At 35.1% G+C, this 144179-nt stretch overlaps 1 long non-coding RNA gene across 1 annotated transcript; it reads right to left on the bottom strand.

Moving 5' to 3' along the window:
• Window positions 1–32209: 32209 nt before the first annotated feature.
• On the bottom strand, window positions 32210–78547 carry LOC125916285 (uncharacterized). The gene is made up of 3 exons (XR_007455866.1): window positions 78468–78547; window positions 34561–34643; window positions 32210–32385 (listed from the first exon to the last, which is right to left on the bottom strand). It is a non-coding gene; the product is annotated as an uncharacterized LOC125916285 (long non-coding RNA).
• Window positions 78548–144179: the final 65632 nt, after the last annotated feature.

Here is a 144179-nt window from a genome sequence, read left to right as displayed (position 1 = left end):
GAAGTCTGACATACGTCTCATTGGTCTAAGCAATTCTCCATCATATGTGAATTACACCTATGGAGTGAATAGACTCCTCTGGAAAAGAAAATAGATGTTTTTCGTTGTGCTTAAATCTATTTTTCTGTATGTTGTTATTGTTTGATTATGTGTTGGTTTTAAAATTAGAAAAAAAATACATGCTACAAACATGTATATATTAATATATAGAAGAAATAATGATTTAAGATATATATTTCATTGTCTGTCACCCTAAATATTTTTTGGATTAAGGTAGGATGTCAAAATATTATAGATTAATTTGAGAATATTTTCAATTCAGTTATACGAAAAGAAAAAGCAGTGTTTTGTGGGAAGATATAGATTCACACATAATAATCTAATAATTAAAAAATGAAAACTAATCTTCAATCTTATTCAGGATGTGCCCTTATTTTACTATATACCTGTAGGTAGCCAAAGTTGTCAATGTTTGTCCCTTGAATTTAATTAAAGGAATTTTAATGGTTATTCTATCTTAACTTAAAAGAGCTACCATGTAAATTCACCTTTGGAAGCACTCCATATATAACTCTCACTTGAGAGTTTCCAATATTTATCTCAATTTTCATAGCCTACTTCAAAACTAAAGCATTTTTCATTCATTTGAGTTCCAGAACTGGTACAATTTAGCAACTAAACTTTGCGAAGAAGACATACTCTTAGTAATATATGACATAGCCATGCCCTCTCCATTAGATAGTCTTTAAAAGTGGTGTTGAAATATACTGACTAAATAGAAGTCATGAACTATATATTATGGATTAGGAGTGTGTATGCCCCATGGTGACTACCCCTATACCATCCTCTGTTTATTAGAACTAGTTGGGAATATTAAAAACTTTCAGGAAAATAAGGTGGAGGAGAAAATGGTGGGGGTGGGGGTGGGGGTGGGGCAAGGACAAGGAGGAGGAGGCTTGAGAACCCTGTCATTTCCCATCTTTGAACACATCACTCCCCATTGCTGTTGAGGACTAGCTGATCACTTTAGGCATCGATGCATTTGTTTCCTCTCCATAAGTATAGTCTATGTGGTGTCATTTGTATTCACCTCGGGCAGACACAGAGCCTCTGCTCATTTCATCAAAGAACTATTTATGAGGCTGTAAAAAAGATGAGTTTCTCCGAATAGTCTCCAAATTAAACTTTTTAAAGTTTAATGTTGGCACACAAGAATAATTACAGTTATAAACCATTAAACATTTAGAAGAAATTTATAGGATTGGAGGGAGAAAATTTACAGCTGTGGCCTAATATAATAAATTTCCTCTGTAAAAGCAGAACCACAGAAACATTTCTATTCTGGACTTCAGAAAAAGAAAATGCTTTATTAACATTACCCAAACATGGAGGCACTATATTCGGACATTATTTATATAGAAAGATGAATACCTTTTTAAGATATAGTTAATTAACCTTACAAGCAAAAGTCAACATATATATTTTTAACATCAGTAAATAGAGTGCACTAAACTCATTTGTAAGATTAGGCTATATATATTCTCTTATCCTAGAAGAGAATCCAGTGCCTTATTTTTATTTCTTCTAGGAGTTATTACGCATCAATTAGGGTGGGTTGGTGCTGGTGGTAAGGAAACTATGAAATGCAGTAATGATGTTTAAAAAAAAATTACCCACTCCCACAACTACAGTTCAGTTAGAGTTGTCTTTCTACAAAATTCTAGTATGTCTTCATAGTACAGAATATGCTTGTTCTTTACTGTGTCTGCTCTAACAAGGGCTGCATTCTAATGGTGCATTAGTGTGATAAAGATGTCAGGCAACCACTCAGTCCTTGTGAGAGAGTATCTGGTCACTAAACAGACTGGCTATTCCATTAACTATAATCATCCACTGCTTAGAATTCAGTTCTATCAGCCATGCAACTTTAAACAGAACGTAAAATACACAAGTATTATTTTGTGACTTTTAGTAGCAATTAAAATTGTTCTTCCAATAGATCTTGTACATGTCTTACTGGTTCTTCAGTATTTTCTTTATTTTGGTCTTGTTTATATAAATAACGTGTTTCATTAATTTTATTACCTCCCTGGTTGTGGTTGCCCACCTCCTTATCGAATTACCATATCACTTGCAGTTTTAATTAATTCTCTTGGGCATTCAAAATAAGAAGTAATATCATCTACATGTAGGGATAATTTTACTTTCTCCTGCTTAATGTTTATCCCTTGTTTCTTTTACAACATTTAGAAGACTTTTAAATGATTGTGATGATAAAGGAGGTCTCTATGCGGTTCCCTGGTTGAAATAATAGGTAAATACATAGGTAAGTAAAATTATGCTTGCAAAATATTTTTATAAGAAAAATCTTTAATGAGTGTTTTTTGAAGTGTGTGTCTCATCACTGAGTTTTCAGAATCTAAGGAGATTATCACATACTTTTTAAAAAAGTTTTGGTCTACTGCTGTAGTGAATTATGCTAATAGACACATTAATAAAAAGAAATGCTTACATTCCTCTAATAAGCCCCACTTGTCCATGTTGCATTATTGATGATGATGAAGGTGATGATGATGATAACAACTGAACTCTCTGAAAATTGTCCTAAGGATATGTAGTAAAGAGAAACATTCATTCAAGGAAATCTTCTAAACCTTAGTAAGAATACCAAGAGTTTGTGGCATTTGAAGGACAACCTAATCCCTTGGTGCTCCCCAGGTCTGCCTTAGGCAACCTGGCCCTGGGTGGGTGTGGAAACAAGGAGGCACCCTCTCCCTGTAGTTCCCTGTCTAGGACTATGATTTCATAACAAAGGGAGAAGGTCACCAGGGTACCTTGTCCTCCCTAGCCCCAGGTTGCAGAAACACTCCTTTAGGTGAGTGCTGTCAACCAGAACAGAAGCTCCCTCCAATGTCAAAAACAATGCAGATCTTGGGAGAAAGCAATTAACAGAGTCTGGTTGCTCCATAATACTGACTACCACCAGCTAAACAGTGGAGTAATCAGAGATTTAACAGAGAGCAAACTGGGAGAAGGATAAGAGGAGCCCCCTGAGATCACATTCAACTCTGGGAACCAGAAAGATTGTGCACATTCACAGGGCTGTACCCAATGTCAGATTGGGAAATACTTGAAAACCATCCGTAAATCTCACACACATCCATTAACAGAGGGAAGAAAACCACTGGCACAGGGGAGTTAACTAAAATCTTTGATTAAATGTTGGCTAGACATTAAGTTACTCTAACTAAGGAACAACCTCTTGGAAGTTTATTTATGTCAAAATGAAACAACATGCACCTCTGGCCATCTGGAAGACTCTATGCATACCCAAGGCCATGCTTTCTCAGAAGAAATCAGAGTGAGAACTTCCAAGCTACCAGCTCTTGGCTTAATGTTTGCTAAAAATCGACTGCGATGACAGCTGACAAGCCACATACACATCCAACAATAAAGAGTGGAAATCAAACTGGTGAGGGGATGTAAACACACTTTTTGATCAGTAAGTGACCTATGGGGAAACCCTTCATAGACAGGCTAAAAGATAAAACAAGAAAAAGAGACATCTAAGCAGGGACATCAGAGGATTCAAATTGCATGGAACATAAACTTCAGAGTCATTTCAACAAAGTCATTCAACAAAAGAGAAAATGACCAATCACAAAAACAAAAACTCTCTATATGAGTTTGTGGGTGAAACTCAGTCTCCATAGTTTTGACAATATATTATCTTAAGGTAACAGTTTTCAACCAAAAAAAACTATGGGACATGCAAAGCTCTACAATGTGTACTTGAAACAGATGAATGTAACATACAACACAAACTGTTTCTGTGGGACCCAGATTTTGGATTTAGCAGATTTCCAAGCAGCTAATATTAATTTATTTCAAGAACTAAGCGAATCACAGGTAAAGAATGAAAGGAAATCATAATAGTGATATCTCTCCAAAAAGAGAATATTATCAATAATGAGATAGAAACTAGAAGAAAGAACTAAGTGGAAATTCTACAGTTAATAAGAACAAAAAATCACCAGATGCTCAACAGTAGATTTAATGAGGCAAATCAAAGATTGAGCAAACTTGAAAAGAGACTATAGAGATGATCAGTCTGAATAACAGAGATAAAAATAAATGAAGAAATATAAACAGAGCCTTAGAAAAATGTGGGGCATCATTAAGAACACCAACATACTCACAATACCAAAGGAGAGAAGAGAGACAAAATAATAGGAAAAGTTTTTGAAAAATATGGCTTAAACTATTCCAAATCTGATGAAAAATATTAATATATACATCCAAAAAAATATAATGAATTCCAGGTAGGATAAATATAAAGAGCTCCACACTCAGTAATATCACAGTTAAATGTTGAAAGCCCAAGATAAAGAAACTATTTTGAAAGCAGATATAGAAAAACAACTTATCACAGTTGAGGAAAACCTAATAAAATTAATCACTGACTTCTTATCAGAAACAACAGAGACCAGAGAGTAGCAGACAACTTATCAATGTTGTGAAAGTAAAAAAAAAAAAAAAGAATCTTTCAAAAATGAAAATAAAATATGAATAATATGTTACCACATCTGTGTTATCAGAAGTAATGAAAGAAGATCCTACAGGTTGAAGGAAAGTAACAGCAGATAATTCAAAGCCACATGACAAAAACCAGAGTGCTGGTAATAAAAAAAATAATAATAAAAATAAATTAAAATAATAGAGTGCTGGTAAAAAAAATATCTTTATCTATATCTTTATCTATGTCTATCTATCTATTGGTAGTAATAGAAGACAGTGTGATTACATATTTCTTCTCCCTCTTCTTAACTGACTAAAAATTGAATACAATATATATATACAATTGCATTATTTAGGGTTTACACACACACACACACACATATGTGTGTGTGTGTGTAAATACATATATATATAAACATGTAATTTGTATTATATTATACAAGTGTATTATACAACAGCAGCACAAAGGAGGCAGGTGGGAATAAAGATGGAATAGAGTGAAAAACAAACAAACAAAAACCAGTAACACAAATCTACAGGAAGAATTAAGAGAATCAAAGCTGGGGTGATGGAAATGTTCTATATTAGATTTTGGTCATAGTTACCCAGTTCTGCAATTTTATTAAAAAATTGAATTGTATGCTTTAATAGGTTTCTAGAGAAAGTGTCTTTGAGATATGCTATTAGTGAACAGAATTCTCACAAAGAAAATATGCAGAAGGCATGAAATAGTACATTTAAAATCTGCAGATATTCAGGTATAATATGTGGTGTGGTAAATGATGGAGTTTGTAACAGGGATAATAGACAAGCAAAGGTTAGCCAATGAAAGATTTTTTACTACATGCTACAAGACTAGGACATTTTTATTTGTCTAAATGAATCTTAATTTGAGAAGACAAAATAAACTTTTGTAATAGGTCATCAGAATATTTGTATATTCATTCGTTCATTCTACAATATGTATTTAACGTATGTTAAGTAAAAGCACTTTGCTCGGTGTTAGACTTTATAAAGTTGCTTTGCTTGTCTGAGAGATTAAACAAAGACCAGTACAACTAAGTAAGGTTATAACAGAGACTTTAAAAAATGTTATAGATTGAATTGTCTATAGTGATTTCATAGACATCAATTATCAGAATAGCCTGTAACAGGAAACTGTTGAGCCATAGTATACGGATTAAGAGACAAAAGAACAGCATTTTCAAAGAAATCCCATCTACCCTGGACATGGAGTATATTTAGTTGTCCAGTAAGAAGAGAAACAAAGAGGGGGAATAAGAAGAGAAAAATAGCCAGATAGATAAGTTTGCACTATAAATAAAATCATATTCAGAATAACATTTAGTAACCTCACAGTCTGTGAGACACAGTTTTTTTTAGAAGCGTGTTTATTCAGTTCTGAAGAAGTAGCACACTTAATGGACATTTTGAAAAATCCTGTTTCTTTTTCTTATTCTATTTGTGTATTGGATACTGTTTGAAATGGAAGAAGGGAGATGGCAGAAATTTGGAATGGTGAGAATCAGAGGGGAAAAAAAATAAAGACTTCTTTAATAGATGAGGCTGGTGCAGCTCCTTATTTCACTGTCTTCCTGCCCAGGATTTGTTGACTGGTGCAATCAAGTGAAGGAGCAGTGGTGATGGATGTCAGATGATTATAATTTCTGTGTTGTTGTTCCAGCCATCACAAGTCTGAAATATTTTCAGAATGCTGCAGCTGCAACTGATGCCATTTCTGAGCAATGATCATAACAATTTGCAAATATACATGGATTAGCGTCGTACTAATGTGAGCGTTGGAAACCAGTACAGCGCGCAGCTGTGTATTTACAGTGCGTAAATGTCCAGTCCTACGGGAACGGTGCCTTTGTAGCAGGACACGACTACCCGACAGCCTTCAGAATGGCACAAGCAGAAATTAAAAATTAAATGCATACCTGGAAACTATATTATCTCTCTCTACACACCCAAAGTCAAGAAATTAAAAATTAAAGTTTATATCTATGAACCAACTTCCTCTGTAAAGAATGTTCATGAAACTCTGGTTTGATTAGCTGCTGGTTGAATTAAACCAAAAGTAACGATTAGAGCTTTTGAAAAAAAAAAATCATTTTTAAGCTGAAAAGCTTCAGAGAAATTGGTTTCCCATAAAATTTAGTTCTTACTCCAGAATGGAGCTTCACCTAAGCAGTCTTTTAAGACACATTTTATTTTCCCTAATACAATTCACAAAATGAATTATGGCTCTTACCCATAGAAAAGCAAAACAAAACAAACTAGCAGGATAATTCAATTTTTTTTTCTCAATTATATTTTGTTTAAGTTCTTCCTCTCTTAAAAAGGATATATATCTTTAGGGAGAACAAAGTGATGTACACTGAATTTTCTTTAATAATCTCCTTTTGTTGGAACTGGTCTATTTTTAATGTTTTAAAATTTGTTGTTTAGCACATTGCTTCGCTATACAAACTAGATTTCAAAGCACATCAACTGTTCAGATCATCAAAATATTTTTCATTGGTGTTTCATAGTTTCTTGTTGTGATATTCTAAATGTTATCTATAAAGAAGGCATATGTGGAAACAGAAGTGTATCTACTTATCCTAATAGTATCTAGTTCATCTAAAGATTCAAAAAATGTTTGACAAATTTCAGTATCCTTTTTCCTTCGATGTTCATCAACACTAAACAAAGGTGAAAAGTAAGTAAGGTTTATACGTTAGTAATCTAGATACAAACTCAGTTGCCCCAGTCTATAGTGTACGTAAGAATTAGTGAGGCTCCTTTTAAAAAGTATTGGGCCTTATTCCATAATTCTCAGGTCTAGGACAGGCCTGAGGACTCTCTATTTCTACAAGCTTCTAGGTAATTCGTTGTCTTTCACCAAAGAATCACAGAATTTAAAAATGCTGCCCTGGTACAAGATTTAAATAAGAATTAAACAATGCCTATTGCGTGCTGTATGCATAATACATTGCCTGGGGCTGTTGGACATAAAACAGAAACTGAAGTCCTAGTCATTCATTTGAAAAAGCTAATGATACAGTTTGGGAAAAATTAAAAATGCACGTGAAGAAGTAACAGTGTAAAAGTGGTGATCAATCAAATGAACAGTATTTACTGAGGAACATTACTGTTAAAGGAGACGAGTGAAGGCTAGATTGTTTGATAATATGTCATAAAGATGATAAAATATAAGACTTCATCGGTTCTTTCAAAATGAGAACAATGTGAATACTCAGAAGTGAGTGGATACAGTCTTTTTGGTCACAGCTGTAGACTAGCCAGCTATGGAGGTAGTAGGAGATAAGAATAATACTTATATGTTGTGAGAACTGAGAAAATGCATCAAGTAAGTAGTGTGACATCAAATTATGAAGAAAATTGGATCCCAGGCTGAGTAGCAGATTTCATACTGATTCCTGTAAAACTTTGTCTCTTGCATGTTCTGAATATGTAGGCTATTTAATACAAGAATAATTCTAATAAAGTTTGCGTAATGATGAATAAAATACTGTTTTATAAAATCAAGAATGAGAATACAGAAGTGATTGTTGCTTACTTAACAATGTATTCTAATCTCAATAAACTATGTCCAGCGGAGTTTTTTTATTTTAAATCTAGAATTAGAAATGACCACAAAAACTTTTTCATCTATTTCCCTCATTTTCGAGTGCACAATTTTAACAGTAGATGTCATTAATATCCAATTCCACTCTTTTCCTAATACATCAAGGTGCAATATGTTGAAAAAAGACTAATATTATATATTTCAGTTATGGTTATTTTATTTTAGGACATGCAATTAAAATTGTAAAAAATCAAGTTTGTCTATAAAATACTTCTGTAAATAAAATATAAATGAATTTTCTCCTCTATTCAGTGATTTTGACATTTAAATTATTCTGTGCTTAAATAATGGTATATGCTTTTCATTTGTACTTTTTATGAAATCAGTGATGGCCTATAAACACTAGATAAAAATAGAGATGATCAAGAACATAAATGGAGGAGTTGCCCTAAAAAAAAAATCACTGTTTCTGCAATAAGGAAAAAATAAGCAGAGAATGGGTTGAAATATGAGAATGGGCAGATACAAGGAAGTGGTTGAAGAGGGTCTCTCTCTACCTGAAAATATTGTCACACTGGTACGAAAGTAGCAAGCTTAAAATCTGAGGATTGATATTGATGCTCCATATGACCATCGAGAGAAGTAGGAAATGGACCTACCTTGATTGAAAGTTTTACATTTTTTAAAGCTTATTTATTTATTTTGAAAGACACAGAGGAAGCAAGTGGGGGAGGGGAAGAGATAATCCACTATCAGTGCAGAGCCCCATGTGGGGCCTGAACTCACAAATCGTGAGATCATGTCTTGAACCAAAACCAAGAGTTGGACACTTAACCAACTGAGCCACCTAGATGACCCTAAAAGTTTTGAATTCACTTATATATCTGTGTCAAATACTGAATGTTCTATCATAGACCCTCAGCTAGGAATCCAAAGGTGAATAAAGCATGGGCTTCTTCATCACCAGGCTTCTTCATCACCAGGCTTTACCACAGTAGTAAAAATTTGAGTTAGAAACATGGGTTTGTTGAAGAACCAATCACTAAACTTATGCTTTTCTTCTTTGTATGTTTAGTCATCTACCAAAATTAGAGATAGAAAGCATAGTGACAATTTACCTACATTGGAAGTTGACAGTTGGGGGTGTGTGTGTGTGTGGGGGTTGTCTAAATAGAAGGGAATGGAGAGTGACAAAGGTCAATGTGTGGGTTAAGAAATAATAATATGGGATTATATTAGGAAAGTCACTTAATCTTTAAATCAGTTTCCTTATTGGCCAAATGGAGATCATTGGATTTTATAAAGTTCCTCTATGTATAAAATGGGATGATACACATAAAAGCACCTAGAAAGAAAATACTCTTCATTTACATCATCTTAGAAAAGTCTGTGAAAGAAACAATTCCTCCGTTTTGTCCTAAATTGACAAAGACCTTCTAAGGTAAAAGATAATAATAGATTAATAAAAGGAATAATGGCAGATTTCCATTATCTCATTTTTCCTAGTTTGATCAGTGATGTTCACTGTGTTGGATGGAAATGTATATTTATTCTTAAACAGCTTTTGATGTTCTATGACTGAAAGCAGTTAACAGGCAATCAAGTTTATTGACCTGTGGAGAAAAATGGATAGTCTTGAGCTCTCTATAAAGGGTATAGTAAATCTAGTAGCTGTGTAATTAACTCATAATTATGTAAGCAATAAAGACATAATTATAAGATTATTAATATGTGAAAATTATAAGAAATTTTCTGGCATTTAATTAACATTTACCAAGGCAGGCTAGAGCAAATTAAATATCAATTAATAAAAATAGTGACATTTATATAGATACTCTATTAGTTGTCATAATTATTAACTTGTTATCGCTGGCTTTTAAAATTCCGATTAAGTGCCTAAATATTCCTTACAATTTTTATGTGTTAAAAATCTAATTATATTAGTGTCCTGTAATTTAAAATTGATTACACAGCATCTCTCAAAATAAATCTCAATACTCTCTTAACTGTCAATTGATGCATAATTGACGTGTACTAGTTTATAAAGCCAAATAAACTCTTCCACAGAAACTAAGCACTCTTAAAAATTTTCTCTTCATTTAAAGTATCCAATCCTATAAACCTCTAAATAAAAAAAAAAAAATTTAAATGAAGGAAACTTGTCCATTGCAAAACACTGAATGTGGCTCTATGCCTTTGGCTCAGACCCACAACACAGAAGAAGTGCTCTCACACATATAGCTGACTGCCTAAACTGTATTTATGTAAAGTTAGTTTATGTGTTTTAATATTAATCTTACTGGTGGTCTTGGGAAGTTTACAGGTATAATATCATTTCCCAATCAACCAGTGACTCTTGTGATCAAAAGATATAAAAATATGCCTACATAGTACTGCTAAGGTGAAAGATACCTTAACTTTACTGTGAAATATTCACCACAGCACTGTTAATCCCAAACTCTCACAAGTCAATTATTTTACCCATAACCTCCCATTACCAAGATGAAATAGTAGGTAAGATATCCTTTGTTTCTTTACATCCATCACATAGTGGTAGAAATGAATGCTGTGGCTTTTACCTAGAATTAAGCTCAATTTTACCGAAGTATAGTCTGCAAATCGTGGCTAATAAGAACCAACTTGAAAAGATTTTATAGTCTTATACACTTATTTTTTTTTCTTCAAGACTCAAGGTATGCACTAGCAAATAGAGAAGGATGAGAAATCCTGCTGTAAAGAAATCTATTTAAGTTTGTCAAATAGCATTTAAGCACACAACTTTTATTTTATATAATGCATATTAACCTATCAACAAACTAGAACACAGAAAGACTCTAGAAGAAAATTTTATTAAAAAAATAAAAATAATCCATGTAATGTTTCCTAGACTATCTTAATCCTGAGAGCTTTAGTTATGGAATATGGTGTATGTGAAATAAAGTGCTAAAGATTTCAGTTTTCTGCTTAATTTATAAAGTTAAGGAGGAATGTGTTCCTTTTAGCTAAATCTGTGCCATCTTAAGGGTGTGTGTGTCAAAAGTGTCATTTTAAAAAAAAAGAATGTTTCATTTTTCATTCTGAATTCCACTTCATTCCTTGTTTTATAATAGCATAACCTGGCTTAACAAAAAAGGTAGGCTTAAATGTTTGACTCTCATCAGGTAATCAAATATTACAGACATATGAACAGTTTCATACCACATTAAGAGAAAATATAAACTTTTCAACTAGAAAAAAAAGTAAAATATTAAACTCGTTTTTAAACATTTTTAATTAAAATTAAATTAAATTAAAATTTAAAATTTTTAAATATATTTTTTAACATTTATTTTTGAGAGAGAGAGAGAGATTATAAGCAGGGGAGGGGCAGAGAGAGAGAGGGAGAGACAGAATCTGAAGTGGGCTCCAGGCTCCAAGCTGTCAGCACAGAGCCCGATGTAGGGCTCAAACCTATGAACCACGAGATCATGACCTGAGCCGAAGTTGGGTGCTCAACCAACCGAGCCATGCCGGCACCCCAAGATTAAACGGTTTTAAGTAAATAAATCAGGTAAGTTGTGATACAGTCAATGTATGAGAAATATATGGAAAACCTTTATGGAGTGCAAATAATAACAAGCCGATGATAATAAAGCAGAGCATATTACTTCTGTATCTGAGATGTCCTCTTCAGGAAATATGTCTTTGACTCCCATTTTAAATATTATCTTAACTATCATAACTGCCACTTAGATTTTGTGGTTCTAATTCAAACTAAACTGTTATTTTTGCTAATATCCCCTTAAATGATCTTGGAAATCAGCTTTTTTCAAAATTAAAATTGGCATCATTTACATATTATAGCACCTGTCAATCTTAAAGAATCAGACTGTCCACTTAACCTGAAACCTCCCTTAGGTTTCAAGAAGTAAAACGTTGCCAGCATTTCAGGTGGCCCTGGCGCAGCTCGTTGCAATTAAAATTCCTTTCTTGGGGTGCCCAAGTGGCTCAGGTTGAGCACCTGACTTCCATTCTGGTCATGCTCTCATGGTTTGTGAATTCTAGCCCCGCATCAGGCTCTGTGCTGACAGCTCAGAGCTGCAGCCTGCTTCACATTCTGTGTCTCCCTCCCTCTCTGCCCCTCCCCTGCTCGCAGTGTCTCTCTCTCTCTCTCTCAAAAATAAATAAACATTAAAAAATATTAAAAAAATAAAAATAAATGAAATTCCTTTCTTTCCCCACTGGATACAACCACTACTTTGATGGCAATGATAAATAAACATTTTCTTCCCTTTTGGTATAGTTTTACCAACTGAGTATGTATTTTCACACATTATATTTTGCATTGCCTACTTTTAAAACTTCATATATAAAATCATGTATACTCTTTTCTCTCTAACTTTATTTATTCAAATTATACCTGGAATTTCATCCATTTTGTTGTATGTCATGAAGTTTGTTCAATGCTCTTCGCCTATTTCACAATTTATTTATGCATTCTACTATTGTGGATGTTTTTTATTTTTTCAGTGTTTGGTTATTATAAATAATGCTTCTAGGAACATCCCTATACATGTGTACATGCATGCATTTCTGGAGTAAAGAGGAATTACTTTATGGACTTTGGTTCAGTAAATATATGTTCCATGTTGGTAGATATCACAGCACAGTGATTTTTATCAATTTGTACTTCAGACCAAAGTTCATGGAAATTTCCATCTATCTACACCCTCATTAAACTTCACTATTGTGTGTCATTTTTATTTTGACCATTCTTTTGGCTGTGTAGTTGTATCTAATTTTCATTTCTGATGAATAAGCAAAGTAACACCTTTTAATATGCATACTGACCCCTGGAAAATCCTCATTTGAAGAGCCTGTACAGGCCTTGTACACATTTCTTATTAGTCTGCTTTTTTCTTAGTTATTTGTGGGACGCTGTATATTATCTGGGTACAGGTCTTGACTTATGCATCGCATACATCTTCTCACACTGGTTAATTTTCACCTTCTTCATGGTGTATTTTAATTCATCTTAATGGAACTTAATTCACTGAATATCCTTTTACATTACATTCTGCTAAAAACTTTGCCTGCTCCGAGGAAATAAATAAGAATGTTTTCAACTAAAAGCTTTATTGTTTAATTTTTCCCCTTTAAATCTAGGATGTATCTGTAATTGACTTTTGCATATGATAAGTATAAATCAAGGGTTATCATTCCCTTTTTGAAAAACATGTATGTCTAATTGAACTTAAACCATTTAAGAGGTAATTTTGACCTTTTCTTGCTGTAGTCATTTATCAAAAAAAAATGATACATATCCTATTGTTTATTATCTGTCCTTGTAGTAAATACCACAACTTTTAAAATACTCCATATTTATAATGGATTTTGGTATCTGAATCTTTCATTTCTCCAGCTTTGTGTTTCTTCTTCCAGTTTTCCTTGGCTGTTCAAGGCTTAAATTACCATGTACACTTTAGAAAGAAGTTATGGATTTACACAAATGTACAAACTTTTACAGGATTCTCATATGATTTCATTGAATTCATAGGATAGTTTTAAAATTCATAGGATAGTTTAAAATACAGGATAGTTTTAAAATACTATATGTTTCAAATAGTTGAACATTTTCCAATCCAAGAAAATTTATTGATGTTTTTAAAAAAAACTTCCCGTGTTTTGTATTTATAAGGGTAGATATTTGTGCATACATTTTGTTATATATATTCACAGGCATTTGATGTTTTCTAATGCTGTAATGAATGCCACCATTTAAAAGCTTCTCTTCTGTTTGTTTTCTAGAAAACCAAAACAACCTAGTTTCACTGTTTTTACTCCATAATGGTTTTACATGTGTATCTATTCGGTATCTATGTAACAGCCTTGGAATAATTTTTATTATAATTGTATTGTTGATGTTAACACCACAGGTCTTCTAAATTTGGTATACATAGCCATGTCAGTTAAGACTTAGAAAAAGATACTTCAGGAAAAATACTCTCCATCCAGATCCCAGATCCACGTACAGGCAGATGTTAATATGTTGTCCCTCATTAGTGGTATATCTTTTTTCTTTCTGGTCTAAAGTACTGCTCAAAAGCTATCACTTTAGATATTCTAGTTTTACTAAGCTACCGTTTTCTGTCTCCTTAAGTCCAAGCCTTGTCTCCAATCCTCACCTGAAGATGAATATGACAAATCTTCACTTACTAGGAATGAAACTGCTCTTGAAACAAGAGGCTACCTGTTATTTCTCGTGTGTTCAATGCAGAAAATGCAGGAGGATTTGTACTAAATGAGATTGGATTTTTTCAAATTTAAATCTATGACTCAGAAACTGCTATATTAAGATAGGTATGGTTTGGCATAAGATATTTTGAAGCTTCCATTATGTCTTTGTATTTACCCGTGAATGGGCGTGGCAAATAATGAACTGCTTTTTACTTAGATGCTCCAAAATAAATAATGAAGAATTGTTACTTAGTGTCAGTAAATTGACCTACTTCTCTAACTGCTAACTTAGTTGACACTTCTGTAGAGAGTTTTCACTTTAGCATTGAAAACATAAGGGTTAACAGTGCTCAGGTTTCAAGGGACTTCTGTGCATACAAAGTAAACTGATACAGGTGCAGTTAAAAATAAGTTAAGTGTTGGATTAGCTATCAGTAAGGTTGCTGAAGGAGACATCAGATATGCACAGCAGTGACATTGTCAATAATTTGGGAAGTAATTTTTCTAGAGTAATCAGGGGTTGATGCAATCAATAATAAACTAGACCTATGTTACTTTCTGGATTATTCTAATATTTAAAAATTAATATTTACACAACAGACAGCTAAGATATTCATAATTCTGAGCTATTTATTAAAATCTGAATCCTAGTAATGTACTATGATATTATATAGGCCAGGCAAAGTATGAACTTAAGATAACTGAATGCATATGATTTCTAAAAAAAAAAAAAAAAAAAATTCTGACTGAATTTGAAAAAAACGAAGAGTAAAAAATCTCCATGTTTCCAGCAATGGAGGAGTTGATGTGTGAGGAGTAGGAGTGGTAGTTATTCATTGGCTGCACCCATTTAGAATTCTACATTGTTGGGGCGCCTGGATGTCTCAGTCAGTTAGGCATCCACCTTCAGCTTAGGTCACGATCTCATGGTTTATGGGTTCTAGAACCGTGTTGGGTTCTGTGCTGACAGCTTGGAGCTTGGAACCTCTTTGGATTCTGCGTCTCCCTCTCTCTATGCCCCTCCCCCACTTGCACTCTGTCTCTCAAAAATGACTAAACGTTAAAAAAAATGTTTTTAATTTTACATTGTATTGACTGTCATGGTAACAATGGAGGTGGCTTACTGATGTACAATAATTTATTATAGATATGTAACCAATGAATATTTATGTTTTATTTTATGACTAAAGCTATTTTACATTATCTATATCAATCATTCATTAAGATTTGGATATGATAGGTAATCAGTAAGAAGTCATTGCTTTCTAGAATAATCCTATAAATCACAAACATCTACCTGTTATTCTACTCATGCTTCATTAAAGTTTTAAAAAATTCTTCTTACAGTATATCAAAATCCTCAGACCTGTACTAGGTAAACACATCTTCTTTGTTTCATAATCCAAATTCAAACCAAACAGAAACACTGATATTTTTAGAATGGTTTTATAACCAACTGACTTGGATATGGTATAAAAATCAATTTGTGTTTATTTAGCATACGATATGCAAGCCATGATGCCATCCCTTGAATATTTAAACATCCTTTTAAAGAGTTGGCCCAGGAAAAAAAACTTTTCTCATATTTTTGGAGATTAGCATTTCATCACAGAAGTTGATTCCCAAAGAAATTATAAACAAGGAAATATTGTTTTGGAAACCTTGCCTAGACTTGTTTTTACTTTATGTACCATGTTTTTACCCTAATACATGGATAAATAATTCAGTTTCTAATATTCTTATTCAGTAACGATTTTTATTTTTGGAAGAGGAGAGGGCTCCTAAGTCCTTTTATTTTCTTGGAGAGCTTTCTTGATAACTTGCATGTTTTCTGCCCAGAATCAGTCCCTTTGCCACAAAATTCTGGTTTCTTCTAATGGGAAAAGATAAATCATGATTGTTATTAGTGCTAGGTAAACAAATGGCTGTTGTGTTAGTCATTGTTCTATGATGTTTTTAATGGATGGAACTAAGGATATACATTAAGAATACATACTAGCTAGGAACTGTGTGTGTGTGTGTAGATATTGCATATAAGTATCTTAAGGTATAATATCTAACGTTTTCATACTGATATTTCTACTCTATATGTGCCATTACAATGTTTTTTACTTAACCTCTCCTACGTCACATCTGGATCTCCCTACTCCCACTGGGATAGTTCTAGTTTTCTAGAAGACTTGAGATGAAAGACTTAAATTTTCCTAATTACTTATTTTCAGTGTCTTCTTTACATTTACTAGTTTTAGATTAATATTAATATGAGCTATTGGGGTGCCTGGGTGGCTCTGTCGGTTAAGCGACCAACTTTAGCTCAGGTCATGATCTTACGCAGGGTTCGTGAGTTTGAGTCCTGCATTCAGCTCTGTGCTGACAGCAAAGATCCAGCCTGCTTCGGATCTGTCCCCCTCTCTTTCTCTGCCCTCCCCAATTTGTCTTTCTCTCTCTCAAAAATAAATAAACATTGAAAAAATATTAGCTATTACTCCTGTCATCACCAATTATTTTTTACTGAAAACAGTTAACAGTCTTGATACATGCTACCCCATTTTCCTCTCCATTTTTCAATCATTGTACTGCATCTAAATTACCAACTAGGCATTGCATGCTATTTTGCCCCTTTTTAACTTGCATTTAATTATGATACTATAAGAATGATATATTTAATACTCACCACCTCTTCCCTCACTCTCTGTCTCTCTGGTCATTTTGTTTTCCGGAAGCTTGTTCTTGAGTAAAATCTTTAGGACCATGTTGCAGAAACTATATTCTCCGAGTTTTCACTAGCTGTAACATTTTTACTCTGTGTGGGATACATGAATGTCAATTATCCTGGATTTAAAATTCATGGTCCGCATGTTCTCTCCTTGAATAACTGAAGTATCTGACTCTGTATGTTTACATTAAAATGACTATTGAAAAGTCTGATGATATTCTAACTTAATTATCACACGCCCTATCTTTTCTTAATTTTAAGTGCATCAATTTTGCTAGAAGAGGTCTTGATCGTGATTGTCAATATTCTCAGGTCTGCAGTACATCTATTAATGTCAAGTTTAAATGTTTTCTGAAGTTTCCTTGAAATGTGCATTTGTGTTATTTTCTCTGTTGTTTCCTCAAGTTCTTTAGGACCTCTAGTATGTCAACACTCTTTATCAGTCTGCCATACATATCCCTTTCTCTTGAATCCTTTATTTCTTTTGTTATTTTACATTTAATTTTGTTTCTTATTTTCTACATCTACTTAAGATATTTTTTATTGTGTTATCTTGTCATGTGTTTCTTCTAGTTTAGTCTTCAGTTTTAAAGCTATCTGATATTATTTCTAGGTATGTTTGAAATCCTGCCGCCTTACTCTTGAGTATTTGTAGTTGTTATTTAATTTTTTTGTGTGTATTTTCTTAATGTCTAACTTGTTCTCATATAGTACATTGCAATCTGTGTCCTTTAATTGTTTTCCCCTTGGTACTTCAATACTTTCAATAGCTGTAAGGATGTTACAATGATCTCTATTTCCTTCAAATAATTTTCTATAAAATTTAACCTTGCTATTTTTTCTGATACAGTTCTTTTTGGATTTAGTTTTCTCAAGCATAGAGAAAAAAAGACTTCACTCAAATAGGTTTTTCTAACTTCCCAGAGCTCCCCCTTCTGTTATTTTAGGGTAGTGTTAAAAATTACCGTGAACTGCTTTCTGAGATTTTTCTCCTTCCTGTTCCCCTCCTCCACTTTTCTTGGGACCTTCTCTCGCCTGTCTCTGTCCTTGGTCTCTCGCCTGCTTAATTATGACAGCATCCCCTGAATTTTTTCCTCAGTAAGGAGGGAGCCTTCAGTCCAATGGGACCAGGCTTCTTCAGACTTTCTAGACGTTACTACCAGTCATGAGAGTTAAATTCTTTTGGAACAGAAAATAATCCAACTGTTTTGAGTGGGACTGAAGCAGAATACTGTTCACTGGTCTAGACGTTTATTACCATTCTCTGACTAATTTATCAGAGTAAAAATAAAATGTTGCAATATCAACATGTATTCACAGGAAAGAGGTAGGTTTTTGGGTTTTGGCTTCCCCATCCCCCTCTTTATCAAAAGCAGAAAGTGAAAACCCAGATTTATTTTCTTTCACTGCCCATTTTCTCTGACTTCTGCTTTCTCATTTTAGGAAAATTCACTAAAGTAAGTTAGAAATGAAGGCAATCTTGGAGAAGATTCTGAACAAAGATCACGTTTATGTAGATATCCAAACCCATTCAAGGTTGTCAAAATTAGATGAGTTGCTATTGTTGCCTGATGATGGCATAGAAAGTGAAAATGATACCGAAAGTTTCCATAATTATAGGCCACTAATTCTAAATTCCCAAAAGTAGGAGATGAATTTAATATACGTGGTTGGAACATTAAAAAAAATATGTTCTTGTGCTTATGGTTTTGGAAAAGCCATTTCTTTTTTTATTTCTATTTTTTAATGTTTATTTATTTTTGAGACAGAGAGAGAGACAAAGCAGGAGAAGAGGAGGGGCAGAGAGAGGGAGACACAGAATCCAAAGCAGGCTCCAGGCTGTGAGAGGTCAGCACAGAGCCTGATGCCGGGCTTGAACTTATGAACCATGAGATCATGACCTGAGCTAAAGTCGGACGTTTAACCAACTGAGCCACCCAGGCACCCCTGGAAAAACAATTTCTAATTTAGCATCAGTGAATGAAAGAAATGGATATGTTTAACACTCATGTTAAAAAAAAAAATCCTGTAAATACTAATATTGTAAACAAAGGTATTTTCTTACATACATGAACTATTATAATTTCATGATGAACACACTGTCATAATTTTACTTTTCAAGTCGCTGTTTGAATAAGCTATATTTTATCTGAATATTTCATGCCATTTGATTATGCAGTATGTACATACTGCAAAATGCCAAAATATGTATCGAAATGCAGATGCTTGGAGCAAAGTCTGAATAATATTATGGAAGTAAGATGATCACCACAGTGCTTTAGGACACATATTCAATTAAGCAACCATTTGTTTAAAAACCAGGGGACCAAAATGTTCATGTTTTATTCAAAATTAATATCTCCTTAAGGAAATTCTAAAATATCATGGAATTTTGGTCTTACTTCTTACTGTCCCTCTCCAGGTGTTTGTTAATCTTACTGATAAAAACTCAGTAGTTGGGATTTTCATTGCTAACCATCAGAAGTCTCTTAGAAGGATGTGCATGTTCACTTAACAGGCACTGATTTTACAATAAGTTAAAGTGAATAAATCTTACTCAGTAAAATGAATGCTCATCTATACAAAGGAAAGCAATTTTTTCAGAATTCCAAATACAATTTCAAGAGGTACATAGTGTGCCTTTTACTTTCCTTCACACATAAATATATGCATTTATTCACAATTGCTTATATACATAAATATATCAATTTGTAACTAAGTGTACATAACATTTAATAATTCACAAAAATTAGTGAAATAGATATTTTATAATAGCTTCATTACTATATAATTTACATACATATAGTTTACCAATTTAAAGTGTACAATTCAAGGGACACCTGGGTGGCTCAGTCAGGTAAGCATCTGACTCTCCTTTTGGCTCAGGTCATGATCTCACAGTTTTGTGAGTTCCACCCTCACTTCTGGCTCTGTGCTGGCAGCACGGAGACTGCTTGGGATTCTCTCTCTCCCTCTCTCTCTCTGTCCCTCCCCTACCTATGCTGTCTCTGTCTCTCCCAAAATAAATAAACTTAAAAATAAATTAATTAAAAAAAATAAAGTGTATAATTCATTGATTTTTAATACATTCAAAGAGTTGTGTAATCACTACCATCAATTTTAGCACATGTTTATCACTTCAGAAAGAAACCTTGTATACATTAGCAGTCACTCTCCATTTCTTCTTAAGCCCTTACTTTCTCCCCTTCCCAAAGCACTAGCCAATTATTAATTTGCTTTCTATCAATATAGATTTGCCTATTCTGGACATTTTATACAAACGTAATAATTCAATAGGTGGTATTTGTGACTGGCTTCTTACATGTAGCATGTTTTCAACGATTATCCATTTTACAGCCTCTATCAATACATCATTCTTTTAGTTTATTCCTAAATACTACTCCACTTAATGGATACACCATGCTTTGTTTATTCATTTGTCATAGGTTCATGGACAGTTTGGTTGTTTCCACTTTTTGGCTACTAAGAATAAGGCTGCAACACACATTTCTGTACACATTTTTGTGTGAACATATGTTTTCATTTCTCTTGGGTATATTTAATAGAATTGCTGGGTTATAAAATAATTCTGTTTTACATTTTGGGGAACTGCTAGAATATTTTTCAAACTGGTGCATCATTTACAAGCCTACCGGTAATATCTGAAGGTTCTAATTTTCCACACTCTTACCAACACTTGTTAGTATCTGTCATCTTGATCATACTCGTCTAGGTATGGATTAATATCTTGTTGCATTTTGAATTTTAATTTCTCTGCCATGGCAGTTTCTCTGCCTTTTTATTATTGAGTTATAAAAGTTCTGTATATATTCTAGATACAAATTCTTTATCAAATATGTTATTTGCACATGTTTTATCTGATTCTTTGGGTTTTTACTTTCTTGATGGTATCATTAGAGCACAGAAGTTTTTAATTTTAATCAATTCCAATGTATTTACGTTTTTTCTTTTGTTGCTTGCACTTCTGTTATCATTTAGAAAAAACATTTTCAAAGTTTTAGTCTTATTAGTTTCTAAGCTTTCACTCTTATTATTTAGATATTTGATCCATTTTGAGTTTTTGTTTTTTATTTCATTTTATAAATTTATTTTATTTTAATTTACATCCAAATTAATTAGCATATGGTGCAGTCATGATTTCTGGAGTAGGATACAGTGATTCATCCCCTACATATAACACCCAGTGCTCATCCTAACAAGTGCCCTCCTTAATGCCCATCACCCATTTAGCCCATCCCCCCACCCACAACCGCTCCAGCAACCCTGTTAGTTCTCCATATTTAAGTCTCTTATGTTTTGTCCCCCTCCCTGTTTATATGTTGTTTTTCTTTCTTCCCTTCCCTTATGTTCATCTGTTTTATATCTTAAATTCCACATATGAGTGAAGTCATATGATATTTGTCTTTCTCTGACTAATTTTACTTAGCAAAATACCCTCTAGTTCCAACCACATTGTTGCAAATGGCAAGATTTCATTCTTTTTGATTGCTGAGTAATATTCCATTGTACATATATGCCACGCCTTCTTTATCCATTCATCTGTCGATGGACATTTGGGCCCTTTCCATACTTTAGCTATTGTTGATATCACTGCTATAAACATTGGGGTACATGTGCCCCTTCAAAACAGCACATCTGCATCCTTTGGAAAAATACCTAGTAGTGCAATTGCTGCATCATAGGGTAGTAGAATTCTATTTTTCATTTTTTGAGGAACTTCCATACTGTTTTCCAGAGTGGCTGCACAAGTTTGCATTCCCACCAGCAATACAAAAGGGTTCCTCTTTCCCTGCATCCTCACCAACACGTCATTGTCTCAGCTGTTAATTTTAGCCATTCTGACAGGTGTGAGGTGGTATCTCATTGTTATTTTGATATGTATTTCCCTGATGATGAGTGATGTTGAGCATCTTTTCATGTGTCTGTTAGCCATCTGGATGTCTTCTTTGGAAAAGTGTCTATTCATGTCCTTTACCCATTTCTTCATTGGATTATTGAGTTATTTTTTTATATGGTAGGGGATAGGAGTTCAATTTATTTTTTTATTTGACTATCTAGTTGCCCCAGCTCCATTTATTGAAAAGACTATTCTTTTATCATTGAATTCGTGTGGCAACCTTGTCAAAAATCAATTGACCATAATTGACAGGGTTTATTTCTGAACACTAAATTTGATTACATTGATTTATATGTCTCTCCTTATGATAGTCCTACACCATATTGTTTGCAGGATCTTTGTAACAAATTTTGAAAACAGGGAGTGTGCATCTTAAACTTTAGTTTTTTCTTCTTCCAAACTGTTTTGCTTATATGGGCCTTTTTTTTTTCTTTTATCTCTTTTTCTCTCTTTCTTGTCTTTTTTTTTTCTTCTTCTTTTTTTCTTTGAATTTCTATCTGAAATTTCAGCCTGTCAATTTCTGCAAAAAAACCAGTCAGAATTGGATAAGAATTGTGCATGACATTGAATCTGTAACTCAATTTGGCAATAATACCATTTTATCAATATTAAGTCTTCGAATTTTTGAATATAAATTTTTTTCATTTATTCAGATCTTCTCTTACTTCTTACAACGTTTTGTAGTTTCAGAGTAAAAGTCTTACATTTATTTTATTCAATTTATATCTAAGATTTTATTTTTTAAAATATTTTTTAAAATCTCTCATCCAGCATGGGGCTTGAACTCACAACCCAAGATCAAGAGTCACATGTTCCTCTGACTGAGTTAGCCAGGTACCCCAGAGATTTTATTCTTTTTGGTACTATTACAAATGGAATTGTCTCATTAATATTTTCTGGATTGTTTACTACAAGTGTATAGGTATATAATTGACTTTTTAAATATTAATCTTATATCTTGTAGCCAATGTGAACTTGTTTCTTAGTTCTAGTTTATTTGAGTGCATTCCTTAAGATTTCCTACGTACAAGATTATGTATCTACAAATAGAAATACATTTATTTATTCTTTTATAATCTGTAAAACCTCTTATTTCATTTTTTTTGCCAAACTGCCATTACTAGAACTTCCAATATAGTGTTGTAGAAATTGAAAGCAGGTATCTGTGTCTTATGCCTGATCTTAAGGAGAAAGCATTTACTCTTTCCTCATCTAGTATGCTCAGTATGTTTTGTAGATGCCTTTTATAAGGGTGAGAAAGTTCTCTATCATAGTCTTTTTTTAATGTTTTTATGATGAAAGTGTGTTGAATTTTTCCAAATGTTGTTTCTTCATCTATTGGCATGATCATATGGCTTTCATCCTTCATTTTACCGATATAGTGGATTTTTTTTAAATTTTTTTTTAACGTTTTTTTATTATTTTGGAGACAGAGAGAGACAGAGCATGAACTGGGGAGGGTCACAGAGAGAGGGAGACACAGAATCTGAAACAGGCTCCAGGCTCCGAGCTGTCAGCACAGAGCCCGACGCGGGGCTCGAACCCACAGACCATGAGATCATGACCTGAGCCGAAGTCGGACGCCCAACCAACTGAGCCACCCAGGCGCCCCATATAGTGGATTTAATAAACAGATTTTCAGATGTTAAACCAAACTTGCATCCCTTAAATAAATTCCAACTATTCATGGCATATAATCCTTTTTATGTATTGCTTAATCAGTGTTTTCACATTTTGTTCAGGACTTTTACATCTATACATTGGTCTGTAGTTTTCTTAACTTGTTTTATGTCTTGTCTGTTTTTGGAATCAAGGCAAAACAGACCCCATATGGTAAGCTGGGAAGTATTTCTTCCTCTTTATTGTTTGGAAGAACTTGTGAAAAAGTGTTATTAATCATTTTTTAAATATTTGGTAGAGTTCACCAGTGAAGCCATTAGGGCCTGTGCTTTCTTTTGGGTAGACTTTGTTTGTTTGTTTTTAACTAAATCAATCTCTTGTTATAGATGTATTCTGGTTTTCTATTTTTTTCTTGAGTTAGTTTCAGTACCTGGCAGCTTTTTAAGAGTTTGTCTATTTCACCATTGTTTTGCAAGTTTAACTTTATCTCATAAGTGTTAATAAGCTGCCTTAATTTTTAATCACCGTGAAGTATTTCTCACTTTCTTCGTTATTTCTTCTTAACCCATTGGCTATTTAGGAGTGTAGCATATAATTTTCCACATATTTATTAATTTCCTAAATTTCTTTCTTGTTTTGACTTCTAATTTAATTCCATTGTCATTAGAAAACATAGTTTGTATAATTTCAATTCTCTTATATTTACTGAGTCTTGTTTTGTAGCCTAGCATATTGAGAACATTCCATGGGCAGTTGAGAATATTTATCCTGCTGTTGTCGGATGGACTGTTACATGGATGATTGTTAGGTCTAGCTGCTTCAAAGTGTTCAAATCATCTATTTCCTTGTTGATCTGTTGCCTGGTAATTCTATCCATTATTGAAAGTAGAATATTGAATTCTCCAACTATAGTTGAATTATCCATTTCTCTCTTGAATTTTATAATTTTATGTTTCATGTTAATTTAGGGCTTTTTTGTTAGATGCATATGTTTTAAATTATGATATCCTCCTGGTGGATTAATTTTTTATTATTATAAAATGCCCCACTTTGTCTCTAATACCATTTTTTGTTGTGGTTGTAAAGTCTATTTGTCTTAAGGTAAATCTGGCATCTGGCTCTCTCCCAAGTAAGTGCTGTCTCCTTTTTAGTTTGTGTTTTGTTTTTGTTTTCTGTGTATTGGTCCCATTGTCTAATGTTTTTATAATTATCTTTTGTTTTGTTGAAAAGTGGACATTTTAGATAATATACTGCAACAGCTTTAGTACTGACTCCCATCCCACCACAGAGCTCATTTTTATCATTTTCCTGCTCATTTAGTGATTTGGCTGAACTATTTTTGCAAAATCTATTTCTCCCTCAATGAGAAGTCTGCTATCTTGCTCTTTAGAGGCTCAGCCTTAGACATGTGTGTTACTCTTGGATGAAAGTAAATTTTTTCAGGATTCTCCTGCTCTCTTCCCCCGATTTCTTAGTTAAGCTACCTGCCTCTGTTGGTATCATATATAGCTAATAGGTTTCACTAATAACAGATGATTGCTGTATACAGTTGATCCTTGAACAACATGGGTTTGAACTCTACAGGTACACTTATATGCAAATTCTTTTTTGGTAAATATAGCATAGTGCTATAAATATTTTTTCTCTTATGATTTTCTTAAAAACATTTCATTTCTCTAGTTTACTTTATTGTAAGGATACAGTATACAATACATATACAAAACACGTGTGAATCTATGGTTTAGGTTATTGGTAAGGGTTCCAAGTCAAAAGTAGGCTATTAGTTGTTAAGTTCTTGGGGTGTCACAAATCACACACAGAGTTTTAACTGTGTGTGGGGAGTCAGCCCCACAACCCCCATATTGTTTAAGCGTCAACTATAATTGTTGGCAATGCTTTGGAGCATACGTTACCCCATAGTGTGATTGAATTAAATTGAGCCCCCTTTGCGGGGGTAGTTTTTGAGGCAAGTCTTTGAGGTTTGTTCTGATACCAGGAGGGGCTTTCTTAGCTATAGATTTTCTCAGATAAATGTTTCCTCATTTTCTGTATACCCTTAGGGTAATTGCCATAGACATTCAATGATTTTTCAAATAATTGTCACCAGTTTTGCTTGTTTTGTTAGAGAGAGGGAGTCCATGGTGTTTCTCACACTACCATTTGAAAGTAGAAGTTGTATATTAACTTTTATAATAGAACTTCCTAAAGGGTATAACCAAATTCAGAGTCACAAGTTTATCTGTTTGGGGGCCTTTTATAATCATCATTATGAACACAAGCAAAAATACACATATTAGTGTTCAAAAGTCCAGGATAACTTAACATCTAACACTTGAAGTTCCCTATTCCATGGTGTTAACTTTCTCCAGAACAACCCATTGTCTACTTTATCCATTTTCCACATCTTGTCTTCTCCTATGATCTGTCCTACAACCCAAACCACAGATTTAGTTAGGATGACACTAAGGAATAAAGACGCAGTGAGGCCAAGTTTCCTCTGATCCATATTTCCCAGGTACCAACTTGCTGTTCAAAAAGTATGATTATATAAGAGAATTACTAGATGTAAACCCCGAGAAATAGACTTTCAGGCTAGGGGAATAGAGCAATGCAGAGTAGAGAAAGATAAGTGATGAAAACTTTCAGTGCATTTGGTAACACAAAAAGCAACTTGAGGAGTGGTAAGTATAGATACAAGGAGGAGAAAGCCACAGCCCTGATTCAACATAGCTATAAAGGATCCAACATACCTTGAGGATACTAGAAAGGCTGCACATTATATGTATGAAAGAGCAGAAGGGGGAGACAGTGGTCCAAAAATATGGGTTAATTGAAATTCAGGACATGGAAGATCACATCCCAACCAAGTTCTTATTCTTCTGGATCACCAAATGTTGTAAGTAGGCTTTGTAACAAGGTCTACTTCTTTAGAGAAAAACTCTTGGATTTTTTTTTCAGGGATAGAAACATGCGATTGTGCCCTCAAAACCTATAAGATCTTGTCCACTTTTTTTCTTTGCTCAATATTGCTTGAAATTATTTTCACTAGAGATTTTCCTTTAAGCATAGTGTTAAACTCATACATTCAAGTCAAATTCTGTCCACAAGCTGTCAGTGACCTCCCAAATCACTTAACTTTTGTGTGCTTTGGTAGCAGTACATGTTAAATGGAGATAGCAATAGGACAACAGAAGATGATTAAATGTCAAATCACACAATCTACAGAAAGCTCACTGTTATTAATTTGACAATTTCCATCATAATCAATTAAAAAAATAAATTTTCATTTATTTTCCATCTTAATCTATTTTGATACTAGAACTGTGAGAAATCAGTAAGTCTTTGCGTTTTGAGTTTAAAGAGAAGTAAAGAGGGGCACCTGGGTGACTCAGTCGGTTGGGTGTCCGACTTCAGCTCAGGTCATGATCTCACAGTCTGTGAGTTTGAGCCCTGCGTTGGGCTCTGTGCTGACAGCTCAGAGCCTGGAACCGCTTCTGATTCTGTGTCTCCCCCTCTCTCTGCCCCTCCCCTGTTCATGCTCTGTCTCTCTCTGTCTCAAAAATAAATTTAAAAAAACATTTAATCAAAAAATAAAAAATAAAAAATAAAGGCGAGTAAAGACAGGACACAGCAAGGGAAAAGTTGGTGTCAATGGGATGCTTTAGACATAAAGGTGAAAACTAAGAACATATCAATGTGAGAACAATATATATCATTTATTAGTAAATTTTGTTTGTTCTCATACAAGTAGAAAGCCCTTAAATTGAAAAAACTTACCTGTCCCTGTGCTAAATAACAACAGTAAAGACATTGTTTCCTATGCTAAACAATCCTGAGGTCAAGCTAAAATAACAAAGCTGCTTTCTCCAAGAAATATTTACCACTAGAAGACTGGACTATGAACCACATAACAGTGTACTTCTCAAAACTAAAATCCTGCTCATCACATACTTCAAGATCCCTGATTTGCTGTGTCAACCAGTCCTAAGCTGTTAGATCAAAAATTGTGACCAACCTTTACCAGTGCCCTTCCTTGCAAGATGCACCTAAACTACTTCAGTCCAAGTCCTAAAACCATATTCTTCTCTGATTCCTCCCTCGAAGGCACCATAAAGACTCTTTCAAGTCGGATTCTCCCTAAAGGACTAAATCTGATAAATTTAACTTTTTAAAAAATATTTTTTTACCATTTATTTATTTATTTTAGTTTAGTTTAGTTTCTTTTTTTATTTTTATTTTATTTTTCAATATATGAAATTTATTGTCAAATTGGTTTCCATACAACACCCAGTGCACCATTTATTTTTTTTGAGAGACAGAGAGAGATAGAGCATGAGTGGGGGGGGGGGGGCAGAGAAAGAGACAGAATCTGAAGGAGGCTCCAGGCTCTAAGTTGTCAGCACAGAGCCCCACGCAGGGCTGGAATTCACAGACCGCGAGATCATGACCTGAGCTGAAGTCAGACGCTTAACTCACTGAGACACCCAGGTGCCCCATTTTAACTTTTTGATCAAGAGGTTTTTCTGGCAGTCTCTTGGGAAGGCAAAACATGACAATACCTTTCATGGATACAAACATACATATTGTGTGACTCAAGCAGTTAAATAATATAGAAGAAACCTGATTTATTGGATAACTTGACTTTATGAATTAATCTTAACTTTTAAATATTTTTAACATTTTTGAAATAATTCTTTTGAAGAATTATTATTCACTTACGTAATTTATATATTCTAACATTTATTAATGAAAATGCAAGATATACTCTAGCATTACTCTAGTAAATACAGAGTTTTATTAACTTTATGACTATATAAATTTACAACTAAAATGTGTGATTTGTAATAAAATTTAAGTAACATTTTAAAGACTTTCCAAATGACCACATAGGGAATCTGGCTGAGTTTAATATCCCACCCTCAACATATTTATGCCTACATAATACCCAATGATTAGGACTGCAAAACCATATTTATTATACTTTTACAGGTGACAGTTAATAAATGTTGTTGAATACCTCACGGGTATCTAAATTATCATTTCTTGGTTTTATATTATACTCAATTTCTTACTGTAACTTTCCTCATAAATATGATGCTGTAATAATTACAATCTCCTTCTGTGCCCTGTACATCTTTTCCAAAAGAGCATGACAGCATCATATGACTTGAAATTCTGATGCAGATCAATAATATAGGACTGGAGAATGTTTCACTTTTTAAATGTAAGATTCAAGAAAGAACTGTTAATGATGGATTAGAAGAACAAACCACACTGATACAAATTTGGATTGACAGGCTTTTTCAAGTATGGTTTAAATAATACTAAGTTTATAGAACAATTCCAAATAAAATATTTATTGGAAGATATTCTTCATCAATTTTCTATTACTGATAGATCATAATTTGTTCATTAGGTCTCCTACTGCACACGTTATGATATCAATCTGTATAATAAAAAATTTTCCTGGCAAAACTTATACCCATAGGATCAAAGCAATTTTAATACTACTTGCTTTATCATATATTCTAAATTAAATTGAGGTTTGCATTAAAGGGGTTTCTCTATATTAATCATACAAATGAGGCAACTGAATTATAACTACAACATACAAAATACGCAGAATACTTTTCAAAGGTACAATTCCAAATTAAGCCCAAAGCCTTGAACTTTGGTTCTTTTTTCCTGCTATTAAATAACATCATTAAACAAATAAATGTGTAAAAGCAATTGCTTATTCTCTTTGGGGATAGCAATAAACTCCAATCCATGTAAAGAGATAATTTGTTTTCATTCTCTTCAAAAGTGAGATACGTTTCTTTAGATATCAACATTGTCCCTGGTCTCATAAGCTTTTACCAAATAGAGCAGATCGTAAGTTCTGAGGTTTGATATTCAGTGATTACTGTAGCTGCATATATGTGGAAATGCTCTTTCAAGCTTGTTTTATTTCCTATTTGCCACACTTCATACCACAGAGTAGTACCTAAAAGTTAAATGCATTTTCTTGAAATGAGCCACATGATGAAACAGTGCATAAGAAGAAGGCAATAGGGTGCAGTGCAAGTGCGCTGTGAAAATGAGTAAACCAGATGTCAGCAATGCTTGAGCTCAGTTGTGGATGTGTTAATTTTCCCCTAGATCTGCTCAGGAAGCTGGCAGCCAGAATCCCTTGTCTCACAGATCAGGGATATAGCTCAGAGAAGGCTCAGAGGCAGAAAATGCAATTGACAGGGGAAATTCATTGAAGCCCTTCTTTTTTTTTTTTTTTTTTTTTTAAGTGAGATTATTTTTAAGTAGTTTTTTGTTATTGTTGCTTGGTTGCTTAAAAGTAGACTTTACCGATACAAACTTTAACATATAAAAAGTAATGAAACAGAATAGAAGAGGATTAAACTCCATGTTGCCTGATTGAGCTAATCAACCTCTACTTGTTATTGGATTGGATCAAAAAGAATGACAGGGGGCACCTGGGTGGCTCAATCGGTTAAGCACTCAACTTCCACTCAGGTCATAATCTCACAGTTAGTGAGTTCGAGCCCCGAGTTGGGCTCTGTGCAGACAGGTCAGAGCCTGGAGCCTGCTTCGGATTCTGTCTCCCTCTCTGGCCCTCCCCTGTCTCTCTGTCTCTCTGTCTCTCTCTCTCAAAACAAAAACAAAAACAAAAATTAAAATTAAACAAGAAGAAGAAGAGAAATGAGGTTAAGTGAGTTAGTGAACATTATTCTCCGGGTCTACGGCAAAATAACCTGTGTGCTTAGATTTTATATACAGTGTTTACTCCTAATCAAAGTGAAATGTTTCAGTGAATATTTTGCATTCATCCTTGCAATAGTTTATTAAGAATGGAAAACAGCTATGTCTGGGTCACCGCCATCATGTCTGCATGTAATTGATAACATTTTGGTTTTGAACGAACTAGTTTTGCAACTCACAGAATCAACACTGAATGTAAAAATTAGTCTTCTTTTAACACAGTTTTCCCCTAACATTTATTCAGAAATGTTCCAGAGTCTGCTAGCTGTCCATCAATATCTATTCTCCCCATCACCTGTAACGGAACTATGAAAGTTTATTTGCACATCTGGTTGCTCAAAATACTCTATTTTACAACCTCTCTTGTAGTTAAGTTTGTTTCTACGACTAATTAATGGCCCAATGATACATACTGGGAGTGGTGTGTACAAATTTTACAAAATGCTCTTAAAAGGAGGGGGTGTAAAACTTCTGTTTCCTACTTTCTGTGGTTTGAATGCAAGCATGGTGGCTAGAGAGCTGGACTTGAAGCTAAAGGATCCATCTGGAAGCTTAAGGCTTTGAAATTAAGAAATCTCTAACCCTGACAGCAGGAACCAGCCACGAACCCCTAAAAAATGAGGGACTTTTACGTGAGAGCCAAACAAATTTCTTTTTTGTTTAAGCTGTTGTTACTATGGCTTTTGTAATTGTCAGCCAAACCTTATTCTGTTATAGCCCTACTCTGTACCAGGAACTGTTGAAGATAGCACAGGGAAAAAACTTTTCTGCTCTCATGGACTTATTCTAGTGTAGGCTAATAAAAATGGGTTAAAGGGATGGAAAGATCCAAGATGGAGGGTTTTCCCTTTCACAGAAGAGGGCCAGCAAAGCTCTATGAAAAAGTGACATTTAAGCAGAAAGCTTAAGGAAGTATGGAAGTGAATCATGCAGAAACCTGAGGAATGAAATATTTAAGATCCCGAGTAAGTAAGCTTATTTCCCTTGAAAGATTGGATGAGCAGTCAACATGTGGCTGTGCCAAGAGCACAGCGAGTAGTGGAGAGAGTAGTAGAGAATAGAAGATGTCACAGGTCATTAAAAGACTGTGACTTTTATGTAGGTTAAGATAAAAAGCTATAGGAAAGAGTCTTGTACAGAGAACTAACATATTCTGGCATATTGATAAAGGTTACCTTGATAACTGTGTTACATGACCAGAGGAAGTTATAGTCTTACCAAACATTGAAAGGAAATTTAAAACTACGTGATCCCCTAATGCAATATTTTTGCTCAAGAACAGAGAATGTGATGACTTTTTCTGAATACAATCCTTGACATGAACATGTGAATTGCTATGATCCGTATGCAGAGATTTTATATGCAGCAATATGTATGCTATTGCCATTTAATCTTCACAACAAATCCTAAGGTATTTCGTATCCCCATTTTACATATAAGGACAAATTTCCCAAGGTTACATAAAGAATAATTAGGAGAGACAGATTTCAGACTTGGAAAATCTGAATCAAGGCCCTCTCGCCTCCTCAGCTGGTCTCTTAACCGTTATGCAATGTTACTTTCCAATTAGATTACACCTGTGAAGTGACTTTTCAATCAATGAGTAATCGTATCATAGAAGTGACAGAACATATGAAACAATTCACATGTTAAGCACCATTGTACTTTGATGCATTCTGTGTCACCAGAACAGAGATTTTTAAAATACAATTCTATTTCATTTAAACCTATGGTAAATGAATGGAGTACTACAAAAAGGGTTAAAGAATCCCAAATCCACAGTAGTTAATAAACACTCTTTGGGGTTTTGTTTATTTCTAACGGGTGGAGAATTAATTTGTCATGTTCCCCGGGGGTGCCAAGCTCCAATTAACACCCCACGTGTGGTTAGTACATTTGTAATGGGTTGGCTGTGTAGCAGTATGATAGAAAGAGGCTCAGGCCTCGACACTTACTGTTGCTGGGTCCACAGTTTCTGGATCTCGCGTTAATCCAGGAGTAGACTCAAGGACCTAGAGAGTTCATTAGGTGCTTAGTGAAGACAGGAACATCACCCATGGCCATTCTCTATTTGGAAGAGATCCAAAAAAGTCTTTTGATTAGATTACATCTAAGGATGCAGTCCTGGGTTATTAGCCAATAGGTAGGACTGTTTAAAAAAAGCACTTTTGAAAATTCAAAACAGCCCAAATTCTTAAGCTATAAAATGTATGAGATTCACACCTACATAAAATGGTATCTGCTAGTTTCATCCAACTTTTGTTCAATTTACTCAACAATCAGATTACAATAGGCTCTGTCATGAGGCAGTCAATCTGTAAAACCACATTCTGACTTTTTTTTTTTATCCTATTTTCATACCAGAATATAGTCAGGTACTATTCAAAGAAATGTTTTGATTGAGTTCTAGTTTGGGATTATTTTAATGATTTTGACTAAGGTTGCTGAAAGGATAGAATTTCAATTTTCAATTAGCGCTATATTAATGTAATAAAAGCCAAGCTTCTTTGCCAATTGCAAGATTATTTCAGTCATTGTTAATGTCCCCTATCCTTTGTATTTAACATGGCAATGCTAGTAACTTGGAGTGAATTTAAAATGATGGGGAAATAACTGTAAATGTAGAAAAGTGAGATATTAATAAAATAAAGTAAAATGCTGAGAAAGAACTGAGAGGGTACAATGATATAAGCGACGTGTTAATAAAGAGAATTATGCCAAGTGCAATAATTACCAGTCATCCCATGGTACAATTCACCTTTAGTATTAATTGCATTTCAGTCCTTTTTTTTTTTTTCCAGAAGTGTGGGAACAGGAGTGGCAAATTATGCTGCTTAATCACTCATTTATAAATGTTTCATTTCATTTAATATAGTAAAATACATATAACCTTACTTTAGACAAAAGTCTGGAATTATAGTGGGTGTGCCAAAAGGCAATTTTCACAAAAACGAATTACTCTTTGAACAATTGCATTTTACTTAATTTATTATGTCAATCCATCAGTGCCTTAGATGATCATACCTATCGAACAGCATTTTTTTTCCTTTTCTGTATCCCATGCTCCTTTCTACCACCATTGCCCATTCTGGTCCTGTCGTAAATGATCGGCTTAGGGATATTTTATTTCAACTGGAAACCGTATTTTGAGTGAATTCTCTGACAGGAAGCAATAAGAATAGAAACTCTCTTTCTGGTCATCTGCTGGAGTGCATAGTTCTATTTTTAGGAGACTGGAAAAGACATTGCTGTAGCTATCATTGGTCACTGTGAAGAATGCGGGCAAGTAACAGGGCAGCAAGAGAAAAGACTAAGAAAGCTAACAGGGAGACTGAAAGTAGACAAGCTTTTTCCTCCAATAAGATCATGAAATGATTTTGCCTCACTTATAACGTTAATGAAACAAGTGGTCACTTTTGTTATTATTTGTGTGTGTGTGTGTGTCTTTAAAAAGAAAGACATACATGAAACTTTTCTGTTTAAAAGCACTTATTACAAAAAGGAATAGAATACTAACAAGGCATCCAATAAGATCTTTTATTGAATAATGAAAGAAGGATGGTATCAATATTTTTTTTATCTGGTCAAGAAATTTCTCTCTGAGAGTCTTTTGGTGCCTAGAGTTCTAATGGGCTTATGACTACTAATGGCTTTTTAATCTCATCGTCTGTAATGTTAGAGTTTTAAATCTATTTACTTCAATTTCCTGACATGCATCAGAGACAAAGAGGGTATTTACTGGCTTTGTGGGCTTTGTGTTACATTTTTTATTACATTAGAATGTGCCCAGACTTTTGCATCAGCAACTCAACTGGAAGGTTTTGGCGGAAGAAAAACACAAGTCATCAAATATACAGTTTCAGAACTATCATTGTAATCGATATAAAGCTTTATGTTAGACTCACACTATGTGAGTGCTTTTGTGTACCTGGAAACTTTTGGCAATGTTGCTAGCTTGTGAATGGGCCAGATGAAACAAACATGGTTCTCCTATACTTAATTCACATCAGATTATACTTACATTCACTTCTGCTCTTTATTTCATAATCCTTTATGGTTCAAGCTCTTGCTTTGTTTTGACATGGATTGTATCCTGTATCTATAGCTAATATATATTTTTTATTTCCTCCTAGTAGAGTGGATACAGAGGAGGATCACTTGGGTCATCTTGGACAATTCACTGAGGTTTTCTTGTTTTGATGTTCCTCAGAAATAAACCGAAAGATTACAGTATTATCTTACCTGGAAGCTTTTTAAAAGTAGACCACTACCCAAAATTACTTTGTAAATGTCCACATATCAGGGAGAACCAAAGCACGTCTACCCTGGAAAAAAAAAAAAAATAGAGAGGTAAATCAAACAAAAGTATCATAAATATCAAATAATAGTATATGGCATTGAAAATTCCATTCTTTCAGGGGAGCCTGGAGGCCTTGGTCAGTTAAACGTCCAATTTCAGCTCAGGTCATGATTTCATGGTTTATGAGTTCGAGTCCTGTGTCGGGCTCTGTGCTAACAGCTCAGAGCCTGGAGCCCGCTTTAGCTTCTCTCTCTCTCTCTCTGCCCCTCCCTGACTCATGCTCTGTTTTTCTCTCTGTCTCAAAAATAAATAAAAACATTAAAAAATTTAAAAAATCCCATTCTTTCAATTCTGTTCTCCATCATCCTCTCACAAAAATGGCACTTTGAAAGAACTCTTTGAATATGCCTCATTTATTTTAAAAACATCTGGAAAAAAAGTCTGCTTTTCACAGACAAAAATAGATACAAGATAAGCTAAAATTAAATATAAAAAATTAAATATATATTCAAATATTAACCTACTTATTCGGCCAGTTATCACTGCCTGATTTTGTCCTTCTTTACTCTTTGACCACACTTTGTTTGTGCTCCTGTTATGATGCCTAAAAGATAATTAAAAATTATTGTATATTATATCATCAAATCCTATGATTTACATTTTTTTTTACAAACTTGGAGCTAACAATAGTGCCTGGCATAGAGTAGAGTCTTAATTATTATAGTTGAACTAAATGACTAACTCATGAACTCAAATCTATTTAAGATTAGAAAATATTTTTTAATGTTTATTCTTTATTTTTTGAGAGACAAAGAGAGACAGAGTGTGAGCAGGGGAGGGGCAGAGAGAGAGAGGGAGACACAGAATCTGAAGCAGGCTCCAGGCTCTAAGCTGTCAGCACAGAGCCCGACTCGGGGCTTGAACCCCCGAGAACCGTGAAATCATGACCCGAGACAAAGTCAGACGCTTAACCAACTGGGCCACCCAGGCGCCCCTATTTCAGATATAAATGATCAAGAGTAAAGTCATGATATATTTAGTATTTCGATAAGCCAATAAATGTATTTGTGAAAACTTTTTAACACCAGTTACTGAAAACATGCAACGTTGCACGGAGATTCTTACTTCATTTTATATAGAGAGAAAAAACGTATGTTACTTTATTAACGTGAATTGAATTAATTTTTTTCTGAAGACTTAAATTATTGACGTGATTTAGATATATTTTGTACATATGGCTCTTAGCACAATTTTAGCATGTTCATGGGAAGCATTTCCTAAGATGCAATCACCTCAGGTATATTCGTCAGGATGGGCTAGAATATGATGCAACTGCCCTGAAATCTCAATGGCTCACAACAAAATTTTATTTTTCACTCAACGTCTGACACAGTTCACTTTATTCTCCAGAATAGTATTCCAGTGTGCAGTGACTTAGTGGCCTACTTGCTGCTCCTGCTGAGTCATTCCATGCCAACAGGTGGCCACCAGAATAAGTATAGAAAGGGAAGAGAGAGCTGGAGAGTTGCAAGGGATGTTTATATTGTCAAAATCTAGAAGAGGTACACATCATTGTCTTTCAAAATTCGCTTACCAGAACTAGTCCAAGGCCCTGCTCAATTACGAGGGGGTTAAGGAATGTGGGCAGACACATGGGTGTTCGTGGACATTAAATGTTTTTGCCACAGGAGAGAATAATGAGACTAACCCATCCAAGAAGATTGGATAATGAGACCACTAATGAGACTAGTCTATCCTGTGACGTTACTTGGAAAGGACGTTGGAAAGGAAGATTCTAATAAGCTGTGAAATTTTAATAGAAAGTGAAGAGATACTAGCATTTTACAGGCCAGCCTAGATTTTACCTTAAAAAAAAAATAAAGATGACTTTTAAAATATTCTTCAAGGTAAAGGGACACAGCCAACAATAGTCTTGCTAAGCATACTAGTAATGACAAGTATATTATTTATAGTACATTGTTCTGTAGATGCGTAGGTCCGAGTCTTAATTCCACTACTTCTCAGTTGTGATTTCGAATAAGATACTTAACTTCTCTGTAAATCAGCATCTTCATCTATAATTGTAAAAATTACACAGACCTGTCTAATAGCTTTGTGGAGCAATGGTGAGGATTAAAGGAAGTGATATTTGTAGAAACCTTACATTAGTGCCAGGCACATAAAAATAATAAATTAGTGTTTGTCAAATAACTAGAAACATTTGAAAACCACTTTATTGATTTTCTTGGCATATTCTAAGTAGTTTTGAGAAAACATTCTAAAGATTCAGAGAATAAAAAACAGCCTAGAAGATAAGAAAATAAAGTATTAGAAAAATACATATTAATGGCTGGCTGTCCTATCTCTCCTCTTTTCCTATTCTGCTACCACCAATCCTTTCTTCACTCTGTGTGTGTGTGTGTGTGTGTGTGTGTGTGTGTGCATGTGTGTGCAAATAGCAGACCTAGCTTAGGCTGAGTTTATTCAGATTAGTCATAAATTGAGAGACTCTAGAAAAGGGAACCATGCATAGATACTGAGATATAAAATGAAATAAAAATAAACAAAATAACAAAATAAGGAAACATTAATAATTTGCAACACATTAAGAATTATTAAGGGAGGGATGCCTGGGTGGCTCAGTCGGTTGAGAATCTGACTTTGGCAGGTAATGATCTCACAGCTGGTGAGTTTGAGCCCCGTGTCAGGCTCTGGGCTGACAGCTCAGAGCCTGAAACCTCCTTTCGATTCTTTGTCTCCCTCTCTCTCTCTGCCCTCCCCCTCTCGCATTCTGTCTCTCTCCCTCAAAAATAAATGTTTAAAAAAAAAGAATTATTAAGGGAAACATAGTAGACTCTAAGAAAAATATCTTTCCATTCTCTCGAAAAAATTAAGGTCAAAATACCTGTGGGAAAAAAATTGAAAGAGAGATATAGGTATTTTTAAAAGAAAAGATAAAGCAGAAGAGTAAGTTGAAAACTTAGACAAGTTGAGGAAACAAAATGAACTTGCATATTAAAGCTATTATAGAAGTAGCAATGGGAAAATGCTGAACAGAGTTAGTAACAGCAAAATCTGTAGAAAACCACACTAAACATAAGTAAAACTGAAAGTGATAAAACAGAACAGGATAGCTAGATAATTCAAAGAATATTTAATGCACAATTAGCATTCCCTAAAAAGAGAAAAACTCAAAGGTATCAATTGGAGACAAATACTTAAAATAATTCAAGGCCTGAATCTGTAGTTAGTTCTTTTTAAACATGTACTGTTATGACATCTTGTCTTAATGTTATCATTGTATTCCGAGTAAGGTTTATTTATGTTAATACTCTCTTTATGTCCTTTCTTTTGACATGAATTAAATGGTCTCCTTGTTTAGACTGTAGACATGTGTATTTACCTCAGTTTTGGAGGCCGTGTTTCTAATTGTTCAAGTATTTACTTGAATAAATGTAAATTGTAAACTGATATCTATTTCTAGATTTTCCAATTTTTAGGTGCTAATCTATCCCACTGGGAATAAGAAGAGAATTCGAATAAACTACATAGTGAGAGATGCCTCTACAATACAGAGATTCCTAAGGACTGAAAAGAAAATGATGAACAACAGAACAAAAGCTTATGACAAAAGTAGACAAAAAAAAAAAAAGAAAAAGGAGGATGTTAATAAACTAACAGTCCTACAAATGACAGTTACAAACTCTAAACTAAATAAAACAAAAACATAACCCCCTCCCTCCCTCCAAAGAAATCAGGCTGTTTTTAGGAAGAAAATTCTTTGAGGTCATCTGTACTAGTGGCTTGTCCATTAGTGAGTCCTTACCCTGATGGCTACCATAGTTTCAGTGGTAGTAGCTCAGGGTGGGTCTGATTCTCCCAATAAATAAACATGACCTTTCTAGCATCACAACAAAGAACTCCAGGGCAACCAGAGACACCAAATATGAACAAGGAACCCCAGTAAAGAAAGCTCCAGAAAGGGAACACTAATTCTTTGTATAAATTCAATCTCTGGCTAACTCCGGAGCCATGCCAAGATATGCTAAAACTAAAAGTAGCTCCTATGAAGACAAAGCACTCAACTGAGACATTGCCCCCTGCAGGCTTGGTCAAGGCTATAGTCCAAGTGGGATCAAGTTAACTGGTTGCTGAGATTTAAAAAAATAAATACATAAAAAGAAAAAAAATCAACAGATCTCAGAAGAATGTCATTAAATCACAACTATATACAATATTAATATTCACACTATTCATATGAAATGAAAATTACTAAGTTTAAGAAGAGCAGAAGAAAACGTGACCCATTCTCACGAGAAAGGACTGTTAACGAGCACAGCAACCCCATGGTAACTACATACAGGACTGTCAGACAATGACTGAAGAGTAGCTATTAGAATTGGCCTTAGGGAAGTAAAAGAAGATACTCGAGATAAATGAAAATATATAAATCAGCATAAAGAAATACAAACATAAAAAGGATGAAAATGAATTTTTAGAAGTAAAAAAAAAATACGGTATCTGAAGTCAAACACTCACTCATTGGTTTAAGAGCAAAATATAGATAACAGGAGACTCGGTAAACATGAAGAAAGATCAGTAGAAATTATCCAACCAGAAGGAGATGCAAAACCTTTCACAAAATGAATAATAACCCATGAACCTGTGGAATAATATCAGCATCTGACATACAGGTCATCAGCATTCCATAAGGAAAGGAGAATGAGAATGGGGCAGAGAAAAACTTCTTGAAAACCTAATGGCCCCAAACATGCCGAATCTGGTGAAATACATAAATATAAATGTATACATTTACAATTTCAAGAAGCACAGAGAACTCCAAACAGGATAAATTCAGAGAATAATGCATAGGCATATACTAGTAAAAATTTTTTTAAAGAAGAAAGGCAAAGAGGGCTCCTGGAGGGCTCAGTCCATTAAGCATCTGACTCTTGAATTTGGCTCAGGTCATGATCCCACAGGGTGGCGCCTGCCTAAGGATCTCTCTCTCACGCGTGCGCATGCACACGCGCTCTCTCTCTCTCTCTCTCTCTCTCTCCCCTCCATGCCCCTCCCCCCCAGCTCACTCTCTCTCTCTCTCTCTCTCATAAAAAAAAATAATAAAACAAATGTTTTTAAAAAGAAAGGCAAAGAATAAATCTTAAGTAGCCAATGAAATGTCTCATATTACATATAGGGCAATGTTTATTTGAATTATAATGAGCTTCTCTTCTGAAATTACAAAGGCCAGAAGACACAAGCAAGATTTTGAAAATGAAGACAGAAAAGATAGTACAGAATTTATAAACAACTTCCCACTTTATTAAAAGAAGAAAGTCAAATGACAAGATTAGGCAGCTTGAATAGACAACCAAGAAATACATACTTAGGGCAAATAAACATATTAAGATATATTCAACATTACTATTTATCAGGGAAATGAACATGAAAATCATAATGAGATACTCCTAACCCATTAAAGTGGCTAAAATTAAAAAGAGTGGCTAACGAGTGTGGCTAAAATGGGGAGAAACTGAAATGATCATATACTACTTTGTAACCCCTTTACTCAAAGATTATAAGGTTTAGAGAAGATCAAATATCAGAAATCTGCTTGTGTCTAATAACCAAAAATGACATATAAATATACACACCAAACTAGCAGAACATGTAAGGGAGAAACTTACAGAGATACAATGTTAGAACATTTTAGCTCATTTCTTTAGACCACAAAAGTACAGAAAAATGTTGAGATATATATTTACACACACACACACACACAATATCATATGTAATATAATATATATACAGATAATAGGATATATCTGATATATGCAGATAGCATACCCTGGATGAAGATAATGTAAACGACTTACATAGTTCAAATCTAAGATTGCCTAAACAGAAGTGTAAGCATATGCTACTAGAATTCATTCTACTCTCAATCCAGCTTTCCCATTTCCAGAAATTCCCTACAAGTCATTCTTTACTGTTATTAACATAAATATGCATGCCTTCTCCAGCCCACAACACTCCACTCCTACCTAAACTCTGGAGATTCTGAAAATATCTCCCTCTAGACTTTCTAAAACAGCAGTTTATTAGAAGGGGCATAGTTAATAATTAACCCAGAAATATGATTAGTGAGAAATGACAAATACTAAACTTGCCAATTCTCTATTAATAATTAATCATTTAAAATATCCGTTGCTATTACTTCAGAACTTTCTCATACATCTCATTTACATGAGTGAGAAATGGAATTTGGGAAAGAAGTGATTTGGCAATTTTTCTTCCATCATTTTTTATTTGCTTTTTTATTGGGACTGATTATCCAGTGGGGATAGAAATCATTTTCTTCCTCAGCACTCCCACATTAGTCTTCCATACCTATTTTAGCACAGTGGCTAAAATACCAAGCTGTGGAACAAAAGAGACCTCGGTTTCAGTGTGAGATGCATTCTCTTTTAAACTTTCGGACTTGAACAAAGAGCAATTACCTTCTATCTCCCTCATCTGTGAAAGTGAAATCTTACCATGGCCCTTGGAATATATAGGAGAAGCTGAGTAAGTGGTAGTCAATGTTATCATTGACCACCCTAATAGTTAGCAAAAAAAGATTCACCTCAGGTCCCAGTCTGTTTGACACAATTAACATCAACAATCCTAAATACAACAAGGGAAACATTCTATATTCTACCATACACATGCCTATTCCCTCCCAATCTACTACCAGTGCTAACTCTTATGACTCAAAGTGTTTGTTTCCTAATAGCTATTTAAATGCAATTATTCTGTCTTGTTGAGTTTCTGCCATAATGTAAGATTTTAGGTCCAATGCTTTACTGCAATAATACACTGGGATAACCTCCCTAAACAAAGAAGATAAAGCAATAATGAAGGGTTACAACAGAACTGATCTGGGAACTTAAGATCAACCCTGATACCACTGGGTACGTCTGAGACAAACTTTAACGAACATGTCTCTGAAGAAACCTGATACATGTTTAAAATAAATTTATTAGTTTGTTCTCAAAAGTCAGCTTCAAAACATAACAGCAAAAGAAGTATGGTTTTTACCCAAGAAAGAAGTAGAAAGTTCCTGATGAAATGATAACCTGTTAATTTGCACATGTAAATATTTTCACCAATTCTTATTAAACATGGCCTACTTTTGTCTCTTCCTATTAAAACGTCCAAAAACAAAATAATCGGAATTACTGTAAACAGTGTGTTGGGAAATCTGTAAAAACTCTGTGGAGATTATAACAAAAGTTCATCACTGCCCCTAGCATCCCTTTGTGATTCTTTTGAGGTAATATGATTTTGTTGTTGTTTATTTTTTTTATTATTTATTTATTTTTGAGAGAGAGAGAGAGAGAGACAGAGAGAGACAGAGACAGAGACAGAGAGAAAGAGTGCAAGCAGGGGAGGACCAGAGAGAGGGAGACACTGAATCTGAAGCAGGCTCAAGGCTCTGAAGTATCAGCACAGAGCCCCAACACGGGGCTCAAACTCACGAACCACAAGATCATGACCTGAGTGGAAGGTGAACGCTAACCGACTGAGGCACCCATGTGCCCCGAGGTATTATGTTTTTAAGTATTGCCTTCTTTTAACCAACCCAACAGTGAGACATTTAGTGCAATTCTCTGGATGGATTTTATAGCTTTTCAGAGATTCCTACCTCCTGTTTCTGTTAGAAATACTCTGTTATCTTTGCACAACAATTTTCTGAAGGCCTATCTGGCATATTGTTAGATAAGAAATGCCAAGGTGTAACTGATCTGGCCTTGTAGTCCTCTGGCTGAGCTACAAGATAACTCTCACACAGTTTTGTGAGTTGGTCAATAAATTCTCTGTTGAAAGTTAAGGGCAAGTATGTTGAAGTGTTCTTGAAAATGATTTACCATATTCTGGTTCCTCTTACAATAATTTGGAGAATATGAATCAAAGACACTTCTATGGTTTGTAAAATAACACAGAGTTTTAAATTGAAATTCGAAAGAGTAAGATAAAGCATTCCCTTAGAAAAGAGTGCACAGATAGTGGTAACATCTAATTAACCACTGGGCAGGGCAGCAAAGTATCTTTATTTTTTGAAACTTATTTGGGTATTTCTGAACATCGACCACATGTCACTCTTCCCAGCTCTTGCAGAGATGGTGGAAAATACGAGAGATAAAGCCTCTCCTATCAAGAAGTTTACATTCAATTGATAAATCCCATGGAGTTGGAAATAACTTTCCATTTTAATATACCAATGTCCAGAATTCTGCAGAGGACCTTTTTTTCTTTTGGTGTCGTGTCTGAATAGATGGGAGTGGAAACATTTACAACAATGAAGCTATCATAAAATACTTGTTTCTAAGACTTTTTCAGCATTCAGTCTTGAAACATCCATTTAATCTTTCATCTCCTAAGACAAGAAGGAAAAAAAAGTGTGTTGTTGGTTTTACTTTTGTGGACTATATTAAAGTATTGTGAAGCATTCAGAGTGGGATTCTTTTAAGCTTATTGAGGCTAAATAACAAGTCAGCCATTTAGTATTCAGAGACAAAAAAAAGATGATTGAGGTCATATCAGATTAAACGCCAACAATGAGCAGTTTTCATCTGGTGGGGCATACTTATAAAAGGCAGGCTAGTTTTATCAATATCATTTTTCTACTTCATTGGCTTTTTTAGCCTGGAGACTGCGGAGGGGGATCACAGATCTCTTCACCTTAGTCCACTTCTATCAAGCTGTGAGGAAAATGGCAAGAAACTTTATTAAGCCCTAAAGGGCAACCATGAATAGATCCACTCCCTTTCCTGCCTTACCCTCTAGAACTTCCTAGCAATGCTTGATGTGCATTCAAGAAAAGCATGCACTTTAACAGAAACGTTCCCTCAATTTCCTTCCATTTTATCTCTAGGAATTGTGTAAATACTTCTTTGAATTTAGTGGGAAAGAAGTGGGGTTTGCCTCTAATCAGAGTCAACTAAATAAGGCAATATTTAATAGAGAGGATCATCTAGCTTATATTACCTGGATCCACCATGGGGCCAGATCTGCAGAGAAATTTGATGCTTGGGACACAAAAACATTACAGCAAACTACTTAACTTTCTCAGAGTAGCAGAGTGGAGTGGAAAATCCTCATGTGTGTCCAGCAAAATTCCCCAACCCTTTCTTACTCCATACGATTCAGATAGCCTAAGCATCCCTATGGTAATTCAATTTAAAAATATATTAGACACTTTTTTTTATGCCAGCTTTATTGAGAAACAATTGACATACATCACTTATAAGTTTAAGGTGTATGGTATGATGCTTTGATTTACATATAGTGTGGAATGATTACCACCATAGGTTCAGCTATCATTTACCTTCACATATACATACAATAAAAATTTTTAAAAAGGAAAAGGGAAAAAAATCCCCTTGTGATGATAACTCATAGGATTTACTCTCTTAACAACTTTTAAGTATCACACAACAGTATTAGCTTTACCCATCATGTCAAATATTTTATCCCTACTTATTTGTACTTATTTGTCTTATAACTGCAAGTTTGCTCCTTTAACCACCTTCCTCGAATCTTCAACTACAAGTCTGATCTTGTTTACCATGAGGTCATGAGGTTTTATTTGTGCTTCAAACTTTTTTTTTTTTTTAATGTTTATTTATTTTTGAAAGAAAGGCAGACAGAGCACGAGCAGGGGAGGGCATAGAGACGGGGAGACACAGAATCTGAGGCAGGTTCCAGGCTCTGAGCTGTCAGCACAGAGTCTGATGCGGGGCCCGGACTCATGAACCATGAGACCGTGACCTGAGCCAAAGTCGGGCACTCAACAAACTGAGCCACACAGGTGCCCCTGTTTGTTTGTTCTTTAAAATTCCACATATAAGAGAGATCATTATTGTCATTCTCTAACTTATTTCACTTAGCGTAATGCCTACAAGGTCTAATATATTGCCACAAATGCTAAGATTCTCCCATTTTTATGGCTGAATAATATTCCACTGTCTGTGGTATACTATATATTACACACATATATGTTACATATGTATATATATGTATGGATGTGTGTATATATGTGTGTATATGTATATATATAATAAGTTATTTATCCACTTATCCATCAGCAGACACTTTACTTATTTCTGTCTTCTTGGCTATTATAAATAATGCTCCTGTAAACACGAGGGTACAGATATCTTTTTGAGTTAGTGTTTTCATTCGCTTTAGATCTATTCTTTTTTTGTTTTGTTTTGTTTTGTTTTGTTTTGTTTTTTTGTTTTTTTTTTGCTTCGGATCTATTCTTAAAAGCGGAATTGCTGGATGGATCATATGGTAGTTTTACTTTTAATTTTTTTTTGAAGATCTTCCATATTGTTTTCTATAGTGGCTATACCAACTTACGGTCCCCCCAGTAGGTGTACAATGGTTTATTTTTCCCCACATCCTCACCAACATTTGTTATCTCTTGTCTTCTTGATCGTGACCATTCAACAGGTATGAGTTACCTCATTGTGGCTTTAACTTGCATTTTGATTAGTGATGTTCATCATTTTTCATGTACTTGTTGACCTTGCATATATCTTCTTTGGAGAAATGTCTGTTCTGGTCCTTTGCCTATTTTTTTAATTAGTTTTTTTGTTTGTTTGTTTGTTTGTTTGTTTTTTGCTGTTGAGTTATATGAGTTCTTGACATATTTTGGATATTAACTCCTATGAGATATATGACTTGCAAATATTTTTCCCCATTCCATAGAAGAGAACCCAGCTTTATTGTTTGGGGACCCAAATCAGTCCAGAGTGTGCACCGAACTCCCTGGTCAAGTCAGGCCACTGATTTACTCATGCATGTTAGAGAAGCCACAGGCTGTGCTCACTGTTCAAGTGCCACCGTACGTAAGGTTGTTGTAGGCACTGTACAGCTTTCCATGTGCTCTGGTTAGGTTCTGTAGTCAACCTGAATTTACTGATGAGCAGGATTACAAATGATATTCCCTGCCCAAATGCAGCAGGAGAAGCACCTTTAAAGCTGGTAAAGCTCTTTGTCTGTTGTTTTCACTCAAGCCAACCTGTACCCCAAGTTCCCTGACTGAACAGGGCCACTGGCTTTGCTCTGCAAACTACTGGCTCTGTCTGCCCACCTCTTAGCTGTAGGGCTTCTGGACCACACAGCTTCAAGGAGTTGTCACTGGACATTCTAGTCATATGGGTTTGGAAGACACTCTCCAGAGTGAGTGAGGCTGTGTCTCAGCTCTCTTGCCTGGGTTAGTAGACCTCTCTGCGTGGTACTGTGCTGGCCTGGGGGAGGGGCAATGTGGTCAAGGAGTAGCCACTTCTCTAATCGTCCTAGTGCAGACTGTTTCCAGACTCTCCCTATGGTATAGGGAGTGCTTCATTTCACTATCAAGGACTCTCACAGCGGTGTCTTGTTTGAACAGTTAGCTCTTCTTGTGTGGGGGAGCAAAATCAGGAACAACCTAGGTCGCCATCTTGTTGATGTCACTGTAGTCTAACACTCTTAATGCTCAGTTTCATCATCTCCTCTTTCATACTGCTCAGTTGAACCTGTCTTAGACAATGAAACACATTTCTCAGATTCTGGTATACTTGTGTTTTTTTGTTTTCTTTTATGTTTTATTTTTTAAATTTCTTCAAGGCTGCATTGTGTAAAAAAAATATTCATCATTGTCATTTACTTTCATTCATCTCCTTTCATAACCATCCTTTTCCTTTAAAGAATACGTATCAGTGGCTTAGCATAAAAAGAGAAAATCCTTGATGGGGTTGTCTAGGTTTATATCATTAAGTGGAATCTGAAATGAGTTTCTTGAGGTAGTAAAACATTGATCCACCTGCTATAAAAATTCTTCTGTGAGGACAAGTAAGAATCAGAAATCTCAACCGGCAACTGCAGTGCTGAGCACTAATATTAATAATACATTGATGTTTGCCTAGGAACTCATCAGCTATTACACTTTTTAAAATAGTAATTATATCATTCCCCTACGTAGCCACAATTCCCTGCTCAGTTTTTTTTTTTTTTTCCCCCTAGAATGGCATTAGAAAGAAAGTTCCCCTGGTTTAAAGCTTCTATTTGATATAGTAGTTGACAGCACTTTGGGAGAAACAAGGCATCTTTAAAGTTTCAGTATCTTCTCAGTCTTTCTTGGCTTCCCCTGCCCCTTGGCTACTAAAAATATGAAAGGCACTCAGCAAAATCAACTTGCAATTTCAAAGAATTTGGCTGTTTTCAAGCCTACTTTGTTCAAAATGAATTTAAATATCGTTCATCATTTGAAGAACTGAAATTTATACATTACAAATAACCTGAGGGCAGCCCCAGAGTTTCTGGAGTGCTGGGAGAATGGGGCAGCCAGGTGTGCAGGGAAGCTAGATGTAGCGCTTTGCCGAGGGCTGGGCCACTCTTAATTCAAAGCGTTCTGCAAGTGAGCAAAACTCAAAGCCACCAAATCAGCTTTCCGCTTCACACCACATTAAATATATTTTGTTTTCAATCTCTTGGTAATTATAAGGCAACACACACTTCTGAAATACGTGGTGCATTTATCAATTCTTCAACCACAGAAAGAAAATTCTATGTTGTGTACAGTATATCCAAGGCAGGAGAGATTAGAATGAAAATCAACAAAATTCATTGGCTCCTGCAATAATGTAAAGGAGAACCAACACCAAGGGAATGGAGAGGAGTCCAAGTCCTACGTCATGGCATTCTGTCCTTAGACTTGCCTAATATAAAATGTGCCTATCATGGGAACTAGAGATTTTTTATGTTATGAGTCTGAGATGAAGCTTGGGAACCTGTTTAATGAATACTCCAGATAATTTTTATCCCCAGGAGAATTTGAGGGAATGCTAAGGTAGAGGGTATGTAATTAGGGTTGCCTATGAGGAAACTCAGATAGGGCCTTTGCTAAGGAGCTACAGGGGTATGCCGAGGGGCACCCAGATAGGAAGAAACCTCCTTCTGATAACATATTGCATGATCTAAGCATCATTAAGAGATCAAGTGAGTTGGATATGGATGGATTTATTCAGTTGCTTGCAAAAGTGGATGATTACAGTAGAAAAGGTAGCAAAGAAACAAGCAGACACATACGTCTTGAGATATAACAATGAGTTAAAGCATAGCACAGGATGGCCCGTCTTTTGGCATCATTTCTTTCTCATGTTAAGACCATATATGATATTTTCTTAACGATGTAGGCAACTACAACAAGAGGGATACAATTTCTGTGTTACTAAAACAAATGATCATTTAATAGTAATTTAAAATATATCACTTTTTTATGTTAATTAATCTCCATTTTGATGATAGGGTTATAAATACAGAACACAAACATTTATATTTCCTATAAAAACTGTTAGTAAGGCCCCCAATTTAAAATTTATATTTCTAGAGGGTTCTCTCCCATTCTGGAAAAGTTTCACATTTAAAAGTAAATAAATCTGTGTGATACAGATATTTGCTTTTTTTCCCCCTTGTCTCTTTTTTTTAATGTTTGGGTTTTTTTGGTTTGTTTGTTTGTTTATTTATTTATTGAGAGACAGACAGACAGAGTGAAGCTGGGGAGGCACAGAGAGAGAGGGAGACAGAATCCAAAGCAGGCTCCAGGCTCTGAGCTGTCAGAACAGAGCCCGACGTGGGGCTCGAACCCACAAACCGTGGGATCATGACCAGAGCCAAAGTCGATGCTTAACTGACTGAGCCACCCAGGTGCCCCTTACCCGCCTTGTCTTAGAGGCCTATTTCGTCTGATTTGGCAGGATATGTAAAAACTTGGATCTTGTCACATTTTTGAGCTGTCTGTTTAGGAAAGTCTTCTTTGGGCCCATGCTGTCCCATTGTATTTGGAATGCTAGCCTATCTTACTACTTTCTTTTCTTGATGATGCTGAAAATTCCTTTATCTCTGGGAGGAAGTGCGCTTGATAGGTTGATGTTGAAGCCTCAAAGCTACCAGCACTGACAGGAACAGGTTTTGGGAAAGGCTCTGTATCTTTTCATTTTCTCCAGGGCTATTACTCCAGTCTCTATTAATACCAAATAAATTTATTTAATTTAGTGTAGCACATTAAAGAAAAAACAAATCAAATGAAGAAAAAGACACTGTTTTCTGCTTTAGATAAAGACAATTTTCAGGATTCAATGTTTAAATTCAGAGTTTCATTCTTCACAAGGGAATATTCTTTGGGACATCATGGGTGGACCTTTCTGGGTCTAACCTCAGGCCCCTGTACTCAGCTGCTTCCGTTGCAGGAGAGCCCTTCTTCACAGGACCCCTCATTCTTAAAACCTCACTTCTTTGATTGAGGTCTCTTATTCTCTGAATCACTCCTGTTTCTTATATATGTTTCCCCAATTTGTTGGTTTCATTTTTGTTTTTTATTAAATCAAAGGGATTCCTATACATTACGTTTAAGGGAAGATATTAGTTCTCAAGAACTATGTAGTGTCTACCCAATTGAAGATATATGTATATATCTTGGACATCTTTTGCATTTGGAAACAATCCATTATGCTTAAGATTATTGTTTAATTGCTTAAGTGATTTCCATTGCAGTCTGCCCGACTAAAAATGGAGCCATTCTATTTCCTTGCTCAACTCTATTCCATCATGCAATTCTACTTTATAATTTTTATAAGGAGTCTTTAAAATCTCCATTTCAGGAAATGCTTGATTAAAGACAAAAATTACTTTAAAATACACCATTATTACATAAACCACTATCCTTATGGGGTGCCTGGGTGGCTCAGTCGGTTGAGCGTCCGACTCTTGGTTTTGGCTCAGGTCATGACCTCATGGTTCGTATGAGCCCCGTGTCAGACTCTGCGCAAGCAGTGTGGACCCTGCTTGGGATTCTCTTTCTCTCCCTCGCTTTCTGCTCCTTCAATGCTGGTGCTGTCTCTGTTTCTCTCAAAATATATAAATATTTTTTTTTAAATGGAGGAAGAGGGGCACCTAGGTGGCTCAGTCGGTTGAGCATCCAACTTCGGTTCAGGTCATGGTCTCATGGTTCATGGGTTTGAGCCCCGAGTCGGGTTCTGTGCTGACAGCTCAGAGCCTGGAGCCTGTTTCAGGTTCTGTGTCTCCCTCTCTCTGCCCCTCCCTTACTCACGCTCTGTCTCTCTCTGTCTCAAAAACAAATAAACATTTAAAAAAATTTTAAAAATGGAGGAAGAGATGGTAGATATGCAGATAAACACGAAGTTTTATTTTTCACCATTTTCACCTCCAATTTTGGATCCCCCTTCATTCCTGGGGTTTAAACAATGATATTGACTTTCTGATTATCTTTCCGTACTTTTAAATAGATGTTTATGTTGTTCACTGGCCATAGATTAAAGTGGGTTCATTAATTTATTACTGAGTTGGTCATAGCTTTGTAACAAATATAACTGTTCAAATTTTGTCACTTTCAGAGGATTCATTCATATAGAGCTACGTCTGAAAACAATGTATCATTGGAGGAAAGACAAATGATTTATCCATTGGATACCCCCACTGATCCTCATCCTGCAATGATCCAATGCCTCTGCACATCTAGACTATGTGACACTGGTCCTCTAGGACCACTGAGGTATGTAGAGTCTCTCTTTGCAAATCAAGTTCAGTTAGCATTCAGGAATCCAAGTAGGGGCTTGGAGGCATTGGTTTTACACATCACGTATAACCCTTGTTCTTTAATGATGGTGTGTAACCTTGATTACATGAAATAAAATTTATTAAATATGACAGGACAGGTTTGGCCTTAGTCTCACAGTCAATTGGTCGAATGCTAGCAGTAGCCTTATTGAACCAATGCACACAACTACATTACCATGAAAATAGGGTACTTCAATAAAAGTATTTGGTTCTGAATTGTAAGAGTTGAAAATTGTTAAAAATGTTTCATTTCAGTTTTTAAAAATAGAACTTTTTAAATTAAGTAATTTAAGAGGAAAAGGAAAGGGCTTACTCATATGCCCATCAGAAAAGAGATCATTAAAAATATTACCAATAATTTGAAGATGACAACCATAATAAAGTTTTCTTCTTCAGTATATTTCATCTTGAGTAAGTAATTCCTGTTCCTCTGGATCTTAGATAAAGCAATTTGCTTTCATAAAGTATATCTGCTTCTAATCTAAAACAAGTTCTGGAAGTTCTGATCTAGATACCCGATGTTATCTCAAAGCTGTTGAACCAATGTCTGCTCAGATCCCTACACCAATGCCTCTCTCTCTCTCTCTCTCTCTCTCTGTTTAATGAACCATGATTTATTTTTCACTTTTTTCTTTTGTTTTTTTAGTGTGATAAATAAAACAAATAACGTGAAATCTATGATAAAAAATATTTTAAGTGACCCGTACATTACTGTTAACTATAATTATAGTGTTGTACTGATCTCTAGAACTTATCCATCTTGTAACTGAAACTTTCTATCCATTAAATAGTGATTCTTCATTTCTTCCTCGCCCCATTCCCTGGCAACCACCATTCTACTTCCTGCTTCTATGGGTTTGGCTTCATTAGATATCTCAGATAAGTAGAACCATGTAGCATTTTTCCTTCTGTGATTGACTTATTTCACACAGCATAATGTCTTATCTATGCTGCTACATATGATAGGAGGTCTTTTTTTTTTTTTTTAATTAGGATAGTATTCCATTGTATATGTATACCACATTTTCTTTACCCATTCATTTGTCAATGGACATTTAAAATAAAACCACCATATGACCCAAAAATTCACGTCTGAGTATTATCCAAAAGTACTGAAATCAGGATATCAAAAAGGTGATTCTCTACAACATGAATGTCTAGAATTACCTAGTACAGTAATTTACATAAGGATCTGGGACTGATCTTTATTGAAGGTCAGTTTCTGCTTCATAACTTACAAAGAACTTTTAGGCAAACACAGTAAATATGAGAAAAAAAGTATGAACTATTTTGTTGGTAAAACGGAATGTGGTTGTGGTTACCTTATAATAACTAATAACGGGGACAATTCGAATGGAGAACAATTACTTACTGGGGTACAATAAATAGTATTTTTTAAATACTTGATTAATTTTTCCTCCTTTGAAGATAAACAAATCTTTTGGAAAGTGAGGGCATAGACATTTTCCAGAGTTGTTCTATAATGTGCACACCTTTAAAATATATCTACTATTAGGGGCATCTGGGTGGCTCAGTCGGTTAAGCATCGGACTTCAGCTCATGTCATGATCTCACAGTTCATGAGTTCAAGCCCCATGTTGGGTTCTGTGCGGACAGCTCAGAGCCTGGAGCCTGCTCTGATTCCATGTCTCCCTCTCTCTCTCTCTCTGCCCCTCCCCCACTTATATTCTGTCTCTCTCAAAAAATAAACATTACAAGAAATTAAAATGTATTTATATTAATAACACTTTGCCTAACCGGAAAGAGATGTCACCTACTATAAATTATCCTATTCCTAGATTGCTTATGAATTTAAATGTGAGAAATACTGTGAGGTGATCATTGCTAGTGTGTGAAAATAGACATTTCTCTGCTGATCCTCACAATATTGCGCTGGCTATGAGAGATTCCATTACAGAGAATAACATACACCAGCAGTTATGTTAGAATGCAATTCTTGTATCTCTTCAGCAGTGGATAAAAAATATATATATCTAAAGAGGTTTAAGTGAATTCATTTCATTTTATTTATTAATTTGAAATCCTATCTTTTCCTCATATTATTTCATAATAAGGAGCATGACAGATGAAAGTGTTACATATGATTCCATTATTCTCTATAGTAAACATCTCATCAGATGGTCTACCTGGCATCTCAATCCCCTAAAACCTCCTTCCTTTCCCACCATTCACGTCGCCATGATGAAAAAGGACATATTCTTGATATAGCTACAGCCAGCTATATTTGATTGGTTCCAGTTTTTGATTTCGGTGTTTGCTGAGGCCATGAAGGTTTTCTATCCATGGTCACACAGCCATTAAGTAGAAGAACCAGCTCTAAAGCACCAGTGTTCTCATTCCTTTTTTAACTATCCTGTCAGGTAAACTCCGAGAAGGTGGAGATGTTTGGCTTGCCTGTTCAAACATTCTATACCCAGTTAATGGAACACCAATGATGTCCAATAAATAGTATTTTAATAAACGGAAACCTCTAACATATTCTATTCATATTACTAACCAAAATTAAGCTTATCCATCTAGTCAAGGAGTTGGGAGTAGCAATACAAGCTATGCAATAGATACGTGGCGATTTTCTTTGCGTAAAGATGCAAAACCATCCAGTTTAACCCATTGTACTCATAATTAGTAGGCATATTTTGGACAAAAGAGATAACTGTATGCATGCTTATTCCACATGTAAAGTAGTTTTGGTGTACTTTCTAAACCCTATTTTAATGTAATAATCTCTAAGAATGAGGACATGTAAATAAATACTTGTTCTGACATTTAATGGATGATGAACAAATGTCATCTTATTGCTACTTGCACATATATACTTTATAAGAACATGGACTTCTTAATCCAGTTTGGCATTTCTTACTACTATTTCCTAACCTAATATGCTTTTATTGCATGAGTGTTGATGAGTCAATTACTGGTCTTTGTAATTATAAACTATCACAAAATAGAAAGAATAGCATAAAAGCATGCATAATTTCTATATTTTACTTCTATATGAACATGACTACTATATTTTTATCACAATTTAGGTAAACTGTACCATGCACTAATTTCAAATGAGTACTAATAATGTCTCTAAAAATGAAAAGACAAGAATGGCAGAGGCAAAAGTGATTGCCAACCAACACATGTGAAAACCTGAAAAAAAGAAAGCCTCTCCCTATTTCGTTGTCTTTATTGAAAGAAAAATGTTGAGATTTCTCCCAAAAAGAACAGTAATATGGAGAAAGTAAAAGAGATCCAAGAAAGACACTAGACCTGTCTACTAGAAGAGGCTATGAATAGCCTGAAAGAGTTACAGAAGCCGAGAGGTCCTGCCCAAGAGCAGGTGACACTATCCAGGATGTGCGAGAGCAAGTGAAGTTCTCAACAACAAAAATGGATGGCTCAAGAGTAAGTGAAGCAGCTGAAAGGCATCCAGAAAATCCATCATCAGGAAATTCTGATTCCATTCTAATGACCATAGTTCAGAAGCAGGACTCAAGTCGCTCAGTGTCACTGAACAAGAATGAGGCCGTGTTTTAGTACCAGATATAGGATACCAAGATTAGAATCCATTAAGGAAAACTGGAGAGTGAAGTGTTGGTAAAAATGAAGGAAAATCCCACTGAGAAGAGATAGGGTACAAAGTTGAAAAAAAAAGGGGTGGGGTGCGGGGAGGGTGATGCTGCAAAGAGGCAGTCTGAAACTCTTTAAACTTTTCTACTTCTGGTCAGGATGGCTCCTACATAGGTATCAAATGGTCACAATATGAGAGGTACAAAAAGAACATCAGCTATGGATCCAGGATCAGTATCTTACCAATTTTCCTCAAATAGACAAGTTAGCGGTGGGTGGTAAGGCAGTCAAGACAAAAATGAAGTAATTTAGCACACATATTTATTGTTAAGCATGTGAATTTTAATTTTGACTCTGTCCCTCCTTAACTGTTTACTCTTAAATCACTTAACTTGAATATGAAATAGACATACTTCATTTATAAAATAAGGATAATAAGACTATCATAACTTTGAAGACGAAGCTGAGTTATATAATGTATATAAATAACCCTTTACCACAGTATAAACAAGCAGTTGCCTATAACTAGCCACATTAGCATATGTGTACTTACTGAAAGGTAATAACCACTTAGGCCTACACAAAAATTCATAAAAATTATAAACTAAATAGTAGACTTCACCAGACTCTAAAGTTAGCTAAGAACCTGCTACAGAATTGTGAATTGGAAAAATTAAATGTGAATCTTTTTAGGAGATGTAAACTAAGTTGAAGTTTTGTGGGTTTTTTTTGTTTTTTTTGTTTTGTTTTGTTTTTTTATGTATTTTGTTCCTGCCATAACCTATATACATGTTAACTGTTACAGCAAATACATTCTTCATCCCTGGTAATAGAAGGCTTTAAATTTCAGGCATACAATTTTTAAAAGTAAATGTCTGTCTCAAGACAATACATTATAAAGGTTATTTTTTTTCATGATTACTCATTACAATTGGCTTTTTGAACATTTGGTAAACTTTTCTCTATGGTTAGTGGTTTTTCTGTATCTTTCAGGTGTTTCTAAGTCAAGATAATAAGAAAGAGTGGTTCCGCAATGCCCATATAAATTTAGGTTAATAGCATCATGGAGACGATGTGGATATAAGATCCATCTTCAAACTGAATATGACCTTGCAATTCTCATATCTGTACTATGGCAGGGTCTCTGTGGCAGGTTAGCCAGGTTCTGCCACAACTTGCTGCAAACTACCTACACTTTCACAAGTAATACTTCCTAAAATTGAATCTTTAAGTAAGGAAAAAAAGCAGAGGATATGGACTCTTTTTCTTTGAAATAAATGTTTTAAAATTTCAGCTGGCTTCCATAATTCATCTTATTATGAGTGCTTTGTATTAAAAATATCATTCTTAGAAAACTTATCTTATCATTTAAACTGGTAACAATAATGCACTTTTATGAGGGGTACATTTCTAATTATGCTTTTGTCTCTCAATAGGTACTAGTTTGTTTAGACTATTCAGGGAAATTTCTAGGGCTCAGTATTCTATTTTGACAAAACCAATAATAAAATGTTCAATGGATTCATGACTAAAGATTACTGTACATAATTTAGTAAAATGCTTGAAATAAAAACAATTTAACACTGAAATTCAGAGAGAGCTAAGAACCAACTTCCATTGGTTCTTCTCTCAAAAAGAGAAGGGAAAAGTAAGATTTCTAATTTACAGGGAAAATGCAAGCATCAAATATAAACATCATCTCAAACTTGCACCTTATACCTACATGCTTCCATATCAAGTAGATATTTTTATGAGCATGTATAAGTATGTTGGTGATTCTCATTTATAAAAGCTAATCAGAAACTGACGTGTTATATTAAGTTTTTGTGTTTCTCTTTATAGCAGATCAGCTTTCGAGACAAAAATTTCACTAGCTAGACATTCAAATATAACCATTAGGAAAATATAATATTTCTAGGAAACTATTTTAATTTTAACTACAAAGATTAATTTCATACATATATACATATCCAATATTATAACGTTATAATAAAATAGTTACTTGGGGTGATTAGTGTTTATTATTTAAGATAAAATTAAATCGGTAATTACAGAGGTAAATGGTAAACATTTTCCCACAATTGCTCTAATTTGTCAAAATATAATTTTCTAAAATTCTACCTGAAAAAAATATGTTAATACAGAATAATAAAATAACAAATATTAAGTGTGTTAATATCTCTGAACATATCTCTGAGCTTTACCTACCTTAAATCACTTCATCCTTAAAACATACTTATTATATATATATCCGTAAATACATATATATATATATCCACATATATATATAGATATATATATATGGATCCATATATATATATATGGGTATATATAAAATTATATATCAAATCATTATGTTGTAATGAAACCTGAAACTATCGCAAGGATAGAGGTCAGTTATACCTCAAAAAAACTTATTGTGAGGTTGACTTATACTCATTTTACAAATGAAAGAAACCTAAGTTTGAATTGGAAATGTTACGTGATCAGAGTCATAGTCAGTAGAAATGTTGGTATTATTATACCAATTATGTATGCCATAAATTACATACAAACTGAAAACAGGAACATATCATATCTATAACTTGCAAATGCACGCAGGTATACATGGATGAAGCGTGTGTGTCAGGACAAGGGTGGTGAGGCTAATAAAGTGCCTAGGGGACAAAATTTAAATTTAATTTCTCTGAGAATTCTGGAAATGTGAGACAGTACTTGAATGATCTGTGTGTGTGTGTGTGTGTGTGCGCGCGCGCACGCACGTGTGTTTTGGTATAATTAATATACAATATTAAATTAGTTTCAGGTGTACAACATATTGATTCAACAATTCTATATATTAATCAGTGCTCACTATGTTCAATGTAGGTACCATCTGTCACCAAACAACATTATTACAATATTATTGACTATATTCCCTATGCTGTAGTTTTCATCTCCGTGACTTAGTTTGTAACTGGAAGTTTGCTCCTCTTAATCTCTTTTATCCCCTTTAGTACTTGCATGATCTTAATAGCATATGCTTCTTTACATCGTGTACCCCAGATACTTCACTTGCCACAATCCCAAAATTAGAGTGAGTGAGTTGGTCCTGGGAGAAGATAACGTATAACCCTAGTGTGTGTCTGTTAATCTTCCTTCAGCGTTTCTGATTCTCTGCTTTCCTTTCCGAAACCATGTCCACTGGTTGAACCTTTGAGCAGAAACATCCTCTCAACAATCAGTTATGAATATTTGTAATGGAACCTTTCTTAGGATTTTAAAATGGAAGAACATAGCACCAGTTCTTTGCAGACTAAAACAAACACCTTAAGCCTATTCTCAGTACTAGGAAGTACTTAAAGAAGCCAGAAGCTCATGGAGGAAGGCAAAAAGGCAACTACCTCATGTTGAGGGTCTGTTCAGAGTCAAGCACTTTCCTCGGCGCTCAGCAGATATTTACTGAGCACCTACAAATGTGATCGGCATTATTCGAGCCACTAAATCAGTGACAAAACAGATAAAAATTTCTGACCTAAAAAGAGTGCACATTGTACTAGAGGCAAGACAATTAACGGAATAAATAAAATATCTAGGATGTTATAGTACAACACTATCCTAAATGGTTGGGCCTCATTAAGAAGCCTCCATTCTTGCCCCGTTCCTCATGACTGATCCCTGAGGGATGGAGAGTCCTCTCTGGGCGTGCATCTGTAGACCAAAGAACCAAGATTTGTTTGCTGCAGATACGTGAAAAGCTATGGCTTGATGTCTGGGAAGAACACATGGATTGTCAGTGCAATGAATGGGCCCTGAAGTAGAAAGATGAGAGTTTCGAAATTTGAACCCCCAGGTGAAACTCTGAGGAGCCTGGCAATTTGAAATGCAAAACTAACCTTCCTCATTGTCATGAAAGTACATGTACTGGGGGAGAAGGATAAAACATGTTTCATTTAATATTTTGTTACCTGGATAGAAAACACTTAAATATTTATATTTATTGTATATGGACTTCTATTTATACTCTTGCCTCAGGCCTGGCAAATGTTAGAAGCAAACCAGTTAAAACAAACAAATGCTACAGAAAAATAATGCAGAGGAGTGAAGGGGATTAGGTTTAAAACAAATGGGATGCAATTTTAAACAGAATGCTCAGAAAAGGGGATTGTGGAACAGACTTTAAAGATGTAAGAGAATTAACCACGCAGTTATACGGAGATATCCCAGGCAGAGAGAAAGCTTTCCCTAAGAGAGGAGTGTCACTGGAGGGTTTGAGGGGTGAGGAATAGCAATCAAGTCAGTGTCTATGGAGCAGACTAACAGACAAGGTCAGAGATACAGAAGATGGGTGCAGTGTTGTGTCATTTTAGACACTGACTGGTCTTTTCCTAAAATATGGAGATTTTGGAGGGTTAGCAACAGAGGAATAATAGGGATCTGACTTACATTTGGGGGGTTTTGTTTGTTTGTTTTGTTTATATAGTTTGTTTATTTTTGAGAGAGAGAGTGTGTGTGCAAGCAGGGGAGAGGCAGAGAGAGAGAGGGGGTGAGAGAATCTCAAGCAGGCTTCGACAGCACAGAGCTCATCGCAGGGCTCAATCATATGCACTGCGAGATCATGATCTGAGCTGAAATTGAGAGTGGGACACACTCAGTCAACTAAGCTACCCAGGTGTCCTTGACTTACATTTGTTTAAAAGATTGTCCAGGCTATTTTGCAGACTTTTAAAAATCACTCAATGACATGCATTGAAAATCAGAAGTAGGGGCTGACAATGGAAGGTGTGAGTGACCAGTTAGGTTATTGCTGACAAAAGTTTATGGTCACTGGAACTGGGATACTAGCTGTAGTGGATTCTGGCTATACTCTTGAGCTTTTGAACCTTCTTTCCAGGACAAAGCCTTGAAAGTAATTTATGATTACCTATCACAACTCTTACTGATTTATTGAAAAAAAAAACTGGTATAGCTATAGAATACACAAGATTAAGTTGGTTATTATCAGATGATTTATATAGCAAATGTGACAGATGGAGTATTTTAGTAGGGAAGTTTCACTTCATGTATAAAATTTTGCAAAATAGGTACACAGATTTGTCTAATATATAGTATACTGCCAGTACACAGCAATAGTTAGGTATCAAAGTGATAAACACTAGAAAAATAAATTTATTTGGGGCCATATTATTTATTCATTTGTATACTATAATGTATTGCAATGAAAAGAAAGTCACTAGGATACAGCAGATTCAAATTATGATCAGAATTTATCATATTAAAAATACTAATTCCTCAGAGAATGAATATAAACTGGCCGCATAATTTTGTAATGAAATTGTTTAAAAACATTTTTTTTGATGTTTTTATTTACTTTTGAGACAGAGAAAGCACAAACTGGGGAGGGACAGAGAGGGAGAAAGGAACCAAAGCAGGCTCTGTGATGACAACACAGAGCCCAATGCCAGGCTCAAACTCACCAGTGGTGAGATCGTGACCTGAGCCGAAGTCAGATGCTTAGCTGACTGAGCCACCCAGGTGCCCCATAAAGAAGTTGTTTTTAGATAATTTCAGTATAAATGCTATGGTAGGCAGAATCATGCCCCTCCTCACTCCCAAAGATGTTAATATCCTAATCCCTTGAACCTGTGAATATGTTAGGTCACATGGTAAAGGAGAACCAAGGTTACAGATGAGATTAAGATGACATTAACGGAATCACTGAATTGAGGTAATATCGTTTTCTGGATTATCAAACTGGTCCAAGGATACTTCTATGAGGGAGGGAGGTGAGTCAGTGACAAAGAAGTGAGGACAAAGCAAGATTGTAGAGACGTGGTGTGGAATGATGTGGTATGATGGGATGAGATGAGATATTAGGACTCAACCTGCCAATCCTGGCTTTGAAGATGGAACACAGCCATGATCCAAGGAATGTGAGGGCCCCTAGAAGGAGGATCATGGAAAAAACCAGAAACCAAAAAACGAAATTATCCCCTTAGAGCTAGCAGAAATTAATGAAGCCCTGCCAACACCTTGATTTAAGCTCAATGTGAGCCATTTTGGATTTCTGACCTCCAGAAGTGTAAAATGATGAGTATCTGATGTTTTAAGCCACTAGGTTTGTGGTAATTTGTCATAGCATCCACACAAAACTAGTAAAAATAGGAGCCTAGGTTTATCAGACTTATCTATGGTTATAAACTGTAACTACTTTAGCTGAAATCTTTGAAAAGATTTTATACTTGATAAATGGGTTGGGTAAAAGAAACCCAACATACCTTCTAGCAAAGGGAGGTTACAAATATCCTGTTGACTTGGCCTCAGTTCTGATTAGTAAAAATGTCTCCATCCTACCTTCCCCCGATCATAATTAGAGAATATAAGCATTCAATAGACAAATGAAATAGTATGTGGAATAAAGTCAAACAGAGAATGAAAACAACAAAGAGAAAAAGTTGAAAAGGTCAAAGAGAAAAGGCAGATTACCAATCAAGGAACCACAGTTATGTTGACAAAAGATTGTTTAAGAACATTAAGAGAGACCAGAAAATGATGAATACTTTTTGAAAGTTCTGAGAAATAAGAACTATCAGCTTTGAACTATGTATTAAACTAAATAGTCATTTGTGAATCAAGTAAAATTAAACATATTTTCACCAATAGATCCACAATTAAAAAAAAAAAAAAGAAAACAAAACAATTAATAGTAAATGAATTCAGTATACTGGATAACTCAGGATTTGGAGAAAAATGAAGAGTTTGACAAAGAGCCTAAACCTGCATTTGTTACATTTCATCAAACCAGTTGTTGGATCATCAATGATTATCATGATTCTCTGCCGTTTTTTATGTTTGAGAGATCTCATCATAATTTTAAATGATTCTAATATGAGAAAATGGATAATAAAAACAGGGTTGTAAACGACAATTTAAGAATACTCTGAGAATTCAAAGGAAGAAAATCAAGATAAGAAAATGTAACAAGTTGAATTGAGTGGCGCAGCTTCAATTGATAATTAGCATCTGGAGGACTGAAAGTAAATAAGTTGAAAACAAGCACAGGCACAATAGAATAATTAACCGAGTTGAAAACCACAGCCTCCTTAACAAATCCGTGCGCAAAGTTAATCTTCCATTGCTCCAGATCAAATGAATACAAAGAGGGTGGCAGCTGGATTTCATATGGCAATTTAAAAGTATCAGAGATAAAGTTCTTATTAGTATCTAGGAAGAAAATCTAGTGCGTCAATAACAAAAAGAATCAGAAAACCTCAATTTCCTCAATTTTCTCTCATTTATTTATTTATTTATTTATTTATCGTTTAAATAATGAACACTTGGCACTATATCTAAATAGCTAAGCTGAAAATGTACAAATGCAGTTGTTTTGCGAGAGGTTGAAATAGTCTTCTCTCTGTAACTGAAAAAACTGGTAGGTAAAATAGAAGGAAGATATTGGGTACTATAAATGAGGTTGAAGTATTCAATGTATTAGTACCAATACATGTATTTACACTAAAATTAGCACCTAATAAACATATACTATACCTTATATTCAAGGTTTTGTAAAAAATTCACAGAACTTACAATCTGCCCATCTCTTCCCGATCATAATTTTGTATACATGTATAAACACATATGTATTTGTGTATTATAAACATATATACACATAAATCCACATATATTTATTTAGTATCACTGTACTATGCACAAAATAAGGGAATTAGAGGACAAAAATGAAGTAACTGCAATAAATGAAAGTGGCAATTTAGAACTGAAGTTTCAGGCCAACCTGAGAATATCATTTATTCCCTGGTGGCCTTTAGCTGTTTTAGTTTTTATTTGTTTTCCTAGATGATGCAAATCTCAGTGGACCAGATACAAAGTCAGGGCCCACCTTAATAGTATTACCTTACCTAAAACTAAGCCTTGAACTCTACCAAGTATGAGCTAGGAGAAAACAATACTATGGAAGAGGACATTGTGGAAGCTTGCAGACTTTTACACTGGGTAACAGTGGGAAAAATAATAATCTAATGTGAAAATTTTAACTATAAGTAGGCCTTGTGAAGGACTGTGCCCCACAGTCAAACTCAGGTTGAAAATTGCCCCTCAGTGCCTGAGAAAAGTAAAGACAAATCCTCTCTGGAACAAACACCTCTTAATCTAAGGTCGCAAAAATTCCACAGAAAAATTCTGAAAATGAACTCATAGTTACAGATCACAAAACCGCTGAGGACACAAAATACCATGAGAATCAGCCAGTAGAAAAAATAGACAGTCTTCTAAAGCCTTCAATAGAAGAGGTCAGAATAATAAACAAGAAGGGCTATCTAATCTCTGGTGGAGTTTAAATGCTTTCACTAGGGGACTGGTGAAAGAGTAATGAAGGCAACTTCGTGAAACTAAATATCATCTAGATTTGAGTTTTTGACTCTTCAGTTACATTAAATTTTGGTATGATGGTATATGGTACGATTGCTGTAATCCTTAGATGTATCTAATGCAATGGATTAAAAGGTTTGGAGAAGATATAGAACAATGTGGGAATTATCTCGTGTGTGTAATTATCATTTCTTTGGAAACTCAGTAGGTCTATCCCCTTGAAGATCTGTCACAGCTCTAAGGACCTTGTATCTTCAATTCAGCATCAAAGCTTTAAGCTGATACTATCTTGTTAGGAAGTGAACCATCAACATATCACCAGAGCGTATTACTTTTTATCACAAAACAAAGCATCAAATTAGCATATCGTAGGTCTCATTTACCAGCTACATATTTGCTAGATAACTTTACAATGTGACAAACAAAAAAAGGATATAATACTGATGATTAGTATGACATCTTTGCAGTTAACATTCACATTTTCCCTCCCGAGGGCTGCCCCCATACACACACACGAAAACCAGGAATGGGTGGGTATGAATGACCCTGCTGGAGCTCTGTAGGCACCCCCTCCACTGGGACTGTGCACTAACCACTAGCTTCCAGGAGTGTTGTCTGCTAATGGCTCAGTTTAGCCCGTCTCAGATGGCTCAGGACCTAGAGGAGCCTCTTCACCAGGGAATGCCCAGTGGACTTCAGCCAAAACCATATCTTTGCCTGGATTTGTTCCTTATGCTGCTTCCTTCACCCCCTTAACAGGTCTCATCTGAGAGCCCTCTCTCAATAAATCATGTACTCAAGAGTCATCTCAGGCTATTGAACTAGAAAACCCAAGCTAAGAAAACATGTTATGTAAAACTGTTGCAGGTTAGTTGTCGTAAATCGCACACTGCCAAACATTTGACAGCTACTCACAGAACATCCACAGTATAGACTATTACTTGTTCCTCCTCCCTTAAAGAGTCTCCTTTATACTAAGTAATCATAATGTGTCGTGAGTGTATGTATGCTTTAAAAATCTGTAAATAAGTGTGTTTACATGTATGTATTAATAAACCAAATGTGTTCATCTTTGTGTGAAATTCTAATGGAATTATCCAGAATATTTATACACTTCCAGGCAATCTTACTTTCTGCCAAAATAAAATAGGTCCCATTGGAATTGGTTGAATCTGCTTGTTTAGAGAAAAGAGTATCCTGGGCTGTTTTAGTATGTTGCAATTTTCATAGCGCCATCATGTAAATAACTCATCTATTGGAACAGACATCACTGGGATAAAAACATGAAGCACAAATTAATTTCATTAATTTGAAGTTATAGAAGAATAAATATTTTTATAAGGACAGAGTTTTAAGTAGAAATCCCTTACATTACCATAAGCCATAGTACAAAAGAATTAAAAAAAGATGATTTCTTTTTAAATAACCTTTCCCCGCCCCCCCATTTCCTCCTTGGGAAGTACCTAGACATTGTTTACACTACTTTGATTTCACTAATGCAGATGGTTTCACTAATTCTTTCTAACCATTGCCCAAGAAAGAATTTTCCTGATTAAAATCCTGTGCTTTTGTCGAATACTCTACTTGGTTTCAGACCTCACCTTCGGCATTATCTTGAGCTCTGGGAAGGCAGCCTGTACAACAGAGAAAGATGTCTTGGTCCAAACAGGTGTACTTACTAGGATAAGAGGACTTATATTCTAGCTAGTTAGCCTTTTATGCATAAATTCATGCACCCATCCATTCAATAAGCATTATCTTTTTGAGAGAGAGAGAGAGACAGAGTGCATGTGTGAGCAGGGGATGGGCAGAGGAAGAGGGAAAGATAGAATCTTAAGCAGACTCCGTGCCCAGCAAGTATCCCTATGTTGGGTTAGACCTTACCTGCCTTGAGATCATGACCTGAGCCAAAATCAAGAGTCCCATGCTTAACTGATTTAGCAACCCAGGGGCCTCAATAAGCATCGTGAATGTTTAATAGGTACACAGAACTATACAAGAGTCTGATATTAAAGATGGGCAAGGCAAACTTCTGTTGTAAAGGGACTAGAAGTGTAGAATTGGAAGTCAAACATCTAATAACATTTCACAGGAGCACCTGGGTGACTCAGTCAGTTAAGCATCCGACTTTGACTCAGGTCATGATATGGTTCATGAGTTGGAGCCTGGAGCCTGCTTCAGATTCTGTCTCTCTCTCTCTCTCTCTCTCTCTCTCTCTGCCCCGACCCCACTCACACTCTGTCTCTCTCTGAAAAATAAATAAATGTTTAAAAAATATCTTTAATACTATTTCACGAAGCATCATTTGCTAAGAGTCATAGAGGTAGTGTAAACAAGGCCCAAGCACTTTGGAAGGAAGAACAAGGACACCAAATAAAGTTTTGTTCAAAACAAAGGGTTCGCGATTTTTCTCTGCTCTGGTTAATCAAAAATGAAGAAATCCTTTACTTAAAAAAAAAATTAGAAATTGAGCATATACTATCAAGAACTCATCACACAGACACACCTATGCAAAATTGTGATTATATATGAAAATAGTAAAAGGTAAATTTTCAGGGCAAGGAACCCACTCTGATTCAGTTAGAAAAACAGGGGAAGGAGTATCTGAGATATTTTTATGGACCATCAAATTTCTGTATCTTGTAATACTCTGAAGCAGCCGTGTCAGATACAGAACAAATGCTGTCAATATTCTGTTCAATTTCATTTCAAAGCTTTCAAAATGAATTTTTGACTAGACCTGAAAACCTTTAATAACATTCATTTAATCGGCTACTGTTCTGTCCTGGGACTAAGAGTCTAGAATTTCACTTAGCAAAAGTCTAATTATTCCAATCTATAAAATGCCCAACAACGTCCCTGGTTATCTGGTTAAGTACTTTTCCCTAGATGGTCTTAGAATTTTTTTTTCAGTTATAGGAACAAATTGCAGACTATATTAGGGTGGGTGGAAATGAGATGTTAACCTCAAATATGTTTTTTAATTTGCACAAATAAAATACAGCATATACTTCCTCAAGGGACTATTTTCACATTTTCTGTATTTTGTAACTGATTTTTGCTGATTTGATCTATCAACTATTAAAACATGTGTATGGTATTTCCAAATAGGTGGTAGATTAGTCACTTCCTCTGCAGTTCTGTCAAGTTCTAACTTTGTTGCTATGTTGTTAGGTACATACAAGTTTAAAATTTGTATCTTCCTGGTGGACTGAAACGTTCATAATTATATAAAGACCCTATTTACCTCAATAAAGCTTTATGTCTTTAAACATACTTTATGTTAAAATTAGCATGGCAATAATAATTTTTCTCTTTTGCCTAATATACCTTCAGCATATTATTATTATTATGTATTTGACTTTCAACCTTTCTACAGCTTTATGTTTAACTGTGTATTTGTACGCAGCTTCTTTTAGCCATTTTATTCAACTCTTTGCCTTTTCCTCCTGTGAAGATTGTTTACCTTTCTTTTTTTTAACTTTTAATTATTTTGAGAGAGAGAGAGAAAGGAAGCAGGGGAGGGGCAGAGAGAGACAGGGAGACAGAATCCCATGCAGGCTCCACAATGTCAGTGCAGAGCTGGACAAGGGGTTCAATCCCACATACTGGGAGATCATGACCTGAACCAAAACAAAGAGTCAAATATCCAACCAACTGAGCTACCCAAGTGCTCCAGGATTGTTCACTTCTGCCATGCACCTGGGGTTATCATTCAGGCCACTTTAAATTCTCATCTTCTTGAGGTGTTTGGGGTCATGCAGGCAATATAAATTTTTTGCCAATCATCCAACGGCTACATTAAAGTAACTACTTCTCAGGGATAATTTAACCTGTTCATTTGGCACTAAGATTCGGGACTGGAAAATTTTTCTTGCATTCCCCTGAAAAGTTGGGTAAGTTTTAAGTTTATTCTTATTCTAAGATCTCAGAGGTCTCATATTTATATGGAGAGCTGGGTAGTCTTAAATATTAGGAGAGAGATACTATATAATTATCAATAACCAGAGTCCATACAATGCTAGTGGAATTAAAATTTCTCTTTTTAAACAATTATTGAGGACTGAATCATTTTTCATATAATCCAAAATAATGAGACCAAACTTTCAACAGACTTTCAGTCTAACTTTTGCTTGCCTGAGGCATTAAACTATACCTGTATTCTGCCCATTTCACCTGTTACTTTAAGCTCTTCTTACTGAGATCCTCACCAATAGTTTTCTCTAATTGTCTCAGGTTTCAAATCAGTCTTCAAGTATATTCAAATCAGTCTTCCTTGAATATACAAACTCACTTTAAAGTCAAAATCTCTCAAACTCAAGTTCATGATTTTCCCCTCTAAGCCCTCTGGCCTATGGTCACATGAAGCTCTGTAAATACAAAGAGTCACTACTGGAGTATGTGTACATTTTTAAAAGGTAAAATACGCAATAAATATTCACAAAGGGGAGGGAGCAGGAAACTACCAATACTGAGCCTCAAAAATGCTCTCAATTCTATTTTTTATAATTTTCCACTACCTTTAAATCTTGTAGTTTAAAAGAAAAAGTCCATGTTATAAAATCCTTCATCAAACGTCAAAAATATTCTGAAATCTGTCAATTACATGGTTATTCATGTAGCCTGTTCCTGATACTTTCTCTAATATGCAATTCATTTAATCAGAAGATAATCACATTGCTCTCATTCTAAACATTTTTTTATAAAGCAAAATATAGACTATGTCTTTTTCCCCTTCCTCATCTTGATTCTAAAGTGATACCTTAAAATCTCACTAAGATTGGTCACATTTGACTCAAATTCTTCACAGTTACCAACTAAGGTTAGACTACAATTTTCATCAGACCATGCAACTCCTCAACAATGCAGATGGGATCCTGAATATTTACTGGGTCAAATAACAGCTCTCATCCATTCAGAACCTAATGTCAGTTAGTTCTAACTTATGGACTGCATTGTTCAGCTCTCCCTGGTTCTCAATCTTGGCTGTGTATTTTCATTACTCAGGAGTTATTTAAAAATACCCATCAGTGGACCCTACCACATGCAAATTAGATTAGGATCTCTAGCCAACCAACTGGGTGGCTCAGTTGGTTGAGTGCTCAACTTCAGCTCAGGTCATGATCTCACATTTCGTGAGTTCGAGCCCCGCATCGGGCTCTGTGCTGACAGCTCAGAGCCTGGAGCCTGCTTCGGATTCTGTGACTCCCTCTCTCTCTGCCTCTCCCCCACTCATGCTCTGTCTCTGTCTCTCAAAAATAAATAAACGTTAAAAAAAAAAAAAGATTAGGATCTCTGTGCAAAGAGACTGGGACACTCAGATGATTCTAACCTGTGGCTGTGTCAGAGACTCCAGTTTTCACAGAGCCTTCAAATTCTATAATTTCTCAAGCATTTACTGTTTTCTAAGGCTTCTTCTCATAATTCTGGTCAACACTAATTTTTCTCCTAGAGATAAAAATATGGAACAATTTAATCCGAAAGGATGTCCCTTATTTGAAAATAGTGAAGAACTTCAACGGGATACTATGCTTTTACCACAACGTTCTTTCTTCTTCCCTTTTCCTGTTTTCATCCAGCAGATGAGAGATTTTCTGATCTCTAGTCCCACTATAATAAGAAATTATCTAGGGGCACCTCGGTGCCTCATCCTCTGACTTCCGCTAAGGTCATGATCTCACAGTGTGCGAGTTCAAGCCCTCCATCAAGGTCTCTGCTGTCAGCATGGACCCCACTTCAGACCCTCTGTCCCCCCATTCTGTATGCCCTCCCCCTGCTTGTACTCCTTGTCTCAAAAATAAATAAAAACATTTAAAAACTATCTACTATCAATTATTTTCCTTTCAATTAGCAGTATGTCAAATCTGTGCATTTACACTCTGATATCTCCAAAATTGTGCATGATCTATTATGGAGTAACTTATTTTCTCTCACTCTCTCCCTCCCTTTCAATGCATTTACCTCTCTCATTCTAGAAGTTAGTCATTGCAGATAAGTTGGATAATACTAGAAAGTAGAAAGAATTTTTTTAAAATCTCTGAGATTCTTTTCCCATGGAAATACATTTGGGGTTGTCTTATTAATGCTTTTTCAGAAATTGTTTTTAAAGTTTATTCGAGAGAGAGGGAGAGAGAGAGAAATAGAGGGGGGTTAAGGGGCAGAGGGAGAGAGAGAGAGAGTATTCCAAGCAGTTCTGCACTGTCAGCTCAGAGCCGGACATGGGGTTCAAACTCACAAACCATGAGATCATGACCTGAGCCAAAGTCAGACGTTTAACTGAATGAGCCACCCAGGCTCCCCAGTGCTTTTTACTGTATCAAATTTCTATAGGCTTACTATCATACTTTGACTATTTTTCAACTTGCTTTGTCACTTAGCAATGTTACATGAATATGCTGTGCAAATACGTTGAATATACATTTTAGTTCTTCACGGTGCTATGAACTGTGTTCCTGCAAAATTTCGATGCTGAAGTCCTAACCTCCAGTGTGACATTAATTGGAGACGGGGCCTTGAGGAGGTAATTAGGTTGAGATGAGGTCATAGGGGACAGGTTCTTCATGATGAGATTAGTGTCCTTTACAAAAGATACCAGAGCTTGTGAGTATGCACAATCCTCCCTCCTTCCCTCTCTCCCTTTTCCCCCTGCTGCTACCCACATACTTCATACAGTAGGTGAATGTTTAACTTCTTGAGGAACAAGGAAACTTTTCTGACATGGGGGTGTCAGTTTACATTCTCACCACTGGAGCCAATTCCAATTCTCTTATATCCTTACCAACACTTGGTCTGCTCAGGCTTTCCAGTTTTAGTAATAGACTAGGTCTGTAGTGTTATCCTAGAATTTTAATTTGCATTTCCCTAATGACATGATGTTGGTGGTTTTTCATGTGTTAATTGCCATCCATTTATCTTTTTTTAATTTTCTGTTAATCTGTCATCTTATTACTGATTTTTGACATTTCTTCATGTATTTTCAATACAAGTCGTCTAAGGGAAAATATCTGTTAATATATTCTCCCAATCTTGGTCTTGTCTTTTCAATAGCTTTTCTAGAAAAGATGTTATTAATTTTTTAATGTATTTATTTAAATTCAAGTTAGTTAAAATACACCATAGTATTGGCTTCAGGAGTAGAACCCAGTGATTCATCACTTACATATAACACCCAGTGCTCATCCCAGCAAATACTTTCCTTAATGCCCATCACATATCTAGCCCATCTCCCATCTACCTCCCCTCTAGCAACTCCCAGTTTGTTCTCTGTATTTAAGTCTCTTTTGGTTTATGTCTCTGATTTTGTCTTATTTTTCTTTCCCTCCCCTATGTTCATCTCTTGTGTTTCTTAAATTCCACATTTAAATGGAAGCATAGGATATTTGTCTTTCTCTGACTGACTTATTTCACTTAGCATAACAAACTCTAGTTTCATCCATGTTGTTACAAATGGCAAGATTTCATTCTTTTTGATTGCCGAGTAGTATTCAGATGTGTGTGTGTGCGCACACACACACACACACACACACACACATCTTCTTTGTCCATTCATCAATCAATGGACATTTGGGCTCTTTCCATACTTTGGCTATTGTTGATAGTGCTGCTATAAACATTGGGGTGCACACGCCCCTTCAAAACAGCAATCCTGTATCCTTTGGATAAATGCCTAGTTGTGCAATTGCTGGCTTGTAGGGTGGAAACAGTATAGAGGTTCTTAAAAAAAGGACGTTATTAATTTTAATGAAAACTAATTTGTCCATTTATTCTTTTACTGTTTATTCTTTTGATGTAAATTAGAAATGCTTGTTGAATTTAAAGAAGAAAATTTTTCCTGTTTCCTTTTGTAATTTTTAGCTTTAGGGTTTTTTTTTTTTTTTTCATTAATGTATATGGTCCATTTTGAGTTAATTTTTGGAAGTTTGTTTTTGTTTTTGTGTTTGTTTTTATGGATACCCAACTGCTGCAGCAAGACTGACTTAAAAGATTATTCCTTCAGGATGCGTGGGTGGCTGGCTCAGTTGGTTGAGTGTCCAGCTTCGGCTCAGGTCATGATCTCAGTTTGTAGGTTCAAGCCCCACGTTGGGCCCTGTGCTGACAGCTCAAGCTTGGATCTTGCTTCAGATTCTTTGTCTCCCTCTCTCTGCCTCTCCCTGCTTGCACTCTCTCTTTCTCTCAAAAATAAACATTAGAAAAAAAGAAAAACTATGAAAAAAATAAAAGATTATTCCTTCTCCACTGCATTGCTTTTATATCTTTACTGAAGGTCATTCATTTATCTCTGTTTATTTCTGGACTTTCTCTTCTGCTGCATTCATCTGTTTTATTGATGTCAATATTTTCATGTGTTGATTAATATTTTTTTGTAGTAAGTCTTAAAATCAAGGCCATACACTCCTTCAACTTTCTTCTTTTGAAAGTTGTTTTGGCTATTCTTTGTCATTTGACTTTCCACATGCATTTTAGAATCCAGGTGTCAATTTTTACGTTATAAAAATAATACTAGGATTTTGATTGGGATTGTATTTAATCTTCAATTTAGAAAGACACATTGAGGGCCGATATCTCTCCCCTTTGCCCTCTTTCCCCATGTAATGATACAAGCCAGGAAGAGAGTCCTCACCAAGAACCAGATTAGCTGACAACCAGATCATGGGACTTCTCAGCCTCCAAAATGATGACAAATATAAAGTCTACTGTTTAAGTCATGGTATTTGGCACAGCAACCGAAGCAAACAAAGATATATGGCATTGCATTTTATATTTTATCCATTCAACTAGAGTTATTTTCAAATTGTTTGGTATGAATAGTAACCTCACGAGAAACAGTTTTTACGTATAAAGATTTAGCTACATTGCAATTTCATGATGTGATTCCCCTTCTCCCCCACCACCGCCCGAAGGAATTTTAGGCATCCAGTGATTAATTCCAAACCAGAGCATACTATCAACCATCAACCCTGCATTATCAATGCTTAGTGCTACCCAACTGGAAATAATTCTGGTATTTCTTTCTTATATACTATTCAAATCAACTCTCTACGGTACTGTCTATTGTATGTGTCCTTTCCCGTGGCCACTTATGTTTATTTTTTTTTTACTTTTTCACATTCACAAATTTGTTTCTGAAAGGACAAATAAGCAGGTTCTTTAATGCAATGCAATATTATTTATTTCCTTCTCTACAGATCTAAAGCCATAAAGCAGATGTTTAATAAAGTCTTGGTAAATTCAAATAAAAAGAGGAAGAATGTTTTATTAACTTATCACTTTTGGTTTCTTTATATAGTGACTGTGTTTAACAGACCAAAACTTAGTATGCATGGAATGCCACCTGTGACTGCGTTTATAGACATTATAGGAGAGAATAATTGAAACTGGAGATTTAGACTATCACACAAAATTGGGAATGTTTATTTCAGTAAAATTCTTCATCGTTATTTCTTCACATACAAATGAACAGAGCAAAATAACTAAGTAAATCTATTCCTATTGCTATGTTTTAACATAAAAAGAAGACTTACTTCCTTACTGATCAAAATATCATTTTTTTCCCACAGTCACCATAATTCAAGCCTGCACCTGAGTCAAAATGTACTACAGAATATTTAAAACTATGTTTTTCCTAAGTCTTTATAAAATGGTATCACCTGGCCATCTGAAATCTTCAGAGAAACTAGTATAAGCTGAAACTCAGAGTATCTCAAATTGTAAATGGAAAATGTGCAGAGTGATCATTTATTTTCATTTCTGAATTCTAAACAACTCCTATGTTAATAACGCTTGTTATTGTTCCCCTCCTACATTCTTTCCGGGAAGAGTTAGTCTGGTTTGAGTTCCATAGCCTAATGAGCAATGATGGTCTAGCTACTTTTTTTATTCACATGGAAAGCATAAGAGAATGTAACTATTTTGAAACTTACGATGACAATTATAATATCTAAGTAGCAGATTCCAGTAAATAGTTCTGCTGATGTTTTTCCTCGTAACTTTAGGCTTTCACATTGTGAAGTATCAAGCTCACTTTTTATCTTAATATATATCTCATTTTAATATTTATCTTAACTACTGGCCCTAAGCATCAACGGAACTGCCCCAAATTTCTCACCACTTGAGATAATCAAATGAGCTAATTAATGTGAGTGTGCTTTGACGGGTTACTTTGGACCAGTAATGCACTCAGTATAACTTAAAAAAAAAAAAAAAACAAAACTTCATTGTTATACTAAACAATTCAAAACAAGCATTTAAAATATTTACAATAAACCCTATTTACTAGACTATTTATTAGATACTCCAGTCTTAAAATTCTAGCCTGTCCATAAATATGATAATTTTAACATTTGCCATCTATTTCCTTCCCAGAAGTAATACTCTCAGCAGGCTCACCACTTCTGACATTTTCTTTCGTTTTACAGAGATAAGTGGCATCCTGGAAGTGCCTTCCCTTCTCCCCATCACATTAGCATTCATAATATTAATTGCCAAAAATTACCAGCTGCAAGAAGTTTTATCTAACAAAGCTGTTCTATGGCTTTCTCAAGACAATTTAGTACCATTTATGTCCCAAGCAAACACTTAGGTATGTAAATAAGAAGAAGCCCACAGTATAATTAATATTTAAAAGGTAAAATGTCAGACTCAGCTAAGCAATTTTTAACATCCTCACCCCTCCACCCCCTTTGCTTTAACCGTATGTTCTTCCAAGAGATGAGCTCTGGGATTTTACTGAGAAAGCTACAATTGATCAAGCTAAGTGTTTTGCTATAAAGTGCCAACAATTACCCAGACATGCGGTGCCGAATTCAGGTTTAGGCATGAATATATTTAACTCTGAAACTTCTATTGCTCATTTGAATATTTCTATTGAAATAATTTATTTAACCCAAGACAGCAAATTATTTGACTTACGTTAGTACAACAAAGGTATAAATCAGGGTCAAACAAGTAAGGAGTAGTTGGCAAGAATAAAACTCTTCACAATATGATACATATTGATTAGTCACCTGCCGATAAAAAGCTGAATATTGCATTCATCTCAAAAGTACAATGAATTCAAATTACCTCTATTAACCAAGAGGTCATCTTTATTCAGATGTGTGATGATTCTTGAGAGTTACATCAATTTCTGTCACACTTAGAAAACTCACTGAAGGTAAAGGGTATCTTCTGTTAAAAGGATGATTGACAAGAAATGAAATACATGCAATTATCTGAAACATTTACTTATTATGAAAGGGGGTGGGTATTGTGACTTATTTGGAATTCTGATGTCTAAATCAAACTCTCAAGTTCTCCTTTCATGGGAGTGCCTAGTTCTTTGAAGGATCTAGGAAATTAAATAAAATAAGACGGCATGATGGAAATCACAACTTGAAATAAGAAGAAAAGACAACAAGAATAATTGGGTAAAACCAATTCATCCTAAAATTAAAAAGAAAGGAGTTTGCATTTTAACAAATGGCGATACTCAGTATGAGTAGGAATGAGCTATGACCAACAATAAAGCATTCACTGGATGTCCTGGGAGTGGCATGTGAAAGAACAACAAAGCATCAGAACAGAAGCACCGGGTATGTCTAAGACATTCAAATAAATCACTAGGAATAATATGTAAAAGTGAAGGTATGCAGAAAGGACATCCTGGTCATTTCCAAAATATATTTCTTTAAATCTCTACTTATAAACAGGCATGCTATTTTCTACTATACTAAGAAGTGTTTCTTCATTGTTGTTTTAATGTATTGAATATATTTCTGCTACTTCAAAGTTAGTATCCCAATTGCCTTTAGCATCAATCTTACTGCAGCCAAAGCTCTTTCCCTTAAGTGTTAAGATACAGTGATAGGTTTATGTGACATTGTCAGCAAATTACTTGTAACATACAAGAGACTGTAACTTCAGTTGTGAACTCTAAATTAGTTCATTCCCATCACCACATATTACCAATCTCTACATTTTATGGAAATACAAATTATCTTTTCTTTAAGATAATTTATACAGATTCTTCTATTAAGCAGAGAATGTTAAACATGCTACTTACAATTTTTAACATTTATCCTGTACAAAATGTATTATCTCACCATGGTATAGAAATACTGAATATGTTACATATCAATTTCTAAATGGACTCACCCCAACCTGCATGCTTTAAAAAAATGATTATATTCTTATGTATATCTTATTCACCTCTATGAAAGATTATCAGTAATCTTCACTTGTAATAAAATATTGAATCTGTCTTAACAGTCTCTACTTCAATTCAAAGTCATACAGAAAAAGACAGATACCATATGTTTTCACACTTATGTGGATCCTGAGAAACTTAACAGAAGACCATGGGAGAAGAAAAGGAAAAAAAAAAGTTAGAGAAGGAGACAGCCAAACCATAAGAGACTCTTAAAAACTGAGAATAAACTGAAGGTTCATGGGGGGTGGGAGGGCGGGGAGGGTGGGTGGTGGGTATTGGGGAGGGCACCTGTTGGGATGAGCACTGGGTGCTGTATGGAAACCAAATTGACAATAAATTTCATATTAAAATAAAAAAAATTCTTGTCCATGGTTTAAGAATTTCAAATGCAAATTGATAGAATTATTTGTAAAATAAGGAGTAAATTATCTCTAAGTGAGGGCCTGAGTGGTTTATATATTTAAATGTGCACATGTGTATATACGTGAATACATTTTCCAATACTTATGTTGGCTTCTCAAGCATCTTTAAAATTTAAGCAATTGCTCGAAGTTCTAAGTTAGCTAAGGTTGCATCCTTAAGTAAGGTGTGATTCCACATATTTTTGAACTTACTTTTTACCACCACCCCCCACATAGTCTTTTAAGAATTCTATGTCGGCCAATAATAAATGAATGGTGACTGCTTCACTACAATCATCTAACTTGTCAGTAATGATTATCTATTTGCTCAACAATAGCCTAAAATGAGGCAGAAAGAGCCACATAGCAGGGCCTTAAGTGAAGCTAATCCAGAGAAATCAAGATTATAATAAAGTGAAGTGATCAAGAATAAGAAAATAAATACCCCAATTAAGAATTGGGTAAAAGATTAGCACAAAAACAGACACTCAGATTAATGGAACAGAATAGAGAACCCAGAAATGGACCCACACACGTATGGCCAACTAATCTTTGACAAAGCAGGAAAGAATATCCAATGGAATAAAGACAGTCTCTTCAGCAAGTGATGCTGGGAAAATTGGACAGCAACATGCAGAAGAATTAACCTGGACCACTTTCTTACACCATACACAAAAATAAACTCAAAATGGATGAAAGACCTAAATGTAAGACAGGAAGCCATCAAAATCCTAGAGGAGAAAGCAGACAAAAACCTCTCATTTTGGCCGCAGCAACTTCTTACTCAACACACGTCTCTGGAGGCAAGGGAAACAAAAGCAAAAACGAACTACTGGGACCTCATCAAAATAAAAAGCTTCTGCACAGCACAGGAAACAATCAGCAAAACTAAAAGGCAACCGACAGAATGGGAGAAGATATTTGCAAACCACATATCAGATAAAGGGTTAGTATCCAAAATCCATAAAGAACTTATCAAACTCAACACCCAAAAAACAATCCAGTGAAGAAATGGGCAAAAGACATGAATAGACACTTTTCCAAAGAAGACACACAGATGGTTAACAGACACATGAAAAAAATGCTCAACATCACTCATCATCAGGGAAATACAAATCAAAACCACAATGAGATACCACCTCCCACTTGTCAGAATGGCTAACATTAACAACTCAGGCAACAACAGATGTTGGCAAGGATGCAGTGAAAGAGGATCTCTTTTGCATTGTTGGTAGAAATGCAAGCTGGTGCAACCACTACAGAAAACAGTATGGAGGTTCCTCAAAAAATTAAAACAGAACTATCCTATGACCCAGCAATTGCACTACTAGGTATTTATCCAAGGGATACAGGTATGCTGTTTCAAAGGGACATGTGCACCCCCATGTTTATAGCAGCACTATTGACAATAGCCAAAGTATGGAAAGAGCCCAAATGTCCATCAATGGATGAATGGATAAATAAAGAAGATTTGGTATATATATATACAATGGAGTATTACTCGGCACTCAAAAAGAATGAAATCTTGCCATTTGCAACCACATAGATGGAACTGGACGGTATTATGCTAAGTGAAATTAGCCAGAGGAAGACAAATTTCATGTGACTTGACTCATATGAGGACTTTAAGACACAGAAAAGATGAACATAAGGGAAGGGAAGTAAAAATAATATAAAAACAGGGAGGGGGACAAAACTTAAATATGAGACTTAAATATGAGAACAAACAGAGGGTTACTGGAGGCACTGTGGGAGAGGTGGTGGGTTAACTGGGGAAGGGGAATTAAGGAATCTACTCTTGACATCATTGTTGCACTATATGCTAACTAATTCGGGTGTAAACTTAAAAATTTTCTAAAAAATAAAAAAATAAAATAAAATGAAAAAAGAAAGCATTAAAAATTGATAATGATATTTAAAAATCACAATAAATTTACAATTAGGTGAATATACTATGAAAATTGTGCCAAAATACTTAAAATTTTAGAAAATATCAGAAAATTTATAATTTACCAAATCCAGTAAGATAAAATGCAGACTGAATATGTAATTAAAAACATAGTAATAACACTTTCCACAAGGTATCTTCAAACCCAGGTGCACTGACAGTTAATACAATCAAATATGTTTTAAATAATTATTTTAAGTGTGCAAAATCAACTCCAAAGAATAAAACAGTAGTTAAGTTGTCAAATTGTTTTTGGCAAATTAATGGAACATTGATAACAAAACATTAAAAAAAATACTATACCCAGATATTCTACTGAATATAGGTGCAAAATGCTGAATAAAATATTATGAAATTAAATGTAACAATATTATATGAAGGATGAATTTTTTGTAGATGGCATGGATTAGTATCTTTTATTTTTAATCTACTCTGACAATCTATTGTAGCAGGAGTGTTTAAATCAGTCATAGTTAAAGTGATTACTGACACCTTTGATTAAAATTTATTTTGCTATTTTCACATTCTGTTAGTCATTTCCTTTTTGTTTATCTATTATTCTACCTACTCTAAATTTGAGCATTTTTATTCTTATTGACATTATTTACCCCTCTTTTATTTATTTATTTATTTTTAATTTTTTTTTTTAATTTTTTTTAACATTTTTTAATTTATTTTTGAGACAGAGAGAGACAGAGCATGAACAGGGGAGGGTCAGAGAGAGGGAGACACAGAATCTGAAACAGGCTCCAGGCTCTGAGCTGTCAGCCCAGAGCCCGACGCGGGGCTCGAACTCACGGACCGCGAGATCATGACCTGAGCCAAAGTCGGCCGCTTAACCGACTGGGCCACCCAGGCGCCCCTACTTATCCCTCTTTTAAAAATTTTTAACGGTTATTTAGGTTTATAATATATATTTTAAATAATCTGAGGCTACTTTAATTAGTATTATTCTGTTTCATGTGTAGAGAACCTACCTTATAACAATATTCTCAGTTCCTCCCTCTAATTCCTTCTACTATTAATGTAATACATTTTTAAATGTATGTTATGACACAAAATGCATTAGTAAAAGTTATCCTTTAAATTCTAAAAAAAAAATGGGTAAAAGATTAAATGGACACTTAACTAAGCATGACAAACACTAAGGTGACACACATCTGATAAAGTCAACAACATGCTCAGTTTTTAGGAAAAGGCTATTTAAAACCACAAAGCATATTATCTGACCAAAGTGCTGTCATCAGGTTGATATGTCACAATACAAATCAAGTTCATGGAAGTTAGATGCAGTTGGCAGGAAGAAAATCTTCACAATTTGATAATTATTGATTCATGACCTGCAACCTCTCATTGCTATGTATTTCATTCATCTCAAATTTGAAATTCATATTATTTCTATTAACCAAGATTTTTATTTATAAAGTTATAAAAATTATTTAAAATGTTTCCATGTATAAATATTTTAAACAGTGAAATAGAAAGGGCTGGTGAACGTGAGGAACAATTAAAACTTCCATATATTGCAGTGGGAATGCGAAATGGTACAGCCACGCTGGGAAATTGTATGGGACCTTCTTATAAAGTGAAACTTTCACTTTATCCACTTGATCTCTCTACTACTTTATCCAAAAAGAAATAAAAACTTAAGTTTACACACAAAAAACTCTCTATTCTAATGTTTATGGAATTGTTCAGACTTACCATTTGTGTGAAACAATCCAAATGCCCTTCAACAGGTGAATGGATCAAATGTTATACCTCCACATGATGGAACACTACCTAGAAATCAAAAGGAATGGATTACTGATCCATGTAACAATATAGATGAATTTCCAGTGCAGTTTTCTAAGTGAAAGAGGTCAGATCCAAGGAGCTATATAGCATATAATTTACTTCTTTGACATTTTAGAAAAGGTAAAAGGGTAGGAATGGAGAAGAGACATACAGTTTCTCAGAGTTATGAGAGTTGAGAGGAACTGACCACAAATGGCAACAGAAGGGAATGTGGGTAGGAAAGGATGATGGAATACCCAAATGTTGACCATTGTAAATATATGACTGGGCATTTTTCAAGTCATAGGACTGTAGGCCACTAGTAAATTTTACAGTGTATAAATGTTTAAAAAGTAAAAAATGGAGAACATGAGAACACTGGGAACATGTCTGTGTACTCAAATAGTTTTATCAAGTGATATCAGAATATTTTAGTTGCTATTAGGCCTCTTAAAATAAGCATGTTCTGGGGTTTTTTTGTTTTGTTTTGTTTTGTTTTTAAGTATGTTCTGGTTCTTCCTTCAATATAAGGAGGTAAGACCGTGACATCAGTGAAAGGAATAATATGTTCAAAGTCAAACATGTGATAGTGAAATACACACACACATATACCCATCATATATAATCTAAACACAAAAGCAGGGAACAAGAGTGTAGACATGGCTAGTGTACAAATTTTATTCCATTTGCCAACTTCAGTAGCATGTTAGTGACTATCCAGGGTAGGGCAACATGTTGAGAAGAATTCCGAGGCCAAATCCAGAATTAAAGAATACTATGAGTGATTACTAGTTCAACAGGCCAGTAGCAGCATGCATATTTTCCATTTCTAAAAAGATTAGTGGAATATATGGAACAAATCAATCCATCAGAGCAGAAAAAGCTAACAGAGTTAGGAGATTTGATGTAATAGCAGAATCTTCCTCCTTCTAATATAAATTTAGATACATAACTTCTCCCTAATGAACCTTAATTCCATCTCAATGAAAATAAGGATGCCTTTGTAAAATGTACTAAAATTTTCCAGAAATAATTTTTCACAGACCAGTTTAGAAATTCTTCTCTAAAGTCAGAAGTGTTCAAATACAAGACAATGATATTTGCTTTCGCCAACATTACCAGAACTGAAACCAACCAAGTGAGAATGAAAATCAAGAAAACGGCCATAAATAGGTAAAAGGGAAGGATCAATATTTGTTGAAATATTAACTCTTTTAGAATGCCAAGTTTTACCAAATAAAGATATAACTGAAAAACATCACTACTGAAAATGACAGATTTTACTTTAGAATCTAAGTAAACGATCGCAAATTTCACTCATAAGAAAACAGAACGAGAATAGATGAGAACTTTTCAAAAACAAAAATGTTAAATGGGCACACTGGGAAAAAAGACAACTCAAGAAAGCATAATAAGAAGTGCAGAAAAAAATCTGTATGTGTAAATAAATACATGAAAGAGTGTCGTAAGGGAAGCATTTAATAAAAACATGAGTGAAATTATGGGTTAAGGGAATGCATAGTTTCTTCTGCACGCACATTTTTATATTTTGAACATATAGTATGAAAAGATCCTACAAGAAAAGTGCATTTCATTTTTACTAATTAGTTTTTTTATTTTTTTTAAGAGAAACAGAGACAGAATGGGGTAGGGGCAGAGACAGAGAGAGAGAATCCAAAGCAGACTCCATACTGCATTGCAGAACCATTGTGCGGTTCGAACTCACTAAACTATATGATCATGACCTGAGCCAAGACCAAGAGTCGGACGCTTAACCTATGGAGCCACCCACGCACCACTTATTTTTACTAATGAATATTAAGGAAATACTCATGCAAATATGAGAAAATATAATAAGGATGTTTAGTACAGTGCTATTTATAGTAGGAAAAGTCTGAGTAACTTACACACACAATAACCAAGTGTTTGTTAAAGGCATGATGGATAATCCATTCAGAGCAATGTTATGCAAAAATTAAAATCATTTTGTTATGTATGTATTTATAAATACATTTGTGAATACACATAATATTTTATTACATGACAACTCAATATATAAACAATTGTTTAATTATGATATTTGTGTGTTTCTGAAGGACAAAATTTCCATTATTATATACATAAAAATATCTACAAGATAATATTACTAAGAAGTGGATAGGGAGTTCAGCAATGAATCTTTGCATATTGCGGTCTTCTAGGACTATGTTCAATTTAGAAGAGGCTGCAAAATTATCTTGTTTAGGCCTCTGTGGGATCCATTCTTGCCACATTAGTTGTATTAACATGGAATTTGTTGTCATCAAACAATAGATACTAAAGTCTAGTGTCCAGAGGGAAAGGTATCATGAAATAATGTATAAGAATTATGGTTGGGATCCATGTTTATAGATGCACATCCAAGTGGGCCTTAATTACTGCTTTTCAGCTATTACTTCACATGAAGAATTTGTACTGTATAATCTAGAACACAATTAATTTGACTTCACAAAAGACAAAACGGGGACTCGAAATTTATAAACAAAGACAAAAGGTACTGGCTGTTCTCCTTGTGTGGTTCCCTACTAGAAATCATCAAAGTAAATTAGGAGCAACTTTTCCCCTCACATGTTATAATTTTAGCCCACAGAGATAAGCTCTAGATAGCCAAGGCTTCCACCTGCTTTGATTTGCAGACTTACTAACACCAGGCTTTCCCAACTGCTACCGCCTACATGGCCATATCCACTGTGTAAGGCTGTGGTTCACTGATTTAGATGGTAATGTACAGAGTATCTTCAATATATAATATCAGTATTCATTATAATTGAAGACATGAAATAGAAAAAAGAAGAACGATAATAGTTTTGAATATTTAACATTCATTGAACACTTAGTATGTTCCTGAAATTATACTAGTCAGATTGTATTCATTTAGCCATTTAATCCACACTTCATTTTATTAATAAAGTTAATGAATGCAAAGGTATTGAGTAATCTTCAGGATAACAACATACAAGAAACATACTCAGAACTCAGATTTTAATGTCTTTTTCTAGAATGTTTTTTAATAATTTTCTCAGCTGACTATATTGATGAAAGAAGTTTATTAAATAATATGTATTACATATTATATAATAGACTACAGTTATACACTATATACTATATATCATTTATTAAGCAATATATAATATATATAGCATATAATACTAGGCTATACACTATGTATTTATATACTATATATATATATATATATATATATACACTATATATTTATATTCCATATATATGTAAAGCATTTATGTTGTATTGGTATCAAGTTTAGACTACAATATTCTCTAGATGTGATTTTTTTTTTCTGACTAGAATATTATAAATCAAATCTTTTGCAGGGTTGGATTTTGAGTGAGCATTCCTGGTGGTAAACCCTGAGCATTGGAAATTAATGTTTGACATGGTACTGTTTTATCTATCAGGACTTATTTGCTTATCTCTATAATCTGTTTTTTAAAAAGCCAAACCACAGATCATTATCAGTGGTAACTCATCCAAGAGATCAAGAAGCAGAGAGACAAAATGTCTTTACTGATGATGGTTTTGAGGATGTCTGTTTCCTCTCACAGCGTACCCATTGCTATTAGCTCATAACAAAGGGAAACTAAGCTTCAGTAGGTAACACAAATGAGTGGGATAAGGAAATCTTAATTGTTCAATTTGGGATGCTTGTGAAATTCTAAGAAGTGATGGTCAGGAGTAGTGTCCGTCTGTCTACTTACCTACCTACCTATGTATCATCTATTAATAAATAATTGATGAACTCAAAACATGCCATTTCTTCCCATTCCCTATCAATGCCTTTTGCACATACCATTTTCTGTGCCCCACATGCTCTTCCCATACCTCTACTAGTTACTTTTCAAAATTTCAGCATAAACATGCCTTTCTAAAAAAATGATCACCCTCCTTGTAGATTAGGTAAGATGTCCTTCATTCACTCTCATAACATCATGTGTATCATGTAAAATGTACATCGTAGCACTTGTCAGGGTTTTAAGGATGTTCACTCAACATTGCATCCACAAAGCCAATTGCAGTGACTGTTCCATAATAGCTTCTTAATTTAAAAACTAAAAAAAAAAAAAAGTCAGTGAATAAATGATTTTTAATAAAATGGTTCAGTCCTATTTCTGCCAAACAGGATTACAAGAGATAAGCGTTCATGGCTCTATGAATGCTCTGAGGATCATGATAATTTTGCAGCAGATCAGAAGAGTTAGGAAGCTAGCTTGGCAGTAAGTCAAACACACTGAAACTGGTACATCTCTTTTAGGTTAACATTGTCTTAAGCATAACATTTTTGTCTTCATAGAAAACACACATAATCCTCTTTTACACAAGCACCACAATTTGCTTGCTTTCTACCCCTGAAACATGACTCTGTATTATGCATTGCATTCGGATAGGTCCTTACTTACATAGCAGGATTTAGATGGTCCATTTGAAGAGGTGCTCTATCCAAAAGGAAAACACCTGTCAAGGGGCTCATGTCATCGTCTTTCTGTTCAATCTCAGGAACCAGATTTCATACCAAATCTACCTGCAGTCTGGTGTCAGCCTGCTCAGTGACATCTCACCCCAGACTCCTACAGGCAAGCTTTTTCCTTTATCTCTTTATACCATCTGCAACATAAATATGTTCCATCCATAGATTTGATGTTGGCATCAAACCTTTTACTTTCTTAGAATTTGAGTTACCACCTATGCAATTTGGATCCCAGGTTGAATTCAAATGAACTCCACCAATCAAGTCTCTTGTGAGGTAGCTGCTCTCATTTCTGGTAAAACTAACAGGCATGATAAAGCCTTCCCGAAAGAGATCCTCCAATTCCTTCCCAGAGGAACTGCTCAGGTGTTCTTCCCATAATTCTTAGAGCTTTTAGGAAAAAAAAAATCAAGTAAATTGTTTCTTCCACTTATTTTGTTCTTTTCCCTTATTTTTCAATTTGTTTTATTTAGGATACCACCCATACTTTGATATCAAAATTAAAAATGGAAAAAAAAAAACCTACCATTTTATTACCCTAGACATCAGCTATTTCATTCAGCCGTATAACACGTGACCATATCTGATCATAATTTTTACGTATATATTTACAAATTAAGGTTTTGTGTTTCATTTTTTTATATTTTGTAACATTTATTTTTGAGAGAGACAGAGACACATGCATGAGCCGGGGAGCTGCAGAGAGAGAGAGAGAGAGAGAGAGAGAGATGGAGACACAGAATCTGAAGCAGTGTCCAGGCTCTGAGTGGTCAGCACAGAGCACAACAGGGGCTTGAACTCACAAGCAGTGAGATCATGACCTGAGTTGAAGTCGGATGCTTAATCTACTGAGCCACCCAGGTGCCCCTAATGTTTTTTGTTTTAGATTTAGTAAATCTATGTAAGAATTTCTCATGACTTTATACTTATATCCCATATTTGTCAATTTTTCTTAGAATCTTTTTTCAACCTGGGCATTTTTGATGCAATGTATTTTTTAAAAATATTTTTGAACTGCTCTCCGGAAGTAATGATCTTAGAAATCTGACGTAATTTCTTGTGCTAATTATTCTGAATCAATGTTTTTTAACGTTTTATTTATGCACTTACATTGTACTTTTTGATACTAATAACATAGTTCATTAATTATAACATGGATATTTGATCACATTTTAGTATTTCTGAAATCGGAGTGCATCTTCCAATTGATGATATATTATAATTGCTTTACCCGGCTGTCCACTATGATGTAGTTGCCATTGTCCTTACATGCACAAACACAAAAGCAAAAGTGTGACTCACATATTTCTCTGGCTCAGAAAAAAATCCTAGAGACAGTAGTGAAGCACATTTTAACCTTTAGGAACTAAATTATTAAGGGAAGGGAGGTGGAGCTTTTGAATCACATGCTGTTACCTTCTCTCCTGTAGAAAAATCATATGATCTAAGTAGGTGCAGGATTAAAAAAAGTAATAATCCATCACCCATTCATGAGGAAAACTTGGAATAGATTATCTGATTATCACCTCAACTTAGTAAAGAATATACAAAAAAAATCCTATAGCTAAAATCACATAGTGAAAAACTAGATGTTTTCTTGCTAACAAAATGAAAAGAAAATATGTCTCTTCTCACCAGTTCTATTCAAGATCATACTGGAAATCCTTGCTAAGACAATAAATCAAAAAATAAAAGAGATACAGATTGGGGAGGAAGACCTAAAACTATCTTATTCATCTATGACGTTTGTCTATGTATTAAATCTCAAAGAATCACACACACACACACACACACACACACACACACACACCTCCTAAAGCTAAAAAGCAATTGTATCAAGTTTGTTGCCTAGAAGTTAATATACAAAAGCCCACTGCTTTCTTAGACAAAATCAATGAAATACTAGAATTCAAAGTTGAAAAACACCAAAGCATTTACATTAGCACCAAATAAAGTAATTATGTATAGATCTAAAAAAAAAAAAAAAAAAATAGGTATCAGATCTCTATGAGGAAAACCATAAAACTCTGAAGACAGAAATCAAATATATGAAAAAAAAAAAAAAGAAGAAGAAGAAGAAGAAGAAGAGCTATTACATGTCCAAGGACAGGAATAGTCAATATTGTCAATTTGTAAGCTTTTCTCAAACTTACCTATAGATTCAAAATAATCACAATTAAAATCCCAAAAAGTTATTTTGTAGATATTGACAAAATTATTCTATAGTTTATATAGAGAAGCAAAAGATACAGAACAGCCAGCAGAATGTTGAAGGAAAAGCACAAAGTTGGAATATTGACACTATTCAACTTCAAGACTTACTATAAAGGTATAGCAATTAAGGCACTGTGGGATTAACAAAAGAATGGACAAATAAATGGAAAAGAATAAAGATCCCACAATAGACCTTACAGTTATAATCAGTGGGTCACCAACAAAGAAACAAAGGTGATTCAATGGAGAAAGGATGGTCTTTCCAACAAATGGTGCTGAAACAAGAAGACGGCCATATGCAAAAACATGAAATTAAAGGAAGGCCTTACACACTTCAGAAAAATTAACTAAAAATGGTTTACATACCTAACTGTAAAATACAAAACTATAAAATCATAGAAAATAACCTGGGGAAAAAAAAAAAAAACAAAGTGACCTTGTCTCTCACAATGACTTTTAAGATACAACACCAAAAGCATAATCCAAGAGAGAAAACAACAGATAATCTGGACTTTGTTAAAATTAAAAACTTCTGTTCTACAAACGACAGTGTCAAAAGAATGAGGAGACAAGTCATGGACTAGGAGAAATATGTGCAAAATACACATCTCATAAAGGAATGTTATCCAAAATATACAAGTAACTCAACAATAAGAAACTCAACAATAAGAAAACCAACACTACAATTAAAAAAAATGGGGGGCACCTGGGTGGCTCAGTCAGTTGAGCATCCGACTTCAGCTCAGGTCATGATCTCACAGTCCGTGAATTTGAGCCCCATGTCGGGCTCTGCGCTGACAGCTCAGAGCCTGGAGCCTGCTTCCGATTCTGTGTCTCCCTCTCTCTCTGCCCCTCCCCTGCTCATGCTCTGTCTCTGTCTCAAAAGTAAATAAAAATATTTTAAAAAATTTAAAAAATGGGTCAAGGACCTTAACAGATACCTCACCATTGAAGATATACAGATGATAAGCAAATGAAAAGATGTTCCACATCATATGTCATTAGGATGAAGCAGATGAAAAGACTAATTTAAAAAGACATATGCACCCCTAAGTTTATTGCAGCACTATTTACAATAGCTAAGATATGGAAACAACCCAAGTGTCCACCCACAGATAAACAGATAAAGAAGAAATGGGACATATTTATACGATGGAATATTACTCAGGCATTAAAAGGATGGGATCTTGCCATTTGTGACAACACAGATGGACCTAGAGGGTATTATGCTAAGTGAAATAAGTGAGAGAGAGATAAATACCTTATGACTTCACTTCTATGTGGGATCTAAAAATCAAAATAAATAAACAGAAAACAGAATCAGACCTATAAATACAGAGAACAAAATGATGGCTGCCAGAGGGAAGGGGGATGCAGGGATGGGCAAAATCAGTGAAGGGGAGTGGGAGATACAGACTTCCAGTTACGGAATGAATATGTCACTCTACTAAAAGGTGCAATATAGAAAATACATTTAATGGTATTATAATCATGGTGACACATAGTAGCTACACTTACAGTGAGCATTCCAGAATATATGGAGTTGTTGAATCATTATGTGGTATACCTGAACCTAACCTAATGTTGTGTGTCAATGATACTAAATTTAAAAAAAAAAAATCAAGGGAATTTACTTGAAAAATTTCAATTCATTCCGAACTTCATGTATGAATACACATAAAATATTTTCTATGAAATGTGGTATTTCTAAGTTCAGATTCATAAGCCAATTTGAAAAGTAAAAACTCCTTTTCTCCAGTTTACTGAAAAGTACATTTTCAGTAAAAATTAAACATTAAAACAGCAATGAACATAACCTATTAGGATGGCCAGAATCTAGAATACTAAGAACGCCAAATGCTGGTGAGCGTCTAGAGCAACAGAACACTCATACGTTGCTGGTGAGAATTCAAAATGGTACAGCCACTTCAGAAAACAGTTTGGTAGTTTCTTATGAAAGTAAACATACTCTTACCAGACACTTCAGCAGCTAAGTTCCTTGCCAAAACTTGGAAGCACCCAAGAAGCCTTTCAGTAGGTGAAGAGAAAAATAAACTACGGTACATACAGACAAGAGGGTATTACTCAACACTGAAAAGAAATGTTAGTAATACACAAAAAGACCTGGAGAAATCTTAAATGTATACTGCTGGGTCAAAGAAAGCCAATCTGAAAAGGCTACATACTGTACGATCCCAAACACAGGACATTCTTGAAAAAAGGAAAACTATGGAAACAGTTAAAAAAAATCAGTGGTTGCCAAGGGTCCAGAGGTGAGGAAAGGAGAAATGAACTGATGGAACTCAAGAGATAATTTTAGGGTAGTTGAAGTATTCTGTATGATACTGTGACATTGTAATGGTAGATACAGGTCATTAGGCACGTGTCAGAATCCATACAAGGTACAACATAGAATCCTGATGTAAACTACAGATTTTAGTCAATAATATCATATCAATATTGGTTTCTCAATTAGAACAAATGCGTATGCATATGTTAATAATAGAACACACCGTATGTTAATGGGTGATGGGAACTCTGCTTTCTGCTTGTTTTTACCGTAAACCCGAAACTTTTTTTTAAGACAATGGGGAAACAGAGTACACAAGTTTAGAGTAACAGAGAGACAGAAAGCCTAGTACAGTTAGCATATAGCAAGCCCAAGGGAGAGTGGTGCAAAATGCTGCTTAGCCATGGGGACCAAATCTAAAGAGTTTGTTCTCCATCAAACTACAAGCTATTGTAAATAGTGCTGCAATAAACTTAGGGGTGCATATGTCTTTTTAAATTAGTCTTTTCATCTGCTTTGCATCCTAATGACATATGATGTGGAACATCTTTTCATTTCACCATTGAAATGTGGTGATACAGTTGACTTGTGATACAATAAGAAATGTGTATTTGGTCTTTGTCCCCAGTTTTTGACACAGAGCTCTAAATCCTGTGGATTTTTAGGTGTGACAGGAGTAACTTTTGTTTCAATAAAGTTGCTCTTGATGGGTCTCTGGACACCTTCTGGATGGGGGCTGGTTGCAAGAAGAACCAACCATGTGATTAGAGAGTTGGAACGTTTAGCCTTACACCTGGACCTCTGGAGAAAGGAAAGGGACAAAATATTAACCCAATCACCGATGGACAATGACATCAATCATGCCTATGTAATGAAACTTCCCTAAAAACCCTAAACAGAGTTCAGAGAGCTTCTGGTTCTGGCGAATACATCCACATGCCAGGAGGTTGGCATACCTCAACTCCATGGAGAGAGAAGCTACTGTGTTTGGGACCCTTCTGGACAATGCCCTGTATATCTTTACCATTTAGTTGTTCCTGACTTCTATCTCTGATAATAAACCAGTAATAGTAAGTAATGTGTTCTCCTGATTTCTGTGAGCCATCGTAGCCAAGTTGTTAAAACTGAGGAGGAGGTCGTGGAGTGCCTGAGTTAAAAACCGACTGATCAGAAGTACAGGCAACAATCTGAGGCCTGTGAGTGGCAAATGACATGGTGGCAGCCTCGTGGGACAGAGCCCTTAACCTATGGTTTCTGTGCAACTACAATAGTGTCAAAACTGAATCGAATTGTAGGACACAAAGTTAGGATCCAGAAAGTTGGAAAATTGGTCAGTATGGGAGTAAATCCCCACACATTTGATGTCAGAAGTGTGTGTAAAAACAGTACAGACAACCTAAGACCCTCAAAATTTTGGCAACAGAGTTTGGGAAAACATTAATGGTGAGGAAGAAAGGGAGCAAATAGGTGGTTACTGCATCAGAAAAGGTTTCAAACTAACTGTAGATAGAAATCCTTTCTATCTACATAGAAATCCTATTCTCCCTTTCATAGAAATCCTATTAAATTTAAGCCCTCTGAGGAATCTCATCTTTGCAAATAAAATGGGAGTGTTATGTATTTCTTAAAGACAAGGTAGGAACACTATGAACTGCATTACAAAAAGGGCTATAAACTCTAAAACAGCAACAATAGCAAATTTGATCCAAGCTTATAAGCCTGAATTCTTAACAGAGATATGGACTCTGTGTCTTCTCAGGAGAGTAGAGAAAAATCATAATCTAGATGTCAGATAAAAAAAAAAATCTGGTAACAACTGCTTGGAAAATGTACACAGTAGGCATTAATGAAGTTGAAACAAATTTGGAAGTAAGTGCTATTAATAGGAGTACTTTTTCATATCATCATCTGAAGATTGATATAACCTGGAAAAGTTACTGAAAACCAATTATGCTGAACCAAGTTAACTTGAGTCCTTGAGCTCAGGACTCAGTGTTTTATGTGCCCCAAGTTGAGACTTTATGTTTTACTGTGTTAACAGGAAGGGCATCATTGTCAATTTTAAATTAAGATAGTCAAATTTATGTTATTTTTATCCACAGTGATGATTCTTTTATTTGTTAGCTGTCTTGAACTCAATGCCTTGATCAGGTAAACTCTCCTTGACAATTTAGGTGGCACTGTGGAGTTTCCAAGTTTATTTGATATGCAATTTAATTGGCAATGTAAGTAGTATTATGGAGAGTTTTCTAATTTCATATTGAGCTTTCCAATTTTACACTGATCTATTTACATGTTTTTTGTAAAACTATAGCAACTCCAAGAGTACCCAGAGAATTGGATTCTAGAACAGTAAGAGCCCAAAGACCCCTAGTAAGGGACAGAGTGGGACATCTCAATGAACCTCTTTCCCAAATAAGAATCTTTCAAGTCGTAAGAAGAACAATAATCTCAAACAATAGAGAGAAATGTAGAAACACTGATGTATTTAAAGGGAGGTGGAGGACATGATGTATATTAAGTGTTGGAAAGTTAAAGGGCACTTAGAGACTTCTTTTAAGAATTTCATGAGGGCATGATCTATTCTTATTCTGTTGAAGAGAAAACTAAGGTTCCTGTCCAAGATCACACAGATGGTAAAAGATAAAGCTGAGATATAAACAATTTGCAGAACTGGTTAATTCATCAACTCATCAGGTAACAGCCAAATGAATAAATGTTAGATATATAAACATAGCTTTTTACTTGCAAAGTGGCAAAGGGTATGCCCACTGTTGGAGCATCTGTGACAGGACCTGCTGCAAGCTCTTTCTCTTTCAGTGTCAATGAACAGTCACTTGCAATCTGAAATGGAATTACCTCTTCCATAGGTCATCCTGATGCAGCATGTTAGAGATCAGTGCTCTAGCCAAGCTACTGAAGTAAGGCTTCCAGCCAGAGATGAATCTGCTCCGGTAGTTTGGTTTCACTCTTTGAAATAATTTGGTCACACGCTGGCCTGACAGGATACCCACATGTTCATAAAGTATGAAGGCATGATTTCTTTTCATTTCAACTGCTTTCAGAGGCAATGGAGATATTGCAATTGAACTAAAATATGCTGCGAAAGTCAGGATAATGATTCAATTTGTACAGCCTTTGATAACAGATTTTCAGGTCAAAGGAAGACATAGCGAGGAAGCAGTACCTGGTCAAATTGTCTCGATCTTAGTTTAATATGACAGTGAAGAGATGGAAATCTGAATTATCATGAAAAATGTAGAACAATATGGGGAACAAAATAGATGGATGCAATACATTTGTATATGTGCATATATATATATTTATATATATATATATTTATATTTATATTTAATATATATTTATATATATATATATATATATATATATATATAATACAGGAAGAAAGAACTTATGCTTTTTGTTAAATGCATGGCTTCTGAGTTATAATTTCACTGATGTAGGAAAAATTAGAATTAACTATAGAGTATCCACAGGACTCAGAAGAAATCATGTAACAAAAGCTGTAACTTTAACAGCAAAATCTATTTGAAACAAATAATGGACTGGCATTCATCGAAACACTTTCCATGCTTTATCATATTGAAGCCTCAGCAAAGTCTTTATTAGGTCAATATCAAGTTGCTCTTGATGTTAGAGAAAAGACATGACACGGTAACTAAGTGTAGACTCCAAAAGTTCAAATCCCAGTTCCTCTACTAATGAGGTTCCTGTGTAACCTCAGGCAAGTTACTGTTTCCTCATTTACAGATTGAGATCCACTGTGGTCATAATTATTTCTTTAGCTTGTTAGGATGTTTAAATGAGATAATGCATGTGAAGATCTTCAGAGCCCAAATCCTGGCCCAATTAAGTGCTTAGTGAAAAATTTTTATTCTCATGTCATCATTTACAGATGAAAATTTGAGAGACAAGGAACTTGTATAATGTCACAGCATTGGAAGGAGACAAATCTAAAACACTTAACAGAAATCACTTTGTAATCGCTGGAACATCACATGGAAACATGAAATCTAACATCATTGTTATTCCCTTTTTTGATACTCAAAAACCTACCTAACCTCATCCTCCTTTTTGATAAATGAAGTATCTTTTAGGCTAATATTAAAAGAGCACTTTTTAAACTCATAAGGAGCAAATCAATCCAATTTTCCTCTTTCCCCAAATATTTAGATTTCTCCTTTACATAAACTATAGAACACAAAATCAAACAGCTCTGATGTCTGAAAAGTATAACAAAATATGGGATTTTTACAAAATTAATATCCAAGCTACCATTTAACTCTTTTTCTTTAAAAATTAACTTTTAAAATGACAGCCTTATGCCAAATTCCACTAATTCCTTGATTAACTTGAATTATCCACATCCCTCACTTTAATCAAATCCAATGCCATAGTTACAATCATATCCCACTTGACCTCCTCACACAGACTGACCTGAATGATAGCTCCCTACTTCTTTATAGAACATTCTCTGAACTACTTTTTTATATCACACTGTTCCTTCTTGGTCTCCTTTATGTATACCTCATTCAAATTTTTCCTTAATTGCTAAGGATGCTAGGGTTTGTTTTGGCCTGTTGTTGTCCTTGTTTTCTCTATTTGTACATTCTTACAAAAAAAAAATCAGAGACTGTGGTTTCAACTGTTTCTTTTATGCTGATGAGTTCAAATATCTCTATCAAACCCCCGAAATTCCCAGCTCTTCCCCATATGTCTAACTACACACTAGATATTCCTACCTTGAAGTTTTGCGCATAGTCTAGCTTAACCTATTTATAATTGACCATTGAGTATCTATAAAATTCTGCCTTTTTCTCTTTTCTATTTCACCATATACCTGGTCATTCACATCAGAAAACTTAGAGTCAAATTCACCTCCTACTTATGCCCAGTTCCTCATTGTAATTAATTTCTAAGTATCAGTGATTCTGCCATAAAACTATCACATAAATGTACCTTTACTCTTTCATCTTAATGAAGGCTGTCTGTGTTCAGAATCACACAAATAGCTTGAATTATTTGGATATATTCTAAATTCCTCAGTCTGGTCAGGCTTCATGTTTATGGTACAGTCATCTATAAAGAAACTAACCTGCCACACCTTTACTAAGAAACATATATTGTATCTGCCCTATTAAGTGCTGTATTAAACACAGACACATTGTCTTGTCATATTAATATATATATATATATATGTATATATATATATACTTATATATACCTTTATATATACTTATATATATACTTTATATGCCATATATATACTTATATATGCCTTTGTAGTTAGCAGTAGTCAAATAGTTCAACCCAAGTTCTGAAGCCAAAACTTCTAGATTCTATTACTGGTTCTGCCATCTACTTATTGTGCGATCATTGACAACTTGCTTCACTTCTTAGAACATGTGAAAATAGCTCAACAATTATTAACAATTGTATATAAAGTTGAGGTGAAGTGAAGCCGAATGGCAGAAATGAAGTAAAGATACAGGTAAAAGGAACACACAAGAAGATGTTCATTATTTTCCATAATTTAATTAATTTCCATAAATTTGTGATGGGTAGCCAGAATCATTTTTGGTGTTCCAGTGCCCAAAACAAAAGGAGAACAATAATCAGACTGTGCTGTGTGTGATTAAAGCAAAAGAGAATAAAAAAATAGGAATCTATGACTTTATTCCTTGATTAACTCCACACACTTTGAAATCATCTTCCATTCTCCTTTACTCTAGTCTCTTTATCGTTTGTGTAATAGAATTAAAGAGAATTCCTAAGTATTACTGTATATAAAATCAATATCTGAAAGCCAAGTACATTTTTAATACCAACATCAAAGAGTTAGGAAGTATAATTTAAAATAATGACATTTACAATAGTAACTGAGATATAAAGTATATAGGCATAAATCTAACAAACTATGTGAAAGGCCTTAATAAAAATAGTAAAACTTTATTGAAGGATGTTAAATAAGTCTCCATAATCAAAGAAATATACCATACCTAAGGTTATGAAGTCTCTTTGTCATAAATATACTGATTTCTTAACCCAAATTAACCTCTAAATTTATTCAATTTTCATCTTTTATTTCATAGAAATCAAGAAGCTCATTATGAAATTTGTAGGAAAATAAAATTGATTGGAATAATAAAGGTTATTTTCCAGAAAAATAAGATCAAGGGTTTATGCTTTTAGATACCAAAGCTTAATAAAAATCTATGGGAATAAAAACAAGATGGTACTGAATCAGATGTCAATAAATCGAGCAAGGATCCCTCTAATAAATAAAACAAAAATTTATGTTTACAAGTTTTTGCTACATGTCAAGAGAAAAGATGGACTATTAAGGATATGGTGTAAGAAATTATTAGAAAATTTTGTGGAAAGTTATACAAGCCAAATATTCATGGATTATAAAAATCAACATTATAAAGATGTCAATTCTCTCCAAATTGATGTAAAGATTTAATAAAATTCCTGTCAAAATACCACAATGTTTTTGCCAGTATAGATGTACTTATTCCGAAATATGCATGGAAAGGCCGGGGTCTTCAAATAGCTAAAAAAAGAAAAAAAAATCTTTTGAAAAAAAAAAGAGAGAGAGAGAGAGAAGGAAAAAACAAAGTTGAAAGTCACTACCAAGTATTAACATTTTCTATATAGATATGGTAATCAAGAACATGTGCAATTGACAGAGGAATCAAAATACAAATCAATGAAATCGAACAGAGCTTTCAGAAACATGCCTATATAAGTATAATCAAGTTATTTTTGATAATGCATAAAAACAATTCATTGGAGGAAGGACAGCCTTTTCAAGAAGTGGTACCAAAGTAACTGGATATCCATATGCATAAAAAATAAAACCCTAAATGTAAACATTGTACCTTCTTCTCTTTTTTAAGTGTTTTAATTTTTTTTTTATTTTTGAGAAAGAGACAGAGAGAGCGCGAGAGCGAGCACAAGTGGGGGAGGGGCAGAGAGAGAGGGAGACACAGAATCCAAAGCAGGCTCCAGGCTCCCAGCTGTCAGCATAGAGCCCCACACGGGGCTCAAACTCACGAACCATGAGGTCATGACGGGAGCTGAAGTCGGATGATTAACGGACTGAGCCACCCAGGTGTCCCAAACCTTGTACCTTCTTTATAAATTAACTCAAAATGGATCATTAAGTTAAATATAAAACATAAAACACTAAAACGCAGGGGAATAATCCGGAACCTATGACACAATAAAAAAGTCTTAGACATTATACCAAATCATGTACCATAAAAGAAAAAAAAAAAACATAACTAAAATCTTTCCTTTGTTAAAGACCCTGTGAAAAGAGTGAAAAGATAAGCTACAGGCTAAGCGGGAATATTTGGAAACGATACACCTGACAAAAGCGTTACATCTGGAGGATATGAAGCACTCTCAAAGCTCCATTATAGATCTATATATAGATGCAGATACTATATAATATATATAAATGGGCAAAAGATAGAGCCACACTTTGCTTTACCAAAGTGAATATAAAGATGACAACTAAGCACGTGACAAGATGTTCAAATCACTAGTTATCAGGAAAATGTAAGTTTAGTACCATACCACCACATGCCTATCAGAACACCTAAAAAAGAAAAAAATTCTAAAAAACCAAATTCTGACAAGGAAGTGGTGAAATTCAATCTCTGATACATTGTTGCTGGGAATTTAAAATGGCTCAATCTGGATTTTTTTTTTTAATACTAAACATACATATATCACAGGACCCAGAAATCACAATCCTTGGTGTGTATCCTACACAAACGAAAACTTATGTCTCTACAGAAACCTCTACATAATTGTTAAACACTTTATTTATTTATTTATTGTAAAAGGGTCAGAAACTGGCAACGATCAAAATACTCAACAATTGGTGATGGTTAAATGGCTACATCCACAGCATGAAATATTCAGGGAAAAATATTCATAAATGCCGCAACTAGATTTATGCTAATGGAAAAAAATAATAATTTAAAGAGGTCATGTATTATATGATCCCACTTATGTAGCATTCTCAATATGACAAAATATACAGATGGAAAACAAACTAGTGAACAGAAGACCATGGGTGGAGGGGTAGGGGAGGAAAAAAAAAAGTTAAAGAGAGGGAGGGAGCCAAACCACAAGAGACTCTTAAAGACTGAGAACAAACTGAGGGTTGATGGGGGGTGGGAGGAAGGGGAGGGTAGGTGATGGGTATTGAAGAGAGCACCTTTTGGGATGAGCACTGGGTGTTGTATGGAAACCAATTTGACAGTAACTTTCATATATTAAAAAAATAATAATAAATTAATTAATTAATTAAAGAAAAAAGAACAAACTGAGGGTTGATGGGGGGTGGGGGAGAGGGGAAAGTGGGTGATGGGCACTGAGGAGGGCACCTGTTGGGATGAGCACTGGTGTTGTATGGAAACCAATTTGACAATAAATTATATTTAAAAAAAAGAATGGTGAGGAGAGAGAAGGTGTGACTATGAACAGGTTAAGTGCGAGGGGAATCTTTGTGGTGAAGGAATGTTTTTATGTCTGGAGTGTGGTGGTCACATGCAGCTACACGTGATAAAGTGATAGCATTTTCACACACAGTGTGCCAATGTTAATTTCCTGCTGTTGCTACTGTTCTATAGTTATATAGGATGTGACCAGTGGGGGTACCTGGGCAAAAGGTGCAGTAAAACTCCATTTCCCTATACGGAGAAGCTGTCTTTGGAACTCCCTAGGTATTAAGAATTATTTCAAAATTGTATGAATTAGATGAAAATATAGAAGACTACGATTTCAGGGTAGGAAAGGCTTCTTAAAAGACATACCAACTACCAAGGACAAGAGCAAACTGAATGAAAACAATCGGTAGCGATGAGAAATAACAGGAGCGAAAAGCCAATCCAAAGGTTAAGAAGAAATATTAATACAACATAGTCATATAAACCTATGTGACAACTGAAGAAAAGCAAGTCAGACAAACCAAGGGAAAAGAGATCAAGAAATACATTAAGAAATTCACAGAAAAAAAAGAATAGTCAATAAACATATAAGAAGTTCTTCCACTTTCTTGCTTTCTTCATTAGTAACCAGAGAAATGTCAATGAAAACATCAGAGAACATTTTATTTTTTGAGTATTTAAATGACATTTTATTTCTAGCCCTGAGGCAAGTCTAGGTTTCTTTTCTCCCTCCCTGGATATATTAGTGATATTTCCTTTATGCTCAAGGATTTCTCTTAGAAATCTGGTATCCTTTCCAGTCTTTGCCTCATTGTTACTGTTCCTCTACTGATTTTTGTTAATGTTCCTCTTCAATGATATAAATTGAAGTAATATTTTTTTTCTGTACGATTTTCTTCATTTAGATAGAATTCTTTTTGTACTTTTCTCTTATACTTTTAGTTAGTTCTCACTTGGGGGGTTATAAATTACAAGTATTGTGGATCACCTTTGTGTATGTTCCAGAGCCGTGATTTTTGTCTCTAAGGCTGCGTAACTTTTTTTCTCCTTGACTTTTTCATCAGTTTGTGGCTTTTGTTTTAACCCAGAAAAATTGTGAAAATATGCTTTTGTGTGGGTTTGTGTGTATGAGTGTACTTGTACTATGTTGTGTGCCTTGTCTGTATGTGTGTGTGTTGTGGGGGGGGTTATTTTAGCTTTCATCTTTCCACAGCCACTAGAGGTTAGCAGCTTCAGTGACACTATCTAGAGTCAATCCCTACCCGCTGCTAGATATTTCATTCAGCTGAAACTCTATCACTACTCTACAGTGTCGTAGTGTACCCTCAGAATCTTCTTTCTCTGCATTTCCAAATGAGGAATTCATAATTTCCCCCGAAGGGTACCCTATCTCTTTTGCAGAATCCAACACTGGTGGTTTTGCTTAGAATCTGCAAGTTCAGGAATCTTCCAACCTCCTCACTTGACCTTTAGTACATTAAGTTCACCACTTTCAAGTATTGTTGCTTCAAAATTTTATTTCAATGTAGCGTGAGCTTTTGATGATTTCTGAGAGAAGGGGATCACTCTCCGTTCTACTATATTATATATTATATTATATTATATTATATTATATTATATTATATATTTATCTACTATATTATATATTTATCTACTATATTATATATTATATATTATATCATATCATATCATATCATATATTTATAATAATATGAAGAATTTTCCCTATACAGTTACGTGATTTTTCAATGGAGAAAGCATGTAGAAGTTTAAGAACAGGGATTGTTCATTCGATTTACTGTAAAGTTTCCAGGAAACATTGCATTTTGCAAGATCACATTTCATATGGATGTTAAACAACAAAATGGTGTTTCCTCTCATTTACAAAATGGTGCTCTGCAGAGTAGAGGAAGTGGTCAAATGGCTTTATGAAGGGATCTGTTAATACGTGATTTACAAGACCACCTTAGAGTGGAAAAAAAATCTTATAACTTAATGCTCTTGTGCATTGTGTGAGAGGACTAATACATTATGTGAAAGTAAAAATCTCAGCAGTTTTGAAATTTTGCATGGTCAGGACAAATGTATCAATAGAATTTTGTCACCAGAAAGAACCATGCTGCATGGGAAGATGGATGTAATCAGCATTCCGCATTATAATCGAGCCATGAGTCGATACAGATTAAATATTGACAGAAGTTTCTTGACCAGTGCTAAACTGAACAGTCCCTAAGAGGTTCAGGAGACAATGTCATTATGACAGTGAATTTGTGTGACAATTCTGCCTCCACTGGTGTTACTCATTATAGAGTATCAGGCTCTGAAGACAGGTTTCCAAATGAAATGTAAAAGAAAAAAAAAAAAAAGAGGCTCCAGGCTGAGAAGTGAAAACCAATATTGAATTTACTAAGAGCATTAAACAGTAACTCCTTAATAATATGATTCATAGACAATTAACCTGTCATACAGTCAGGAAGACTGTGGATACATATGACAGCAGATTGCCTGTCCCTAAAAACTGAAACTGTTTTAGCTTTTCAGACTTAGGATTCTTGTGAGTAGTTTTGGCCATCTATACTCTATTTTTTTTTTTTTTTGAAGAAAGGGGCATGCATCATGTCGGGTATATGCTAAGCAAAATAAATCAGTTAGAGAAAGACAAATAATCTATGATCTGACTCATGTGGAATTTAAGAAGCAAAACAAATGAGAGAGAGTGAGAGAGAGTGAGAGAGTGAGAGAGAGAGAGAGAGAGCAAAACCAAGAAACATACTCTTATCTACAGAGAACAAGCTGATGGTTACCAGAGTGGTGGTGGATGGGGGGATGGGGAAATAGTGATTGGGAATTAAGGAGCAAATTTACCATGATAAAAAAAAAAAAAAAGAAAAGAAGAGAAAAATGAAGAGAAAGTAAACAAAGGACTAAGGAAGATACAAATATAGTACTTCACACACACACACACACACACAAAATAGTAAGAAAAAGAGAGGTGAGCTCTGATAAGAACATTTAACATAGGATCTACCTTAAATGTTTAAGTGTGCAATACAGTATTGTTGATTATAGGTGCAATGTTGTAGAACAGATCTCTAGAACTTATTCATCCTAGCTCTTGAGCTCTTGGGACAGTGTTTAGACTTTGTAGCCATAACTGGGTAGTTTTCATGTTTCTAAGAATGTTAACTTGAGGATGAGGTTCATCAAAGTGAATTTTAATTACTTATTAGTTTAAAATAGGATACATATATTTTATGTAAGCCTCATGCTAACCACAAAGGAAAAAAAAATGTAGTAGGTACACAAAAGATTATGATAAAAAGTCAAAGCATACTGCTCCAAAAAGACATCAAATCATAGGGGGAGGCAGCAAGATAAGAAACATGGAATAAAAGATCAGCAAAAGAGAAAAAGTAATTTAAATGGCAATAGGAAGTCCTTATCTATCAATAATTACTTAACATAAACAAACTAAATTCTTCAATCAAAAACATAAAGTGACTGAATGGATAAAAAACAAGATCCACCAATAGGCTACCTTTATAAGAGACTCACTTTAGCCTTAAAGACCCACACAGACGCAGAGTGAAGGGATGACAAATGATATTTCAAGCAAATGGTAAGCAAAAGAAAGTAGAGGTAGCTACACTTACATCAGACCAAATAGACTTTAAGCCAAATCTAGACAAATGAGACAAAGAAGGTCATTATGTAATCAAAGTGTCAATCCATCAAGAAGACATAACGGTTATAAATATCTGTACACCCAAAAATCAGAGCACTTAAATATAAAAAGCAAATACTAATAGAACTAAAGGGGAAAAATAAATAGCAATATGATAATAGTTGAGGACTTTAATATCCCATTCTCAACAATGGATAAAGAATCCATACAGAGAACCAGTAAGAAAACAGTGGATCTGAGCAGCACTAAAGACCAAATGTACCAGCCATACATATACAGAATACTCCATCCAACAGCAGAATGCACATTCTTCTCAAGCGCACATGGAATGTTTTCTAGGAGACATCACATGTTAGACCACAAAACAGGTCTCAACACATTTAAGAAAACATAGAAATTGGATCATTATCTTTTCTGACCACAACAGTATGAAACAAGAAATCCATAACAGGAGGAAATCTAGAAAATTCACAAATATGTGGAAATTAAACCATACATTCCTGGGCAACAACGAGATCAAAGGAGAAATCAAAAAGAAATTTAAAAAAGTCTTGAGACAAATAAAGATGGAAGTACAATACGCCAAAACTTATGGGATGCAACAAAAGCAGTTCTAAACGAAAAGTTCATAATGCTAATCTTATGTATTAAGGGGAAAAAAATCTTAAACAACCTAATTTTATATCTCAAGGAACTAGAAAAAAAAATGAGCAAAGTCCAAAGTAAGCAGAAGTTAGGAAACAATAACTTAAAGATGAGAGCAGAAATGAATGAAATAGAGAACAGGAAGACAATAGAAAAGATGAAAAAAAACCCAAGAATTAGTGTTTTGAAAAGAAAAACAAAAGTGGCAAAGCTTTAGCTAGCTAATCAAGAGGAAAAAGAGAGAGGGGGGAGAGGGGAAGAGAACTTAAATATGCTCTAAGAGCCTTAACATTCTTAAGAACCTTGAGATTTCCAGGATGATGCTCTCATCCAGCAATTACATTCTCTGGAAAAGTTTCTGACACCTGAGGAAGAAAGAGGATAATTGTCACACAGCTTTAGAGCCACACAGAAATTGTAAAGGCATTCCCTCTAGGTTCTTCCTTTCTTCTCTACATGGTGTAACATTCCATTCACTGTTGATCTTTGGGGGGGAAGTCTAAACTCATAGCATTGTAGCTGGTATATCAACAGCTCAAAGGTAGCTATGGAACTCTCTTCATCTTGCATAAATTCAGTTTAATTTCCTGGGTTTATAACCAGGAAAAGCTGTGCTTGCCTACATAGTATGGGCAGAGGACTTCAATTGCAAATACATTTTGTTAAAGTCTATGGAAATAAACCAGTGTAAATTGAGACTATCATTCTATTTCAAAACATCTAAGAACACTTTTTATGCATAACATATACTGGTGTCTCTATTATTGAACTCATTAATTGCTTGCTAAAACTAAGAAAAGAATAGTCACACATTGGTATTTGTTTTATTTTCCTTTCTGAGGAGGGAGGGAGGGAGGGAGGGAGGGAGGGAGGGAGAGAGAGAGAGAGAGAGAGAGATCTATCCTCTCTGAGGCAAGCCCCTCTCTCTCACCCACCCAATTTGGTCATGGTGTTTCCTAATAGTCTCTAAAGGAATCTTCAAAGGGTATTTGAAATTCCCATCCTCCTTTATCAAATTCAATCTATTAGTTTGCTATTGGAGGCACTCTGCATTTTCTTTCCTACTCAAAACAGGCACTTTCAGATTTTTTTTTTCTCCAAAAGGAGAAAATCAGTAATCTATTCCCTGGAGAGTAAGGTTCTTTGCCCTCATGGTATGCAGTGAATGGATTGTACCTAACAATAACATCAGCTGCGTTTTATTTCTCACAGAAATGACAGGTCTCCCTGGAATTAAGTTGACCTGATAATTCAAATATGGTAGAGTTTCAGGGTCCTTCGTTTCCCTGAATTGAGTCGTAGATGTCAACCTTTCTACCAGGCATAATATATTTAAATTTTTATTTGTGACTTTTCTCCAAACAGACAATAAATTCAATGTTTCATCGGTTATCATACACATCTGCAGCATATGTTCTATTTCTCCCCGTGGTGACTTATAAGCATGATTTCAGCGTGGAGCTATTTCTGTAAACAGAGTTATTTCTATTTTGTGTCTCCACTCATTTTCACCAATCTCACCTACTTCAGACTTCCTTATTCTTTTCTTCATTGTTAATACTAGATGTTATAAAATAATTTAAGTTAGCACCTCCTAAATGCTACTTATTAGAAAATGTTCTCATACATAAAGGCTATGTGAATTTAAAATTTGAATGTTTAAATGGGATATTTTATCAAATTCAACATCAAACTGACAATACCCTCTATAACAACAATTTGCCAAATGGAGAAGTGTCGTACTCTGAATGAGCATTATCCTTCATGCTGATAGGTGAAATTAATGAAATAATTAAAAAGCCATAAAAGGAAAATGAAGAGTGTCAGAAAGACACCAACAGGATTGAAAACAAAATATTTCTGGCATGGAAATGTGATCGCAAAAAAGAAAAAGGAAAACCTACAACATTCTCCAATTTCAAGAAAGAAAATGACATTTCATTCACAAGCTGAACAATACTGCATGTGGTTAGCATATTTTCTTTAATATGCTACAACTTAATAGATTTCTCCTATATCACAACAGAACACTGTTCCCATAATTGGTCAGGATTAAGAAAGCTCATCAGGCACCATATAGGGAATTTTATTTATTTTTTTAAATATTTTAATATTTACTTATTTTTGAGATAATGTGAGAGACAGAGTGCAAGCAGTGGAGGGGCAGACAGAGGGAGACACAGAATGTGAAGCGGGCTCCAGGCTCCAAGCTGTCAGCCCAGAGCCGGACACGGGGCTCCAACTCACCAACTGTGAGATCGTGACCTGAGCCGAAGTCAGACGCTTAACCGACTGAGCCACTCAGGCGCCCCTATATATAAGCAATTTTAAAGAAAAAATTCATAACTTTGCCTAATTTTCTAGGACAGATCCAACATAAAAGCTGAGAGACAGGGGCAGGCAAAGAAACACAAACTATCTCATATACCAAATCACATTGCAGGGACCATTGCATTGTTTTGAACTAGAGAAGCCCAATTAAAAAAAAAAAAAAGTCCATGGGGGTCCTGGGTGGCTCAGTCTGTTGAGCGTCAGACTTCGGCTCAGGTCATGATATCACAGTTGGTTGAGTTCGAGCCCCGCGTCCGGCTCTGGGCTGACAGCTCAGAGCCTGGACCCTGTTTCAGATTCTGTGTCTCCCTCTTTCTCTGCCCCTTCCCTGCTCATGCTCTCTCTCTTCTCAAAAACAAATAAACGTTTAAAGAAAAAAAGTCCCATCCTTTTTCATACAATATTCTCCCATTTGGTAAGCTTGGTAAAGCTCCCATTTTCCCACCTTTTTCACAATATGGTACCTATGGAAAAAAAATACAGGATGAGGATGAAAAAGAGTCCAATTTCAGTGTTGTGATCTTTCAAGGGAAATAAAGAGCACTACAGAGAAACATTTGAGTTGAACAATTCTCAACCACATTTAATTATGAAGATTTGACTTGTGCAGAAAGTCAAGTGAACTTGTTCTATACTGAGGACTTATTCTATGAACAGAGAAAATTTGCTCTGTAATGGAAAAACTGTGTTTGTTTACATTGTTCTCCTGTCAGTCAGAAGAGTAGTAGTTAGTTAGATGCTATTTGAAACCTGAAGGCAAAGAAGAAAGGGTCAGCCAGCCTGGAGCCCTGAGATCCCAACCACACCCTTGCATCCATTCCCTGTTTGCCCATCTTCTCTAGTCTTCCCTCTGTGGAAAGGTCACTGAAGCTTTCCACAGTTCAGCTCAGACAGACCATACCTGCCTGAGAAAATGCTCTCCTCCATTTCCCCTCTTTGTGATTATTTTTAAGTCAGTTCTTATGGCTTAAAGATCACAGAGAGAAGGAAGCAATCAGGGGCTGCTAATAGCCAACATTCCAGGAGAAGAGGTTGAAACATTGCTGATCGGTACCTAACAATTGTAACTATTAGGCAAAGAAGCAGCTACTGCTACCGACGTTGGAAAATTCCATCTCCTACTGTGTTGTGAAAGAGGAAAATGCTCTCCCCAGCAAAGATCAGCTGCAGAAACAGGTGAAGGTTACTCTGTGTGTACTGTGAGGGGTTGAGAACGTTTACATCATCATGCAAAGTAAAAGTGCAGAGAGGCAACATAGCATGCCACACTGATCCCCCCCTTCAGTAATAAAGGATCTATTTCCCCAGCTGCCAACAGTGCTACCAGGAGATCTTTCTAGTTCCCCACCCACTTTGGGTTATTGCCGCAACTGAGGAGAGCTGGCCTTGCTCAGCATTAGTTCTCCTGTCAAGAATTTTACAAGCAATGACTGATAATTTTAGGGATAGAAAGAACCAGTCACCTCATCTCAAGATAGGACACTTAGACCTTCCAGTGGGGACATCTGATGTTTCCCTTGAAATAAGTCTCTGCTCAACTTCTCCCTCTGGTCTGCTTCTTTCTCTCCCCTGCCTACCCTTCTCTACCCTTCTAGTCCTTCCCCCTCTCCTCCTTCCCCCCTCCCCATTCCTTCCTTTCCCTTTTCTTCTTTAGGTATGGAATACAAGAGACTCCCAATAAACTTCCTGCATGCTAATCTGCTTCATAGGGAAACCAGCTATTACTGCCAGGTAATTTGGTCTTCCCTGAACAATAGTCAAAAAGATGAATGCTTCCAAGGCTAGGGCTGTTTGTTCTTTTTTTTTTTTTTTCCTACAAGCATGGCGACTCTAATTTTTGTAGTGTATATCAAAGGCCAAAGGGAGTGAGAAAAATATAGACATAGATGTTCTTAATTCATCAGGATAGAGATGCTTGAACACTCGAAAGCTTCTTACACAGTTTCAGCTGAGAATTATAATGGTCCTGTATTTTTATAGCTAAAGGATGAGAATTATTCCCGAAATAGGTGATGGTTACTCCTGCTTTCTTAACCAACTGACAAAAATGTACTTTCTGATAACTCATTAACACTTATGTAATGTGAACAGATTAGTAAAAATAGAAAACAGGCAAGAAATTCCAGATAAAGGAAGTGACATTTATTGGGTACCTACCATATATGGGACACTGTGCTAGGCATATTACACATGCCCTCACTCTTCTGACAACAATGCTGTAGAGTTAATATTCTCTATTCTTTCTAAAAATGAAGTAATTGAAGCTCAGAAAGAATAAATTATTTGCCCAAGGTCAGGAAATTGGAAGCAGCATCTAAATAACCATCTAAAACACAAGTCCATGTGCTTTCTTTATGTTATACTCCAAAGATTAGAAGAAAATGAGAATATTTTCAAATCAGATTACATTTTGAGAATGTAGGCTTTATTAATGAAAGAGTTTAGATGGCACAAATCACAGTATCTTCCTCATGCTAGATTATGGAATACATAAATCCCTCCTAATCACGTAATAACTTCAAGATTTGCTAAGTCAAACCATTTTCTGACTTATTCACTTGTGCTCTCCATACTGGTATTACGGCTTATTCAGTAAAAGATTTATTGCAGTCAGACCAAGCCTGAAAATAGCATAAAATTTTATGTGCAAAGTTATTTCTTGCAAAGAAAAAAATACTTATGCATAATAAAGGTCATGTCTTGAACTGCAATCTGGACATTTGTATTACTGTGAGCCAGCAAAGCCTTTGCCCTGATATTCCAAAGTGTGAACTACCTGCTTTTAAAACTACACCTTTACTCATTTCACAAATTTTAATCCATGGTCATTACTAAAAATCTGTTACTGGATACAATCTCTCATTGAAAAGAAGGTATTCTCTGAAATCAACTTATGACCTTGAAAATTTGAAAACTCCATTTGGTCAAATTTAAAATTTAAGATTACATAAACTAAACTGATAGTGAAAAGAAATTAGGACAAGTTCCTCAGTTCACTTAAAATTAATCTAAGATTTCTAAGTAGCAAGTACAATAATTAAGCCAAATTAATAGAATGGAATGATATTAATTGTGTGTTTTTAAATAATTACAACAACTGATTTAAGTCAGTTTGTAAGTCCTTGGAAAGTTAATTAAGATGCAAAAATTGAGGGCTTCCAGGTGGCAGAGAGATCACTTTCAGTAGGTAATTGGTCACTCAGACTAAGGCAAAGGCAAACATCATGCTTGTTATCAGTAACGTGTACTCGATTATGGAATGGGAAGAAGGACATGATCTTAAAGCCACAATGAATTTTTGCTTCCCTTAGGTGCTGGAACCCAGCCAAAGAAGGGACAAACAGAATGACTCATGAACATCAGATGCTGTCCTTCACTCTCTCTAGCCTTCCAGAGTCAGAAGTTGTGACTAATGAAAACGGAACTTACTTCATTCAGGCTAATGGAAAATGGACTCTAATTGTCTTGGAAAGATGCATTAGTCTTATCAGTATGAATTTCTACGTGTATCATTATTGTAAGACAATCACATTTACACTGGACTGTATAATAGACCTAGATGTCCAATGATGAATGATTGTAATTGATTATAGCTCAATATATTCTCAAATAATTTGAAGCAGGGTTTTTAATTTTTTTTTTTTAATTTTTATTCTGTAGTGAAATTTAGGAGCTCCTTGACTCTGTTTAGCCTGCCCATTAACTGAACTCAACCATGGATCAATACTCTAAAATGTATGATTGATTACAGAGACATTAGATTTGAATCAGCCTATGCATATCTATTAAGCAACTACTAAGTGCAAGACAGTGTCTAGCTAGTACAGAGATTTAAAATATACCTAACCCGTGACCCTGCTTTTATGGATTTTATAATACAGTTGAGACAAAATATCAATGCAAAAGTTGATGCTACGGAAGTTGTGGAATGCAAAAAACACAAACCACTCTTGGTATATGATCGCAAAAAAAGTGTTTGAAAATGGAATCCTTAAACCAGTTTATATTTTATTCATCATATTATTGAGTTTTCTGATTCGGATCCCAGTTATGATATATGTTGAACTAGAGACAAATAACATTGTGTCAAATTGCATATTTGTCTTGCTTTAAATATAGAATATGCTTCTCTGTCCAATTGAAGTAAATATTTTGGAATGTGGAATGAAATTTAGAACCCTTCATTTTATAGTAAAAATCCAGAGATAGTACAAATCTTGTCCAAAGTACTTTAGCTGATTGGTGACAGAATCTGTGCTACTGGTCAAGCTCTCTTTACTCGAGTCCATCCCTCTTTCTTATTTTGCCATCTGTTGAATAGGACTTTACATAAAAAGAAATTTTACATTTCACATCCATTATTACACTTGACCACTATAATACTCCCATGAAGTACTATACAATGATGCTTTAGGAGGAAAATGCCCAACAGTTGATATGTACTGAGAGACAGCTGCAAGCCAAGTATTTTCCTAGGCACCTAACTCTTCAGAAAACTGGGGCTTCGAAAATGTGAGGGCTCCTATTCAATGTGCATAACTGATAAGAAAACAGTATTCAAGTTTTCTGACAGTGCTCTCTCCAATTTGCCACTCTGTCCACCAATAACATCGAGCTTTCTTTACTCTGAAAGCCAACATCATTAAACAGATAACTATGTGCTAGTAAAAGATATTCTAGCTAAACATGGAAATAAATAAGGCTCATATCCTGTCATTGATAAATTCATAAATCAGATGGAAGCTAATATGTTTTTAAATAAATAATTATGTTGCAATGTGGTGAGGTACTATACTGGATTACATTCTCATCAGGTACAATGGGGACATAAACCAACTCAGAGCTCGATGTGATTCCTTTCTTCTCCCTGACTTAAAAGGCAAATGTGAGTCATACATCTGATTATAGAATGTGCCAGGTAATACTCTTTAAAGTTGTGTACTTACCAGTATTTGTATTTATTATGGTGTGTCTGATTATATTTATATGAAAAGTATCTGAAGAATTGAATTAACTGTGCAAATTTTGACTATTTCATCCCCATACAGTTACATTCAATTACTGTTTAGTCAGACTATTTCTATTACTTGAAGATTACAAAACCATCAAAAGTGAGTGCTAAAACTTAAAAGTAAAATGGAAAAATGATGTTGAGTTGTACATTCATTTTAGCCTTAGGGGGTGGGGTGGGGGGAAATAGCCACTGCATTGAGAATAAGAATTGAACTTTTAAACAGCTTCCTCACAAAGAGTATAGTACTTTGCAAAAACCAATACCTGTCTCCAGGTTTAAAATGTGCTACATATTAAATTGTATCTCTGTAGAACATTGCTAACATGAACTTCTGATTTTGATTGTCTTCTCAGTATTAGAAATATGCACCATGACAAATTTTAAACTTGAGGAAAGAAAGATAATAAATTGGTGCTTTTATTACCACTGCTAATAATCCCAGAGTGCTTTAATATTAAAAAGTTTTGAAAAAAAAATTCCACATACATCGCCTTCTTTGATCATATAGCACCCTGTAAGTTTGACTTACTACTGCCATCCTGTTTTGGAGACAATAAAATTGTGACTCAAAGACATCAAATGACTGAAACTATGTCACCCTGTTAGGAAGAGGCCAAGAAGATATTCCAGTCTAGGTCATTAATCCTGCCCTTTCCCATCACATTTTGTTTGTATGATGTTCCATGTATCACTGGAATCATTTATAGCCATTCTTCAATAAAATGTTAATGCATACTTGGATTTTAAGTCAGACTCACATAATTTAAGACTTATATAATTTAAAAAGAGAAACTTTTCCCTTTTCCATGCCTAGTTGTATGAATTTTGACGCATAGAATTGGGTGGCCACCATTTCTAGCAAGGCATAGAATAGTCCTATTAACCCAACATACTCCTTTATGCCCTATTTAGTGAACTTCTCCCTTTCACTCTGGCCCCCGGCAATACTGATGCTTTTTCTATTCCTGTATATTTGCCTTTTGAGAATGTCACAGTAACAAAATGATACAGTTAGTGCCAGCTTCATGGGATTGTAACCCATACAGTCACACACACTTGCACTTACAAAGGCCCTGTGTTTAGTTTAATGTTCTGTTTTCACCGTATTAAAAGTTTTAATTTTTTAAGAGAGTGAGAGCATGAGTGGGAAGGAGAGGGAGAGAGACAGACAGAAGGAGGGAGGGAGAGAGCAAGAGAGAGAGGGGAGAGAGAGAGACAGAGAGAGAGAGAGAGACAGAGAGAGAGAGAGAGAGAGAGAGAATATGAATATGAATGAATGAATCAGGCTCCACACTCAGCCCCAAGCAGGGCTCCATCGCACAAACCTGGGATCATGACCTGAGCCAGAATCAAGAGTTGGATGCTAAACTGATTGAGTCACCCAGCACCCCCAAAAGTCTTAATTTTGAACAATAGTTTCCACTTTGTACTGGGCCCTACAAATTACATAGCCAGACCAATATACATCATGTAGATTTCTGAGTCTGGCTTTTTTCCCTTAGCATAAGACATTTCAGTTCGTCTGTGTTATTGTGGCATAATTGGTTCCTTTTTATTTCCAAATGGTTTTTCCATTGTAAGGATCCATCACAGTTTGTGTATTCATTCAACAGCTGAAGAACAGTTTCATTTTTTCCAGTTTGGCACAATTATAAATAAAATTGCTGTAAACATCTGCATATTGTTTTTGTGTGAGCATACATTTTTTATTTCTCCTGGGTAAAGATCGAGTAGTACAAATGCTTGCGTGTGTGTGTGTGTGTGTGTGTGTGTGTATGCATTTGTCAGGTGTTTTGAGAATTAGTTTCTATGGGGAGGAGGCATTAAATGACAGTAAGGAAGACATCAAACTTGGAGCTGGTGTACCACATGGTCTTGAATAAGTCATCTGATCTTCTCTTCCCTAACGCAGCAATACCTAGTATATTAGAAGGAAATGAAAATAATACTTAAGGAAATGGAGAGAAAGTTTATAAAATTTTAGGGCAAAATGTGTTCCAGAATTTCATAACAGGCAAGCTTTATTTGGATCATTTTTAAAATAAATATATTTGTTGCCCTAAATAGATTTAGTTTAAATTAAATCTCAGTGTAGTACAGCTTTCTGTACAGCTAGTGTTCACTAAGTTATGTTATGTATCTAGACCCAGTGCGTACAACTAGAATGTTATTCCAGTCCACAATTCTTTTTTGAAAAAATAAAGAATGCTGAGGGCACAATTAATGAGTTTTGTATGGGTTTATAACATCTGCTGCATTGTTCACGTTCAGGGATGGCTTTGTGGAAAAAGGCTCTCTCAAGACCTACCTATTGTTCTGTTTCTATACTCCCCCGTCTCTCCTTCATCTCCTACACTTTCATGTTTCTACATAATCGCTCTTGTCACTTTTGCTTTTTGTTGCCGCCCCCCTTTCTTAAAGCATATTTATGAGTTTTTCTCTCTGATCTCCCAGACTGTTGACTCTTCCAGGACAGAAAGTATGCCAGTCATTTCTGTCATTTCAGATGTGGCAAATTAAAAGTACTTCCTATAAGTAAGCAAGAAATCTCAGAACCAGTGTGGTGTTAGCATTCGTTTACCCAATTTTGACATTGTTCATGTGTGTATCCCATTATTCATTTTAAAGTTATTTTCTTACAATATAGTCAAGAGTATTTTGCAGATTATTGATACCATTAATGGCCCAAAGAATCTTGTAGAAATCAAGAATCTATCAAAACACCTGGATTTTCTCATATTTGTAGCTAACATTAAAGATGTCTATAAAATTCTAAACTGTTCTGAAATTAATTTTCAGAAGACTAACTCTTAATCTAAGTGCTTTTGTAATGCTATTATTCTCTGCAAAATAGAGAAATAAATTCCATTAAAGACAAAAAAAAAAAAAAAACCAACAGCAGAGACTTCCACTCCAGAAAGATTACATAGACTCTTCTCTGCCTGCTCTTTTCCTCTAATTACAACCATAAATCCTAGAAATAATTCAAGTGGTTACCAAAGGAGAATTCTAAAAGATGAAAAGATAAAGGTTGGAGGCTAGGGTTTGGGAACCAGACTGGAGGCAGAGAATCTTATTACCCTTTCCACCAGCTGATGGTGGCAATCCAGACATACACTCTCCTGATTCCCAACCTTAACAATGGATGACGGAGAAGTAGGCTCACTTTTTCTCAATCTCATGAGAGTTCTGCCTATAAAAGGCCAGCATGGCAGACTAGGCAAGAAGGAAACATCACAAGTCCCTGACAATAAGAGGTCAGGTGAAATTCACCTCTTACTAGTGGGGCCTGAAACTGCTTTCCTACCTTAAGACAACATGTGGCTGGGGGACATAGGACAAGAGGGACACCCCACAAGTAACCAGCAGGGAAGACGCTCTCCATTCTCCATAGACAAGAGGATCTCACCATAATAAGTGGCCAGCACAAGAAGTATTCTTCATTCCTCAAGGCCACCTCCTCCCCCTAAAAGGCAGCCTCAACCAACGACTGATGGAAGTGGTGAAGTTCCCTTATTTCTTGAAAGGATAGTAACACAGAGGCACATGTTTTCCAAAGGGTCATAGGATTCCCCAGAGGGAATAAGTTTCACTTTCCTACAGTGTTAACTTGTTTACTAACATACTCTATATTGGCTGCCTACCTTTCCTTTTCTCGCCTCCCCACACCCTACAATATTGTTTTTCTACAATAATTTTCTAAATAAAATCCTTGCACTTAAATTTTTGTCAAAGCCAACCTAAACATTCTGTATTTTGAATTAAGTACGAATTAAAAAAATGAAACAAACCAGACGACATGCAAAAAACTCTTTCCGTTCTAACCATTTGGGCTTTATAAACATTATTTTAGACATTTGAGAATTTACAGATATATACTTCACCAAATGTAGGATTCATCAATACGGAATCCTCCTAAAAGATATGAAGACTTTAGGATGTTTCTTACTCTTCTTGCACTCTCATCCTCTATAATATTATTCTCTTGGTTTTTAGTTATTTCCTACTCCTTAAATTAGATAGTACAGTAATTACTTCAGACATCTATTAATTATATTTGCCTAAATGTTGCTGATTTATTTGCTCAAAGTCACTTCTTTCAGCTCAGATGTTTTTTAAAATATTCCCCATTTTCCCATTGTGTATCCATTAGAAGTTTCTTTAGTGAAATTCTGTTGATGATAAACAATTCTCTTAATTATTTTTTGCTTTTTTTATGTTCTTAAATTTGCCCACTCTCTAAATTCCCTGCATGTATAATGCTAGTTTGATAATTATTTTCTGTATTCTATTGTTAATATTGAAAAGTCTGTTTCTAATTTCATTTTCTTAACAACATTTTTTCTTTTCTCTCCAGTTGATTCCAAAATCTCAATGTCTTTGGAGTTCTGCATTTCCCAATGATATAACCAGGTTTGACTTGTTTTTGTTTGTTTGGGACTTGTGTTTACTTGCTCTGAGGGTATCTATCTTTCATAAATTCTGGAAATTTTTCAAGTGTTATCTCTTTGGATATTACCATATTCTTTTCTTCTGGAACTGCTGTTAAAAAAATTACAGGTCTTCCTATTTTATTCTCAACATTTCCTAACTTCCTCTTCCTTTTTATATATTTTTTCCTTTCTTTGCTTCATTCTGGGTAATTTTCAGAACCTTTTTGTAATTCACCAATTTCCCCTTCAGTTCTCCCTAAAGTTTACTCATCCTTTCACTTCTAGGATTTTCACTTCTAGCATTCTATTTAGCTAATTTAACATATACCTTTTCTTTTACTTAATTTTACTTAATATTTTACTCACTTAAATACCCTAATATACTAATTTCGTATTTTGTATCTAATATTTAAATTTTCTAGATTTCTAGGAGTGTAGTTTTTCTACTTTGTTGAGGATGTTTTTGTTTCTTTGCTTGTTTGTTTGTTTGTTTGTTTTCCTTCTGAAAGTTATGGTAGCTTTCCCCACAACCACCACCCATTCTAGATTGTGTGTTCATGGCACTGAGTCATTGGGTTTTGTTTGTTTGTTTTTTTTCCTTCTGAAAGTTATGGTGGCTTTCCCCACAACCACCACCCATTCTAGATTGTGTGTTCATGGCACTGAGTCATTGGGTTTTCATCCTTGGTAATGCTTTATAATCTGAGCTAAGGATATATTACATTTAAAAATATTTGCATTTTCTTTGGCTAGGTACCACGTGCCAGCATACATTTTGGATCATCTTAATTTATGGACAGATTTAATATTTTCTATGTGAATACTTAAATTTAAACTTCATTTTTAAAGTAAAAAAGACATGTCCTTGAATGTTGTCAGGAGAAACTGCTTTTCATTTGGGTACCATGATAAGATAGAAGAATTTTCAACAGGCAGGTATGATTTTAGAGTTGACTCTTCTCTTGAGACTATATGTAGTTCTACAGTGGTACCAGGGTTTTATGGGCCTCAATTCCCTATTTCCAAATGTTTCCTTACTCTAGGCTTGATGTATGCTACTTGTGGTCCAAAATCCCAGTCCAAATAGTTCCTAAGATAGGCAAACTCCCTGGGTAAATTTTATTTCTGAGACAGTTCATCACTCTTATATCCCACTGTGGCATCTTTGTTTTTCAAGCCTGCTACATATTTAAAGGAGGGGGCCATTATATATTATGTAGAAATTACATGGTCTTGTGGTTGTTTTAAATAAATTTCAAGTATTGCCATATTGCTAGAAACAGAAGTAATACATCCACATTGAAGAATTAAAGTAAGTAGCAAAAAAATTAAAGAAATAGAAAAAGGAAATCAACTAAAATTACGTGGTGGATGGAAGTAAGAGAGGAGAGTGTTTCTGGGAAGATTTTGAAGCATGTCACTTTCAGATAATGTCAATAGCTACAGTAGAAGAAATAGACAATTTATGTTACATACAGATACCTTATGAATGAAACATTAAAAGAATTAAACGCAAATGTTAACCTTCAAAATTATTAGATGAAATATACTCACACAAAATAAAAACGTTTAGAGCATAGACTACATCAGAAGAGACAATTAAAACACATAGACCGAGGTGGTTACTTGAAAATACACACCTGCATTAATAAGGTCAAATAACAGCAACAATGGGGAAAATAATTGTAACTTTTCATAAAGCTACTTTTCATAATATGTAAAGGCCTTTTGCAAATAAAAATTAAATATACCAACATCATAATAGAAAGAAATAGGTAAAGGACATGAGAAAACAATTCATAGTAAAGGAAATATATGTGTTTCTTCAACATGTGAAGTTATTCGAACTTCCGAAGAATAGATATGCAAATTAAAACAGCTATGATACAATAGTCTATTAAAATACTGAAGGTTTGATAACTCATTATTCACATGAGTATGGAATACTGTTTCGCTGGCATATTTTCTATTGTGTAAAAATTGTGCAATTTCTACGCAAGACAATTTAAAAATATCTAGCCAAACTAAAAAATGAACAAACCATTCACCAAATACCTTTAAATTTTTAACCTACAAATAATGTCACATGCAAGCAAATGTGACATATAAAGATATTCACTGTAAAATAGTTTATAATAGCAAAAGATTGATAATATGCTAAATGTTTATCAGTGAGGGACTGTTAAATAGTCCATATAGGGAAATACTAAAATAATAAGGCAGCACTCTATGCACCAATATAGGACAATTTTTACAATATTTTAGGTTAACAAAAGAACAACAGAGTACATAGTATACTAGTAAAGTATATATTTGAATATATGTTATACATATTCCTATTTTTATAGAATATCTTAAAATTTTATCATAAGATACTGATAATCATATTTGTTTCCAGAGAGGAATTCTGAGTGGTCACTGGATGTAGTGAGAATGAATATAATTTTTTGATGAACACCTTTTATGTTTTTAAATTTTGTACCATGCAGTACATAATCTGTATCTCCATCTCTCCACAGGTATTAGCTTTTAAACAGTTAAGAGACTTTTTAAAATTCTTCTATGGTTTTCCTGAACTGCACATGTGTTTTTTATACGCAATTTACATAAAGCAACTACTCTTGCCAGAGTAATGCTTTAAAAGCAAACATACCTCTGTAAAATTGGGGAATAATCTTCAACAATAACTCCAACTGCAAAAGTCCTTTCCACCAAAAGGGCCTTGAAATGCTCTTCCCACTGCCACAGGTTACAGATAATGCAGACCATGCATGAGGAATGAGGATTCTAGATTGGTAACTCACAAACAAGTACGTCAGAATCACTATCACTTTTAAATCACTGATTTCTGGTCCCCACTCCCAAAGTTTCTGATTCGGTAGGTATTAGTGGGGATCTGAAAAGTTGTATTTCTAATAAGTTCCCAAGTGTTGCTGATCCAGCCTGTCCAGCGACAACAGATTGCGAACCACTGTTCTAGAGCAGATAGTAATTATAGAAAAGAGAGTGCAAATACAGAATGTTAGGAAAAGAAATTCCACGCATTCCCAAACAGCTAAAAATCCGTGGCGAATACGAAAGCATAGTAAGAACTCCCCTGAAATTTAAAGTACACACACAACCAAAAAAATGCATGTCACTTATAAATAAGGGTTCTGCAGGAAGAGGCAGGAATTTCAGACAGATCCTTTGGGGCCAAGAACACCATAAAAAAAAAAAAAAATACTGAAGAAGAGCCATCAGACCACAGAGACACCGCTAACCTGGACATACTTACTAATGGTTTAGCAGAGTCTCAACATTCAAACCCTATACATATCCTTTAGGAAAACGCATAAATAGTATGTTTGACATCTTTCTTTGTGACACATTCTCAATAACGATTTTCTTTTTCTATCATTGTAAATCATGAATTAATTCCAATGAGGTATATGATATAAATAACTGGAATGAACACACTTTGCTCAAAAGTCAAAATTCCAGTGTCCAAAATAGGAAACCCTAGGCAGGTATCATTCCTTATAAAACACCATCTTACAAGATTGATGGGTTACTAAGTATGTTGCATATTACACATTCATTTTCTCATTTCAATTTGAGATCAACTCTAGGAGCTAATGAGATTTTATTAATAAGGAAATCGAACCTCAAATTAAATATTTTCTTAAGGCCATATACTTAATAAATAGTGTAAAAACTAAAACTTTGATTTTTCTAGTGCCGAAGAATATTTTCAAAACATAGGTCACCACTGAATATGCAGAGGCTGTGGATGAACACTTACTAATCATTAGGCTATTTTACTGTACAAAACAATACTTTTGTTGCTTCATAACTATGTTTATAATTTCACAGATTTTTTTTCTCAAATGTTTTTGTAATATATCATGATGTTTCACATTTTCTAGAGGTCCATATATTTTCTAGAAGAAAAACAGTACAAAAATAAATCCATTTTTTTTTGATAATGTTAATAGTAATCAGGAATATATGCTCTAACAAATCCTTGCCTAATTATAATGACCAAATGTAGACAATTGCATTTTCCAGAGGTGTTCTCCACCATGTATCCCATCCACCATGTATTTTATTTAAGAGGAAATTGACCCTCTGAGTACTAGGTTCAATATTGACTCTGGGCAGAACATTATGCCCACCTTGACTAACAGAAAATAAGGGGAGGAATGTTGCATAATTTCTAAGACTGAATCATAAATGGAAATATAGCTACAGTAGATGGCTTTTAAAGACACTGTGATAATCCCTACCTTGTAGTATTTGTGACCTTGTGAAATCTTCTTCCCTTGAGTCCGACCTAGACCTGGTGCTTGTGTCTAAGAAATACGATGTGCCAAAGGAGAAAGGATGCGACTTTAATGATTGGTTAACAAAAACTAGCTACTCTCTTGTTGGGTTTTCTTTCTGTTGTGTTGTCAGCATGCATGCATTGATGAAGCAAGCTACCATGTTGCAGAGGCCCATGCATGAAGGAACTGAGGATGACTTCTGGCCAGCAGCCAGTGAGAAACTAAGACCCCCGTTCCATAGCCTATCATTGACTGAATGCCGCCAACAGCCAAGTGAGCAAGCTTAGAAGCAGAAATGTCTCCAGTCAAATCTTAGGAGGACTAGACCTCAAGTTGACACCTTGATTACAGCCTGTGAGAGACCCTGACACAGAGGCATACCCAGATTCCCAGCTATGAACAAAACAAAAAACAAAAACAAGATAACACAATAACCCATGAGGTAATAAATGATGTTGCTCAATTCCACTAAATTAGGGGGTAATTTGTTACACAGGAAGAGATAGCAAATAAACAGTTTCCACCTGGTTCTATAGAATGCTTGCTCTTGGAAACCAGCTAGTATTCTATGAGGATACCAAGCAGTGATATGTAGATTTTCTGTAAGACAGCTCCAGCTGAGATACCAGCTGACTAACAATATCAGCAACAAAATGTAAGCAATCCAGTCTTCCTGGGATTCTAGACTGCAGTAGTTGAGCTGCCCTAGGTGACACTTTATGAAACAAGCATGATTTGTTTCCAATGAACCTTGCCCAAGAAGCAAAACTGTGAGTAAAACAAATGATTATTATTGTTTACACCCGGAAATTTGGGGTCATTTTTTTTATGGAGCAATAAATAACTGAAACATTAAGGGACATAAAATATTTCTGTGCATTTAGTGTCTATGATTTATTATTAAAAGCCTCACCTCAAATTGAAGCCAAAGCATATGTTTCATTTAAAGATTAAAACCAAAAGTTTTATCTTACCAAGACAGAAAAAATTATCCTATCAAATGGTTGTAAAAGTTGAATAATTAATACATTTACAATGTGATTATACTACAAATGTCTTATTTTTCATTTTTTTAAAAAAAATAATTTACAAAGTATATATTCTCACCTGCAGAATTAAGAAAACACCGGTCCATTTCACCTTTCTTAATGCCCAATAGGACCATTAACCTGCTATTTTGCTCAACAGTTAACTAGGTCTTGGTAACTTAGGGCATATCAAACAAGACAAAAGGTAGTCAAACGTAATCTTAAATAGGATTTTGTGTTTTATAATTTCATTGAGCTATAACTGAAATGCATTCAACTTTGCTTGTTTGAAGTACACAATGGGGATAATTCGTGAAATTATCAACACAGTCAAGATGACAAACATTTCTATCACCTTCCAAAAGTTTCCTCACACCACATTGCAATTCATCTCTATCTTTCCTCCTGTCCCCAAGAAACAGATGATCTACTCTTTCCCTATGAATTATTTGCAGTTTTGAAAATTTTATGAAATATTTAAAATTAACACTTTTGTTATTCGCCTGATTCTTTGGCTCAGCATTTTGAGATTCACTCGTGTTGTTGCAGATAACAGCCATTACTTTCTTTCTTATTGGTGACTAGTATTACAATGTATCAACATCCACAATTTATCCACATGAACATTTAGATTCTTTCCAGTTTATATCTATTACTAGCCATTCTGAATGTTCAGGATTCATTGCATTATTCTTAGAAGACATTGTTCTTGAAGCATACTTACTGACTATTATTCAAATCTAGGGCAATTTCTTTTCTTTATACTCAGAGTAGAGTTCCAGTATTTCTTATATAATTACATTCTATTTCTGATTATTGTTTCACTTTTGTTGGAAAACATCCTTAAGAAACTTCCTGAAAAAATGTATTATTACAGGTATGCTTTCTGAGTTGCATTTCTAATAGTATTATAATTAAAAATATTATAAAGTAACATTGTCAAAATTCAAAAAGTCTCTTTGCAGTGCTGGTCTCCATTTACCTTCTTGTATCACCAAGTTTCTAATAAAAATTCTAAAGGCAGTCAGGTTTCAACTTATTTGACTTACTTTCTGGGGTAAATTTTTAACTCTCACTAAAGAAACAGTTTTCTTTAGTGCCCTGAAATATCATGGTGTTGTACCTTGGTGTAGGTTTCTTTATTTAAAAGGTCTATTGAGGACTTCTGGGGAAGATGGCTATGTAGGAAGTTTCTGGATTCACTTCATCCCTTGTATTTACCTAGATAACACCCACATCAGTGTAAATAAACCAAAAAGTGACCCAAACTGGTAGAATAGACTCTCTATAGCTAATGTAGAGAAGAGGCCACATGGAAGAGTGTAGGAAGGGCAAAGACACGGCAGGAGCAAAACAGACCAGTAGGACTGACCTTAGGAGACAGAGAGCCCTGGGTCTGAGGAGGGGAGAGGAGAAGACCCCCCCCCTTGGAGCACCCCAGGCACGGAGGTACTGCATTAGAGAGATGAATCCCCATAACATTTGGCTATGAAGGACAGAGGGGCTGGCTGTTTGTTTGTTTGTAGAATCAGTGGGGCTTTCCACCTGGACCTTGACAAATCAGCTGGGTCAGCTCTGGGAGAGCCAGGAGGGAGAAAGAGTTCTCACTCTTAAAGATACAGCAAACAAACAGCCCTTTGGAGATACATTATAGAAGCAGCAGTATGAGAAACACCTGGGGTATACAGGAAGGAAATTTATTTAGTAATTTTAGAGAATGTGCTAGACGTGCAAGGAACTTTGGGAGACTTCTCTAAAAACAAAGGAGTCAGCCAGAGCCAGCTCCTCCACCCCCAGGCTAGATACAAGGACACGTGCAGGAATCAGCACAGTGCCATGCCCTCCCCCTAGCTTGCTAAAAGAGGCCCCACACACTTCTGTACAACAGCCCCCTCCAAACCAGATGGGTTTGGCAGGGTTTTCTCCAGGTGGAGGCAGCACTGCTCCCACAACAGACTTTGCTCACACTGTATGTCTCACCTCCGCATTTTCCTATGGACCTAACTCTAATAAACACATGGGCAGAGCCCATCCAAAGTGATGCCACAAGCCTGTCAGTGTCCAAGCAGCCTATAGGGGCCAGCACCTCTCCAAAGAGACTCTTGCCCCAGGAAGAAGGAAGATAACCACACACACCAGTCCAACTACAGCCCAAGCAGTGGGCGGGGGGCAGACAGTGGGTCTGACTGCAAGCCCTACCCACCAAAAAAAAAAGCTTCTCAGCAGACAACACAGGGAGAGCACCCTATACTTGGGTGCTACACAGGTTCTGGAAAATGCCTGGTTTAACATCCACTAACAATACAGGGACCAAACTGTCCATAACAGGGAGACAGCCATTGCAGATGACTACATGAAGGACAAGACAGCTCAGCAACAATAGCAGGGTGCACACAACACACAGAGACCCCACTGAAACTCCAGGTTCTGGTCAACAGGGATACTGCATTGCAGGACGCCACAAGTCTTCTTCTTCGTAAGGCCACTATATTCAAGAGGAGGAGATGTGGCTTTCTTTCCTAACACATAGAAACAGACACAGAGAATTAGACAAAATGAGGAGACAGAGGAATAAGTCCCAAATGAAAGAACGGGACAAAATCACAGCAGGAGGCCTAAATGAAACAGAGGTAAGTAATATGCCTGATATAGAATTTAAAGAAATGGCCATAAAGGTATTCACTGGACTTGAGAAAAGATTAGAGACCTCAGTGAGATCCTCAAAACAGACAGAAAAAAGAAAAAAGAATGAATCAGAGAGGAAGAATGCAATAATTGAAATAAAAACAACAACAAAAAACCCCAGATGGAATAAAGAGTAGACTACAGGAAGCAGAAGAAGGGATCAGTGACCTGGAGGACAGAGTAATGGAGAACAATCAAGCTGAACAGGAGAGAGAAAAATAATAAAATGAAAATAAACAAGTTTTAAAAATGAAAATGGATTGGGGTGCCTGGGTGGCTGTCAGTTAAACAACCAACTTCAGCTCAGGTCATGATCTTGCAGTTCATGAGTTTGAGCCCCTTGTTGGACCCTGTGCTGACAGCCTAGAGCCTGGAGCTTGCTTCAGATTCTGTGTCTCCCTCTCTCTCTCTGCTCCTCCCCTGCTAACACTTTTTCTCTCTCTCTCAAAAATACATAAACATAATTGTTTAAATGAAAATAGATTAAGGGAACTCAGCAACACCATCAAGCATAACATTTGCATTACAGGGATCTTAGAAGGATAAGAGAAAGAAAAAAAGGGCAGAACATTTATTTTAAAAAATAATAGCTGAAAACTTCCTGAATCCAGGGAAGAAAACTGAAATCCAGACCCAGGAGGCACAGAGATCCACCAAAAAATCAAACCATGGCGGTCCAAATAAGATACATAATAATTAAAATGGCCAAAAAAAAAAAAATAGTGATAAGGAGAGAATTTGTAAAGCAGCAAAAGAAAACAGTTATATAGTGCTGTCAACTCTTTTTTGGCAGAAAACTGGAAGACCAGAAGGGAGTGGTATGATACACACAAAAGGAAGAAAAAACAAAAAACTTGCAACCAAGAATACTCTATCCAGCAAGGCTATCATTCAGAATAGATGGAAAGATAAATAGTTTCCTAGACAAACAAAAGTTAAAGAAATTCATCACCACTAAACAAGTCTTAAAATAATTGTTAAATGGGGCTCTGTGAGTGAAAAGGAAAGACCATAAGCAGTAATAAGAAAAGTAGAAAGCACAAAAGTAGTAAAATTAAACATATCTATAAAAATCAGTCAAGAGATTCACAAAATAAAATGATATGAAGTATGACACCACACATCTAAAACGTGGAGGGGTAGATGAGTAAAAATCTTTTGCTTTTAGAATGGGTTCAAGCTCAAGCAACCATAAACTTAATACAGACTGCCATATAGATAAGATGATATATATAAACTCAGTGGTAACCACAAATCGAAAACTGGTAATGGATATGCAAGAAATAAAGAGAAAGGAATCCAAGTATAACACTAAAGAAAGCCAGAAAACCCTGATAGCAGAGAATGGGAGAAGAAAGGAGAAGAACTACAGGAATCATAAAACAGGTAACAGCAATAAGTACATGCCTATCAATAATTACTTTGCCTGTAAATGAACTAAAATCTCCAATCTAAAGACATAGATTGACAGAATGAATAAAAAACAACAATCATATTTATGCTGCCTGCAAGAGACTCATTTCAGACCTAATGACATATGCAGATTAAAAGTAAAGGGATGGAAAAACTTTTATCATGCAAATGGAAGTGCAAAGAAAGCCAGAGTAGCAACACTCATATCTGTCAAAACAGACTTTAAAACAAAGACTGTAACAAAGGCAAAGAAAGATACTATATAATTATAAAGGGAACAATCCAATAAGAAGATATAACAAGTGTAAATATTTATGCACCCAAGATGAAAGCACCTGAATACATAAAGTAGCTAATAAGAAGCATAAACAAAGTAATTGACAATAATACAATAATAGTTGGAGACTTTAACATTCCATTTACATCAATGGATAGATCATCCAAACAGAAAAATCAACAAGGAAACTGTATGTTTGAATGACACATTGGACCAGATAGGATCCTAAAATGGCAGAATACATATTTTTTTCAAGTGCATAGAGAGCATTCTCCACAAAAGATCACATGTTATGCCTCAAAAAAGTCTTAACAAATTCAAAAAGACTGAAGTCATACCATGCATTTTTTCTGACCACAATGTTATGAAATTAGAAGTAAACAACAAGAAAAACTCTGGAAAGAACACAAATACATGGAAGTTAAGTAACATGTTACTAAGAAATGAAGGCATTAACCAACCAAGAAGTCAAAGAAGAAATCCAAACAATACACAAAGACAAATGAAAACACAAAGGTCCCAAATCTTTGCGATGTAACAAAATCTCTTCTAAGAGAAAAGTTTATAACAATATAGGTCTACCTCAAAAATCAAGAAAAACTGATTCAGGAAGAAATGGAAATTTGAACAGACCAATTACCAGCAATGAAATTGAATCAGTAATTTAAAAAAGTCCCAACAAACCTAAGTCCAGGACCAGACAGCTTCACAGGTGAATTCTACAAAACATTGAAAGAGGGATTAGTAGGTATTCTTCTCTAATTATTAAAGAAAAGAGAGAGAGAGAGAGAGAGGAAAGACAGCTTCCAAATTCATTTCATGAGGGCAGCGTTACCCTGATACCAATATCTCTGATAAACATAGATGAAAACATCCTCAAAAAAAACACAAAAAACAAAACAAAAACCTACTAGTAAACTGGCTCCAACCATACATTAAAATAATCGTTTATCACGATCAATGAGATTTATTTCTTGGGTGCAAAGGTGGTTCAACATTTGCAAATCAATCAACATGATTAATCATGTCAACAAAAGGGTAAAAACCATATAATCATTTCAATAGATTCATAAAAAGCATTTGACATCTGTTCATGATGAAAACCCTCAACAAAGGAGGTTGAGAGGAAATATAACTCAACATAATAAAGGCCTTATATGAAAAAGCCACAACTAACATCATACTCAATGGTGAAAACCTGAGAGCTTTTCCACTAAGATCAGGAACAAGGACAGGATGTCCACTTTTATTCAACATCGTACTGGAAGTCCTAGCCACAGCAGTCAGACCAAGGGGGAAAATAAGCATCCAAAGGGGTAAGGAGGAAGGAAAAGTTTTACTCTTTGCAGATAACATGATACCCTATATAGAAAATCTGAAAGACTCAAAAAAAAAAAAAACCCTACTAGAATTGATAAATCAATACAATCACAGCATATAAAATTAATGTACACAAATCTGTTGCATTCCTATATACTAATAAGGAGTAGTAGAAAGAGAAACTAAGAAAACAACCCCATTTAAAATTGCACCAAAAATAATAAGCTACCTAGGAATAAACTTAATGAAAAAGACGAAAACACCTGACTCTGAAAAGTACAAAACATTGACGAAAGGAAATTGAAGATGACACAAAGAATTGGAAAGATATCCCATGCTCATGGGTTGGAAGAACAAATATTGCCAAAATGTCTATATTACCCAAAACAATTTACACATTTAATGCAACCTCTATCAAAATAACAATGGCATTTTTCACAGAACTACAAAAAACAATCCTAAAATTTGTATGGAACCACAAAAGACCCAAATAGCCAAAGAAATCTTGAAAAAGATAAACAAAACTGGAGTTATCACAACACCAGACTTCAAGTTCTATTACAAAGCTGTAGCAATCAAAATAGTATGGTACTAGGACCAAAACAGACACACAGATCAATGGAACAGAATGGAGAACTCAGAAATAAACCCATGATTATATGGTCAATTAGTCTTCCAGAAGGGAGGAAAAAATATGCAATAAGAAAAATACAATCTCTAACAAATGGTGATGGGAAAACGAGACAGTGAGATCGAAAATAATGAAACTGGACCACTTTATTAAACCATACACAAAAATATGCTCAAATGAATTGAAGACCTGAATATGAGACCTGAAACCATAAAAATCTGAGAAAAGAGCACCGAGAGTAATTTCTCTGACATCAGCCACAGCAACATTTTTCTAGATATGTCTCCTGAAATAAGGAAAGATTTCCTTAAAATCTTAAAAATCTTAAAAAGCAAAATTAAACTATTAGGACTACATCAAAATAAAATACTTCTGAACAGCAAAGGAAACAACCAACAAAAGTAAAATACAACATATGGAATGGAAGAAGATATTTGCAAATGACATATCTGATAAGAGGTTAGTGTTCAAAATATATAAAGAACTCATACAACTCCACACCAAAAAAAACCCTAAGTAATCGAATTTAAAAAATGGGCAGAAGACATGAACAGACATTGCTCCAAAGAAGACATCCAGATGGCCAACAGACACATGAAAAGATGTTCAACATCATTCATCATCAGGAAAATGCAAATCGAAACCACAATGCATATGACATTACACCTGTTGGAATGGCTAAAATAAAAAACACAGGAAACAAAAAGAAACCCTTATATAATGTTGGTGGGAATGCAAACTAGTACAGCCACTATGGAAGATAGTATGGAGGTTCCTCAAAAATAAAAATAGAATTACCATATGATCCAATAATTCCACTGCTGGGTATTACCCAAAGAATACAAAAACACTAATTTTGGAAAGATATTTGCACCCCTATATTTACTGCAGCGTTATTTAAAATAGTCAAATTATGGAAGCAGCTCAAAAGTCTGTTGATAAATGAATGGATAAAGAAGATGTGGTGTACACACACACACACACACACACACACACACACACACACTGGAATATTACTTAGCCATAAAAAAGATGAAATCTTGCCATTTGCAACAACATGGATGGGTCAAGAGAGTATAATGCTAAAAGAAATAAGTCAGAAAAGCAAATACCATATTATCTCACTCCTATTTTTAAATTCTCAAACAAAATAAATGAACAAAGAGAAAAAGAGACAAACCAAAAATCAGACTCTTAACTGTAGAGAACAAACTGATGTTTACCAGCGGATAGGTGGGTGGATAGATGGGTAAAATAGGTGAAGAGAGTTAAGAGTCGTCTTCTCATGATGAGCAATGAGTAATATATAGAATTGTTGAATCATTATACTGTACATCTGAAACTAATATAACATTGTATGTTAATTATACTGAAATTAAAATGAAAAAATAAAAGTTATACACATATAAGTATGTAAATATATGTATGTATATATCTATGTATATGTGTGCATGTATATAGATACCCTTTACTAACTAAAGTAAGGAAGTTTCCTTCTATATGGGTATGCAGGATATTGTGAATAATACATTGTTGTCTGCCTAGATTTTGTTGTCTTGAAAAGTGATAAGACGACAGTTAATTGTAGAGCTTATTTATCTCTTTGAGATTTATATTTAGACTTTGTTGGTATATAGGCTAGTCCTTTCCAGAGTCTCTACTGAATGCCCCAGGTTTAAAAAAAGTCTCTCTACTCTGACTAATTAGAACGTAAACATTTCCTAACGTTGTACATTCTTAAGTAATTTCATCTTACACAGCTCTGATAGTTGCTTGTTTTCTCTTGCAGAGTTGCACATGTGTCCACACATGTGTCACTCAGCAGCAGATTCCTGGGGTCCCCTATGTAGACTTAGGAAGCTCTTATTTTACTCAGCTGCCTCCTCTCCAGCAAATTTCCAGTGTGGAGACTTGCTGAACTTTGATCTCAGTCTCCTCAACTCCACACAACTATTGCGTTGGCTTGGTTTTTCCCCTCTCTGTGGCAGGCTTCCGGAAGTGCCTCTGGGCAAAAGGCCAGGGTAATAACCGTGGTTGCCTTTTTCTTTGGTTTTCATTCTTTGTCAATTGTCCAATATCTAAATATACCTATTTCATATACATTTTTCACAATTTTTAGTTATTTTCAGTGGAAAACTATTCCTTTACCAATTACATCATGATGGATGGAAGCTAAAATCACTCCCATCTTTTCAAATAAATGATTTGATAAGTCATTGTCATCCTGGTCTTGTTACGAATGTCATTTTTTTTTCTTCTACTACAATTTTAACAAGCTCATCATGAAGGTTAGCCAAGATCTTTGCACAAACTGTCATCTTGAATGAAAAAAAATATATTTTTGTGCCAGAATGTTTATATAAGAAATATCTTTGAGAAAAGTAGCACTACTTGTGTTTATTACAACCAAAGTTGGTGAATCAAGAGGTATCAAGGAAATTTCCAGATGTTACATGGAATTCTGAGGTGCGCCATCTTCCATTGTATCTGGTACAGTGATTTTGTGTGTGTGTGTGTGTGTGTGTGTGTGTGTGTGTGACTTTCAAACAGCAGATAACAATAGGTATCTCCAGATGCTATTGCCCACACATATGATAAACACAACCCCATCTAACTCTTGGAAAAAAACATTCATATTTCAAAAGATACTATCACCGCCTAATATTTTTAAAATTCATTCAGAATCCTAGGATGCAAGGGAAATCTAAGCAAGAAATGGTTGGTCCCCCCTTAAGCCCAATTTGTGGCTTTATAACTCATGCAAAAAATAAAACACACACACACACACACAACAGACCTAGCTTTTCTCACTCTATTTCTATCATTAAGCCACAGAAAGATTTTTATCAATCCATTTGTCAGTACCTGAATATCACAGCTTATAAGTCACAAGAGAGTTCTATAAATGGAAGTATTCTAACATATTTAAGAGATTAATCCTACAGAATAGAATGTTTTGACAGGACTCTGATCTCCCACAGGCAAAGCTCTAGAGACATTTCCTTTCAAAGTGGCAAGCCATTATCCTGTCTCAGTATTCTAGCACTAATGACAATTTTTTGTCATGTCTAATGATTAAAAAATAAATATGGCAAAGAATGGAGAAGTCTGGCTGGCCAGGTGGGTAACTATACTCACTAAGAGGCAAGTTCAAGGTAAAGGAAGAATCCCCATGCCTTTATTTCAAAGATTCTTTATTCTCCTAGTAATTATATGATTTCCCCAAAACAAGACTGCTTCTTCATGAAAGGAAAATTACTTTTCCCAGGAAGAAAGATTTTGGGTTCTGGCTTCTGTCATAGCACATCTAATGTTACAGAAATATATTAGTGACATTTATGAAACATGGGGACCTATGAGCCTAAACCATGTAGCCTCCTTTCACCCATGCTTGAGGCCATATTTGCACTTCAAGTGCACATCTCAAGAAAAAAATATATTCACTCATCTCATTCAGAGCCATGTGAGAGACCAGGTTTGTTTCAGGGGTGTGCTGTATCAGAAAGCTTCCAAATTTATATACGGCATCAAATATCATTAAGAAGAACCCAGAATGTAAATATCTGGCAAACTTTTTCTAATGTCCCCTTCCTACCATCTCTGCACCAAGCCCCTACTGGTTTACTTATAACGTACTGACAACAACCTGTTTTGTACAAATACATTCTCATATTTGGTGATAAGTTGTTTGAATACTGGGACTAAACCTTCACCATATTTTTGTTCTAAGTGCTTAGCAGGGTGCTCTGCACGTAGTTGAAACATTGTAAACATTATTAAAATTATTATTTCCATAAAAAAAACTATAACCTCAAAGCAGTCAACAACTTTTCTATGAACACCCCTAGCATCTTCTGCACCAGTCTCCACATAAAGATCTTAAAGGCAACTTAATCAAGTGTTTCAAAGAGCTTTTTATTTTTATTTTGTAATGTTTATTTTTTGAGACAGAGAGATAGCATGAGTGGGGAAGGAACAGAGAGAAAGGGCTACAGAGGATCTGAGGAGGGCTCTGTGTGGACAGCAGAAGCCCAAGGTGGGACTCAAAACTCACAAACATGAGATCATGACCTGAGCTCAAGTCAGATGGTTAACTAACTAAGCCACCCAGGCACCCCCTCAAAGAGCTGTCAGAAAGTCTTGGTAGCTGGAAAGAAGTTATTATTGCCATGAGTCAATCTAGACAAGCAAATCCCTAAATACACAATTAGGATGTGATCAAGTAATCACTTTATTATAAAATAGGACATCATGTCCTTTTTAATGTCTGTTCACATGGGTTTTCTTAAGCTTTGATGCTTCTATCTGCAAAAGCCAAACATTAACCTTCAATCTTATTGAAAGATAATGAATATAATACAAAGGTGACAAAGCTGAGATTTTTTAAGTAATGTCTAATTTGCAGACTTCAGTGAATAAATCCTAGTAACTTTTAAATATTGCTCAAAGTTACTTATTATTTAGCTGACTTTATGCAGCATGACTATAGTCTTGGAAGACTTGAAAATTTCTTGTGAAATACACAACAGAAAGTGAAATCTAAACTTTCCATGTGAAATGTCAAAGTGGAATAGTACTCAGGGGGGGAAAGGATCAAATGGTAAAAAAGAGTCAGATATTTCCAGTGAAATATTTTTTTATACCTGATTATTTCTAGTATTAATTTGATAATAATAATAACTGATACTCCTTAACTGCTCACCATGTTCCAGTCACTGTGCTAAATACTAAACATGCTTCACTGCATTGGCAGTTATAGATATATGAGGTAGACTTATTATTCTCCCCATTACAGAGATGAACAAACTCATAGAAAAATTTAGCTAGTTTTGTCTAAGTTTACCTAGGCAATAAATGGAAAAACTTAGATATGAACTCAATCTCTTTGAGTTCAGTATCCATGGCCTTACCCTGATACAATCCAGTGCCTCTGAATGTCTCAGGAAGAAATATCATATTGAACTCTAAATAAAAAAAAAAAAAATACTGAAGTCACACATTGTATAATGCGTGCATTCAACTTCTGTGGTCCACTTAAGCACAGATATAATTAGCCTTAGAATTAGAAAACTCTAGGCCTGCAAAAGACAATTGCTTTCAACTAATCCAAATGTCTCATTTTATATATTATGAAAGTAAAAATTAATATTACAAGTAATTCAGGCAAGTCAGTCAGAGCCTGATACTTCATAGCAAATTCAGGCTCTATACAAATTCACAATGCAGCAACTAGCCAGATAAATGGCTGCCTAAAACTGGAGTTACACTTGGGTCTCCTATAAAAATTATTAATAATTTAAGAAAAAATAAAATATTTATGGAACATGGCCAATAGCAGTAAATATGAATGTGTCAAATAAAATATTTTTCATTCATTCATGTATTTATTCAGTACAACACATCTACTGTTTAAGATTTGCTGAACCTTCTGGTATGTGTTAGGGAAAAGGATGATGCCTGGAATCATAGAAAATCCTCAGAGAATGTGGAATAATCTTAAATTACATCAGAGATAAAATATAAAGGAAAGTAGGTAAACTTACAAGGAACACAATAATTTCTCTGCCAATAAATGCAAACAGCAATTCTATGATGTTAGAAAAGAAAAATAAATGAGTGGGAGTGGGTTAGGATAGTCAAAAAAGTCGAGGCATATAAAAATAATATTAACAGAAGAGTAGGAGTGGTTAATCCAAAGATAAGAAGCAAAAATAAGAATACTAGCGAATGCATTTCTTTTTTTCTTTCTTTATTTATTTTTGTTCTTTTTTTTTTTTTTTACAAAAGTTTCAAGATATATAAAACTCTAGAAAATAATTCACAGTCTCTTTGGGTTATGGATGACAACATAGACACAAAGAGAAATAAGAATATAGGATTCTGTATAATAAATACTAGAGATATTCAAAGGAATGATAGATGCATGGATTCACATGGCTTACAAAGGTTTCACTCAAGAGAGAATTAAGTCAGAGTTACAAAGGAGGGGCCATGTGGTTGAGGGGAAGGGCTGGCTATTCCATAGGAGAAGAAATACATGGCAAAGGCAATGAAGAAAAAAATATTAAGGCTTTTTGAGTGAAAAGTTACCTTACACCCATACAAATGTCTGGCTTGTTAACTGGTCTCTAAATTTATCAACAAGCTTGTCACAAAATTGTGTACTTTCATGTAAATACATGTTATTTTACTAAAAGCAAATGTAAACTGGCACAAATAGACTTACTTCAAAGATGATTCATCTATGTACTAAAATTCATTAATTCAGATTTTTTTTTACTTTTCCTGTCCAAATAAATTGATAATTATCATAAATATGATAATTTTCTCATATAAATTATTTTTAAAATGTACTAATAATTCATTTGTTGGGGTTTTTACTGCTTTCCATTTCCACAGCAGAACCCCATGCCAGGCTCAGTCAACACTTTAATATACCCTTTCTCTTCATTAGAGTGCTCATTCTTTCCTTAATAACATTACAAAATACAATTTTGATTCTAGAATTTGCCAATTTTTCTTTCCTGCTATAGACATCAAGCTCTGTTTGGCTACTAGCTATGAGCACATAATAAAAATAGTAAAGAAAACTCACACAAAAAACCACACATTCATAAGAATATACATTTACCTACTATATACTTTTATATTTATATAAGCATATACTTACATACTATATGTAATATACATAATGTATATATGTACACATTTATATACTACATATAATGCATATATATGTAATGTAAATATATGTAACATAATATATAATATATAACATATTATATACAAAGTGTATATAATGTATACATTTATATACCATATACTTTTTTATTTATAAAAGTATATGCTTATATACTATATATAATATATATAATAATGTGTATATATATAGTATATAAATGTATATTCTAAGCAATTACTAAATATATATTTAAGCATTAAAATGTCATCCATGGAAACATTTCATTGCCATCGTCTTAATGTTAAAACGTGCAGGTCTAACAATAGGTACTTAAGTAATCTTGACTTAAAGTTAGTTAGAAAGTGGATAATATGTAGGTTAATTGGCGAATTTCTAAAATTGAAGGCCTAGACTCCTGAAGACAAAATTTACACTATAATGTGGGAGTGCTGTTTCTAATAAAGTGTAAATGAGGCAGGTTGCTAGAGAAGCCACCCAGGAAGGCAACTCTTATCCCTAAGCCATGATGAAGTGTGAATATTGAACAAAAGATTAAAACAGTACCACCAGGAGAGACAAAACAGTAGTTGTTAGCAAAGAACAAGTTTAGAGCCAAGGACTCAACACTGGTTGGTAACCACAGCATGAATAGAAATATATTTCCATTTGAATTGTTATCTAGAACACTGGGTGGCTTAGTGAATGAGAACAAGTTTGGAGTGAATGCTACATATGCTGCAGTAGACGGGTTTAAATAAATTAAATGTGTTCATCTGTACTCTGTTGAAGTTGGATAAAAATTTCCATAGGTAGAATATATTCAGATGTGTCTTGTTACATTGATATTTATCATCTGTATCCTAGGCTCTAATACACTGAATTTCATATTATTCATGGAATTTTAGGCTCCATAGCTTCCAGAATAGTCCTTCTGGTTTGACTTAGTACTTTTATCTTCTATATCCTTAAGGCTACATGTACTTTTTACTTGCTTATGCTAATATGTAAGCATTATTGCTTGCTTGCAATTAATTTAACTGTACATATTCATGCATCTTCCCCAGTGATCTACAACTCAAATGAAAAAGAACATTTATTTATTTACTTATTTATTTAGTCAACACAGACTGAATAGACTAGCAGGACACAATCCTCTTTTTGCTTTCTTTTTTATTTATCACAGATAGATAAGAGAAGTATTATAGCAGAGTGATTAATCTCATGGCCATTGGAATCACTTAACAGTTACTCAAATCACACCCCTGTCACTGCCATTATTAGATACTTAAAGTTTCTCAGGTTATGTTTACTTATCTTCAGCGAAATGTAGAATTCTTTAAATCTAGTTAACTTAATGTAGTTAATTTAAATTTGTTACTGACTTTGGTCATTAGAGGCAAGATTCTACCATGTTTTCTTAAAATAGTATAAACCAAGATAAGGATTTCTAAAGAATAAGACCAAAAGAGACTGAACATATCTCCCTCAATTACACATAGCACTGAGGATATTAGAACAATTTTCCTTAAAAAAAAAAAGTCATAGAGATGCAATACACAGTATGGTGACTACAGTTAAAAATACTGTGTTGTGTTTTGAAAATTGCTGAAAGAGTAGATCTTCAAAGTTCTCATCACAAGAAAAAAAAATGTATGACTATTTTGTGGTGATACATGTTAGATTTATTGTGATTTCACAATATATACAAATACTGAATCATTATGTTGAACACCTGAAACTAATATGCTGTTATATGTTGATTTTATCTCAGTATTTTTTTTCTTTTTAGTTTTTAATTTTTAAGTAATCATACAACCAAAGTGGGGCTTGAACTCACAACCCTGAGATTAAGAGTCATACACTCTACCAAGTAAGCCAGGCAGGCACCTCTCACAGTAATTGTTTTTAATTATGCTTTTGAAGACAAATTAGTAGTACTTGAATATGTGCACAGTTACATTCTGTGTTTGCTAGTGGTCTGCTAGAATCCACAAAATGTGGGGACAATTACTAATAATAGGTCCCACTGTACAGAAAAAAAAAAAAAAAAAAAAGCCAAGCAAACAGGGAGATAAAATAAAAATGGCCAAATTCTAAAGTGTATCATCTCCTAACTTTTCTATGCCTATACCAAGCAGCTTAATTCTAGTCCTCCTTACATTCTAAGTAGATCCCAATACCACCAAGGGTCAATGCTTTCAAAGACTCATCCTCATTAACAAGTGCATCAGTAGATGGTCAGAATCTTCATTTAACTGAAGAGCTAGCAGAGGCCACAAACACCAATGCCTATGGGGGTCAGTAGAAAAGGTAAATGAGGAAAAAAACCAAATCTACCTGATATAATAGGGACAAGAAAAGGCATCAGGAAAAGAAAGAATAGAGTAAATTTAGAAGGAGCACCACAACTTAGTTCCCAGACTTTAACATGCATACAATTCACCTGGGCATCTTGGTACAGTGAAGGTTCTGATCAAGGAGGTCTGAGATGGGTTCTGAGTTTTGCCTCTCACTAAATCATACAGAAAAATAAGTGTGGCCTCCAAACAGACTCCTCAGGCATTGTCTTCTACTACCTCCCAATATAGACACTGCTTGGCACTCTTCACATTGTTAGAGGAAACAGCTAGCTAGGTTTTGACAGGATGCCTGGAGGCCAGCAAAGGGGGAGTCAAGTCCTGTTTTTCGGAAAGTTAGCAACCTGTCCTGGCAACTTTTCACAAAGACACAAGAAATCTGCTTCAAACGAGACAGGCCCAAGACAAAGAAGGCCAGAGATTCTGACCAAGAAAGAGAGAAAAGTAGAGAAAACTTGCTCCCCCCAAGATCCCCTCCACAAATAATAAGTATCTCACCCGTTAGTTAACAACTGTCAGTGAAAGAGTCCCAAACTCTGCAGTGCTCAGCTTTCCCTTAAGTTCACCCACTCTCACTCTCACATTCCCAGAGTGGACTCTCATGTAATAAACTCTTCACTCACACCTCTTGCAACAAGACTAGGAGCCTCTGATAATGTCCCTGGGAGGGCTGGGCAGAGTCCTTAGGGCCTGGAGTTCTCCCCAGTTCACCGGCAACAACATAACTCAATTAAAAAGAGAAAACATCAGCAAACATCCAAATCAGCAAGGAAGAAGTCAAACTTTCACTCTTTGCAGATGACACAATCCTCTACATGGAAAACCCAAAAGATTCCACCAAAAACTGCTAGAACTGATACAAGAATTCCACAAAATTACAGGATATAAAATCAACATACAGAAATTGGTTACATTTCTATACAATCATAATGCGGCAGCAGAAAAAGAAAGCAAGGAATTGATCCCTTTTACAATTTTACTGAACACCATAAAATACGTAGGAATAAACCTAACCAAAGAGGTGAAAGATCTGTAGGTTGAAAACTATAAAGTTTGTGAAACAAATTGAAGAATACACAAAGAAATGGAAAAAAAAAATTCCATGCTCATGGACTGGAAGGACAAATGTTGCTAAAATGTTGATACTACCCAAAGCAATCTATACATTCAATACAATTCTGATCAAAGTGACACCAACATTCTTCACAGAGCTAGAACAAACAATTCTAAAATCTGTATGGAACCAGAAAAGACCCTGAAGAGCCAAAGTAATGTTGAAAAAGAAAACCAAAGCTAGAGGCATAATTCCAGACTTCAAACTGTATTAAAAATCTGTAATCATGAAGACAGTATGGTACTGGCACAAAAACAGACATACAGATCAATGTGAGAGAAATAATCCCACCAAACCAATCAAAGGAGGGATGTGGAAATTCAGAGCACAGTGAATCGAGGCTTTAATAAACCTTCTTGCAAGACCAGTGTCTGATGAGCAGGAACATTCAGGGAAGTTACAGCAGACAATTTATTTCCTAGCATGGAAGTCCCTCCCCTAGTTCCTCATTGGCTGAGTACTGTGGAGGTTACAGCCTTACCTGGATGTCATCGATGCCTATGTAAGGCAAGAGTAGTCTCACTGGAACAAAGGTACATTCCCTGAGGTGATGCAAAGACCTCCCTTTGTTCTTTGGTGCATGCTCATTGCAAAGCCCTTGGAAATAAGCCCAGGAAATGGAGAGGGGAAGAAGAACCCAGAAGTGAAGTGTCTAAGGGTTTGGGAGTCCACTGTAAGTTGGGGAGCAGTTCACACCATCGGGACCTCATTAAGATAAAAAGCTTCTGCACAGTAGAGGAAACAATAAGCGAAACTAAAAGGTGACCAACAGTATAGGAGAAGATATTTGCAGATGACATATCTGACACGAGTTACTATCCAAAATCTATAAAAAATTAGCAAACTCAATACCTCAGAAACAAATAATCCAGTGAAGATATGAGAAAAAGACTCGGACAGATATTTTCCAAAGATGATATCCAGATGGCTAACAGACACATGAAAAAATGCTCAACATCATCCATCATCAGGGAAATACAAATCAAAACCACAATGAGATACCACCTCACTCCTGTCACAATGGCTAAATGAACAATTCAGGAAACAACAGATGTTGGTAAGGAGGCAGAGAAAAGGGAACTCTTTTGCACTATTGGTGGGAATGCAAATTGGTGCAGGTACTCTGGAGAACAGTATGGAGGCTCTTCAAAAAATTAAAAACAGAACTACCGTACAACTCAGCGATTGCACTAGGAATTCATCCAAAGGATATAAAAGTGTTGATTCAAAGGGGCATATGCACCCCAGTGCTTATAGTACTATCTTTAATAGCTAAATTATGGAAAGAGTCAAATGTCCGTTGACTGATAAATGGATTAAAAAGATTTGGGGTGTGTGTGTGTGTGTGCGTGTGTGCATGCGTGTGGTGGAATACTACTCAGTTATCAAAAAGAATGAAAACTTGCCATTTGCAACAATGTGGATGGAACTAGAATGTATTATGCTAAGTGAAATACATCAGCTAGAGAAAGACAAATATCATATGATTTCACCCATAAGTGGAATTTCCAAACAAAAACAAACACAAAAACAAAACAGATGAACATAGAGGAAGGGAAAGAAAAACAAAAAGAGAGAGGGAGGCAAACCATAATGGACTCTTAAATACAGAAAACCAACTAAGGATTACTGGAGAGGTGTGTGGTGGGGGGATAGATTAAATGGGTGATGGACATTAAGGAGGGTACTCATTGGGATGAGTACCCAGTGTTATATGTAAATGATGAATTGCTAAAGTTTACTCCTGAAACCATTATTGCACTTTATGTTAACTATCTTGTATTTAAATTTAAAAAAAGAGAAAGAAAACCCTAAAAAAATTCTTCTTTCTTATTATATGACTCAAACCTGAATAATGCATGTACATGGATATAATTCATTTTTTCTAATATTAAATAACACCAAATTGCTAAATGACTAGCATATTTCTGTCCAATATTTGTTTTTTATGTGTGTTTTCTTAAAAGAACCTAAAAATTTAGGGGCACCTGGGTGGCTTAGTCGGTTGAGTGTCCGACTTCGGCTCAGGTCAGGATCTCGTGATTTGTGGGCTCAAGCCCCACATCGGGCTCTGTGCTGACAGCTCGGAGCCTGGAGCCTACTTTGGATTCTGTGTTTCCCTCTCTCTCTGCCTTACCCCCGCTTGTGCTCTGTCTCTCAAAAATGAATAAATGTTTTAAAAAAATTTTTAAAAACGAATTTAAAAATTTAGAACAGTTTTATATTTACAGAAAATGTTCCAAAATGGTACCGAAAGTTCTGCATGATTATAGCACACAAGCAGTTTTGAAATGGGCACACGAATGCATTCCTCAGTCACACACCTGCATTCAGTGCAGAGGGAGCCAGCAAAAATGCCCATCTCCAAGTTTCTCCCTGGAAGGCATTTAGCTGAGTACACAACCAGCTGCTACCAGAGGGTCCACTAACTTCTAATCAGCCTACTGAAACCCAAAATCTTCACTGTGTGTGAGTGTGGTTCCCAGCACCAACTTTATAACACTTTATTATTATTATTATTATTTAATAAAAAACTTGCTTCTGGCTACCATTCCCCCAGTGGAGCTTGTTATTTTAATGTGCTTCTTAACTTAGTGACTTGATCATTTTAGTGACACTCATTTCCTCTCCACTTTGTGAAGCCTCTTCTGTTGCTCCTCAGGTAGCAGAACCGGAGGGTGCCTAAGGTTGTAACACTAGTTTTGGTAGTTTCTTTGGCTGCTTCTTTCCCTGACCACAGCCGCTGTTAAACTCCTGTAATTAACAGCTGATGGCTACATTGTTTTCAACAATATGTTACAGTTAAAACTGCTTCCCAGATTAATCCAATCAAATTTGTTTCCTGAAAGGAATAAATCCTAAAGTGGGTTTTAGATTTCTTCTAAATCCAGAAGACCTCTTTCAAAGATCTCTTTCCCCATTTCTGCCCAACTAAAAAAGAGCCTCACTGACTGTAAATGTAGCCTCAGCGGCAGGTGGCTGGTGGGGGGCAGGGGAGGGTGCTGCAGGATAAAATGCTGACATCCTGGGGTGCCTGGGTGGCTCAGTGGGTTAAATGTCTGACTTTGACCCAAGTCCTGATCTTGCATTTCCTGAGTTTGAGCCCCGCCTCAGGCTCTGTGCTGACAGCTCAGAGCCTGGAGCCTGCTTCGGATTCTGTGTCTCCCTCTCTCTCTGCCCCTCCCCTGCTCATACTCTGTCTCTCTCAAAAATAAACATTAAAAAAAGAAAGACATGTTGACATCCTATCCATATGATGAATCCAGGAAGATAGCCCTGTGAACGGGAGCTGCAGGGAAAGTGAGCCCTATGTGTTGGTTATACCACTCTGGAGTGGAGTTTGTGTCTTGCTGAGCTGGGATGGTGAAGGTTCAGGCAAAGTTCTTGGTTCAAATACCAGAATCTCTCAACTCTTACCAAATTTAGAAGAATATTTGAATAAATGTTTCATCATTTGCTGAGTGTCTACAGGATCATTTTCCGAAAATTTACTTTTTTTTTAATATTTCTATTTATTTTTGAAAGAGAGAGAGGGAGAGAGAGAGAGGGAGAGAGGGAGAGAGGCAAAGAGAAAGGGAGACACAGAATCCTCAGCAGGCTTCAGGGGGCTCAAACACCTGAACCGAGGGGTCATGGTCTGAGCCAAAGTCGGACGCTTAGCCACCCAGGTGCCCCTCAGAAACTTTAAATGGGTGTTTGTCTTTTAATAGTTTCTGCCAGTTTTACTGTGGAGCCGTTCCATGGGGTCCGTACACAATCCTACGGGAAGTGGGATTCCCTAACATCAACTTTTCTACTTCAAACATTCACCTTCTCAATTAAAAGAAATGAAAACAAGTGCATACTCCATAGCACAGAGTATCAGTTCAGCTTCCAAACGTGATAAGCCGGAATTCACAGTCTTGAACCAAGGAGGTCATTGTTCAGACTTGTACTGTGTATGCTCCGTTTAGAGGGGTTTTAGAAGTATGATTCACTTAATTGTAAATGATACAGTCAGTGGCAGTTAGTACTGCTAGCAAGAAGTGGCATATGATTACGAAATTTAAGATAATAAAGAAAATTGGAAATGAGAAAACAGCCCATGTTGCATATTGGCACGTATAATATATCCAGTATTGGCAAGATCTTCAGAGGACAAAACATTAATCATGCAATGTGCTATATACTCGTGTAACTAATTCATCACAGAAAAAGGCATTACCCACTCCGTAAAATGCAATGATGGCAGCAAATTCCAGTTTTGTCAGTTGAAAGGCTTAATATTATGACTAGAAAATCAACCTCAATGTTAGATGCCTATTTACCTGAAGTTAATTCAAGAGAAGGCCAGAAGTTCAAGAATATAAAACCTGAGTATGGAAAGAGCACTCTTGAAGAAACATTAGTGGCCAACCATAGATAGATAGGAAGGAATTAGTCTACAATTGAAAGGTCTGCTTGACTGTGCACAGCAAAATGTGTACAGGGAAGGCAAATACAGATAGAAAAATATGATGGAAATCAGGGAAGAGTATAACCTGACTTACGAAGAGTTATTAAATTTAAACAATGTTCTATTTGGAAGAGAAAAACAAAACAAAACAAAACTGCCATACAAATTGTGATTAAAAAGGAGGAGAGTATACCTAATTTCGAAGGTCCGAGGAATAACGTATAATCCCTATTTGTGGGACATGAATCCACAGCCTCAAAGTTTAAACCATGCTCCATCAATTGGATACAGGAAGAACTTTTTGGAAGTTAACATATTAGAAGAGCCTGCACCTCAGATTGAAGAGGATTGAAGAGGATTGAAGGAAAGGAGGCATATAAATCACCTGTCACAGTTCTTAGATAAAGTTAGGTCCCTTTTGGGGCACGTGGGTGGCTCAGTTGATTGAGCCTCTGAACTTTAATGTCAGCTCAGGTCATAATCTCACAGTTTGTGAGTTCGAGCCCCGTGGTGTAGGGCTCTGCAGGCACAGTGCAGAGGCTGCTTGGGATTCTCGTTCTCCTCACTCTGCCCCTCCCTTCTCACCCTTTCCATCTCAAAATTAATAAATAAACATTAAAAAAAAAGTTTAGTTTTTTCTTCCCTTATGTGGGCAACGTGAGATCTCTAGGTTATGGGTTTAAGAAAGAGGCTGTCTAGAAAATGGATTGTTAGACACTCAAATTGCACGTAGGAACTTTATTGGGCAGTGCGTTAATAATTAGCCCCTTTGAAAGGATTTACGGGAGTAGGACTGGTGAGAAGGAAAATTATAAATTATGATGTAATTGAATTAGAGGATTCAGCTGATCCTATGGAAAGTTCTGGGGCTGGGATATCTTCTTAGACATTTTTTTTTTTTTTTTTTTTATTTTTTTTTTAGTAAGGCAGTGTTTAAGGCTTTGTCACCTTACCTTGACAAGTCATTGAATGCAGGCTGCACCTGCATGAATGTGTAACCTTGCATGAGATAACTGAAGGCAATCGACAGAAAAGGACTCAGCTATGAGTCTAGCAGATACCAGTGCAGGCACCTGGGGAATGATTGTCTCCATCCTGAAGGGAAGGACAAAAAGGCTGAAAAGTGTTTGCAGAGGATACTATAAGATCACAAAGAAGTGATGATTAATTTTAGCAGTCCCATTGGGTAAGGAAAGGCTTGTGAAGAGGTATTTCTTGAGTTAAATCTTGAAGATGGGAAGTATTGGCTTGACAAAAAGAGAAGTACATTTAAGAAAGGGGAAGTATTTTATCAAAGCTTCTGAAGACTTGCCATCACCAATTCCCCTGCAAAGGCTTCAAATTCCTTCATGAATGAGAAGCCTGTCTCATTCATGGACAATGGATTAGAGCATTTTGTACATATAAGTAAAGTTAGGTTTTTCTACTTTAATTGGAAATACCAGATGATATTTCTTATTCAATATCCAGTCGGTAATTGTTTCAATACTCTAATTGATTTTGTATGAATACATACATATGATAAAGTACCTGAAACCTTAGAGTGTCACCAGATCATAAAAATACTGTAATCTTGGGAGAGCATAAATATGTTTGAATTTAATTTGGAACTTTATTTTAAGAGTGCCATACATTAATTCAGGTTAAAATAGATTTGCTAATATCACCTTTTAATTTCTACAATTAGCATAATAGACATACATTATTTTTGAAAGAAAACATTTTGAAAATAAATGTACCAACTTATTTGAATCCTATGACATACCATTTAAATTTACATAGCCACTGTGTAAATGTCACGTTGCTCAAGATGCCTTCAGCCATTTCAATTTTTTCCTGCCTGTCTTCAATTTATGCATTTTTGATGCCTTTCATTTTATGGCAATGACCTTAAATTTCCCAACAAGCCTATTCCAGAAATGTTTTCCTTTAAGAACCTTAGTTCTCTTTAACACACAAAAGGGAAAAGAGTTAGATTCTGGGTCCAGTGAAATAAGACAGAAACAAACAAGAAATCTCAAAAAGTGAAGAACTTGTTCATTTGCCCATCTTTCGTGATTTACTTATGTTTTCACTTAAACCATTTGAGCACGTAATGTATGAAAATCACCATGAATAGATTAAGGACCTGCAAAGGTAAGGCCATAAGATTAAAGATGATTTTCTCCTGGTGGCATCATCTTTTCCCTGAAGAGTCTTGAGGTCCTTCAATCCTTTACCAGCCATCATTTTCCTTCTTCCCTATTGATATTATACACAACTCTTATACATAAATACCTGCACTCACTACAACTAGTGTTTAGTATTCTCTTTTTTCCCCCCCAATTCATCAACCCCACCTTTTTATTCTTCTTTCCTCACAGTAGCTTCTCCATTATACAACAAGCTCCCCAGTGCAAACAGATCCATTGAATATCTTGTCCTCCAAGTACTTTGATCTTTTCAGGTCACATGATCTTCCATTTCGTTATAGCCAGACCTTGGATCTCAACACTAATCTAAAATTGGCAGACTGGGAATGAGCAAATGAGAGGACAAAACTGGTTAAGAGGCTATTCCGCTTCATTAAGTAAGAAGTGATATGACCCCGAACTATGGCAGTCACAGTGATTGCTTTTAAAGAAGAGATGTATTTAAAAGATTTGGGAAGGTAAAAATAGACTTAGTTTCTGGCTGGAGGCAAGCTAAAAGAAAAGTCCAAGAATGTGAGGTTTCTATCTAAGATGTCTAGGTGGTGGAGCCAGTAGCTAAATTCAGGAACATAAAAAAGAAATAGCTTATAATCTATAATATAATGTCACTAATTTTATAGGTAATAAAGGGGATAAAATAATACTACAATACTAACTCAAACATAGTATTAAAAGTACATGAAAACCCAGGAAAGTGGAAACAGAAGAAAACCAACAGGTGCAGAAAACAGAAAATAGAATACAGGCAAAGTAGACTTAAAACCAATCACATCAATAATTACATTAAGCGTAAATGGACTATACACTCTAATTGAAAGGCAAATTTCACTCGGAATTAAATAACAAGACTAACTGTGCTGCCAATGAGTGATGGACATTAAGTATAAAGAAAAAGGTAGGTGAGTGTAGCTGAATGTAAAAGGATTTTAAAGGCATAAAATTAAACATATAAATTTGATGTGACTATATTAATATCACACAAAAAGAACATGGAGTTCAGAACATAAAATGTTAATTGGTGGAAGGGGGTGAAATTTGATAATAATTAAGTAATCAATTAATCAGGAAGATATAAAAATCCTAATATTTTTATACCTAATATCAGAGCTTCAAGTAAAAACTGGCCAACCTAAAAGAGAATCAGACAAACCTACCATCACCATTGGAGTTCCTAACACTACCTCTTAGTAAATGTCAAACGGAGAAAAAGCAAGTATGAATAAATGACCACAACAAAACCCTGTGTGAATATTATTGTTTACCATCTCTATTATCCTCTACTATAGAACACTACCACCAACAGTTACAGAATATAATCACTATTCAAATGCACGTGAGACATTCACCAAGATGGGACATATACTATAAAATAAGTCAATTAATTTTAAATATTTTACAAAATCTTTAGGAAAGAACCTATCAAATGGTTTTAGTGAAATGGTGTCCAGCACTCATATTAGATGAGAAATAGTATCTCTTTCCAGCAGCCAAACTAGAAAACTACAACATTGCAAAGGAGGGCCTTGCCTCTGGACTGGGGAAAAATTAGGCCTGGATTGACATTGCTCAAATCCTACCTCTCAAAATTTTAAAAATCAAGACTCAAAAAGATCAACCCCTTCTCAAATATCTACCATGTATCCTTAAGCAAAGCCTACACCTATTTACAAGAATGAAATTATATCTAGCTACCGAAAAGTTAAAACTCACACCATCTGGCAGTCAATTCAGATTAATTGGGGATGCAAAAGAGCAGGAAAAAACAAATAATAATTAGGAAACCGATCTAACCCAGAACTGAAAAAGACGTTGGAATTAATTGACCAGGCCATATTAAACAGTTATTATAATTGTATTTCATATATTCAAAAAAGTAAGTAGAGACATGGAAGTTACAGAAAAGACCAAATTTGAATATCTTCAGGTCAAAACTACAATCTATGAGATGACAAATGCACTAGATGAAATCAATGGCAAGAGAAAAGTATTTGTTAATTTGAAACATTTCAATAGAAATCATGCAAAATAAACACAACTGTGAGAAAATTTTAAGTAGCCTAATCTGTGAGTAATTCAAGTCCTAAAAGAATGGGGAAGAGCAGTAAAGATACTTGGAAAAAGTAATGGTCAAAGATTTTCCAAGTCTGATGAAAGCTGCAAATCCATATATTTCACAAGCTCAGCACAACACCATCAGAAGCAAGAAGAAACCTATACCAAGGGACATTGTGATAAAATTTCTAAAATGAGAGATAAAAGAAAATCCTTAAAAGAAGAAAAAAATCATTATGTGCAGATGATCCAAGATCATATTTCCATTGGAAAAAACAGAAGTGAAAATACAGTGGTGTGACATCTTTAAAATAGTGGACTTAAAAACAACAGCAACAAAACTTTGAATTGAGAATTCTTTTCCAAAACAGACCTATTTTTCAATAATGAAGGCAAAAAAAACCATGTTATTTGGACACATAAAAGCAAATAATTTATCATTAGTAAACTGCACTACCAAAAATATTAAAGGACATCCTTTAGACAGTAGAGATATGATATTAGGTGAAAATATTAATCAAAAAGCAGAAGGAAAAGAAAGCACTGAAAATGGAAACTTACGTGGGTAAACGCAGGAAGTTCCTTTTCCTATTATTTAAATCCAAAAGACACTAGACTTTTAGACATAAATAAGGATTTATGACATGTGTGAAAGTGAAATGTATGACAATAATGGCAGGAAAGATAGAATAGGAGAAATGGAATTCTACTGTAAAGCATCAAGAGGTCACCTGAGCCGGGAAAAAAAGCTGAGTTGCTAAGTGTCAGAATATGCAATTAGAGCAGCGAGCCAACATAAAAGTAACAGTGAAGATTTCATTTACCACAATGGTGTAAGTCAGAGGCTAAAACCAGAGAAAGTACTGACCTCCACTTGTTTCGTTTCCCCTCATACAATGGGTCACCAGTAGAGGATCAGGGAGATGAGGACAGGCATGGAGGTTGTCTCACTGTTTAGAGAGTCCTAAATAAAGTTTTATAGACCCTTGGGGTGGAGCCAGGGCAATAGGGGAGTACCAAGGGTAGGAAAGTACTGGGTACTGAGTCAAAGTGGCACAAAGTATCTTATGTTTTCCCCTTCTAAAGAGGTTTTAGAAGGGGCATCTGAGAAAGACCTACATCCAAGGTCCCAGATAAATAAACCTGGGATGAAGGCACCAGAGCTAGGAATGCTGCCCAGGACGAGCATGACCAGCCAGAGGGCCCGAGTCTTTGTCTACACCTCCCTTCAGAGGAGGTATCTCTACAGAGACTGTAATGCACTGGCTGTAGAGTACAACAGGTGTGGGGAGCAGCTCTTCCTCATCAGTCCTGTTGGGCAAAACATGCCTGCCTATGGTCTACAGTCAGGTCAGAAAAATCACACATAGGTTTTTAACCAGGAAGCAGACATGAGGTATCTATCTATCTATCTATCTATCTATCTATCTATATTACATGTGAAGTACAGTGATTTCACTTCAAAGTAGGTTGTGATGATTTAAAGATAAAAACCAAATTCTTATAGCAACCACTAAAATACCA

The sequence above is a fragment of the Panthera uncia genome, chromosome D4 (genome assembly GCF_023721935.1).
Source record: "Panthera uncia isolate 11264 chromosome D4, Puncia_PCG_1.0, whole genome shotgun sequence".
Classification (NCBI taxonomy): Eukaryota; Metazoa; Chordata; class Mammalia; order Carnivora; family Felidae; genus Panthera; species Panthera uncia.
The sequence above is the reverse complement of the archived record's forward strand: the minus strand, read 5'-3'. Positions and strand labels throughout refer to the sequence as shown.